This window comes from Dermacentor variabilis, unplaced genomic scaffold (genome assembly GCF_050947875.1).
Source record: "Dermacentor variabilis isolate Ectoservices unplaced genomic scaffold, ASM5094787v1 scaffold_15, whole genome shotgun sequence".
Taxonomy (NCBI): domain Eukaryota; kingdom Metazoa; phylum Arthropoda; class Arachnida; order Ixodida; family Ixodidae; genus Dermacentor; species Dermacentor variabilis.
This window is the reverse complement of record NW_027460313.1, coordinates 10,617,017-10,761,195: the sequence shown is the minus strand read 5'-3', so window position 1 is coordinate 10,761,195 and position 144,179 is coordinate 10,617,017. Positions and strand designations below refer to the sequence as shown.

The following is a 144,179-nucleotide window of genomic DNA, read 5'->3' as shown; positions in this document are numbered from 1 at the left end:
GAAAGGGTCCCCCCCGCCCTGTTCTTGTGTGGCGGATGGGGTGCTCTTCAGTTGCCGACGCGCCGGTTATTTCACGTAGGCCCCGGCACGTCGACGAATACGTGACCACCTTCCCACGGCTAGACCTGGTTCTTAGCGCTGCGGAAGCGAGGGTATCATATTGTTTGTGTCGGCATCGGCGGCGTTGTCCCTGAAACCAACTCCGCAGCTGGGGTTGACTCACTATCGGCGTCAGCGGCATCAGTCAGTCGCTGCTATCTCTTCCCTCCTCCCTTTATCGTGTTGTCCGCTTGCTGCGCGCGCTTCTGCCCCCATCGTTTGCCGCTGGGTGTACACGCCGCCCCCCTCCCCCCTCTTCCTGCGAGTCTCCGGTTGTCAAAGCGCCGGCTCGAACTTAATTCCTTTCTTCGCTCCTCCTCCAATGCAACCCCTGTGCGGTGGCAATCAGAGAGCCAGATCGGTGGCGGCGGATCTGTATATGTGCACCGCCCGAGCCGAAATTGCCGCTGCCGTTCGCCCTGTGCGGTGGCAATCAGAGAGCCAGATCGGTGGCGGCTTGACATAAAGACAAACAGCAATTTCCTAACACTTATGCGGGAGAACATCCCGTTCCTCTCGCTCGTAACGCGTCCCACGGCTGTGACAACCTCGCGAGGCACTTGTATATATCTCGTCTTTCAGAATCAAGCATTGGTGTACCAAGTCGAACATACATCAGTCTATTTCTCCGACCACAAAGCTTCCTTCATGACTGTCAAGAACTGTTAGTGGAGTCTTTGTTAAAGGAATACGTGTGAAAAATAAAAAAAAATTCTGTGATAGCGCATACATGTGTTGCTCGATTTCTTTGCCTCAATCTATCGAAAAGGTGAAACAGCTTATTTGCTGCGCTCAAATTTCGCATTAGGAAGTAACGTAATCGTCGGTAATTTTTTTTCTTTCAGCGCTCATTTGAAGTCAAAGGACTAGATTTAACAGTTCGGGCCCTTGTTTCGTTTTTCACCACAGTCAGGCACCAGTAGGTTTTATTTACGCACGTGTGCAGATATTTTTTCACCTCACGAATGCCGCGGCGCCGCAGTTTAGCGTGGGCGCCGTCTGCTACAGGAACTTCCTAGGTGGCGCGCGCGGCAGGGACCTTAGGTGGCAGTAGAGTTACTGTATGTGCTACCTGCGGTAGCACATACAGTAACTCTAGGTGGCAGAGGTAATTGACGCCATCTCTGTAATGGGCGAACGCAAAAATCCGTTTCCCTTGCATGGCCTCGTAGATCGTCGCGCACACGCGCGCCGATCCAGGTGGCCTAGCCCTTCCCCTCCCCAACTCCTCTGCAAACGCCCTCCCTCGTTACTTCCCTCGCAACTCCCTCACCTTCTTCTGTCTCCGCGCGCACGCCGAGCGGCCCCGCCGGCCCGGAGCCAGCTCAGCCCGCTGCATGACGTTTCATGTTTCGTTATCTGCTGTTATCGCGAAGCGTGCGCTGCTGTGTGTTGACCGGCGTGGCTAGTTTCGTCAGTTTCGTGGTCCTCGGTAGCTGTGTGCTTGTGCACCGCGATGTTTCACCCGTTTCACGACTGGTACCGCTCGTGGTGCCGCAGTGGTGCACGAATACCTCAAAAACAAGCCCTGCAAGGTTGTTCCGGGCGCCTAGAGACAACAGGTGAGCGCTCAGACCCAAGGTCATCAGAAGGCGCATGTACTATCGGCCAAAAAAGTAAACGGACCACGGCACAGGTGGCCGGAGCGGCTGCGGGGCCACACCGGGGCGCTGCTATCTCGCTCCGCGTAGAGTTACTGTATATGCTACCGTAGGTAGCAGAGTTGCGCGTAGGTGCGCCATCTTGCCTGAGAAGCAACCAAGTGTACGCGGCGAAGCCGCACTCTGTTTTTGCAGGCGACATGCCTAGCGTATCGTCGATCGACCGTGGGCGCTTTTGCATCGCTTGTGCACCGCTTTTCCGCCTAATCGCAAACAAAGCGCATCGAAACAGCTGACTGGATTAGATTGTGAAGAAAAAGGCGCTGCCCTTTATTAGCGCGCGGCGTAAGACGCAGCGCGTATATTAGTTGTTTTTTGGACTTTCATTCACCTGTGCACTTTCTCCGCCCTAATAACGTATGGGCGCTCGCGTATCTAGAATAGATTGTGTATTCTATATACGCCGATCAGATGCTGCATTAGTGAACCGCGACGGTAACGATTAGATCGCACCGAATAAACTTAGGGAATATGGTGATGTTATTTTATAAATTCCGGAAATCCTACAAAAAGTTTCGTGCGAAAAAGCTACTTCACAAGGTAGTATAAGGTGCGAAATAACATAGCGTATTAAAAACTGGACAAACGTTAGTAATTGAGGTAAACAATCAGATACTTTAATAACTTTCCTTCGCTTGAATAATGCTTGGCACTCAGGTTTTGTTTCAACGGAGATAAATACCTAAGAGCAGTGCAGTGCTCTTTTAGCATGTAGACAGTAACAAAAAGCACCGAGCCGCAACTAACTCTTTTTTTGGCAATAAAATCACAATGCGAATTTCAGAGAAAAAAAACAAAAACACTAGTGTATGTGCGTGCAAATATTTTGATATAGTGAGCTTTGTCAAGTGGTGCTCTTTTACAAAGGGAACTGTGCTAAATATAATGAGGCCCATACTTGCTTATGTGCCATATCTCTCAACATGTAGCCAGTCTAAAATATTACTGGTGAATCAATGACCAACCATTGATATTTCGACTCTGGTACCCCATTACATCTTTTGTAGTAACATATCCATCTACCAGCAAGCAATGGATATCAGCTGCACCTGCAAGTGTGATTTCATTATGTGCCTTTTCACTGCAGGGATTCCAAAAGTAGCATTCTGTGGGAGTGTAGCGAAAGTTTTTCTCACAGCTACATTATAGGGAATAATTCAAAACACAGTTAGGCCCTTACCGTATGTTAAATGACGACATTCATTCCTCTTGCATCCTGCTTCACATAAGCAGTAGTAGAATAAATATCTTTGTTTAGTAGTAACCTTTTTCATATTTAGAAACAACCCAAGCAGTGCATAATCATGAAAATGTGAGCTGGCTTTTTACGACACTTCTGTGAGAGCAATGTGGTGCATCACATGCAGAAAACTGGTAATTCCAGCTAATTCTTCTGTATAACTCTATGTGCTTCCATTATTTCCAGCATTATTTCCATTATTTTCCAGCAAATAGTGAATTTTAGCCGTTTAGAAAATCGGCACTAGAGGTGCAGTCTTGAGTACTAATGGAATGTTGTGTCCACAATTGAGAAATATGTACTTAAAGAGACTGACAACCAATTTTCATGCCACTGATTTTTTTTAATGCAATGGCAAGCTTACTGGTCAGTCTAAGTGTGAAGTGGTAACGCGGGAAACGCTGTGGAACATCTTTATCAGAGTTTTTCAATCTGCGGTGAGGATGTAGTCGTTCACTGGAAGCATGCTTAAGACCCTGAAAATGGTGATGCGGGAGCGCGATAGCGATTATACGCCGGCATTAGTGGGAGGGTGTGAGGCAGACGACACGTGCAGCCTTACTGTGAAAAAGTATTATTTTATTTATCAAACTGGTGTCCTGCGATTCATGTTTTCCGAAGTGTTAAAGTATTTCAGCAACAATAGCTACGTGTTTTCGTGGTTTCCTGTCCAACTGCTTTGGTATTTAGTAAGTGCAATTTTAAGAAATAATTATGTGGCACTTAATAACAGCCAACTTACGTACAGTAATCTCATTGACTACATCTGATTACGAAGATTTCATCGCCAGGCCTCACCACTTACAGGTTTTTGAGACTTTCTTTGCATATTTCAAATTATAATTCCTACTTACATCGCGAACACCATGCTGTATTCTATCACTATAAATCATGGTCATTTCGTTTCCATAAAGGGCTCACAACACATTCTGGCCATTTAAGTCAATGATTAAAGAAATATTCTAACAATAAATGTAGCCGCATGAGTGGAAGACGAAGAACTAAGTGTGAGTGAAGGGTACGAAGGAAGAGAAAAAGGACATTTTTGGTCTTATCTGAGGCTCGCCTTGAAGCCTAACTAAACCCTATTTCTTTCACATTGTAACAGTGTCCAACTTGCCTTGGGGATTTACTGAACAACTAATGCCTGCCCAGTAGAGTTATCCAACCTGGAAGAGTACAGTAGTGGTATCTGTAACGGAGCCATACTTAAAGAATTGCATAGATTTCCTAGAACCAGTAGCTTACATAGTCCAGCAAACTTGCACATATAAGTAGCAACTGACTGTTGAAAAGTACAAGTCATACACAAATGAAGACTAGCTCAATGACTAGGAGAAAAAAGGTAAGCAGTAGGGAACAAGCATGATAGTCATACATGAATTCAACATGATTAATCATGTCATCATTTTAAAGCATATACAAATCTGACAGACAAAAACAGTATACATAACAAAATATGAAAAGTGAGAATACAATATATATTTGTCATGCGAGTGCGAAATATTACAGTGACAGCAAAATTATCGAACATTAGTCAAATTAGGTGACTGAGACTCCAGCAACGTTTTTGTGTGCAGTAACATTGCACAGAACACTAATTTCGTGCAGTTGGGAGCAGAGCACCCGGTCATTGTATCACTCCGATGAAACTGCGATGACACTCCGACGGAACAAACATGAGATGTGCTGCGCATGTTGCGTTGTTGCTACGCAGCTACCACGCACGTGGACAGCGAACGGCAAGATCGGCAGGATTGGATTTGAATTTGAGTGGCGATAACTTGTGTCAATCCAGTTCGCGGCAGCGGCGGCGTCGGGTAATACAAAAATTCGCCCGAACATCTGCTTCTCCGCAATGCACGGTTGCTTGGCTACCACGTGATGACGTTCTGCCAATAGAGGCGCTAGCGGCGGGATAAAACAGAGGCCGGCGCTGGGTGCACGCACGTGGCAGCAGACGACCCCAAGTGGGGTTCGCTGCTGCCACGCATGATGACGTCACAAAAAAAAAGTTTAATATAAGAGACATGAAACGCTAATATTTTGGTTTTATTGTTAATTATACTGCGTTTAAATAGATAAGTCGTTTTACTTGACGCCGTGTTTTAAAATCGAAAATGACTGTCGGCGTTTACACGCGCGTGCACGCAGTGGGGAATCGCTGTGGTTCCTAGTGGCCGTGTTGTGCGTGCTTAGTACTGTGTAGGATCTGCTAGTACGAATAACGTTGCTGTTACGAAGATAGGCAAGCTTTCAAGGAACTACTGTATCCATGAAGTGGCACTACATATCGCCTGCTATCGATTGGGGGTTTCGAAGAGTCGTGGTGGCACTGCGCCGCCGACTGCATGGTGCCGGCACAGATAATTCGTGTATTGCGGCGTGTGTTGCTCGTTTTAGTTGTGAGTGCGTCTTCTGATAAAACTGGATGCCATTTTGCGCTTAAACACTACGTAGAGACATTGCTCACGATCCACTGCTCGAAAATGCATAAGTCGCACACCAGTATGCATTGACGGTCGATATAGCATGCATATATACGTTTCCTCGCATCTTTCTGTAACCAAGGGACCTTGCAAAATAGGAAAGCATTTTGTCGATGAACAAATTTCAATCATGCATTTCGTGCCTCTTTGGGCACGCAGAATCCTAGTAATTCGGCCAAGCCCACGGTCAGATACCGTGAGAATTGTGCACAAAATACAAGTACCATACGGGTAAGGAGTGGATGACACCACCATCATCCGTCTGTTTTCTGCGCAACTAATATGAATTGTGACCATTTGGCCCATATTTCAGTTCTGGTGTCAGCAAGTGTTCGTGACGAATTTTGAAGTGCGTGACATGTATACATCACAGTTGACTGCAGTGTAGGTTGCTATTAGGTTTTCGTGCACTGAGACAGAAAATTACTTGTAGAAGAGATACTGATGCGATGTCTTTTTCTTTTTTTTTTTTGAATAGTGATTGTCATTATATAACATGAATGAGAATGCAATACCACTTCACTCTCTGCGCGTGTAAACGTAGTTTTAATATTTTCCGAGCGTGATATATATATGTCATCGTACCTTCTGTCGTAAATTATTTTCTGTGAATGATACCCATTCATCAGCCATGTCTTCATTGAATTTGCAGTATTTGTGGTTAATAAACATTTAACCCTTGAAAACAAGTCTTATTTGTTGTCCTTTCAACTTTACAACGTCGAATATTAGAACACAAATGCAAGAAAAGAGATATACACTGAGGTAGTGTTTGTCATCTTTCTCGTTTTTTTTATTGTTCTGCACAATGTTTTCTTAATTATCACGCAAGACCAACTAGCCGGTTCTCATAGAGCATGCTTAGCTGCAACGAAATATTAAAAAGAAGTTATTGAGCCCTTTGATGAACAACTTCTGCTATAAGAAAAAGAAAGGGGAAAGAAAGAAGGAAAATTTCATCTATAAAGTGACCTCTCTCAATGTAATTAGAAAGTAGGATTCAGGTACTGAATTAATTGCATCAAAATCATATTTTTCTGGTACACAAGCAAGTGTTCATTGCCAGACCTGTCTGTAATTCACATATTTCCTGCATGACATATACCACAATGACGTGGTCACTCAGACAGTGTATGTGCATTAAATACAATGTTAAGGCTATTACACAGCAGTAAATATTAAGAATGACCTCTGTTATCATTATGTGGCACATTGTACTCATACTTCTAAAATGTGTAATCACTAATAAAGTTAAAAAATGGCCAGGCTTAGCTTGGTTAAGCCAAGAAAGCGTTGCATATTGTGTTGGGGCCCAGCTTTTCCTCCGGCTGTCGTGACGTCACGTCACGTGGTTGCGCTAAAGGTCAATGGTGGCTGCCCGGCCGCGCCCAAGGGCTGAACTGAGTGATTGCAATATGCAATGCATAAAACTCTAGTGTAGGGGTATGAGCCACCATAGTGGTTCATACCCCCAATGGTGGCTGCCCGGCCGCGCCCAAGGGCTCAACTGAGTGATTGCAACATGCAACGCATAAAAGAAAGAAAAGTATAATCCACATCTGGCAGTGCTCCTAGTGATCTTAAAGGGGCCCTCAAACCATTTTCCAACGAATCATAGGATGGCCTCATTATTAAAGGACATATCAGGAATCTCTTGCCACAAAATTTGTTCAAATCCTTCACATATTAGTGGAGTTAACGCATCGATACATGGCTTTCTCTCTCTTTTCATCTCGGCTAGCAAGCTGGAAGCTACACAGAGAAGAAGCCTAGAGGAAAAAGCCGTGCCCTAAAGTTGAGTGTCTCAGTAGTGAAAGGGCTTGCTGTGGCACCCCATAGCGGCTGCCCTAGTCTATGCCATGCAAAATGCCACTATCCTCTTGTACACCACATGTAGACCGGCAGTGCAAAGAATAAATTATTTTCCTCTGTTTTTGAGGTGTCATACATGTATAGGTTTTAACTAAAAATAATCAGTAATGTATTTCTGAGAATGCTCTCGCAATCCCAAAATCAGCCAATATGAAGTGCTGGTGGGATCAGCCGCTTGCACTGACGTTGCTTGATGACAGTGCAAATGCAAGAGCAACCTATTTTTTGCTGTCTTTGACATGAGATTTTAAATTTCCTGCTGTGTGCAATGTTATAATACTTGGCTCACATTTTAACAACAGCCTTTACAACAGATTGGCAATATTTTTTTGCTATTGATACGGAACAGTTGTGTGGTTGCACTGAACAAGATGAAGACGACATCTTCCCGATTGATAAAGGGTCACCATCATAGGCTTATGTGTAAATATATTGTAAATAGCCTAATGCATCAGCTACACATAACACTATGTTTAAAAAGTCTCAAGACCCCATTAGATGATCACTTCATCTGGAAGTTTAAAGTCATCAATTGGAATGCGGCCAGCCCTAACAATTTCAGGAGGATCCGATAAACATGAAAATTGTCTGCAAGATAATTAGATGCATTAATGTTAACAGAAAAAATAAAGAATTCGGGAAAAGCTGCAATGAGCAAGCCTGCTTGTTACTGGAAAGATCGCATATAAAAAAGACTGGGGAGCACTGTGCTAGTGGGCTTTCCATTTCTATGTATGAAAAAGAAATCGGAGTCCTCAAGGCATACATCAAGTAATCAAATCCTTTTTTTTCTCTTTCTAATAACGTGTCTGCCCATGTGCATATCATATACATATTTCATGACGACATTGTGGAATAAACAGCTTACATTGGTGCTTGTCCCATGTCTACCCTTTTATTTCATGCCATGCCTGCTTTTTGCATTCATAAATCACGTCATATATGCACAGATGTGTGCATACTTGGTCAGCATACAAGGCTTATATCACCTCGTTTTCTGTTTCTTTCATTCGGCACAGAGAGTGTTCGTGTATATATTGGCAAATATACCCGCTGAGATAGCGACTAATTCAACAGTAGCCTGCAATCAGCCACGTGAAACCCAGGAAAGCAGGCAAAGAAAGATTCTTTTTAAAAGTCCAAAAAAATAAAGTTCTAGCAGCATCAGTGCTTGAACTTAATAAAGCGGTCAAGCACATGCACTGTAGGAAGAGCAGATTATGAGTGAAAACATTTGCTTTATTTGATAAATCGAATGAACTAACATTTTTTTTTTGCATAGTTATTAGGTATACACTTTAATCTGTACAAAGCATCAAGCTTGAGATTGGTGAAAAATAAAAGTATTTTAAATGTAATCACTCTCTATTATGAATAGAACATTTAAGCAATAAATTTGTACACCATCACAAGGTATTGAAATAACATAACTAATTCACATACACCAATGCCTGTACTATAAAATTTTAATTGCTTGATGTTCGTAATTTGATTGTATTTAGAACCTTACAGTGGGCTTTTTATGTAGTAACCAGGCTCAACAGATCATTTTCATATTGATCATCAGCCTATTTTTATGTACACTGCACGACGAAGGCCTCTCGCACCAACCTCCAATTACCCCTATCTTGCGTTCGCTGATTCCAATTTGCGCTTGCCAATTTCCTTATTTCATCACCCCGCCTAGTTTTATGCTGTCCTCAACTGTGCTTCACTGCCCTTGGCATCCAATCAGTAACTCTAATGCTCCACTGGTTACCTACTCTATGTATTACATGGCCGGCCCAGCTCCATTGCTTTCTCTGAATGCGAACTAAAATATTGGCTATCCCCCTTTGCTGTCTGATCCCAACCTCTCTCTTCCAATCTCTTAACATTATGCCTAACATTTTTCATTCCGCCTCTCTTTTCATGGTGCGTAAGTTGTTCTAGAGCTTCTCTTTAACCTCAAAGTTTGTCCCATATGTTAGCACCAATACAATGCAATGATTGTACACTTTTCAATGGAAGTAGTACGCTCCCAGTCAGGGTTTGGTAATGCCTGCTGTATGCACTCCAACCCATTTTTATTCTGTAAATTTCCTTCTCATGATCAGGGTCGCCTGTGAGTAATTGACCTGGATAAACGTACTCCTGTACAAACTCCAGAGGCTTACTGGCGATCATGAATTCTTGTTCCCTTGCCAGGCTGTTGAACCCAACCTGTCTTCTACCGATTAATCTTCAACCCCACTCTTACACTTTCTTGGTTATGTCTTCAATCATTGGTTGTAATTCATCTGCGGTGTTGCTGAACAGGACAATGTCTTTGCAAGGGAAAGGTTGCCGAGATATTTGCTGTTGATCCTCACTCCTAAGCCTTCCTAGTCTAATAGCTTGAATACTTCTTCTAACCATGCAGTGAATAGCACTGGAGATATTGCATCTCCTTGCCTGACCCCTTTCTTGATAGGTAACTTTCTACTTTTCTTCTGGAGAACGAAGGTAGCTGTTGAATATTTGTAGATATTTCCCAAGATATTCACATATGCCTCCTGTACTTCTTGATTACATAATGTCTCTATGACTGCTGGTGTCTCTACCGAATCAAATGCCTTTTCATAATCTATGAAAGCCATCTACAGGGGTTGATTATACTCTGCAGATTTCTTGATTACCTGATGGATGGCATGGATGTGATCCATTGTAGAATATCCCTTCCTCAAGCCAGCCTGTTCTCTTGGATCTCCATCCTAAGGATCTCCACAAATGATCCTGAAAAGTGCTCCATGTGAAACACCAAAAGATGTTCTATGGATGCACCAACTAGGCCTTTCTTTAGATGTCATTGGGACATTAGTCAGATGTTGAATCCTGGCATAGTCTTGATGTTAATAATCACTTGTTTGTTGATGCTACAGTCCCTGTAGCTCTCCAGGCATGCAATGTGTCATAGAGTCACTGTGAAACTTTCAATGCTTTATTGCAACTGCTTATAATACAATGTGTCAATTAGTACCTCCAGCAAAAAATAATGAATCTATCCCTACTTTACAAACCCTAGACAATCTTCCAATAAAGATCTCTATTGGTCTCATATGAAATCCAATAGGAAAACCTACAAGTCCCATATGGCCAAGTGTACAGGTCCTATAAATATTCTTGCCGGTGCTGTGCCAGGGCAGTACAATGTTCTATAACACAAATAAAATGTGTGATAGTGATACAAGCAGTGATATGAACTTGTATTGGACAAATAAACTGCTTTATAGATCCCAATAGATGCAATAGAATTAGTGATCATAACATAAACTTGTATAGGTAGCACTGCTCGGCAAGAAGCAAACCAAGCGGACGCGCCCAACATAGAGAATGGAGGCACAGAAGGTGTCGCTTTAATAAAGCAATTATATGCATTCCAAGCTGCATATTCGTTGTACTGTAGATGTTGGTACAATTTGTTGTTTCACTGTGTAATTTCCTAGAGATCAGAGCTGGCTGCTAGCACATCTGTAAGAATGTACAGATGGGGCTATATATAGGCCAAGATTCGTTATGTAAGTGTGGTCCTATGTGTCAGCTGTTTGGCTAGGCAGCAGCAGCAACCACGATGAGCAGAGGCCAGGAGGGTTTGCCTAGAAAGCTTCGTAAAACAATTTGGTATACATCATTCCTGTCTACACCAATCTAGAAGTTGAGCTAATACACAAATACAGGCTATTAGTTTTATCAGTGTACTAAGTCTGTTTCATAAACCACTACAGGCTATCATTGTATCAGGTCTAGTTTATGCTCCAATAGATCAATACAGGTTATCAGCATCATTAGTGTATCAGACTTATCATTTCATTATCCAGTAATATGAAACCTATAGAAACCAACCAAATATTTCTATTCCAATTTTTCCTAAGGAAATATAACACAACACAAGCAGAATTTAGCATAAACACAGCTGTCCAATGTCTTTTGCGAGTGTTTACAGAAGACATTCGCAGTCCATGTGGTAGACACTGAACACTGTGCATTGCATCTATATCTTTTTATTTATATTGTTTATTTAGACATACATTAACACAGATGAAGGGACTAAAGGCAGATGCAGCTGCCTAAGCAAGGCCCTCCTACCTGTACATTGCACAGAGGTGGAAAGCAACAAGAACACAGCGAAACAATACAGAAACAGAGAAAAACCAAAATCTGTGCAAAAGGCAACTAAAAAAAATTACACAAGAAGCTACAAATTGTTGGAAATCTATACTTGCATCATTCTCAGTAAAGCCTAAACAATTAGGAATAATTCTGACAAACAACAATGCTGAGCAATTGTGCAAGAGTTTAAACAATAAATAAGGAATATAGAAAGGACTGACATGACCACAGCAGCACTACGTATCGCACGACAAGCATTATTCAACAGCTTAACAAAAGATAAACTTTTTTTTTGTTAAGGCTATAAACAAACCTGCATTGGCGAATCATATTAGCACTTTCACGATTTTTGATTGCTAGGTAATCAGGTATTAGGATGAGCAAGTGCCTGTGTCCCATATTTACTTCTGAACATTGGTGTCCTAAGTCAGCTATGCCTAAGATGGTACTGTGTATTATTGTCAGGCAGAGAAGATGAGGAGGGAGTAATATACTGGTCACATAGAATGTTCTTCTGTCTATGCATAGGAAGCATTATTTGGAACAGCTAGTTAACTTTGAGTATGTTAAGCTTAGGAAAGAATAGTGCTGTGTTGGCCTTTTGTTCTATATTTTTTATAATGCAGTGCAAATCTCTTTTTTGTAGAGCTGTGCACTGCACAGCTCTACAAACCTGTCTAAATTTGTCTCAGGAGCAATATCCCAGATAAGTAGCCAGTAGGAAACATGAAAATGAACAAGGACATAATATAACTGAAGTTTTAACCATTATGGCACCAAATTTCGAATATTGTTCATTATTGATATTGCTCTACAGATATTTGCATGGAGCTTGTTTATGTGAGGTGTCTAGCTCATGTTCTCTTCGAAAATAACACCTAACAATTTTTAGGTTTGTACTCATTCAATAGCACATTTAATAAATTTAGTAGAAGCATTGTAATTTGAAAATAATAAAAATAATTGTCCTAATATTCAATTGAAGTAATTTAAATATAACCAGTTTCACAATTCAATCAACAGTCTAGTAGCTACCTTTCCAAGATAGAATAAGTGCATGTTTATCTGCAAAAAAATGTACTAGTGTCTTTTGCATACAGTAGCATATATATAGCATATAGTAGTGTAGTTTGCATGTAGTAGTTTGCATATATATTGAGGAAGTTGCAGTATATTCACAATATCTTTTGTTTATTTATTTATCAAATACTTCAGGCCCTCACAGCAAGCCCTAGCAGGTGTGGCATAACTATACAACAATGCATAATATGAATTCAACGTAGTGACAGCACAAAACATAGGAGCTCATTTACAATGGGACAGGTTGTACAGTAACAGGAGAAAGTTTATACAGTGTGAAACATGACTATGAATAAAAAGCAATCAATTTGTCAATAGATTCAATGGTCATAATCACATCAGAAGGCAGCTTGCACCATTCCTCAATTGTACGGGGAAAAAAAGAATACTTAAAGGTGTTTATTTTGGCATGGTGTGGAGTTAGACACTGATCATGATGATGCCTTATACGACGAGTAGTAATGGGCATAAGATAAGGTTGAGGACTCATAGAAAGTTTATTGTTCTTAAGTAAAAATAGAAATTTTAGTCTTTGAATTTTCATTCGTGCTTGCAGCGATGAGATGGCATGCTCTTTCATTAAATCAGAGGGCGAGTCTGTACTGTGGTATTTTGAAAAAATGAAGTGTATGACTTTCCTCTGGGTCAACTCCAGTGCCTCAACATTCTGTTTAGTGTAGGGGTCCCAAACTGTACAAGCATACTCTAGTTTTGGTCTGATGAGACTATATATAGTATACTAAATGCTTTATCCTGGGAGGAACATTCTTTAGTTTGTGGTGAAGAAGACCAAGTTTTCAGTAGGAAGACAAGAAAACATTGGTAACATGATTGTTCCAGCTTAAACGGTTTGTTATGGTAACACCGAGGTATTTATATTCATTAACTCCTATATAGGGGATGCGATGGAAGGGTGTATGGAAAGGAATGCACAAGTTTTTTGTTGGTAATCTAAAGTCCTAAAATAACCTAAAGTCTTAGGTAAATTTAAAGAGAGCATCTATTTGAGAAGAGGACTTGCAGATATCTGACACGCCATCTCCTGATGCACATTCACCGAAAATATTTTGCATGCTGATTCCTTATCCAAATTATGCCCATGATGCTGCATTTTGAAGACCTCACCGAGTACAATGTCTCTTCAAAGTCCACCAGACGTCTTGATTTGGAGGTGGGACGTGTGAATCTTTTTGGGACGTCCATGGGGACTTTTTGTGTCATCTCGCTTGAATCAGTCAACCTTACAAACGAATTAAATGACAAGTCATATTTAGTACATCCATATTTGTACATGTCTGCACCACACAGAGTGTAATGCCAGTAGTGCAAATATTAATTTTCACTTGGAAAATTATTTCCACCGAAACACATGGTGCATTTATGCCAGCATTAACTCTCACACTTCTGCACTGAAAAAAAAATCTATACTGTTACTCACAACAAATGTTTACCTAGGTATGAACAACAGAACTTAACAAACAAACCTTTTCAATTTCTGAGCCTAAGCTACACTCACCCAACTTGTCCAAGCCATATATCTCCTTTCAATTTTGTTGCAGAATTAGCAAATGATGTTCATTCAACACTAAATTGTGGAGCTAAATTAAGGTGCTCAAGCAGTTTTGGGGCAGTTAATTGCTATATTCATGCTGAAAACTTGGTGGAGAAGCAATGAGTAAGAGAGAGACAATACAAATACTGACTTTTGATTGAAGGTCTGTTTTTGAAACATTGGTTAACATACCAGAAAAACTCGCACATGTTAAGAAAATCAAGACAAATTTGGGCCTCTGTTAATATATAGGTCTAAAGTACCTCAATGTCTTCCCACACCAAAATCATTAGAAGGATCGCTCGTCACCATAAAAAACACTAGAGGGCTGGCTGACATACTTTCCGCACATTTTCTTTATGTGGAATTGCTCACCGATTTCCTCATCAACATATGTCTCTATGTTGGAAATGCAACAATGTATGTGCAACATGAAACACTCTGCCTTAAGGGTGTGCACATTTTCTTTATGTGGAATTGCTCACTGATTCCCTCATCAACATATGTCTCTATGTTGGAAATGCAACAATGTATGTGCAACATGAAACATTCTGCCGTAAGAGTCTATGAGCCATTGCATCTTTGCTTGCTTACAGCACATGAGCCATTGCTGATGATAATATTTTTTTGTACCACTCGACTAGACGCCGCATTCTTTAGATGTGAGCCATTGCCCTGAGCCACGTAAGGCTTTGCATCATGGAATGTGCAAGTGTGACTGAACGAGGACATAGAAAGAAACAGATAGACAGAGACAGCACTACTTTCAACTATAGATTTTATTTTCACAAGCATCGATAAATATATACTGAACGAGCAGAAACAAATGAGACAGCAAAAAAGAACATTTAGTGGTGCATGTCGATGAACCATACACATGTCCAAGGTATGGTCAAAACATGAACTGCAATGGTTACTACGATAAACCGAGGAATCATATCTCTTTTTCAGATATCGACACTAATGGCTTGCTCATGCACCTTTCCTCTAGTTTTCCGATTTCATAGGCCTCCACAATCTCCCTTGTCATCCTACTATGAGCACTATACAAAATAGAAGTTCTCCCTAGGGAAAATTCTGACAGAAATATTTTATTGGTTTCTATATAGGTTTCATCTTACTGGATTATAAAACGACAGACCTGATACCCTAATAAAGCTGACAGCCTATATTGGTATATTGGACTACAAAATAGTATGCCTGAACACTGGCAACACTGATAGCCTGTATTGGTATAGATGTAGATATCGTATCAAGGTGGTTTGTTCTACAAAGATGCATTAATTGTTCATTCTAAAGCGAATCTTTCTACGTGAACAACGTGAACCCTCCCAGATTTTGCTGTTCTTGGTTGCTGCTGCTGCCTTGCCAAATAACTCACACACAGGACACAACTTATACAATGAATCGTGGGCTATATATATATATGTATATGTATGTTGAAACAGGCATGTTCGTCTTGTCAACATGGGCACAATGATTCCTTGGTTTATCATTGTAAGTATTGCATTGTATGTCTGGACCAAGCCTTGGACATGTGTACAGTTCATCGACATGCACCAGTGAATGGTCTTTTTTGCTCTCTTGTTTGTTTGCGCTTGTTTGGTATATACTTATTGATGCGTGTGAAAATAAAATCTATAGTTGAAAGTAGCACTGGTGCTGTGTATCTGCTTCTTTCTACGTCCTCATTCATTTGCACTTACACATTTCATCATGGAATCAAACCAACTAGCCCGCCAACATGTTTTAAGGCTTGGTAGGAACTGAGGACTATTCTGAATAAGTGTGCTGAAGGGAAGCTGTGGTTGCTATACATGAGCGCTAGTTCTTGAGCAAACACAGGGGTCAGAGGTGTTTGATTTTGGCAAAACAATTTATTATTTGGCCACTTGCATGATGTATCAATCATTTTAAAACAATGTGCAGTGCTTTAGTATTACACTTTTCTCCTTGAACAAACTCAACATTTTCCATGGCTCCAGATGTGCTATTCCAAATTTCTTTTTTTCATTACTGTCATTGCCATGGCATACCACGATAACTAAAAGTAGTTGTTTCTCATTTATGCGCTCCTCAGTTGACTGGACATCTATTTTGCAAACAGTATAATATGCATTTATATGTGCCTGTAAACAAGCCAAGTAAATAATGCCAACACACTTCATTTTTTACAACTAGCACTCTACACTTACTTTATATTTCAGCAACTTTAGAAATTCTAAATTTGATTCAGTATTTGGAGGTTGCTTTCCTCAAACATATGTAGATGCAGTAAGAAAATTTCATTATTTGAGCACCCCTACTTCTTTTCTGAAATGACACTATTAAATTATTTTAATCTCCATTGAGGGAGGGAGATAAAAAAAATAGGAGGGGCTGTTACATCACTTTTTGTGAAGTCAGACAATGCCATTTGGTCATGCAGCCCAAGCAACTTCTCCATCTTTGTAGGTGCTGTCAGAACACCCATGCATGTTTTCTGTTTCTATGCTACTGTGCACCAGCTTTGCGAGTCTGAGTGCATCACCTCTGTGGCCACAAAGCCCAGTATGAGCAACTGTGATGTATTTTAAGGTTACCTTATGAAGAAATGGAAACTACCCAGTTTTGCTGCACTTTGCATGCATAGTACTACGATACTGTGTAACTTGACAACAGATAGCTTCTTTTGTGTGCACAAAGAACTTGGAAGTGTGATAATTCCCACAATAATTTCATTATTTTTAGTATGCAATATTTTACCCAACTTTGTCATTGGCCATTGGTGTTTGCAGGTGTGCTACACATTTTAAATGTGGTACTATTAAAAAATAGGCTGAAACCTATTTATGGATGGTGCTGCATGTTAATTAAAAATTTTACCTGGTAAGAGGGAGTGCAGAACTTAAATCTGTTTATTGAAAAAATGTTTGAGTTCAACACAAGGTTTAGTAGATTTACATGGTAGCAACTTGTGAATGGGGTGGGGACGTGGCCATAGCAATTGTTCTGTCTCTAAAGTGCTACCTAGACAAGAATAGATACATGGTAATTGAACAAGGATTCTCGCTGAAGCCATCGTTTTGACAAAGGGACTTGTCTTCATAAGGCCAGCAACTGCTACAGATGAACAGGTCACTTTTGTGAGAATATATATAATGAAAGTTTACAAGAAGTTCCAGGCATGAAATAAGATGGAAATTATTTGCGTTATGTTGGCTTATTTTGAGGAGATAACCTTATTTGGTATTTACAAAATGTCATTGTTAACACAAACTTAGCATTTGTAGCCATTTTCATGGCTACTATACTGAACTGTACCCCCTTCAGTCACGAATGATGGTATTCTGCCAGGACATTTTTCGAGCTTGCAGGTATGAATGTTTCAGGTGTCCAGAGTTCGAAAAAAAAAATTCCCCTCTCTAGGAATATTATTTTGCAAAGTCAATCGCGTCCTCATATGGAGACATCGTGACTCAATACTTTCTATCGCAAGTTCACTATGCCACTTTAAAGGAAGAAGGGGCATTATCTATTCAGGGTTGTGCGAGTGGTGCATCGACTGGTTGACAGGTTGTGATATTTGAAGAAGTGATCCTGAGCTGCGATGCACAGAAAAACATCGCATTTCCGGCAGTGGCCCCGGTTTCTACCACACACTTCTCATACTTGCTTTGCTAAGGAAACGGCAACTGGACTTGCTGGGGCCAGTGGTCCTTTGCATCCTACCTCACACAATCGCATCATGTTTAGAGCAAGGATGGTGACTCAAAATGAGCTATTCAGGTTGGACATTAAAAGAAAATGCTAAATTGCAGCACAGACAAAATTCTCAAATACAAAAACAGAAAACAGTCTGTACTGCTTCTGCAGGTCAACTTCGCCCAAACAAAATTCTGTTGTTCTGGGACCAAACTAGGAATCTCTCGTATCTGGACAACCATTCGAGGAAGCGACATAATTGCCAGACTGACGTTGTTCGTTTCATGGTCCGGAAATGTGAGCATTTACCACCTTCATGACGAAACAGTGCGTACAACGATTTGTGCATTTAAAAAATGCCACCACTTAAAACTAAAAGGAACACTGAAAAACACAGTTTAATTCTTCGACGGTGAACTAGATTGCCCAAGAAGTCCAAAAAGTGTCGGTGGTTTTAAGTTTTCGCACAGTGGCTATGGTTCGCCGGCGTGGTAAAAAAGATTGAGTGAGTCACAGTGTCTCCGAATGGAGACTCGGATGAAAACAGGATCAAAACTATTCAGTAATAGAACTATGAGTATTGTGCAACTGTTTTTCTTTAAAAGTAGCTCTTTCTTCACATAAAACAGGGTTTTTAACCGTTCTGAATGTTTGAGGCTGCTGCAAAAGAGAAATTTGAGCAGCGACAAACCAGAGCTTCCGTAAAACATGGAGTCGTCCGTCTTCAAACATCTTTTTCTCTAGTAGTGTTTCGTCGCTTCATCAGATGGCGTTCATTGCATTTATGTATGCTTCCCATATTATCCCCACCAGTGTGCAGTGTCACTCCTTCGCTTTTTGATGAAAAACGCAACATAGAAAGTCGTATCTTCATATGGAGACACCGTGACTGAAAGGGGTACCGTACCCATAACAGCCATGTAACCATGATTGGATGTAGTAGCGAACAGGAAATGGACGTTCAATGTGTAACTATTGATCAGGTTTGAAGGGCTTCGCAAGATAAGTCCAAGGAAAATGTGGCAGGAGAAGATGAAATAACAGTTGATTTGATAAAACATGGAGGAGATATTGCACTGGAATCTTGCAGTCCTTTATTCACAATGCCTAACAACGCTAAGCATACCAGACTTTAAAGAATGCGAGCATAATTACAAGAATGGAGGTGTTTAAGAATTGGAAGAACTACAGACCCATTTCTTTAGTCTCAGTATTGTACAAGATATTCACTATCAAATAGAATAAGGGATACACTTGACCACAATATTCCATGATGGATCTCATCCAATAAGACATTTGAGACCGTAGCCAACCTCTCTGTATGACCTTTGAAAAGTAAATATTTGGTTCAAGAGACAATAGTGGTCATGGAGGCATTGCAAAGAAGTAGAAGCATACATGTATGCCTTATTGCAGTAGCGTAAAGTCACGCTTTCTCAGTGCATAGTTTTAGGCAGGCACCCTGAACAAAGCTTATGGAAAACTTTTGAAGACATTATTGCCATCCATAAATATTCTGAAAATTGTGTCGGCATGCCTCCACTATCGCTACACAGCTGTAAAATCATGCATCTATTCAGCCTGTGATTTCGTTCTCTTAACAATCATATTGTACGTCATCATCTGTTTTTTTCTGCACCCAATTGTACATCCAGTATATATTGATATCAACATGCAATAAATATTGGTTCTAGTCAGCACAGTGTTGGATCTCCTCTCATTGTCCTGTTTTTAGCACTGTTCCCTTCAAGAGCTTTATTAATATTTTACCTTCAGGTACCACATACAAATAATAGGAAACATGGAACAGCAATGCAAAACTTTTTACATCAGTGATTTCTTTGAGCAGTGTTAAGGTTGACAATTTTGCCTCCTTCAGGAACTCCGTTGAATAAACTTCCTCTAAGCATCTGCCATCCTGGTGTCCTTTCACTACAAGATTTCGAAGGTTATGGTCAGATACAGACAAAGGAAACTCTGTTTGGGTCTTGGGTGCAGTAGTAAATTTCTTAGCATGACTGTGAAAAATTTACGAGGTGCCCAGCATAACCAATATAATCCTGACAAAAGTGTATGGGAGGCTATGCTTGTAGTATATGATGTCTAACAATGCTGCAAGGCAGTGCAAATGCCATAGACATGCATGCATCTTTGTGACATGCACTGCTGTGTCTTAACACCTTCAAAACAGTTTCACAAACTTTTTTTTAGCAATACCCGACTCAACTTTGCTAAATTTTCTAAAAGCAATACTTCTACGTACATATACCACTGCTCACAATGCTTTTGTCACCAGTTGCAAAATGATGCATTCAGCTGCAAGTCGTCGTTGCATACCATAACGCCATATGAGACCTTTCATTTGCATTTAAAGCAGATGGTATAGAAATAAAAAACAAGTGCAGAGATCATGTATCTCTTTGCATAGTATGTAAATGTAATGATTCAGGAAAGCTTTGCTTATAGTGTATTGCAACAAAGGCAATGGATTTGCTGCAATTTAGCACCTAATAGACCAATCTCACCATGCCTAGCACGCAGATGCATGCTTTTTTCCTGCCATGTTACTTGTAGTTCTTAGGAGAATTTGGAACACGGTGGGAAGGCACTGCGTAATAGTTATATAGAGTTTGCATATTCACCAACATGAGTTTTGTGGAAGCAGTGGTGGTGGTCAGAGTGCATATTCAGCGACTACACTTCTGGCCAAGTTGAGGGGCTGGAGACGTGAAAGTTCATTATCTCAATGTGAATGGCATGTGTTTCAAAGCTTGCATCTGTTAACATGCACCAGCTATGTGAAGCAGATTCTTTTCTGTTTGCGGCAGAAAATACTCAAGGAAGTATATAAAGGAAGAAAAAAAAAGTTGCTCTCCAATGACGTTTTGCATTAATATCCAAGCTTGACAATCCCAAATTACGACACCTTGCATATAAATGGTGGTGGTCATGTGTTTACATTTCAGCAGTGACTCGACCAAGGATATAATCTGCATGCATGTTTAAATATAAGGACATGCATTGAAATTTACTTAATGATGTTTATTTGCTTGAAGAAAATGCTTTTGCAATGGTTAATATCACATACACTATGAGGAACTTGGAAGCAGTAAGCTTTGAATGGAATAAGGAAAGCAGAAACTTCAAACGAGATGGATAGAGAGACAGACACAGGACTCTCTTTCTGTCCCGTTTGAAGTTTGCACTTTCCGCTATTAGACTGATAATGAACCAACTAGCCCAGCAAAGGATTTTCTTAAATGGTAAGCTTTATGGCTTATTTGACTTGCTGTTTTCAAGCACTCTAATAGTTGTACGAAGCAACAAAGTTGGGTTGCACGATTTTTGTTACAAGGTGCTTGTTGGCACGTTTTCTTGATTCATTAAAGGACCTTAAAGATGAGCAATAATGCTTAAAAGTGACCAGTTGAATGCAAGGTTGTGAAGCGTTGGTTATGCTTTCTATTGCATTTTTCTTTTCCTGCAGAAAGTATAGAAATGCTTGGGTGAACTGTTTTTTTTCTTGAATATATGAGCGTGAGGTTAATTCTTTGTTGAGCCCGAGTGGTTACAATCTGCTTATGTCACAAGACGCATTCACTAATACGCAACTGTAGCCCTGCAGTTAAAGTGCTGTCTATCAACAATGCCAGGAGTTCAAGAAAGCAATGTTATCTAACCATCTAAATGAATGGGTAGATTTTTTATGGTCAGGGATGTGGCTAGGACTATTGTATAGCAGATGAGCGCAGGTATACAGACCGAGCAATGCATGTTTGTTCTTGTTTACAATGGCCAAGCCTGGCCGTGTGAGCAGCACTTCATACTGAATGCTCATTTGTCCGTTATATTTATCTGGTATTGCTGCATGTCTTCAAAGCCTCTCTTACTTCTAAGACTTCACTGCACATGACTGATCCTTTCATTTGTTCACATCTTTGTGCCTTTCACAGCATCGTCGTGTCCATTGTGGTGAAAATGCACGATTGCCACGTTCCATTTGCCTAAGTTTTACAAGCTGCACTAGCAGCCACAGCAGTTTTTCACGAAATCAAACCAACAAAAAAATTTTACTTGCTTTTCTGTCAGGCTAATTTGCTATAGTCCTTAAACATGTGTTCCTGTGGCAAGCTGTTGTCTTTTTGAAAGAAATAAAGACTTAGAGAATTTTGTTCCTTTGCATTTCATTGCAGCATACAGGGACGCAACAGTTTATTCCTTTACTATAATGTCACAATGCTTCAACGAAAAAAACTGTTGCCTATGATCAAAAAGACTCGGTGGATTACACATTTTATATGCTCTCTGTTCGCAACTCAGCTGTAGTGCAATTACCAGCATGCACCACAGCTGTGGTGGTGTAGAAAAAAATGAGACCAGTCTACTTTGCCTTTTATAATTTCAGGAAGGGCATTCCATCTGTCTCACCCCATTTCTTTTTATTAATAAATTATGTCGAGTAGGTTTTGCAAATGAACCATCTTTTTCCAGGGGTACATTATGTGACTGCTTGTATTATAGGATTATTTTTCTTCAAGCTTTAACAGGGACCAAGTTGCAAAGGTAGCATATATTATATATAATATTGCCAGCCCCAGTGATAGCAGTTCAGTAGCATCCGCACTTAGATGAAAGGTAAAACTAGTAAATTAAATAAGTGGTTGGAAAATACAGCACCTGATAAAATATCTGGCTAAATGCGAGGTGTGCACCTGTGCTTTTGTCCACACATCCAAATCACATAAGGTACACTATTGGACATGCTTCACTGTGGAGCTGCTAACCAACAAGACACGAGTGTGATTGACCATGTATGAACAAAGTAGGGTAATTCTGATCCAATTCTCATATGTAAAAGACAAATCAAGTAACAAGGAAGTTCCTTATATAGTTAAATATCGTGAACATGGTTCAGAACAGTATATGTGTGGTAGGACTAATGAGGGCTAACCAACAGCAAACCAAACAAAACATAAAGTACAAAACTGGAAAGTAGAGTGCAAGTTGCACAGACGTACACTATGAACTGCAACAACTGCTGCAAGGTATAGGTTGTGCAAAAGAAAAGGAGATACCTGAGGCTTGTGCTCAAGTTGAAGGGATCAGGAATGCCGATCCACCAGCTACACGATCATCCAGCTTGGCAACAACCAGCAGAGCCAGCAAGTGAAAGGGCAAAAGTATGCAGAAGCATGCTTTTCTCTAAATCAGATTACTGTTTAATTGATGTCAAAAGCATGACTTTAATTGTGCACAGCAGTAGTGATCAGGCTAGGCTAGCGTGCAGTTGGCACGCATGTTTCAAACATGCCAGAGTGCATCGCAAACCAAATTTCGCCATGCAGTCTGGCATGTTGCCATGCATGAGCAACACACCTGAGAACTTTCTTCGACATTTCACTTGTTTAGCTTCTTCCTCAATTTCTTAAAACATTGATGACTACTGTGGCACATATTTCAACACAGTGGCATAGCCAAAATTTTTTTTATAGGGAGAGCAGGTGGACGGGTTGCACCAACATGACTGCGGACGGAAAGGGGGCTGGGCAGATCCCATATAGATAGAAATTTTGTATGTGTGTGTGTGTGTGTGTGTGCACGGGGGGGGGGGGGGGGAGTGAGGGCTTGTGCCCAGTTTGTTACCCACTGGCTTCGCCACTGCTTCCAGATAGTCCATGAAGACTTTGTCCCAAAATGTGGACATATCAGATAAATTGCACAAACCTGGATTCTGTATTTCTTTAGCCGAGGGGAACAAATACCTTTTCTTATGGGATTGTACAAAAATACTGAAGCGGCCTGTATGAACTTGAGGCAGCCTTCTTTTTACTATATGAAAAAACAGACTACAAAGCCAGAGAAAGCACAGGGGAAATTGTGTTTCATTGAAATGTAGAAATAAAGGAAATGAAAGTGGATGAAAAGGTGGGAGCTGAACCACATTATACGTACTGTGCTATACCAGTTAAGCTGTCATGAGGGCCCTCCCTTGTTCACTTTCTTAGGTATTTGTGTACACATACAAAAAGAGCACTAGTAGTGCTAGCCAGGACCACTCGTAGCCAACAACAGCACATGTGGAACATCCCTTTTTAAGAACAGGAGTCACATAGTAAATCAGCTTTGCAGCAAGCAACTGGTCAAAGGTATTTTCTTTGGCTGCCTTGATGCCATGAGGGAGCATTTAAGGGCTTGTTGTTGTCCAGTTGCCTAATCCTGAAGTCATACAATTTGACATCATCAGTTAGAGATGTTCCACATCCCCTGACATGGCCGAGAGAAGCAGTGCTGGCCAACCCTCCCAGGACTACCCCTTACACATACACAGATAGCCAAGTAAATGGGAGGACGACCACATCAGTAGCTTAATTGGCAATGCACGGCATGCTTAATGCACAGTATGGGGGTTCGGCTCCCACCTTCAGCAAGTTGTCTTTCTATCAACTTTCACTTCCTCTTTACTTATTATTTCTACATTATGATTTCCCCTACATATTGTCCAGCTTCACTGTCTGCTTCCTTCACAACATAGTAAATAACAGAAAATTGGGTCCATCAATTTCCTTTATTCTTTGTGCCTCGTTCTCTACTGCTGCTGATAGTTTACAAAATCTCCTTCACAATCTGTCCTTGTGTGAAGAGAAATTCAATCACCGGACAACACCCTGTTTGAGAAAAGTCCAAAGTGATCGACAACTTCTTCGGTTTGGTGCTGAAAAAGATTTGAGAAAAAATACTCAGTAGTCATCCAAAACATATTTTTACACAATGCCTTAAAAAGTTTTTATTAGACAAGAGGATCATGCTAAGGGATAAAACTTATCAGAATTTCGTTATACAGATCAAGAGATTACTTTAACTGTGAGGTTTTGACATGTAACTTCACTGTGGTTTACATCGTAGGTTCTAGTTTATTTTGACCACTGGAGATTCCTTAAAGTGCGCCCAAAGCTCAAATGCAAGTGTTTTTACGTTTCACCCCCATCAAACTGTGGCTGTTAGAGCCGGGAATCAAACCACTGAGCTTGTGCTCAGCAGGGCACTATAGACACTGAGCTGCTGCAACGGATACCAAGGGATGACTGAAACAAGGCTTGCGAAATTCCACAAGGTGAAGAAAGACTCACGGGATGAAAAATTGGCATTTTCTTGATTGGCATGAGCCTAGAAACTTACACATTTGCGTACACCCACCTACCAGTATAGTGTCTTTACATTTCACATCTACGTAGTGCAGGTTCTACAATGACAAATTCCTGATTCGAGCTCAAGAATAGCGCGAAAATAAAATCCAAGAGAAGGACAGGACACAAAGCTTGATTCCTACAATGAATCTACGTCGTATTTCCATACAAGTTGCGAAGAATGTTCGTGCAAGCATGGTGCCTCAGATAACAGCGTAAGAAACAACAATGCTAGTATACATATCAGTTTAGGAAACAAGCTGCACCGCATTCTGGCTTCAAGACAAACTTAATTTGAGAGCAAGATCGAGCCTGAGTAGAACACGTTCCTATATACTGGTTTTCATAGTTTAGATTAGGGTTTCTCAACATGTGCATTTTGAAGTGTTGCGAGCAGGCGCAGAATGTAGATGCTGTAGCCTTCTTTGGGCTTTCTAGCAGGTTCTCAAGCAAGTCGTGATTCACAATCGAGCCGAGAAATCCGTGATTAGGGAAACCGTACAGTAGACGAAGAGTAGAGGTAAACGCTGCATTGAGTGCCATAAAAATTTGCGACAGCTCACTTACTCGCACATTATGCAAAGCCCCACGAAAGATGGAAAAAAAAAAGGAAAAGTCTTCACGATCAACGTACTCAAGTAAGCGACAGCAACAAACGTTTAGAAATATTTTAAACCTTTCTGTCATAACAGAAGAAAGTGCCGCCAAGCTGAAGACACTCACGAGCTCCATTTACAACAAATTCAGCAAACAAGAGCAACAGCACTGAAAAACTGAACAGTAAGCTGCACAAAACCACGTTATGAACCATAACAGGCACTGCAAGGTATAAGGAAATGAGTTGCTTTAGGCGTGGGCCCAAGTGTCGCTCATGATCGCAAGCTCAGGCACATTTCGGTTGTCCCAGCACAACTAACTAGCATATTTTGCTACACAATACAGTAAGGAACCATAAATTTATGTTTTAACTAAGATAAAAAGTGGAAGCAGCGCGCGCAAACTGTAGCAAAATTGTTAACTGGAACACGCCATACTTGTTTAAACGTCACAATCACGTGGTCAAAAATGTGACATCACTTCCGTGCATGGCAGTAGCGTTTTGGTATGGCATTTCGCCTCTACTACGCGTGTCACCAGTCACCGCCTTTTTTTAAAAACCCATATGGGTCTCAAGAATTTTCCTTTTCGTGTACCCTCCTTGATCTTGCGGGTTTCTACAGAACTGATTTGCCAATAATTGGGGTTAGGAGCAGGCAAATGGTCAACGACCCTGACTTTGACCGCCTCGATGCCTTGGGTTAGCAAACAAGAGTTTATTGGCTACTAGCCTGCTTCTAAGGTTACATGCAATTAAAATAATTTACATTTACTAACACATGCAGGATCGTCCTAACACCGTATGCTTCCATGAACTCATGCACTGCCCAAGATCATAACACACGAAAAGCACAGTTCACGTTAGCAGGCCTTGCAAAGCATGCCAAGATGCACACCTTGAAATTTATTTGAATTGTTTGAGTGCTCCCTAATATGGTCATTTCATGGGACATTAAAGGAAAATACAAAGCAGACTACTAAGCAGTAGTGGACTATAGTACTATTTGCAAGCGTGCTAAATTCTTACGCCTCAAGTTTCTGTTCCACCTCCTTAATGGGGGCTACAAATTACACAGTGGTGCATATGTATCTTTCTCTGAACAGCGAAACACTAGAACTAAACACCTTAAACATTTAATTGAATACAGGTTCCACACAGACACATTCAGGTATTTTTTCTTTCCTCAGACAATCAGTGATTAGAATTCATTGCCTAGTGATATAATTTGTTCACCTGACGATTTCCTTCCTATGCTGGAAAAATAGGTCTGAGTACGCATCTTAACTTATAAGTATCGCCTACAGACACTGCAATATGTTTGTAATTGGTTTGGTGTACTTTTTTTGTTGTTTGCCTTATGCTTCTGCATTTTTGTTCATTAACCTTTAAGGGCTGACTCAGGAAGGTCACACCCTCTTATTGTATTGCTCAACTACATCTTCTCGTAAACTACAATATTAACAAGTGTATAAGTTTGCCATTCATATTTTCCCATGTCCTGCAACAGCCTCGAAATGGAGGCTAGCAGTATGTATGAAATAAATAAATAGATGCGGCCTATTAAAGTAGCATTCCATAAACCTCACAGTGCTTGTTTCGTGCCAACAAGACTTAGTTTACGAGGAAATTGCGTCTGAAGGGTCCGCATACCTAGAGAGGAATTCAAATCACCTGCTCCTGAGCAGGGAGTGGCGACGTTGCATACGCCACGACTGCCCTTTGCTTTCATCGGTGAGTAAAACAGCGCCCTACAGATGGTGCTACAGTTTTCTACGAAAAATGCGTACGTGCGGCCATGGAGCAACCGACCCAAGACAGAACATTGGATTCACCACTGAAGCTGCTCTTGGTCAAGTGGCATGGACTGTCCAGACATACCACGACATCACATGAACATAAAATTCTCTGCGACTTGAAGTTTGTGCAAGTTTCGCGAGCCAGAAAAGCCAGCTCAGCACTACATAATAACTACTGAAACACAAAAGCGTGGGCGATGCTTTCAAGGGTAACCTCAATAGGTTCTTTTTTCTAAAAATCAAATAGAACTAGACAAGAAGCATTTTCTTTCATGTTATAATGCAATGCAGCGATATTTTTATTACTAGTAGATGAGTTCCAGTGACAGAATTTTAATGAGGAGTGCCTTCATCATCTGGCTAGTACTTGAATGTCTAAGGGAGTGTCTAATTGTGTCCTGCATTTACTTCAGTTTCTCAATTACAAAAGCTCTATTCGCAGTAATATTATTACAATATCATCGAGCAATGCTCAAAAGACGGGCCGCCACGAGAACGAAGATGACGTCGCAGCTCTTAGTGCGAGCGAGGGTCGGCCTGGCTGCCTGGCTCCAGTGTAAATAACCTGTAAATAGCCCCTTTCGTCTGTCTTTTCACACGTAACATTCTGGTGGAGGTGCGGGGTACTTCAGAAGCCGCCGCCTTCTCTCGTCTCGTCACTCTTCTAACCTCACCACCCATTCTCGCCCACTTCGACCCTGATGCCCCTACAGAATTGCGTACAGATGCCAGCGGTCATGGCGTAGGTACCGTCTTAGCCCAGCGTCAGCGTGGACAGGATCGCGTTATTACTTATGCGAGCCACCTCCTAGCACAATCGGAGCACAACTATTCCATTACGGAATGAGAATGCCTTGCTGTCGTCTGGGCAGTTGCGAATATCTGTCCTTACCTTTACAGTCGCCCTTTTTCCGTAGTCACTGACCATCATGCTCTCTGCTAGCTTTCATCACTAAAAGACCCTACAGGCCAGCTTGGTCGATGGGCTTTGAGGCTACAAGAATTTTCATATTCCATGGTGTACAAGTCTGGCCGCCTGCACCAAGACGCTGACTGCTTGTCGCGTTACCTGTTGACAACTTTGACTCCTCCAATATTGCCAGTGCTTCTTGTGTATTCTCTGTATCACAGCTGCTTCATTTCCCCGACGAGCAACATCATGACAGCTACATCAGAGCACTCATAGACCATTTTGAACATTCTCCAGCCGATGCTGCTCTACGCCTCTTCGTCCTCCGTAACCTTCATCTGGACGGCTCTGAGTTTCTACTTGTAATACCTAAACACCTCCGCTCCACTGTTCTAGAAGAGCTTCACGACGCACCAACGGCAGCACACCTTGCCGTATCTCGAACCTATGACCGTGTACATTGCCGTATTTTTTGGACGGGCCTTGCCCGTTCCGTACGATGTTGTGTCCCCACTTGTGAACTTTGCCAACGACGTAAGAAGCCTTCCCAGCTCCCCACCGGTTACCTGCAGCCGCTCGACATCCCTACCAAGACCTTCCATCGTGTCGGCTTAGACCTTCTCAGCCCATTTCCGGAATCCGGAATCTACATCAGGCAACAAGTGGGCTGCAGTCGCAGCGTACTGCAAAACAGTGCAGTTTGCGGCTTTGAAGCTGGTCGGGGCACAGCATGGCATTGGCGTGTTCAATAAGAGCATCAACCTTTTAAAAGGCGGGAGCTGACGCATACGCTTTCCATTCCGCGTTGTGGTACTTGTTAAGTCGTCAGTCCTCACATCACTGGCAACTGCGCTTTCCATGCTCATATGTTGACATTTCTCATGGAATTGTCATTCTTCTGCCTGTCCGTGTAGAGGTTAAGATGTCCTCTTTGCCACATTAGGGCGAGAAAATTGTTTAATAAATCAAGATTAACATAAAATACATGTTTTCTTTAGATTGTTGCACTGGGTGATCTAGTGCCTCACTTGAAACAATTTTTGTGTTTCCATCGCTATGAATGTTCGCACTCATGCAAAAAAAAAAGACCCATTCTGTCACGCCAAAAATGTGTGCAACAGTGTACAACATTTATCGACGTGAAAGCAAATAATTTTGCTAGTGGCTCTCATACCACGAGACAAGGGTGTATGAAAAATCATGCCAACCATTTTGCATTGTGCTGTGGGTTGGTCTATGAGATACCTCTCGGCTGTGGCAAGTTCTATGTAGACCAAACGGCCCAATGCCTAAATGACTATTTGAGGGAGCATTCAAACAATTTAAATAAACCGGATGGTGCAGCGCACATTGCAAGGCCTGCTCATGTGAGCCGTGCTTTCCAACATTGTGATCCTGGGCAGAAGTAGCAACAAAACAGCACATGAACTCGCGAAGGAATATTTTATCAGAGAGATGGTGCACATGTCAGTAGCACTTCAATTGCCTTAATTCCCCAGAAGTGCACTTGTTTAATGCCGATTTGTAGCATTACTAGACAAACTAGCACTGTCACAACATTCGCCTCTTGCATGTGCACAAAATTTGTACCCTATCTTCCATCCTTTGAATCATTAAGTCAGTTGGTAGTTCGCACTTTCATGCGTCCTTCTTCTATAAATATCTTTTTGCGCACAAAAAAAAAAAATGCGTCGCAGATTTCACCAACTTGCCCAAGACGAAGTCCTAGTCAGTTTCAAAAATTTCCTTCAGAGATTTTCTTGTTGTGATGAGAATTTCTGTCAATGCATGGCACTCTGTTCGAACAAAGGGACAGGTGGTTGACAACTTCACTGAAGATGGGAGAAAAGAAAGGTTATAGAGGCAAAGATTGTCACATTATCACCCAGATATGTTCCCTAACGCAATGCCTAAAGAGTTTTTTTTTTTTTTTTGTTGGACAAAAGGATCAGGGTAAAGCTCAAGACCTATGAGCATTCTATTGCACAGACAAAAGGATTAACCAAACAAGCCCTGTGAAGTGCAGCAAGGTCAAGGAAGATTCATACAATGGAAACGGCATTTGCTTGAGAGCGGCATGCATGGACCTGCAAGCCCACACTGGTCATATTAGCATGCATTTCACATGTATAACAAAATGCAGGTTCCTGCAATGAAGCTACGTCATGTCTACAAACAAGTTGCGAGGAACATTTGCGCAAACCTGGTACCTCGCACAGCGCCATCATAAGAAGCAATACTAAATAGCAGCTTAGCAAACTAGCTGGAAGAAATTTAAGAAAATTTCTCGGTCTTCAAGACAGCCAAACTTTACAACAAAATTGAACCAAAGTAGAGCTATGAGTGGCTGGGCCACCTTTTGCAATATTTGTCTTCATAGTTTACATTCAGGTTGCTCAACATGTGCCTTTTGAACTGTAACGAGCAGGTGCACAAGCAAGTCGCGATTCGCTAGCCACCAAAATCCGAGGTAAACAGGGAAACAGCATGAAGATGCAAGACAAGAAACAGTAGAGGTAAATGCGACATTGCCGTAAAAAAATTGCAACAGCACTTACTCGGGCAATATATGCAACAGCAATCCTACGAAGGATGAAGAAGAAACTTTAATAGAGAATGGTCCGGCAGTTTTTGTCAGGTGGCGGCTCGAAGTCCTTGAACTCGAGCGGCACCTTCGGCTTGCCGGATGGCCCAGAGCTGCGGTCTGCCAACTCTGAACTTTTGAGAGTCGTCTCCCAGCGGCGGCAACGCCGATGGAGAAGGTCCCCGGCGGCCCTCGAAGCCGGGGCGGCGCCGGGAAGAAGCGAGCTCGAGGCTTCCCGCACTCTGGCTGCAGCGACAAGAGTTTAGAACGCGTTTAAACGTTTTTACCATAAGAGAAAAAAGTTGTGCCATACTGAAAGCCAACATGTGCCCCATTCACAACAGCAAATTCAACAAACAAGACCACTGAAAAACGTAACAGGAGCTACATAAGACCACACTACCAACCATAAACGCGCTGCAAGGCATAAGCTCCAGCGTTGCGTCCAAGTGTCGCTCGTGAACGCAAGTTCGAACACCATCCGATTCTTCCAGCGCAACTAGAACAACATCCTAGCACACAATACAGTAAGAAACCGTAAAATTGTGTCTTAGCTAAGCTGAAAAGCTGAAGCAGCTCCAGCAGCGCGCGCAAAACTATAAACCGGAACACGTCATACTTGTTTAAACAACGTCATCATAACTCTGACGTCACTTCTGTGCGTGGCAGCAGCGTTTTAGTATGGCATTTCGCTACTACCACGTGCGTGTCAGCAGCTTACGCCTAAAACAGACGCGCAACTCTGCTACCTGCGGTAGCACATTCAGTAACTCTAGCTCCGCGCGCTGACGGCGAGAGTGCCCCGACTGACGCCAGACTTTGCCCTCACTCTCGCGCGGGGCGTTGTCACGCTTGATAAATTTCTAGTGCACCGTTCGGTTGCTCTGCTGCTGATGGTCGCGACGAAGGGGACTGTGCATCGCCGGTAGTTTAGCACATGGCGCTGTCGAACAGTAGCGGACGGTCGCGGGGCATAAAACCGCACTACTGAGAAGGAACGAAGACTCGTTCTTAACGTTGTTTTGCTTATATTCACCGTACTTCGCATATTAGTGCATTTCGCTGGCGTCCACCGCTGCTCGATTTTAGGCAACACAAAGCAAGGAGCCGCAACGGTGACTACGGTGAAGGCCGCTCCATGCGCGCTCTTTCACGCCGGCGCGATAACTTACAGGCGCCAAGCCTTGCTGCCGGTGCAGGTTTTCTGTCGATATTACTTTTCCAGCATTGTCTCCAGCAGTGGGTGTAATAACTATAGCAACGACGCCTCTCAAAACTGCTTTATTTCGATACTACATTACGCAGCCCGTTATGAAACTTTCTTTACAAGAATACCGTCAGAAAGAGACGATTGGAAAGGCGAATCGGAAAAAACTAGTCGCTCGTGAAAGCTTATTCACGGAAGCAGATAAAAGGAGATCAGCTTTGGCATGCCGTGAAGGAAGAGTGGGAAGCCCTACGCGGACGTCTGGAGCTAGTGGCCGCGCTTTATGACTCGATGCCAAGACGAGTAGGCCGAGTCATCGCAGTCGACGGCGAATTTTCATCCCATTGAGGACCTCTTCAACGCATGGAACCCCATTTTTTATCTTCTTCCGTGAATAAACTTTCATGAGCGACTTGTTTTTTCCGATTAGTCTTTCCAATCATCTCTTTCTGACGGTACTTTTGTAAAGAAAGTTTTATAACGGACTGTGTATTGTAGTAGCGAATTGAAGCAGTGTGGAGAGGTGCACTGCTATAGTTAATAAACCCACTGCTGGAGACAATGCCGGAAAAGTAATCTCGACAGAGAACCCGCGCCGGCAGTAAAGCTTGGCACCTGCAAGCGCGCGTCACCGTAGCCGACGTTGCGGCTCCTTGCGTTGTGTTGCCTAAAAGCGAGCAGCGGTGGACGCCAGCGAAATGCACTAATATGAGATGTATGGTGAATATAAGCAAAACAACGTTAAGAACAAGTCTTCGTTCCTTCTCAGTGGCGCGGTTTGATGCCCCGCGGCCGTCCATTACTGTTCGACAGCGCCATGTGCTAAACTAGCGGTATTGCAGTCCCCTTCGTCGCGACCGTCAGCAGCAGAGCAACCGAACGGTGCACTAGAAATTTATCAAGCGTGACAAGGCCCCTCGCGAGAGTGAGGGCGAAATCTGGCGTCACTCGGGGCACTCTCGCAGTCAGCGCGCGGAGCTAGGGTTACTGTATATGCTACCGCAGGTAGCAGAGTTGCGCGTAGGTCCGCCATCTTGCCTGGGAAGCAACCAAATCTATGCGGCGAAGCCGCACTCCGTTTTTGCTGACGGCATGCCTACCGTATCGTCGATCGACAGTTCGTGGTTTTGCATCGCTTTTGGACTGCTTGTCCGCCTAATCGTAAACAAAGCGCATCGAAACAGCTGACTGCATAAGATCGTCAAGAAAAAGGCGCCGAGATCGGTGCCCACCGAAGCTTAGGCCTAGCGTATCCGCCGAGTCCGTCTGCACGCTCTCGGTGCGCCTAGGCTCAGGAATCAAGAAGTCTAACACGGATAAATCACTCTATATTTCAGCTTTCGCATCGGTGTTCTTAAATAAACCATTTTTTCATGTGTACAGTGCGAGCACAAGTAGCGATGAGCGCCGATGTGACGCGTCATAAACACAGTTATGTATATATGTGCTGTCGCGGAAGGCTCCCGGCTCTAGCCTGCGCTTCTCTGACGAAGATATATGACTAGACAGACGTGTCTACTGAAAGGCATCACTGAACTAAGGAAACGTTGCATATCCTTCGCTTGAAGAACAAGAAACAGCTATCCAAATCAGTAATGAATTGAATTATGGGGTTTTACGTGCCAAAACCACTTTCTGATTATGAGGCACGCCGTAGTGGAGGACTCCGGAAATTTTGACCACCTGGGGTTCTTTAACGTGCACCTAAATCTAAGTACACGGGTGTTTTCGCATTTCGCCTCCATCGAAATGCGGCCGCCGTGGCCGGGATTCGATCCTGCGACCTCGTGCTCAGCAGCCTAACACCATAGCCACTGAGCAACCACGGCGGGTTATCCAAATCAGTAGTAACAGCCCATACAGCCTCCCAAGTCGGCGGTTCATTTAGGACTTTTTTCAAAGTTAAAATGCCAGTCGCAAGTGAAAATCGATGTTGCGGCACTTCCGAGCATGCTACTGAATACGGACAGCAAAATTTTCTTTGTTGTACAGGCGTGAGTTTTATATGCAGGGCGATAGCGCATCTACCATGACTGAGCGAAACATCTCTGTGAAACTAAAACTGCTTCTCGATCCTTGACATGGCATATTAACGCGATAGCGTTAAGGAGCTCGTGTCGCAGAAAAGCCGGTGTCGTCGGCGTCCGCGGCGTTAGCCGTGAGCGATAAATCACGCAGGCACTTCATAAATAGAAAGCAACTTCCAAGATGGGCTGGGTGGGAATCGAACCAGGGTCTCCGGAGTGTGAGACGGAGACGTTACCACTGAGCCACGAGTTCGATGCTTCAAAGCGGTACAAAAGCGCCTCTAGTGAACGCGGTGTTGCCTTAGAAACGAGCTGTTTCTAAGGCTCAGGCGTGCGTCGCTTGCTCAGGCGCACATTTCGTTGTCGCGCCGAACGCTGCGTTGCTCGACGCTCACCGCGTCCGATGCGGGGCGCGTAGTCGCTGCGCCGTAGCCCATTGTCTTACACCCCTTGGCGGGTCGACGGGAACGCTGTCGCGTTCCACTCTTGAAGGCGAAGCTTAAGCGTCCTCCAATTTTTTTTTATCCCCTCATCTTCCACTTCTGGCGTGGCGCAGATGAATGTCTGGAAATAAAGAAAAAAATTCTGGCGTGGCGCAGTGGTAAAGTACCGGGCTTGGGATCTGTAGGTCCGACGATCGAATCCTGGTCGGAGCTTTTCTCTTTTTCCTTTTTTTTATTGCACCAAATCGCTCTCTGTTGTTTTTTGTATTCCAACAAAATATATACGGTGTCCAGGCACCGCGTATTTAACGCGCTATAGTTATTTTTCGCACCAGTACCCAGTGCCTCCGAGTACGCCGCGCCTGCCCAGCCAGGCCCCGCACACTCTCAAGTTCAACAAATGGCCACAGAGGGCGAAAAATCAATCGAGGCGTGTTTAAGCGTAAGCGCGCAAGTGGAGCTACTGTAATTTGGTCGAATACTTTAATTTGTGCTTTTTCTGCTAGGGGCGCTAAACATACTGAATATTTTACTTTACACAAACCATTGACATAAACAATCGAGGTGTCTAAGGATGTTTTGTTACCTCAGGTAAATAGGCAGTTGATTTTTTTTAATTTGATTGTTGAAGCTGCTTTTTACTCATAGCGTCAAGGTTTTTGTACTTGATTAATCGCCGACAGCCTATTGGTATCGATGTGTTTCCTGCCCGTTGGCGTTCGAATACTACGGCGGTAAAACATTTTCGAAAGCATGCAAGTTTCATCTGCGAGTCATTACATAGACTTGCTGTAAAGAGGTCTACTCTTGGCAAAACATAGTGCCTCATTTTGTTTAGGCGTTGATTATCATAATGAATGCGGCGGAGGTTGAGGGAGTACGCTTGAAGGTACGTTTTTATGCCGTTGATCTCCATAACACCGTAAGTACGCAAACCGATGTCACAGAACACCCGATGCATCATTGTGTGTTCTCCGTCATCGCTTGTTTGCTGTACGCCTACTAATTCTTCATTTCTTCTTCAAGTGTTGTACCCTCCTTTTGTCCTTGTTCTCTTGTGCTTCACTTACAGTATGTCGTTCCGTCAGCTGTAATGCGCATTTGCAAAACCAATACGTTTGATAAGACGCAGTGGTTATCATAATTTTACTACACATGTATTAAGCTGGCACATGTGGTTCAGATACAGATGCCTGTTTGCGGACTTGCACGACGTTGATGCGGAGATTAGGATAATTATGACACCCGTAAGGAAGAGGCAGCTGACGGCCGTAAGCTGTTGCGTTCTTTCCGCCAAACTACCCGGCCTGGTAGTGCTGTAAAGATGCTGTACAAAAGTGACACGCAATGACAGGGAAATTATTATACTTAGCAGCCGACCGTACGTACGTTTTGTAGCTTAGGTCTTCTTTCTTGTGCGCTTGTGCTACCCTTATTAATGAGCCATTTCTTGACTATGTTCTTGACTATGTAACCGCGTTTGTGTGGATGCGTAGACGTGTGCTCTTTGTTGTACATGTAAAATGCAAATAAAATATTTTCAGGCTTACTCAATCTTTGGTGTCGTGTGCGTTTATTCCAGTCGAGGCCATCGTGCCACCTGGAAACCGCATTCTGTCAGTAGCCCTACACGAAATGCAACAGCTGTAGCGCGGCGGCACAACTCGGGGTAACGGCGGCGTAATAAACGAAAAACCGTTCGGGATGCCCTTAAAAGTCAGTTCAGAGTGTGCCTTAACTCGATATGACTCTGCGCTACATGTATTCTGCTGCGCCTCGATCGTGCTCCCGCCAGTTTGGTTGCTGTGGCAAACGTAGCGCCTACATATATATGTAGGCGCTACGTTTGCCACACAGCAACTAAACTGGCGGGAGCACGATCGAGGCGCAGCAGCCAGAAACCCAGTAAAGCCACAGAACACCTGGTAAAGCGTGTGCAAAACCCCGTTTCCGTTTCCTGTTGTACAGCGCCACCTGTGGTTCTATACTTTAGTTCACGACGCCACCGCTACGCTTATTTCCGTAGCACTGTGGAAGGTACAGTTTCCCTTCTGTAAGTTTGTATAGGTGTTCTGTGGCCCAGCATCCAGCGCGCGGCACTGGGCCCATAATCCGGCGCTGCACTGAACACTGGATAATGATGATGATGTATGGGGTTTCATGGCGCAAGGGCCAGGAATGGCCAAAGAGCGCCATGCCTGTGGTAGTGGGTGTGCGGTGTAACTATGATTACTATGAAATTGGTGTGTCGTGGCTGTAAAGGGGCCTTAAAATATACGCTCTAAAGCGCGTAAAATCTGTGTAATAAAATTATGGCGATGACGTGTGACTTGTACTATGAACATTTAGATGCATATAAAAAGAATGATACGATAGGTAAAATATATCAGATTATGAGAAATGCCAGAGCACTACTGCCTCCTTAGAGCCCTTGAAACACAAGGGCCTGGAGGCATGTGCTATTCAAAACAATTATCGCAGTGGCTTCCTCTCGAGAGAGGAGGCGCTACGAATTCATGGGACTAATGACATGTAAGACCACATCTCTGAGATAACGTAGCACTGTGTCTGTATTAAAAAGCGGTTCTGGACCAAGGAGCATTGCAGGATGAAGAGGAATGTGCTGTCGGTATGCTAATGAAAAATGTCTCTTTTTCTCAGATTCGGCTTCCCGACACTCCAGGAGGACGTGGAGTACGGTCAGCCTCTCCCCGCATCTACCACAGGTTGGAGGCTCACTTCCGGTGAGTAGAAAATTATGGGTGCCAAACGTGTGTCCTATTCTGAGACGACAGAATAGGACATCTGTTCGGCGTGATTTTGCAGTAGAGGGCCAGAATCCTAACTGTGGTTTTATCAGGTGGAGCTTATTATCCGTTTCCGCGTCCCACATGCGTTGCCAGTGGTCTCGCAATCTCCTTCGCAAGAAAGGTCTCAGATCTGTGACAGGCACCGCAGCGGTAGGGTTAACAGCTTGCGATGCGATTGACGTGGCCATCTCGTCCGCCAGAACGTTACCCTCGATGCTCCTATGGCCAGGCACCCAGCATATTATGATATGCTGGTTAGATCTGTACGCTTTACACAAGACGGAATATAGTTCATTAAGTACTGGATTTTTGTGTGTATAAAGTGACATCAGGCCCTTCACGACACTTAGGGAGTCTGTGTATATCGCTGACTTTTGGAGTTTTGATTTTCTTATATGCTTCACGGCAGACAGTAATGCGTAGGCCTCGGCCGTAAATATACTTGTTTCCGGGTGTAGTACATCGGATTCTGAGAAGGATGGGCCGACGGCAGCATACGACACCCCGGCATTAGACTTCGAAGCGTCTGTGTAGAACTCTGCGCAGGAGTGCTTGTGCTGGAGTTCTAGGAAATGAGTTCGTATTTCGATCTCTGGCGCGTGTTTTGTTATTTCTAAAAAGGATATGTCACATTCTATGACCTGCCACTCCCAAGGCGGTAACAACTTGGTTGGATGCATTAGGCGAACCTCGAGGAGTGGGACATGTATCTCATCACTAAGCTCCTTCACTCGAAGCGAGAAAGGCTTTCTTACAGAAGGACGATTATGGAATAGTGTAGAGCAGGTCATATCGTTAACAGGGTTAAAACATGGATGTTGATGGTTGGAGTGTATATTTAGGAAATATGTAAGGCTGATGTAACTTCTCTGTAGATGGAGCGACCATTCATTTGATTCCGCGTATAAGCTTTCAATCGGGCTTGTTCTGAAAGCACCAGTGGCTAAGCGGATACCTAGATGGTGGATAGGATCTAGGATCTTTAGTGCGCTCGGAGCGGCAGAGTTATATACGACGGCACCATAGTCCAATCGTGATCGGATTAGGCTCTTATAAACATTCATCAGACACTTCCTGTCGCTACCCCATGTTGAGTGGGATAGAATTTTAAGTAAGTTCATTGTCCTTAGACATTTTTCTTTAAGATATTTAATGTGCTGTATAAAAGTAAGCTTGGAGTCTAGTATAATACCTAAAAATTTGTGTTCTTTGTTTATGGGTATTTGATGTCCACACAGTTGAACACAAGGATCTGGAACCAGGCCTCTCTTTCTAGTAAAAAGAACACAAGAGCTTTTGTGGGCGTTGATCTTAAATCCGTTTTCGTCAGCCCACTTGGAAACCTTGTTCAGGCCCTGCTGTACCTGTCTCTCGCATACTGCGAGGTTGCAGGATTTAAAGCCTATTTGTATATCGTCGACGTATACGGAATAAAAAATGGCCGGTGGCAGTGAAGCACGTAGTGTATTCATCTTAACAATAAAAAGAGTGCAGCTGAGCACACCTCCCTGGGGTACACCAGTTTCCTGCGTAAAAGGACGTGACAGTGCATTACCGACTTTTACTCGGAAGGTACGGTTGGACAAATAACTTTCTATTAGGGCGAGCATATTGCCACGGATGCCCATTCCCGACAAGTCTCTCAAGATTCCGTAGCGCCACGTTGTGTCGTACGCCTTCTCCATATCGAGGAACACGGATAGGAAATATTGCTTATGTAGAAAGGCGTCGCGAATGTTTCCCTCAATGCGCACAAGGTGATCAATTGTGGACCGCCCTTCCCTGAAGCCACACTGAAAGGGATCAAGCATTTGGTTTAATTCCAGGAAATGTATGAGTCGCCGATTAATCATTTTCTCAAACAGCTTGAAAATGCAACTTGTGAGGGCTATCGGGCGGTAACTTGACGCCAACGAAGGATCTTTACCTTGCTTCAGAATGGGAATCACAATCGCTTCTCTCCATGCAAGTGGAAGATATCCAGCAGCCCAAATAGTGTTAAAAAGTGCAAGTAAAGTCAGTTGTGTATCAGTGTGTACGTTCTTAATTATGTCGTACATAATTCTGTCAGGTCCTGGTGCAGAGCTCTTGCATGTGATCAAGGCAGCTCTTAGCTCGGCAATGCTAAAGGGACGGTTGTAAGGCTCGTTCTCTCGAACTTTTCTTGTTAATGGCTTACGTTCTTCTGTTTCTTTGTATTTGAGGAAGGATTGTGTGTAATTTGTTGGACTTGACACGCTCTCAAAATATTCCCCAAGTGAGTCTGCCTGGTCTTCCAGTGTATCTCCCTGCGTGTTTACCAGGGGGAGTGAATGTGTTTGCCGCCCTCTAATCCTATTTACTCTGTTCCAGGCTTTGGCCTCATCCCTAAACGAGTTAATACTTGATAAAAACTTGTGCCAGCTTTCTCTTCTGGCCTGTCGGCGGGTTCGCCTGCCTTGGGACTTTATTTTTTTAAAGTTCATAAGATTCTCTGCAGTGGGAGAAGCGCGTAGCAACCCCCACGCCTTGTTCTGATTCTTACGGGCGATCCTACATTCGCTGTTCCACCACGGCACACGTCGTTTGCATGCCAGACCACTCACTTCGGATATGCATTTTGATGCGACATCTATTATGAATGATGTAAGATATTCCACAGCAGCATCAATTTCTAAAGAAGACATGTCGGCCCATGAGATGTTAGTGAGAGTTCGAAATTTCTCCCAGTCGGCTGTGTCCATCTTCCACCTAGGAGCTTGCGGAGGATATTCGTTTTCTTTAGATGTTCTTATCAGTATAGGGAAGTGGTCGCTCCCGTAAGGATTGTTCGTTACTTCCCATTCGAGTTCGGGCAGTATGGACGGGGAAACTATGCTAAGATCTATTGAAGAAAAGGTTGTGTTTGCTAGGGAGTAATACGTGGGTTCCTTCTTATTCAGTAAGCACGCACCTGAAGAAAAGAGGAACTGTTCAACGAGACGACCTCGCGCGTCTGTACGACAGTCGCCCCAGAGGGAGCTGTGCGCATTGAAATCGCCGAGAACAACATAAGGTTCTGGCAATTGATCTATATAGGATTGAAATTCTTGTTTCGTTAATTTGTAATGGGGGGGTATGTAAAGAGAGCTAATGGTGATGAGTTTGTTTAGGAGAACAGCTCGAACCGCCACTGCTTCGAGAGGCGTTTGTAGCTGTAAAAGTTGACACGCAATGCTCTTATGGATAACAATGGCGACACCGCCCGATGATGCAACAGCATCATCGCGATCTTTGCGAAATGTTATATACTGTCGGAGAAAGTTTGTGTGTTTGGATTTTAAGTGTGTTTCCTGTAAACACAGCACATTTGGATTGTGTTGGTGGATTAGTTCTTGTACATCATCAAGGTTTCTAAGGAGACCTCTGACGTTCTATTGTATGATTTGTGTATCCATATTTAATGTAAATTAGTGCTGTGTGTACGGAAAACGGAAAGATGCCTTAGGTTACAGAGCCCTTTCGAGGCCCTGTAATAGGTGTTTTGTTTTTTCTGAAGCGTTCGAGCGATTCTCGACGCTCCTTAGGCGCTTGGTGCGCCTTGGGGACAGGTGTAGTGTCCATTGCCTCTTGTGAGGCTCCGGACACGTGCTCTTGCGAGCGAGAGGTTTTCAGGGGGAGTCCCGCCTTGGAGGTCAAGACCCCTGCGCCCACCAGCCCGGAGGTCGATGGGGCTCCCTGAGGGATTTGGCTGTGCTGGCCGTTGCCAGCGCTGGAGGGGGCCTCGGAGGTTGGGGCAGCCTCGGCTGCACCCACCTTCGGGGTCGATGGCTCCGTCTGCTCGGTTGGCGGAGCAGCGCTAGCTGCAACCACCGTGGGGGCAGATGGCGTGACTGCCGACTCACTGACTGTGGGTCGGACAGCCGCCGGAGGCCGTTGTGACGCTTCCCCCTGACGCGCCACATCGGCAAAGGTTTTCTTTGGCAGGTATGCTACCCGCCTTCGTGCCTCTTTGAACGATATATTTTCTTTTACTTTTATAGTCACAATTTCTTTTTCCTTCTTCCAGGAGGGGCACGACCGCGAGTACGCGGCGTGGTCCCCGTCACAGTTTACACAGTGTAGAGAGTTCTTACATGCTTCAGTGGTGTGTTCAAGGGCACTGCATTTGGCGCATGTTTGGCGGCCTCGGCAGCTCTGCGAGCTGTGGCCAAAAAGTTGGCATTTGAAACATCTCAAGGGATTCGGCACATACGGTCTTATACGAAGCTTGATGTACCCGGCCTCGATTGACTCGGGCAGGACACTGGAGTTGAAGGTGAGTATTAGGTGTTTGGTCGCAATTTCTTTTCCGTCTCGCCTCATCTTGATTCTTCTGACATTTATGACATTCTGTTCGCTGAAGCCCTCCAAGAGCTCAGCCTCAGTCAGCTCCAATAAATCATCATCGGAGACTACGCCACGGGTGGTATTCATGGTACGATGAGGAGTTACTGTTACTTTGGCGTCACCAAATGAAACTAGATTGGGTAGATTTTCATATTGTTTCTGGTTGCGGAGCTCCAAGAGGAGATCGCCGCTTGCCATCCTGGATGCTTTATAACCTGTACCAAAAACTTGGGTAAGAGACTTGGACACGAGGAATGGAGAGATTGTTCGCACGGGTTTGCCTGGTGTTTCAGAGTGCACTACATGGAAACGAGGAAAAGTTTCTTTTTGGCGGGCAAAAAATTCAAAGACATCATCGGTGCGCCCCCTCTTGAGGGAGCGATCAGGTAATGGGGGGAAAGAAGAAGCCATAAGAGATTGTAATTTCGGCAGTAACGCCAGCCACCCACCGTGGAGTCCTACAAGGGGACGCTGCAGGATCCGTAAAACACGGCCTGTAAACGCCAGCAGTACGTTACCACTATAACCAAATACGATATAACCTAGGTTGGCTATTCACACAAGGTTAACCCTTGCTGCCTGGAAAAATTGGAAGTAAGTGGAAGCTAGGAGAAGACAGGAGAGATAAAAAGTGAGAGAAAGACGAAGATTAGAGGAAGAGAGAGACAGGAAAAGGCAACTACCGATTTCCCCCGGGTGGGTCAGTCCGGGGGTGCCGTCTACGTGAAGCCGAGGCCAAAGGGGTGTGTTGCCGCCGCCGAGGGGCCGAAAAGGTCCAAACACCCGGCATTGGCTCGACCCCCAGGATCCCCTTTTCCCCGGACACGGCTAAGCCGCGCACGGCTACACGCGGGAGGGTCCAACCCTCGTGTGCTCGGGTCCGTGGTGTCGCAACACACCAGACGCCTGCTGACGCAGACGCCCCTGCGGGGACACTGGATAATGGGTACTCGGTTTTGCATTAGGGATACCTGCTTATGTGCCAAAGCTCTCAACGTGTAGGCAGTCTAAAACATTACTGGTGAATCAATGACCAACCATTAGCGTTTCGACACTGGTACCACCTTAGACTTGCTGTAGAAGCGTACCCACCTACTAGCAGGCACTGGATATCAGCCACACTGGATATCAGCCACACCTGCAAGTACCACTTCATTATGTGCCTTTTCACTGCAGGGATTCCAAAAGTAACCTTCTGTGGGAGTGTAGTGAAAGTTTTTCTCTCACAGGATTGACATAGCTACACTGACATAACTACATAGCCAGCTCACCGCAGCTAGCCCGCACGCGAACAGCGAACGCCAAGGTCGGCCGGATTCGCTTTGAATTTGACTGGCGATAACTTGTGTCAATCCAGTTCGCTGCAGCGGCGGCGTCGGGAAATACAAAAATTGGCCCGAGCATCTGCTTCTCCGCAATGCAAGGTTGCTTGACTACCACGTGATGACGCTCTGCCAATAGAGGCGCTAGCGGCGTGATAAAACAGACGCGCAACTCTGCTACCTTTGGTAGCATATACAGTAACTCTACGCGGAGCGAGATATCAGCGCCCCGGTGTGGCCCCGCAGCCGCTCCGGCCACCTGTGCCGTGGTCCGTTTACTTTTTTTGGCCGATAGTACATACATGAACACAGCCCTGTCCATTTGTACGCTCCATGAGGCTCCGGACGTCGTTGCGCCTTGATTGTGCTACACTTGCCTCTTCCCGGTAGAGAAAGCTGACAAATAGATGTTCCTCCTCATTGTCACCTGGTCTGTGACTTGTGTTTTTCTGTTCCAAGTCTCATTCTGCAACTTCAGTAACTTGCCCAACTTTGCATACCGCCCTCAGTGCTTTTTTCTGTGTATCACGTTCTACAAACGTACTAACAGTTGAAAAATTACTGTTAGTGTTTGTGCACTATCTCAGTAACCCCCGATGAGAAAACCGCGCGAACAACCTTCATGTGTAGGCATGATACGCTTTTTTTTTTCTTCTGGAAAGCATTAGCATTGCAAGTGTCCTACACGCAGATTTTTGCAGTTCGTGTTTATTATACACAGGAGAGCCCAGTAGGTACGACTTAGTGCCTTAAGTGACGTAATTTTACTGCTAAGCATTGCATTCGGGTCGATAAAAAAGTCGTGTTGTTCGCTTATTTTACCTGGTCTTTGATTTAGGAATAAGCCTTTCTGCGAATGTTTTCTATGTGCTGCTGCAAAAGACTTCTGTTCCCCTTGCCACCGTTACTCAAGTTGTGGCCATGTGCAAAGTAATGAGATAATGTGTTTCAGCTTTTAGTACAATGTTATTTTTTTCTGTCATGTTTTTTTTCAATTTGTTCAGCAGTAATCAACATGTCACGCATTTCTTATACTTTCGTGCATATTTATAAGTAAGCTCTTTCCTTTGGTATGGCTCTCAATCAAACAATGTTAGCATTTTATTCTATTTTTTAGGTATTTTGAGTGTCATTGTTTTTGCCATTACCAGTGAGTTTTCCCTTTTTATAGTTGTCATGACTATGTCATACATGTCGTCCAGTTTTGTGCAATATCTTAGTGCATATATCAGAAGCTCGTCTACATTTCGGTCTTGAGGACGTTATATAAAACTTTTTTTTTATGGGTGTGTACATGCAACGGCCTTCGCGTTTTCTAACGCTTTCTTTTGTAATTTCACCGTCTGTGAACTTTTGTGTTTAGTACCCTTGTGTATGTCATGCACCTTTCACCTTTGCTCATTTTTTGAGCGTGAATCACCCACCACATTATAAGAAAAATCTGTTTTCGGAAACGAAGTCAATAAAGCGAGACCAAAAGATCTGTTGTGTTGGAAGTGGAATGTTTCTTATGTCCCTGCACATGCTGGTATAAGTATGGGCAAGACTGCGTGCCTGCCAACGCATAGCCCACGGTGCACCACGCGCCAGCTCGCAAGCAATGCCAATGCGCTGCATGGCGCGCGCATTGCTGGCGAGCTGGCGCGTGGCGCGCCGTTTTTTCGTAGGCGCCGCCATATTGTGAAAGCAGTGGCGCCGCCTATGAACAGCGCCATACTGGCTTGGGTGAAAGCGGTCTTTTGCATGGCAGGTATACGCTTGGCGGTAGGTTCTGGCGTTTGTTTTCGCGGTCGTGCGGTCTGTTTAGTGTGACGTGCGTCTTCTACGTGGTAAACGGTTCTGTGAGACGTGCTGAAGTGGTTTAAGGCGTCATGGCCGGAATTTCTGCTGGCGTTGAGGTGGACGGAACACGCAGCGCGATGTGCGCGCGGATGAATTGTGTATTTCTGAATGTGCCAATCACTAATGTGACCTTATTGCAGTATTATCCTCTATTTTGAAGCTGCGGTTTAGGAGCCATGAAAAATACGTGACGATCGTAACAGCGTGGGCACCGTTCTGCTAGAATAGGAGCTGTGCTGTTATACTTTGACAAGCGTTCAAACTGTTCGATGCAGGTTACATTGCGTGACTACTTGGTTGGATGGATGAGGTTTCCACCCATGAATAAAATAGTTTTGGCTAGTAATAGCAGCATACCTTAGAGTTTGAATTAAGCTTGTCCAGCAAAGCGACCGTTGACGAACTGCGCGAGCGTCCTAAGCAGTAGTAGGTGCTGGGTTACAGATATATTTGTTCTATACAGCGCATGGTCCAAGCATGCGGCATCAGCGGTTATATATTTATAAACGTTGTGCGGCGTTAGCCCGTTTAACTTGCTTTTTGGAGAAAGAAGATAACCGAATTTTTTTTTCGGTTGTGTTCGTTCAGTTCTCTACGACGTACTGACACGTATTACGGAAACTTTGTGCTCAAAAATAGCCATCGCATTCTTTTTATGCGAACCCTCTCATTTACTATGCCTGTATACAGGCCAAAATGGCAATGCCGAAGCACACAGATTATCTATGTATTGTGCTGGCTCACCAACCGCAGTGATCGCTGTGTTGAACAGCGCCATGGGCCTCATGCAGCAAGGCTAGCGTAGACATATGGTAATTTCGAGCACACTAGACTTGAAATGCGTGAGAACGATGCCAGTGTATCACATATATTTGATAGTGCCTGCCGCTCAGATGTTTCGTGGTTGCCTTAGGTTGGCCGTGCACGAGCATGCGCTCGTATGTTTTATGTTTTACTCCCTACGCTAATCGATCAGACAGTGAGCTGATTTACCATTTAATGCTCGTAATACAGAGACGCCGGTTTTCTTTGTTGAATTAAAATCAATATAAGCAAAATAGTAAACAACTCATACACGCACCGCGACTGATAATGCGCGTACACCGTGGCTGATTATGCGCGTCACATTTTTGCGCCCCCAAGACATATTTCCGCCTACAGTAGTTGCCGATGCAACGAAAGGCTTCCCTGACGACCTTATATGAACGAACATGGCGTAAATTTCCCAAAGTAAAATCTAAAACATCTCGAAATCGTTCCGCAGCACGCGACAGCAATACTTTCAAGCAGCGCCGCGCCGGATCGCCCAAGCCAGAGAGGAGGAAAGGCTCTCCGCGCGCCCTATCCTCCTCGCCCGATAAAAAAAAAACGCGCCGCTTACGGGTAGCGACAACACCCTCTAGAGATTAATAGAGACTTTTAGCGTGTCCGGTATTCGGGCAAGCGCGGGCGGTTTTCCGGTTTAGCGGGGGCGTCAACGTGAGCGGCCAGATTGGTGGCGCCAGCTGGTGGCGCAAAGTTCAACCACACAAACACAGAGCTAATTACTACATTCTGCTTAGCTGCTGGCGTAAATTTTCGACAGTGGCGTAATCGTGTTCACAATTACGGCGCTGCCAAAAATTTGCACGAGTGGCGAAGCAGGATATGGTGAGTTACTGCAGTTTTAGCTATGCGTTTCTCTGGTTGAGCTCTACAACACCAGGCGGCTTCACCGCTCCGGCCGCTCACGTTTACGCCCCGACCATCCGGTAATCCGCCCAAACCGCTCCCGTTTACCGGAATAGCGTACAAGCTAAAAGTCTCTATTTGGTAGTGAGCGGCGCGCGCGGCATGGGGGAAAGGGGGAGTGCAGCGGGTCGGCTGCTGTTGCCATGACAACGTAAACAGTCATGTGCGCCGCCATTTTGCTTCTGCGTCGCCCATTGGTTAGGGCCGTAACTGAAGGGGACCTTGGCGCTAGCGTCGAAAGAGCATCTGCTCGAAAACGGCCAATGGGAGCCATACGGAGTGTCCCTCCCCTGACTCTCCTATGAAGGGAAAGCTACGGGGGCAAAGCGCGCGCAAGTGAGAGCGCTTCTGAAAATAGTCCCACGTTAGGTTAGCCTTCCGCCTCTGGGCAAACGCGAAACCGTAGAAAGCGGAAGCTGCGTCGATTCAGCGTCGGTCCCGAAACAAAAGCACAGTCAAACACTGCCGGACTACTTGGTGTGGTAACACATGTGCAGCGGACTAGATGGTGTGCCGACTAGTAGTACAGAGAAATGGTACATGCAGTATGTCGGAGAGGGATAGCCCAGTCAATCCACTGCTTTCGCTTGGACAAAGAGAGTGGGAAAGGGCGGAGAAGAGGGTACCAAGTAGCACATCGGCAGGCCCCGATGGTATTCCAATTATGTTAATAAAGAAATTGGGCCCGAAATCTAAGAAAGCATTAAGGGAGGTGGTTAGCAAAATGCTAATGGATGGTAAAGTGCCTGACGAATGGAGGCTAAGTAGGATGTGAATGATCATTGGAATGGGAAAGGGGGACAAAGCTGACATAAATAACTACCGGCCTATAAGTGACGTCAGTGGTTTACAGGGTGATTATGCAGATTATAAAGGACAGAGTGCAGGCATGGGTAGAGAACGAGGGGGTGCTTGGAGAACTACAATATGGGTTCCGGAAGCATAAGAGGCTAGAAGACAATCTGTTCTAACACAGTGCATTGAAATAGCTGAAAAGGAACACAGACCCTTATGCCTGGCTTTTTTGGATTTCAAGGGAGCCTATAACAGCTAGTGTACTTCAGGAGGGCTTGTGGGGCATTCTGGAAACTTTGGGAGTGCAAGATGGAGTAACCGATTTTTTAAAAGATATCTATAAATGTAACCGAGTGATTATACAATGGGAAAAGCAGGTTTCGAACCCTATAATGATTCGGCGGGGGCTTAGGCAGGGGTTTTCATTGTCACCTCTGATGTTTATGCTGTAACTACAAGGATTAGAGGCCAAAATACAGCAAAGCGGACTCGGCTTCAACCAATCATTTTTCAAACAAGGAAAATTTATTGAACAGTCATTACCAGGACTCATGTATGGGGATGATATTGTATTAATGGCTGACAATACAGAACATCTGCAGGGATTGATGGACATAAGTGGTACAGAAACAGACAGATTAGGCGTGAAGTTTAGCAAAGAAAAATCAGCTGTCATTATTTTTAATGATAACATTTGCGGCGAGCATAAGATACAGGAGGCCACGCTGGAGATAGTCTATAAATCTAAGTACCTTGGGGTGTGGATAAATAATGGCATTGAGTATCTGACAGAGTACGAAAAATATGTAACGACTAAAGGTAACAGAAGTGCAGCGATTATGAAGAGTAGGGCACTGTGGAACTACAATGCTTGTAAACAACTTCACCCTGCAGTTGAAGGTAACGGGGAACTATTCAAAGCTTTGGGTTTTAAAGACAGTGAAAGTAAAATAAACTTTGAACAGGTAGAAATAACTAAACGGAGGCTATCTGATTGGTGGATAATATCAACGCAAAAGTAAAGGAGTAAATACACTCTAAGAACAGTTTACACCCTTAGAGTGCCCCTTCTGCCACACAACGATAATCTTTAACGCTGCGAGCCCGGTACTTTCTAGTAACGAACGGCATGCTGTTGCAGCTATTTCAGCCCGCTGCAGGTGCGTCGATCGATCCGGGGTGGTGGCGCCCTTAACCAGCGAGGACAGCGATAACCAACCATGAACTTCCTTTGGAGAACTGCGGACTACGTCCGCTCTGGAATTTAGAGGCGCCGACTGGGGTCGGGCGTGACCACCTGGCTAACAATGCGCGTTATCAGCATGATAGCATTTCATGTCGGCAATGCTATCATGTTGATAACGCGCGTGCCGTTCGTTACTGGAAAATACCGGGCTCACAGCGTTAAAGAAAGGAAATGCATCAAGGCAGATGACGATTATCGTTGTGTGGCAGAAGGGGCACTCCAAAGGGTGTAAACTGTTCTTGGAGTGTACACTCTAAAAACAGTTGCACCCTTTGGGGTGTATATTTGTCCCACAACAATAATCGTCATCTGTCTTGCCCGCGTTTCCTTTCTTTAACGCTGCGACCCGGTACTTCCCAGTCACGAACGGCATGCGCGTTATCAGTGTGACGCAGCGTTCTCGACAGGAAAGTAGCGAGCGCCGAGTTTTCAAGAAAGGAAACGCAAGCAAGGCAGATGACGATTATCGTTGTGGGACAAATATACACCCCAAAGGGTGCAAACTGTCTTTAGAGTGTATAGTAACATTCAAGGCTAGGTGGCGTTCAATTCAATTCAAAGGGTTGAGCCTCAATCATCCATCCATCCAGTATCTCGCTATGGTACAGTGCCGACCGGCGTAGTTGACTGCTTCTGCGCATCATAGCAGGAGTGGTGCTGCGGTCAGATGCCTGAAGCGAAGCGCGCGTCGTCTGCTACTGAGCGCGTTGTTATTGCGCGCATATTATATTATTTCGAAATAATTGGTCTTCACAGTCAAACTTGAAAGAGAATGTTACAATTACTTTTTACCTTCCTCCATTTTGCCGGACGAAATTGGTTGAACGATTGACGGACGACGTTGCCGAACCATTCGTGATTGTTCGGTACGTGGTAACGATTAGTGACGCCTCCCGTCAAAGGCATGGGGCACGTAGGAAGTATAACGCGTGGCTTTTCTGCTACCGCGGGCGTCGTTCTTTGCTTCAAATGTGTTGCCTTGAAACCTGCAGAAAGACTGGGGAGCCAGACCCATGACGACATAATTTTCAAAGCATCACTTGCGCTTACCACCGCAGTAAGCGCTCTCACCTCAAAACCGTACAGAGTATGCCAGAGCGTGGTCTAGTTTCGTCAAATCAGCTGTTGTGTTCCTTAAACTACAGTGCGTATTTTCTTGCTAATTCTTGTTCCGCTGCCTTGCATCTATATAGGATGAGACGCGATGTTTCGTGGGATAGTAATTTGTCGCGCGTTTGCTCAGTAAAAGGTTCTGCTGTGCGTCTTTCGCTGTGAAATAAATACACTCTAAGAACAGTTTACACCCTTTGGCGGGCCCCTTCTGCCACACAACGATAATCGTCATCTGCCTTGATGCGTTTTCTTTCTTGAAAACTACGCGCCCGCTACTTTCCTGTCGGGAATGCTATAATGCTGATAACGCGCATGCCGTTCGTTACTGGAAAGTACCGGGCTCGCAGCGTTAAAGAAAGGAAACGCATCAAGGCAGATGACGATTATCGTTGTGTGGAAGAAGGGGCACTCCAAAGTGTTAACTCTTCTTAGAGTGTAGTATCGGTCTGCATAAGTCGTCGCCTGTCCTTGAGATTTACACTCTAAGAACAGTTTACACCCTTTGGCTTGCCCCTTCTGCCACACAAAAATAATCGTCATCTGCCTTGATGCGTTTCCTTTCTTTATCGCTGCGAGCCCAGAACTTTCCAGTAACGAATGGCACGCGCGTTATCAGCATAGAACAGTTTACACCCTTTGGAGTGCCCCTTCTGATAACGCGCGTGCCGTTCGTCACTGGAAAGTTCCGGGCTTGCAGCGATAAAGAAAGGAAACGCATCAAGGCAGATGACGATTATTTTTGTGTGGCAGAAGGGGCAAGCCAAAGGGTGTAAACTGTTCTTAGGGTGTAGGTATGAACTATTTTTTTTAAGATTGTGGCACTGAGCAGAATGACAGCGTCGACTGGGACCGTCTGCCATAGCAATGGGCCATCACGGCCTTAAATATATGGTCGGGATCCCCGGCTCGCCAGTATGCCGTTGGGCCGTCGGGAAAGCAGTCGCTGTGGACCCTCGCTGGACGCTCGCTTGATCGCCTGCGCATGTTTGCATGGGCGAAAGACATCACTGTTTCCCAGAAGATGCCCCCAAACGCGACGAATAGGCGTCGGAAGGGCGGCTTGGTTGCCTTCACACGTTTGCAGGACGAAGGTTTCCTCGTTTCCCTGAAACCGTCCTTAAACGCGGGCGTCGCCCCTGAGGTGGCCCTCGCGGGTTGTTGGGCGCAATGCCGATATGAATCCGCCTCTTTCATGTTCCTGTGCTGCCCTCTGACGCACGCCGCTGGAAACGTTTTGGAAGGGCGTCGGGGATTTCGCCGGCACCCATGTTGAGTGTGCGTCGGTTGTGCGGTTCGTGGATCGCGATTAATTATTAATGGTTTCTCCGGGGTAGCATGTAATTCACCCATCGAGTATAGTGGGTGAACAGGCCCAAGTGCGCTGTTGTGGTAACAGCGCGGCCGATAAAGGCACGCCGAGTTCCGTCTGCCGACGCGGCTGCCTCGAGTTTGTTGTCGCTGATGTCTGCGATTGCACGTCGCTTTTTCTATTCCTTTTACACATTCCCAACACATTTCGCATATTCAAGAAGCCTTCGACCGCAGCCTTACACGTGGGATTTGCCAAAGCGGTGCATTTGTTTACCTCTACAGCTTCAGATCGCTGTAAGCTTCGGTTATTGTAGAAACGGCGCATCGCTGATGTGAAATGATCTCAAAATGTAGCAAAACATACAATCGAGTCTGTATGAGCGGCCGAGTCCCTTAAACAACTGTGATCCAGACACATATATATTACGGGTTGTTATTACTGATTCTCGCTTTTGTTTAACTTCATCATACTTACAGTTTGCGCATGCTATAAAGTATTATTAGAGACAACTATGCTCGGCATAAGTCCCCACTTATATGACGTGTAGTTATCTCGCAAAAAGGCGGATGCCATCGCTGACACCGTTGGCAACTGAGCGAGTTTATGCTGCTGTATCGAATTCACTGTCTCTCCTTTCCTGTTTGACGCAGAGGTAAAATGCTTCTTTGGAATTAAGAAATGCATAACAACACACAGACAGACCCACCATCTACGGGAATGCGAACGGCAGCGTTCAGGTACGGTGACAAGTACAAGATATTGGCACAGCGCTGTGTCGCCGCTTGCCGCTTATTGTAGACGTGCAGTGCGAAGTGAAGAGTAGTTATCAAATCGCTATAGGGCCGCAACCTAACTATAAATTCGTCCTGACTGCTTATTTTTTAAGTTCATCTCCATCGGTAGCGGGTGCAAGAACTCGACGAGGTCAGGCCTAACCCCCAAACTTCGCTATATCAGGGTGTCTACCAAGTTGGCATTTCCAAATACCCTGAGTTTTCCAGGTTTTCCCTGAGTGCCATTGCAAAATTCCCTGAGTGACGCAAGAACTACGTTTTATGTCAAGATGGGCTGAAACCACGTCGCCCAATGCTGTCATTCTCTAGTAAGCATATGAAACAAATAAAAAAACGACTTAATCCAGTTTGAATACTAAGTAGTAGTCTTTATGTTATTCAAAGAGAGAATAGAAAGGAGGAGTTAGTAATATGCACAGCAAATAAAATGTCTTCAAAAAAATTGCAAATTGAGTCGGACATTCTCAAATACGAATAAAAATGGGATGCATACAGAAGCAAATATTTTCTAATATGAGCTATTTCTATCAACTGATAGCAAGCTCAGTGGTATGAGGCCCGAACTTTGTCACAATTGAGATTCTCTCTCAAGAGCTCGTAGGTCAACCTCAGCTGCCCTGGCATACTCTTAGCCCGCGCACGACGCCTCAGTGTTGTGTTTCACTGCTTTAAAGAGTTTGTTTTGGTTTGGATAATGGACACCTGCATCCCGGCATCAGCCACTTTTTTTTGAGCTCAAGCGCCTTTAAAATGGCGGCAGCATGCTTGCTTTCCCGTTCATTCCTCAATGCGTAGGTTCTTTCTGTTCTTGTCCTCCTTCCGCCTCTCGTTCGCCCCATGAACCATTTGAAGAACCTTCTTGGTCAGTTGCACAGTCTACGTCCGATTTTTCGTACTCCCTAGGGGCCGCGAAAACGTCAGAAAAATCGGCCAGTTTGAAAAAATAAATGCATGTCATTTACTGCCCTTAAGGGCTGAAACCGCCACAGGCACATTCGAAAACGCTCTGAAGGCCTGTCAGTACACATATTAGGCATATCGATGCTCGTACTGTAACAGGAGATCCCGGATGCACGCGTGTATAATTAAGAAATAGATATTGTGACCCACGACAATACCCCTTCCGACGCTTGTAATGCTTCGCCGCAATACTTTTGCGTATGCTTCACCACGTAACATTCCTGTACTGAGGTGAAGCTGACTATCAGAAACCGGCGTTATCTAACGCATCGTGCTTTCCGAGCTTCGAAGCCGATTGCGAGGACCACAAAGGCGCAGTTTGTGCCATTGCTGACAGTAGCGAATTCTTTCAATGAAAAACACGGCACCCAATGGCAAGAAGCTTAATAGCTAACGTCGAAGCAGCTAGGCCTAGCTTTGCCGCAGTGCTGGCTACGGCTGTTAGCGGAACTGCGTGCGAGAGCGCCGGTTAGAGGCGGCGAGGTAATCAGTACGGCAGCGGTGTTGGCTTTGATTAATGCTGTTTCGGACATGCGGTCACGGCAAAAATTCCGGAAAATCGGACGGCGAAAGGTTCTTGCGTCCGAAATTTCAGACGTTCCGATACATTGACTATTGACTATATGGGGTACGTGGTGGTGCCGCGAAGCCGTCCAAATTATCGGGCATCCGGAAAGTCGGTCGTTAACTGTACACTGGCAACTCCTCCAGCGACAGGGAGTCAAAGATGATTTATTACGATTCCTATCTATTACTCGAAGTGCCAGCATTACCGCGACTTTCGACCCTTTCAACAAAATTACCGCTAATTTTCCCTGATAGAGGCACAAATTTCCTGAGTTTTTCCAGACTACTCAAAATCCCTGAGAATTCCCGGTTTTCCCGGTTGGTAGACACCCTGCTATATATATATATATATATATATATATATATATATATATATATATATATATATATATATATATATATAAAAACAGGATCAACATTGACTTAAACTTCATTTTCACGGCTTGAGAGGACTGAAGCTCGTGCATTTCTACTTCGAAGGCATGTCGACGCATATTGAGCGCGAATAATTTATAAGTGAATGAGCTGCAGCTATCGCGTTGTGGGTTCGACGGCTGATCACGTAGAATTCGGTAAAGCTATCAAGGTCGTCACGCTGATTTTGTCGGTGCTGTCGACACGAAAGCCCGTCGCGCTATATGACAACTCGCACCCGTCGGTTGCGTCGTTGTCGGCCTGTTACGATCAAATGGCCTCAATGACACAGTGCTGAATAGTCGGCCAATTGTCGGCGTCAGCGTCTTGTCGGTCTCGTATAGACCAATTCTTACCACGCCTGAAAATAGTACATGAAGTCAGGCACGCGCTGCCACCACCAGCAACAGTGGGCCGATGCTGCAAGTAGACTGCGTCAGCAACGTGTTTTTTAAAGTGTCGCCCAAGTGTAACGCAGGGGTTTATCGATAAATTTGACAGCCGTCAATGCAAGGCGGCAACTACGTGGTTCACGGTGCAGTACGGATGAAGCCCTGGCACTTTTGTTTCAAAGTGGAGTTGCAGTCTTACGCACGTTTTCGGCACCGCACCGACGTCGAGCTACCAGTAGGGTTTCAACGCGGTACATGGCACGAGCGTTTGCAACAGCGCGCGTCCTAGAGCTTTTTTTTTTTTTCGGGGTACTTTCCCCCGATATCTGGCCGCGCGTCCCTTCCAAAACGTTTCGTACGCTAGGGCAAGGGCGCATGCGCCGTCACGCCGTCAATTAAAGAGGCGGAACACCTTCATTCGCTAGAGCTGGCGCCCGTCTGCTGCTTGCTTGTGGTGGTTCGGTGCGTTACCCGACTCACATAACACAGACGTACTCGACTGCCTCACAGATTACTTCACTCAATCTCGGCGTACGTTTGCCACGCCTGCTATGTGCGCATATTCCAAAGTGAGCCTAACGATTGCCCATCACGCAAGGGCCTATTTCCCACCATTCCACTCCTCTAAATTTTTTTTATGACTGGACTTCAAGATTGCCACGTGATGCTCCCTCCTAATTCTTTCCTTCTTCCATGGAGGCAGAGATGCAGCACGCGCCCGTAGCCAAAATAAGCATAAACATACGCACACAAAATATAATATCCCACGCACTGCGGCAATCTGTGTACGCGAAGCTTTCATGAGCCTACAATTCCGACAATTAAGACACGCGGAGGAGATTGAGCAGAGGAGAACAGAGACTACTGCTCGATTATTTCGACAGAGATGCGAGCACGAGTAGTCAATTGGGGTTATAAATTATTTGTAACCCCCCCCCCCCCTGCTGATAGCGACTGTGCCTGCCTTCACCTGCCCCATAATTTATATACCTTAAAGGGACACTAAAGGTTACTATTAAGTCAACGTGGACTGTTGAAATGCCATCACAGAAACCTCGAAACGCTTGTTTCGTGCCAAGGAGAGACTTATTTTAAGAGAAAATGCGTTCTGAAGTGTCCGCGTACCTCTAGCGCAGTTCAAATCGCCCGCCCTCCGATCGAGGAGTACCGACATCATGGTCTCATAGTGACGTTGCGCCATCGGTGAGTAGAACGGCGTCAGCAGACGGCGCTACGGCTTTTCTGCGCAAAACGCAAACGCGCGGCCAGAAACAGAGCCAAGACAGAGCCGACAGCAGAGCGAAAGCGGGAGTATGGTGGCTAGCGGAAGGAGAAACGAATTACGTCCCACATTACGTCCCACGGCACACGGAGAGTCCGTTTTCGTTAAACTATAGGCTGCGGCGAGCTCGCAGCGTGGTCGGCGTGGTCTGCGAGAAGTGACGAGCCTTTTCGCACTCGCAACAGGGCATAAAAAAGTGCGAATCGACGCAAAACTCGGCCTAGAAACGTGCTTCGCCACAGCCAGGGCTCAATACGACCCAAGCTGGCACGACCCAGATGTCGTTTCCCGCACCGCCACCAGGCGCCGCTACTATACCTCAAACTCCAGCGCAAGACGCCCATAAGCTGGTACTTCATTCTATGACGCTAACTTCGACGCACGTCGCAATGGACCCTGACACCGACAGATTGGCTCGCGATGGTGGGCTCAACTTCAGCGATTTCAGCACCGGTGAGCGCGACCTGCTGCTGAGGGCTCGCACTGCCGGCGTCGTTGCGTACTACGACGGCGGCCTCGACACCGGCTCTCCGGAGCGGTAAAGCAACGAGGGCTTCCCACGACATCACATGCACGTGGCATTCTCGCCGCTTGTTACAAAAGAAAGTTTCGCGAGCCAGCAGAACCCGCGCAGCACGACGCGATCACGAAACTACTGAAACTCTAAAGCGTGCGCGGCGCAGAGTCGAGCGCGCAGAGTCGAGCGAAAACGAAACCGTTCGATCACCCATACTACTCAAGGGTAACGTCAAAATGTTATTTTTTTCTTTGAATCGAATAGACGTAGACAAGTAGCATTTTTTTTCCGTCTTATAATCGAATGAAATTATATTTTTAATACGAGTAGTTGAGTATTAATAACACAAATTATGAGGAGTGCTTTCGTCATCGGGCTAGTACCGGAATGTCGCTGGGGGGTCTCAAATCGTGTCATGCATTTACCTCAATTTCTCGGTTACTAAAGCTCTGTTCGCGATTATATTGACGCCTTAGACGTTCTAGAACATCACTCTACCACTTTAACATGAGTTTCTGGTAGCCTTTAGTGTCCCTTTAAGGGCTATTAGTACCCTTCACACATATTAGTCTCAGTGAAACGCATCCCTCAGTCACCATGGTGAGAGCAAGTGGAAGTTCGCAAATGGGTACTCAAGAAACCACTTTTGTCTGTGGGATGTCCGCCACAAGTACGTATGTATATCCACCAAGATATCCCTCACGAACGTCTATGGGGCGTACAAGAAATACCTTTATCCCGTTCGGATCCCCTTTGCCCCCTTCTCAGCAAGCACGGAAGCAGCAGCGGACAGCCCGGTTGATGTAAGACGGCGCTGACAAAGCGCAATGTTGTGTATATCACTTGAGACGAAGCTGTAAATTTTGCAAGGCTCAAAGAAATACGAGCTCACGCAAGAGTGCTGCGATCATGACGGCTGCAACAAGGGGCCATTGCCGTTCAACGGAAAAGGTGGGCTTTGTGCACCTGAACGAAATTAACCTCCCGATGAAGTGAAACGGAAGAAAGTCGCCGACATTATACCGAGCTCTGGGAGCACGTCGCTACTGACGATGAAACAGGCGGTGCTTCGATGGAGGAGTTTCTGAGTGCAGATAGTGCTGCCTCGTTATGCGAAGAGATCGATGTCCTTATCCCGTTCGGATGTCCGCCCAGTAGAAAAAAAACAACCATTGGGTCCTTTGGATGTTTCAGTGGGACCCAACTGGTTCCAATGGGACACCATCGGAGGCTTACATGTTCAGAAGTCCAGTTGGACATCACTGGTACAGTGCCTAGAATACTTATCACTGGCGCTTGGTATGACAATTGGTCCCAAATGGACCCAACTGGAAGTCGATGAATATAGAAAAGAACAGAATAGTTGATAATAATAATAGCACAATTATAATGTTAGTTCTAAAGTAAAAAAAAAATCTTTGTATTTTGGGGTGATCAATGGAAAGAAGCATTAAAGGGACCCTGAGACGATTTTGACGATTTTCTGCAAACGTACTGAGTCGTTAGAGTAGGTCCTTCTGATCATTAATTGACACATCGAAGTGCTCCGCGTAAAACGTGCAATTTATTATAAGGTTTTGAAAATGCACATCGCTGCCGATCGCAGCACACTGCTCGGTGGAATTTTAAGCCGCCCCTACCCATATGACCGAAACCACCCATATGACGTCAGTGGGGCGAGCTATCCGACTGGCTGACCAGGGCGCGTGATCGATAATTTTTCCAACTATATGGTAAAGAAATGATGTTCGTAATAGTTACAGTATTAGTTAATTTGTTTTTATAAAGAAAGTAACATAAACAGAATGCACAAAAGCAATTTTTCAGTACACTTAAGTACTTCCGGCACACAGCAAGTGTCGTCTGCTTGTGTTACAACGTGCTCCGTCTTTTGACGAGAGCTCCGCCTTTTGACGAGAGCTCCGCCGTCAGTGTCGGTTTGTCTTTTCGCGAGCGCTAGGATTCGACTTCGTTGCGTTGTGGACTGCAAACGCAGCGACTGGCAATATGTCAAGCTGCGACATCTTGTCCCTCTGCAAGCCAGTAGACGAGCGGACTGGCTGCAGCGCATCGGGCTGCCGCTATCCGGTCGGCGCCACGATTTGTGCGATTGCGGCCGTCACTTTACACCGGAAGATTACTAACGCAACAGCGTTTCGCGAGTCCGGTATTAGGGTAAACGCAAGCGCAAGGCGACAGGGCCTGGCCGTGTCCCTTGCTTGTCGTTTCAGAACAGAAGCGCAAATGTGAATGGTCTGCACGGTGCGGCCACCTGGTGGCATAGAGCTCAACCACACACAGTAGCAGTAACAAAATGTATTCTTCTTTGCTGCTGGTGTAAATTTTTCGCAGGAGTGTAATCGTTAACACGTTTTTTGAAAATGTTTAAAATGTTTTACACTTGTTTAGAGCAATATTAGCTCTTTCTTTGGCTGGTTAAAGGGACACTAAAGGTTACCAGAAAGTCAAGTTAAAGTGATAAAGCAATGCTCTAGAACGTCTAAGGCGTCAATATAATCGCGAACAGAGCTTTAGTTACCGAGAAATTGAGGCAAATGCATGACACGATTTGAGACCCCCCAGCGACATTCCGGTACTAGCCCGATGACGAAAGCACTCCTCGTAATTTGTGTTACTAATACTCAACTACTTGTATTAAAAATATCATTTCATTCGATTATAAGACGGAAGAAAATGCTACTTGTCTACTTCTATTCCATTCTAAGAAAAAATAACATTTTGACGTTACCCTTGAGTAGTATGGGTGATCGAAAGGTTTCGTTTTCTCTCGACTTTGCGCCACGCGCGCTTTGGAGTTTAAGTTGTACGTAACGCTTCACTTCAGTTGTGGTGCGAATGTTCTACTTAGGCTGTACCCTACCCGTCTACAAAATTTGACCGAACCGTTTCAGGGGCCCTTTAATTTTAGCTTTCTGTCAAGTTAAATATTTATCTTGAAATTTTACCAATTTCACATGAACAACTGGCACCACTTGGTCAACCAAATTTTGCTCAACACAATATATAGCACCTGACATGCATCTTTCATAGCGAAGTGGCGAGTGTTGGATATTTCAATGAATTGCCGTAGCGGCATGTACGAGTGTGCTTCTCGAAAGGAATTTCAAGCAGATCTGTGTCACATCAAGGTTGGGGCCCATCTCTATAGGCTTTTTTTTTTCCTTTCCTTCGGTTTACATGTTGGCCCCAAGTCTAATTTTGAGACCAGTTGGGTCCAATTGTGTTCACAAATACCAATTGGACCTGTTGGATTCCAATGGGTGCCCCAAAACACAATTGGAAATATCCGATTGGTTTCAATAGGAAATTTCCAACTGGTTTAAGCACTTTTTTTTTTACTTGGCATGGTCATGCTCTTTTGGCTTTACATAAATGAGCATGCCTACATAATCATGTCTTGCTTGCGTTTCCTTTCTTGAAAACGCCGCGCACGCTAATTTCCTGTCGGGAATGCTGTCATGCTTAGAACGCGCATGCCATTAGTTAGTGGCATAGAGTTTCTCACTATAGGGGAACTCTGTGGTTAGGGGCGTTACTGGGAAGTACCGGGCTCGCCCAGTTAAAGAAAGGAAATGCGCACAAGACAGATGACGATTATCGTTGCGTGGCAAAAGGATTTTGCTTAAGAGTGTAATGTGAAAAATGTAGTTGGAAATTCTAAGGAGTCGTAATTCATTTTAAATTTGCATGTTTCTGCACTCTGTTGAACACATAATCTGAATTATTTTGCACGGCAAAACAGCATGCTGTTGAACGACAGTGTCATACCGTGTCCTGCAGCGATCCGACCCAATCTCAAGTTAACGCCAACGTTCCATCATTTTAATGGCGGCGAAGCACCGGTGCAGCGTCTATTCGTTTGCCATCTTCACAGCCTGCCCGAATTGGCCTGCTCAGCTATTGAGGTATGACAGCTACATCTATCTCTGTTTGAGCCATTAGGGTATAGGAACGTGTTTTATTCGCAGAAGCCAAGCCCTAATGTGAGGCGAAAGCCGTATACACGCGAACGAAATCGTGCTCGCGCCGGCAGCCAGAACTCAACGGCCCGAGGAATCGAGTCCAGAACGGTGTATGTGCGCTGCACACATGCGTTCACATGTATCCGCACGAACGTTTGTGCCTTGCGACGTTTGGATCTGTACAGAGGCAAGAATGCCGATGATTTTAACACGACGCGATGCCCGAACTTGGGCTCAACGGCAAAATCGCGACTTTCGCGTACGGTGGACAATCGAAAGAATATACTCGCCGCTGGCTGCCGCCAGTTCGCGTAGCGTATTGGTGTTGTGTACGCTTTTCCTTCACTTTTGGTTCATGTTTTAATGCGTTCAAAGCTCCTGTGTGATCCTGAAGGACACTTAACATGTTCAGAATGAGCAAACAGAAGTAAACGTATTTGCTGCTTGCCGCAATGGGTGCCGAGCAGTAGTTATGCGGTAGGTGATGTGAGCCTTCACTCAGTCCCACCGGCTGCGTCCATGATGAAGAAATTGATTATTAATTAAGCTGCGGATCCGCAAAGCTGTCACAGAAACGATGGAGGTTTGCAGTGCGCACTTCATGCCGGAGGACTTTTTTTGGAATACGACAGATGAGTGACGATTCCGAGCACTTGAAATCGCGAATAGACGCACCTCCATAAAGACGCAGGCCTATATTACATGCAGGGAAATAAATAATGCACAATCTGAACTCAAATGTGTTGTGGGATGATTAATTCATGCTTGCGTTCTTGCCACTCATGCCTTTGCGGCTACGTTGGAGCGCAAACATTCTCCGTGAAGCCTTGTACCTGCTTCAAAATTTCTTGTTCTCGTTAATGCATTCGTGCTCTGCAACGCCGGCTTAACATTCCAGCATTTTCGAACAGAGACCCAAGCAACCCTAGCCGACTGCCAATGATTGGCCGATTGTTGGGAAATCGTCGGCAGCCGGCTTCACTGGCCACCCGACTTCCGAAAACAGTCGGCCCGACGTCTCCTTCCAGCTACATCGGCACGCGGCCGGCCGCGCGGGCTGGGCCTCCGTCAGAGCACGACTGGACGGCGAGCGCGCCAAACGCTCGTCGGTGCGACAAGCCGGCAATGCATCGGGCCGGCTTTAGTTGCCGACTGAACTTTGGCTCCACGTTTTTTTTTTTTTTTTGTTATACAGCATAAAATGTATTGCAACTACAATAATAAGCATTTTGCATGCTGCCACAACTGATGCACACTGCCGAAGCACCAGACTGCAACTCTGGACCTTTTCTTTAAATTATTTTTTATGAGTTTGCTCGTGTTGCTGCTTGGTTTCGACTCATGTTTCGCTAAAAAGCGGCTTTTTTTTTTCTCCGCATTGGTGAAACGCTTTGCATTGCTTTTAAACTGGTTCGTTCGCAGTTGGTTCGGTTCGATTGGGTAGGAGGTGTCTTTTTCGCATGAACCGCGGCAAGCAGAGATACTAATTAAACACTCTGTGAAAAATGCAAGAAGAAAGAATGCGATCTCATTGCGAAATTTGAGCGCGAACGAACAAGCAATGTAAACGCGCATGCCTGCTTCCAACGACAAGCAGATGTAGGCTCTGGCGACTCGGACTAAGGGAAAAAAAAATTAAAGGAAAATAGACCAGAGGCGGGGATGAATGCGGCCAAGAAGGGAGGACCGAGCCCAAGGCCTAGTAGCGTGGCCGGGTAACCGCAGTATGGAGCTAGGAGGGGAAAGAAGAAAGAAAAATACAAAAGGTCCGCAACCAGGGAAGGCAGGCGGAGAAGCGCGGGTTCTTTTCGGTCGCTCTAGGCTGCGCTTGCGGCCGAGAAGCCAGCGGTGTCTGTTGTCAATAAATTTTGAATAAACGGTGCGATCTATCTGAGCCCAAGATGAGAAATTCAGAAACGCACCCAAGGCAGCACCACAAAAGCACTTGCATGCGGAAGAATTAACATGGATGCATACGGTATAGTGCGTCGCAACAAATGCACAGTTTAGTTGTAATATTTTTTTAATCAGTATAGCTTTACCTATACAGCTTTGCCTAATATAGTTATAAGCTTCTGGCTGAAAATATGTAACGGCTTACATTAGGCAATATTATGTAGGTTTCTTGTCCATCAACTGCTGCTGTCAACTTTATACGTTTTCACGTATAGCGCTTTCATATATCGCTCTTGCGCAAGAGGAAGGGCCTTCTCGACAATGGCACCACTTCCCAAATGGCAGACTGCGCGCTGCATGCAGGCAGCCACGTAACCTATAGCTCTCATCTAAAATAAAGCTTCGTCATTACAATGTATGAGTCACGCATGTACTGCCTCAGTATACGAAATCGCATCTGTCGGAAGTCTCATTGTGGATATTTTACATATGAACGTCCGGTAGATATCCCGCACTTCTTCTAGCTGGCGCATATATGAAAAAAAAAACAGTCGTTTGACGTGATCGAACTTTCGGTTTCCGCGTTCGAATATACATGTTTTCTGGTTTTTATATGGGGCTATGATGCACTTACGTGGCAAATCGAGACCACCGAACGTCCGAAGTGGCGTCTAATTGATAAAAACATATACCATAATGCATAAACGAGGTTTGCGCCTAAATGAGTATTTGTAATTAATGACATAATGCAGCGAATGGGTAGAACACACACAGAGACACACGTAGCTGGAGTGCCTGAATGCTGGTGAGTTGACCATTGAAATAATGAAATAACATTACTATAAAAGGAGGTGTTCTTTACTTGCTGCTACCAGTGTGAGCCAGAGAAGAGGCGACACACGAGAGATACGCACTTAATATTTGCATGAATATAGCGCGAGTTTTTCCCCCGAAATTTCGAGCCTTGGAACGCGCCTCGCATTATATTCGGTTTCCTGACATGAACATAACGTGTGCTATTTTTCTTTTACCTTATCTAACGCTGACATTTCACCGTGCGCAAGAGCGCACGAGCTGGGAGTTCTCACTGTTCGTTTCGCGCCGCCTTTATCCTCCCGGTTTAAAACGCTCTTAGTGCCGCATCAATATGGTTACGGCGTATTAATCGAAACATTGCGGAAGACGATCGGCGGTGATGTGCAGGCGCGCCAAGCGAGCGGCCTTCGAAGTCGCCCGGTGAATCGTCCCACAGTGCCTTCGCCGTATTCGATTCTATTAGGGGTATTTCTGAAGTGCTGCCTGCCGAATAACTTTGGTCGCATGGAGTGCAGAAACGGTCATCACCGACGGTGACAAAGAAGTCGGCAGCAACAACGAGTAATTGTGCAGGCACTCGTCCTTTCACGGCATTTTGCGACGACAGTTCGCAGTAACGAGGAATAAATTGCGCCTTGCGAGCACCCGCTTTTATACGTCGTTTCCTGTTTCCTTGCGGCATCACTTCGTGTAGTATATATAGTTTTTTTGTGAGACTGAAAGTCCCCTCTCACGTTATATTAGTGGAGGCGTCATTTTGTGCGTATACGCTAAGTGTTTAATTGGTTTTTTAGTGACGTGCCACAAGGGACCATGCACACTGTCCGACAGCCGCTGAGCCAATTCGTATATTTAAGAGGCTGTGTTGATGCAGCTTAGTCTTTCAGAGGCCGCTAAATTTTAATGTCTTGTCATCGGTCACAAGAAAAGCGAGCATAATGGAGTAATGTGGCACGAAGGTCTTCACGAGTGGTTCAGGCAGCAATTGCACAACACTTTCAAATTGAGCCTTCAGGCCATGCGTCCACACGCGCCAGTGCGTTCCGACAGGCTGCGCAGTGCTTTGAAGAAGTGAGAGGCAGCAATTTTTTGTTGTTGTTGCTTTTGCGTAACAAATGTTGACGAACGAATATAGACCTTTTCATCGGGCGAGGAGGATAGGGCGCGCGGAGAGCCTTTCCTCCTCTCTGGCTTGGGCCATCCGGCGCGGCGCTGCTTGAAAGTATTGCTGTCGCGCAGTGGCGTAGCAACAGGGGGGGGCCGGGGGGCCGTGGGCCCCGGGTGCAAGGGGCCAGAGGGGGGGGGGGTGTCATATGCGCCTGAAAACACCCCTCTTTCCGCTGGCTTGACTGGGCGCAAATGGCAAAGAATGCTCCGGTATCCAGTAGCCCGAGCTCATGTACCCGATGCGCTGCGTCGCAGAATTGTCGGCTGCAGCTCTGTCAACACCCCACGAAATAATTGCACGAGTGTGCGGACTAAAAAATTTAATTCGGAAAATGGTCGCTAATCTACTCGCCTTAGCGGAACGTTTCATGTGGGGTGCGCTCGTGCGGTGCGTTCAAACTGGGAGCAGGAGTCACAGGAGTCAGAACGCCCAGCGAAGACGAACAAAGACATCAATCAGCAAGAGGGCGTTCAACCAGCGCGCCCGGCGCTTGCGTTTACGGCGAAGCGTTCGTTGAAAGCGACGTTGCATAAGTCTTCATAAGTCTTCATTCACAAGTCTTCTGGATCGTCTTCAGACTTGGTGCGGCCGAAGAGTTTGGCGGCGTATGACTCGACATGCTGTAATCACGGGCCCGCCGCGATGTTCGGCTCGCTTTTACTTCCCCTCTCCCGGTCGCTCCGGGAAGTCGCTGCGAAACCTGCCGTTATGTTTCATGCTTTCCTTCTTACCCTCGAAAGTTTAAGAAAACTGTTGTTGTGTGACTTCATGTCACAAGTACAATGTCTGTGTCATCTGCACAGAATTTTATCTAAGAAAGGTGAATTTTGTAATGATATTTCCCGATATTCTACGAAGTTATGTGTCTTTGTGATTACTAGGAACTCGGTAGCGTGACAAATATGGCAGATAAGCAATAACGATATCCTTAATAATCCCTTAATTAGTACTTATAAAGAAAGCACTTCAATTCGAGAATTGACTCAAAGTCGTAATATTAACTCAACAAAAACTTCTTAAACAAAATCGTTTTGGGTGCTACAACCTACAGTACTTTGGCATTGCGGGCGGCGCCCAGTATGGCAGCAGGGAAAGAAATATGAAATAGTGGACCAGTGATGTTGATCCCTCAACCCTCTCTATTGCGAGTGCAGACCGAAAGTAGTGCGAGCTTTCGCTGGCATGGGCTTCATCGCGGCCTTTTTTTTTTATGGGGACGCCAAGAATCGACGCGAAGCGTGCTCTGTTCTGTTCCCAATCTTTTGGTGGTACCTCAGCTCGGATAATCACGTTTGTCCGTATAGCAGCAAATAAAAACAAGGCTTAATTGATCAGAATGAAGAGAACTCGTAATTGTCATAGCATTGGCGCCCGCGCAGCAAGGAAGCAGATGGCGTTTTCCGTTTCTCTAATATGGTGGGAGATCACCGTCGCTGGCAAACAATTTAATTTTCGTTTTTGTTCAGGGCTGCCCACAGCCAAAATACTGCGCACCATAGTACCTACGACGATTTTTGTGAAGTTGTTGAGCAAGATATGAATGTCGGCCTTCAATTTTTCAAATGCAATGTTGCCGCTAAAATTGGTAATTAAAACTTTAGAAATATATTTTTTGTTACTTGTGACGTGGGCCGTATTTGCCACCATGCCGCATTTGTATTGGCTGCCAAGCCTTACAGTCTGACAAAAGATGTGCACATACGCTTATCACACGTTATCAGTGCAGCACCCTGTGTTATTTGGCGCAGAAAAAACAGCGTGTATACCAGCTGCATTCGCCCTCTCTGGGAAAGAAAGCGAAGGAGAGGGGGACACCGGGGACGTGCGCGGTATCCAAGGCGGCTGTACTGGTGCTGAAACCCGGAAATCGTCGATATCCTCGCCTTCCTCGACAACACCCGGATGGGGGGGGGGGGGGGGGGTGACAGAAGACCTAGCTACGCCACTGCTGTCGCGTGCTGCGGCACGATTTCGAGATGCTTTAGATGGTACTTTGTGAAATTTACGCCATGTCCGTTCATATAAGGTCGTCAGGGAAGCTTTTCGGTGCATCGGTAACTACAGTAGGCTGTAGTAGGTAACTGCAGCAGAAATATCTCTTGGGGGCGCAAAAATGCGACGCGCTTTATCAGCCGCAGTGTATGTATGTGTTGTGAACTATTTTGCTTATATCGGTTTTAATTCAATACAGAAAACCAGTGTCTCTGTATTAACAACATGAAATGGTAAATCTGCTCATATCTGATCGCTTGGCGTAGGGAGTAACACATAAAGCATAAGAGCGCATGCTCGTGCACGGCCAACCTAAGACAACCACGAAACATCTAACCGGCAGGCGCTATCAAATATTTGTGATGCACCGACATCGTTCTCGCGCACTTCAAGTCTAGTAGGCTTCAAATTACCATATGTCTACGCTAGCCTTCCTGCATGAGGCCGATGGCGCTGCTCAGCACAGAGATCACTGTCGCGCAGTGGATCACTGTCGCGCATTACCATATGTCTACGCTAGCCTTCCTGCATGAGGCCGATGGCGCTGCTCAGCACAGAGATCACTGCGGTTGGTGAACCAGCACGATACATATGTAAGCTGTGCGCTTCGGCATTGCCTTTTTGACCTGTATACAGCTATACTATATGAGAGGGATCGCGTAAAAAGAATGCGATGCCTATTTTTGAGGACAAAATTTTCGTAATACGTGTGAGTGCGTCGCAGAGAACGGAACGAACACAACTGAAAAAAAAATTTCGGTTATCATCCTCTTCCTCGAAAAAGCAAGAGAAAATGGGCTAACGCCGCGCAATACGACCTCGCATAGTCACGCCGCACAACGTTTATAAATATATAACCGCTGATGCCGTATGCTTGGACCATGCGATATATAGAACAAAGATATCTGTAATCCAGCACCTAACACTGCTTAGGACGCTCGCGCAGTTCGTAAAGAGTCGTCCTTTGCTGGACAATCTTAATTCAGACTGTAAGATATGCTATTATTGCTTGGCAAAACTGTTTTATTCAGGGGCGGAAACCTCATCCATCGAACCAAGTAGTCACGCGATGTAACCTGCAGCGAACAGTTTGAACGCTTGTCAAAGTATAACATCACAGCTCCTATCGTAGCAGAACGGTACCCACTCTGTTACGATCGTCGCGTATGTTTCATGGCTCCTAAACCGCAGCTTAGAAATAGAGGATAATACTAAAATAAGGTCACATTAGTGATTGGAACATTCAGAAATACACAATTGATCTCCGAGGCTGATTGTACGCTCAAATATGCGCGCACACATCGCGCTGTGTTCCGTCCACCTCAATGCCAGCAGAAATTCCGGCCATGACGCCTTAAACCACTCCAGCACGTCTCACAGAGCCGTTTACCACGTAGAAGACGCACGTCATACTAAACTGACCGCACGACCGCGAGAACAAACGCCAGAACCTACCGCCGAGCACATACCTTCCATGCAAAAGACCGCTTTCACCGAAGCCAGTATGGCGCTGCTCATAGGCGGCGCCACTGCGTTCACAATATGGCGGCGCCTACGAAAAAACGGTCTATATATAATGACGGAATATATACCAGCTATACAAAAGCGATGACGGCGGTTCATCACACAGGGAAAAACAGCAACCATCACATAAAGACGTTAGTGACAGTTCATCTGGCAGTTAGATCACTTTCCGGCTACAGGATGGTTCTGTTTTATTCTGGACTGATCGAACTCTAGTAATTAGAGTGAATAATGAAATCAGAATCAAATTTATTTTCGCCATATATGCGGGTGCTCATGCAACGACCACTATTGTGAGAGCAAGAGTACGTGGAGACCAGCGTGCAAGTCGCAAGAAGACATATCACGTAAGTATTACATTTGCTTTACCAAAAAGAACAAGATTTCAATACTTCAAAAACGGATATGTTTGCAACACTATTGTGTCGTTCATTATTGCTTTCTTCTTCTGCAGTTAAACTATCGAGAAAATAACTATTTAACGGGGAACAAAATTTAATCAAGTGGATATTGCATTAGACAGTTCTCGTAATAGTCATCTGAACTGCGGAAAGAGTCAAGCAAAATTGTTCGCGAACGGCGTGTTAATTGTAAACGGCCCTGTCGCAGCACAGCAAAAATCGTCAAAGGATCTAAGCGCAGTGTTGTAATCGCACCGCTGGCACGAGTTGTTGGGAACTCGGCGCTGACGCCCGTTGTTGCACCTGGGTCGCAAGCCCCAAGGGTAGCGTTGGCCTGGCGGCCTGGGGTACAACTGGAAGCATCCGAAGGTCCCGGCAAAGCATGAGTCGACTGGTAACAACAAAACAACTTGTTTATTCTAACATCGCAAAGAGTTAGCGGTCAGGTCGACCGAAGTAGAGAGACCGGAGAGCACGTTACTCAACAGAAGAAATCGGAGCCCCCCTTGGCGTCCGGGGGCAGCTGCTTTTATACTCTCGCAGTTGAGGGCAAGAAGGAACCCCTCTATAGACGAGCACGTGACTGCGCCGCTCGGGCACAATGGGATGAGAAGGTGGAGCAGCCGTCGTGCCGGCGCCGTTCGGGCACAATGGGAAGAGAAGGTGGCGCATACGTCGTGTCGGCGCCGGTCAGACCCCCTTGCTTCACAGTTGGGGGAGCTCCTCTCCCCGGCTGCCGCGCTTCGACAAGCGTGGGCACCAACATGCACATACACACACACACGCACATGAAGACACGTGGCATTGGAACATGCCTGGACGCGCTTGGCGGGGAGGCGTAGCGGCGGCGCCGAACGGGCCAAAATGTCTGCCGCTTTGAACGAAGCCCCGGCGTCCGTTGCATCCGCGCCGGCTTTACCGCGCGTCGTAGGCGAAACGTAACAGACCGCCCCGCCGGGGGAAGGAGATCCCGATGGTCAGGGGACTGCATCCGCTGTCCGGAGGGATGTCGCTCGATGATGCTCATAACCGAAGTCGGGCGTCCCTCGACGTTTCTTGAGCGCAGCGCACAGAGAAGGCCTCGTTCTCTCGTTCAGGTTCGCACTGGACACTGCAAAGTGACTTCGGGAGAGTTCACATTTTTGTTCTCGTTCCCGGCAAGCGTTAGAACTACGCTGAAACTCAACCGCTCAGTCAGCAAGCACGGCAAAACCCTCACTAAGCCCTGCCAGGCTCTTTCCCCTTTTATACCACTGCCTAGTTCCTTACAGTAGTCTAGCAGCACTCAGAACGCGTCCACAAATTGGAAAATTGCACTAGAAAGCATGTCATCACTTTGAAACACTAAACAAAAGCAATATGTTAAAAATCCTGCCTCAGGAAGAAAAACATCAGTAACAAACAATTTTGAGGCTGATTCCTACGTTAGGGCTTCGACTTAAGCCATCGGCGTTACCGTTGAGACTCCCCTTTTTGTAACGCACCTCAAAGGAATATTGTTGCAAAGCGAGGCTCCAGCGCAGGAGGCGGCCATTTTTGGGAGAGATGGTCTGCAGCCATTGGAGAGGGCAGTGATCCGTCTCAATGATAAACCTCGAGCCGGCTAGATAGCATGACAATTTCTGAACGGCCCACACGAGAGACGCACACTCTTTCTCGGTGGCGCTGTACGCCTGCTCACGACTGGTCAGCTTACGACTAGCATACAGGACGGGGTGTTCTACTTCTCCATTTTCCCGTTGGCACAGTACAACGCCCATGCCTCGCTCACTAGCATCGCACTGAACTACGAACCCTTTTGTGTAGTCTGGCGATCGTAGCACAGGCTGGCTTGTTAGGGCGCTCTTTAGGGCGCTAAAAGCTCTTTCCTTTGTCTCGTCCCAGACGACTGTTTGCGGCTCTGTCTTTCTTAGAGCATCCGTCAGGGGAGCCGCGATATCAGAGTACCTGGGGATGTACCTCTGATAGTAGCCGGCGACACCTAAGAACGACCGAATATCGGTCTTCGTGCGCGGTTGCGGGAAGTCTCGCACAGCGGCCACCTTTATTTCAGAGGGGCGGCGACAACCCTGACCAATCACGTGACCGAGGTAGACAACCTCGGCCTGTGCTAACTGGCACTTGGGAGCCTTGACTGTCAAGCCCGCTTCGCGCAGGCGGGTTAATACTGCCCGCAAGTGTGCCATATGCTCAGACCAGGATGCGGAGAATATCGCTACGTCGTCTAGATACGGTAAAGCGAATTCTTGCTGTCCCCGCAACACTTTATCCATGAGGCTTGAAAAGCAGTATGGCGCGTTCTTCAAACCAAAACTCAACACTTTAGGACGGAATGTTCCCATTGGTGAAATGAACGCCGCATACCTACTAGCCTCTTCTGTAAGTGGAACCTGCCAATAACCCCTGACAAGATCTAGGGTGGAAATAAACTGAGCGCTACTAACTTTCTCAAGGCGCTCCTCGATGTTAGGGATCGGATAAATTTGATCCTTAGTGATGGAATTAAGCCTGCAGTAGTCGACGCAAGGACGAGGTTCCTTGCCCGGTACCTCAACTAAAATCAAAGGGGAGGTATAATCACTCTCACCTGCCTCAATAACACCGAGCTGTAGCATTTTCTTTACCTCAGCCTCCATAATATCGCTCTGGCGGGGTGACACCCGATACGCCTTGGATCGTACTGGCTCTGGGGAGGTAAGTTTTATATCATGAGTAAGGACAGAAGTCCTACCAGGCATCTCAGAGAACAGACCTTGAAACTCTTGTAAGAGCTGGTGTAGTTCGGTTTTCTGCTCAGGCGACAGCGGTGCTTTACTGATAAGGTCACTAATGACTTGACCGGTGTCTTCCCTGTTCGTCACTGAGCCTAGTCCCGGAAGCTCGACCGGAAGCTCTTCAGGAACGTTTACCATCATGCACACTACTGCTTCCCTTTGTCTATAAGGTTTGAGCAGATTACAGTGGTAAACTTGCTGTGCTTTCCGCTTTCCTGGCAGACTCACCACGTAGTTAACGTCCGACAGTTTCTGAATAATTCGTGCTGGGCCCTCCCACTGCACGTCTAGTTTGTTGTTTAGCGATGTGCGCAATATCATGACCTCATCGCCCACCTCAAAACGACGGGCCCTGGCTGTCCGATCATAATAAACCTTGGCCCTCTGCTGGGCCTTTGCCATTGCTTCACCTGACAACTCCTGTGCCCTTCTTAAGCGTTCGAGGAGCTTAAGCACGTACTCCACCACGACTGGGTCGTCGCCCCTGCCTTCCCACGATTCTCGAAGCATGCGAAGCGGAGATCGAAGCGAGCGACCGTACACCAGCTCAGCTGGCGAAAACCCCGTAGCCGCATGCGGCGCGGTCCGTAATGCAAACATCACCCCAGGCAGACACAGCTCCCAGTCAGTTTGATGTTCAAAACACAATGCTCTCAACACGCGCTTCATGACGGAGTGGAGCTTCTCAACGGAATTCGACTGTGGGTGGTACACTGAGCTGTGTAACAGCTTTACCCCACACCTTTCGAGAAAAGTTGTCGTCAAAGCGCTAGTAAACACTGTGCCCTGATCTGATTGGATTTCCGCAGGAAAACCAACTCGCGCAAATATGGACAGTAGTGCATTGACTATCTCAACTGAGCTGAGTTCTTTAAGCGGCACTGCTTCAGGGAACTTTGTCGCTGGGCAGATCACAGTCAAAATGTGTCTGTACCCCGTGGCTGTTACCGGCAGAGGTCCCACTGTATCAATAACGAGCCGTCTAAAAGGCTCCGTAATGATAGGTACCAATCTCAACGGCGCCCTCGATTTGTCCCCTGGTTTGCCCACCCGCTGACAGGTGTCACATGTCCTCACGAAATGGTCTGCGTCCCGAAAACACCCTGGCCAATAGTACTCTTGCAAGAGACGGTCCTTAGTTTTCTTAACTCCTAGGTGTCCGGACCACGAACCCCCGTGCGACAAGCGCAACAGATCCTGACGATAGCATTGAGGCACGATCAGCTGATCGAACTCCACTCCTCTGCGGTCTAGATACTTCCGGTACAGGACCCCACCTCTTTCCACAAAGCGAGCATTTTTCTTGGCAATGCCTTCCTTGACAATGCAGCGTATGTTTTCTAGGCTGCCATCCTTCTTTTGCTCGGCTATCAAAGCCGACCGGCTGACTTTTAGCAACCTATTAAGTCCGTCTGACGTAGGCGCGATGAGCAAATCTGCAGATAGCTCTTCTAACTTTCCCGCATCGGGAATTTCCTCTCCAGTATCTGGTGCCTTTAACGTTACAGACTCAATTTTATTCAGTTCAGGCGTGCTCTGAATATCAGCTTGCTGCGCCTCTGACCCTTTTTCATTGTTGGACAACGTCGGCCCCGCAACTACCGCCTTTGCAGCGAGCTCCCGAACCTTCGATCTGGTTAAGGCCTGAACGCTAGCCTCACCAAACAAAAGCCCCTTCTCGCGCAGGAGGTGATCGGACCTGTTCGAAAATAGGTACGGGTACTGGGGGGGGGGCAGCATAGATGACACTGCCGCTTCCGCCTCAAGCGCTCCGAAAGGTCCTTCAATAAGCACTTTTGCTACCGGCAGACACACGCTATGAGCTTCCACGGCTTGCTTGATCCATGCGCACTCGCCCGTGAACATATGGGGCTCTACGTAAGAGGGGTGAACTACATCCATTGTAGCTGCGGAATCGCGAAGCACTCGGCACTCTTTCCCGTTCACGAGGAGGTCTCGCATGTAAGGCTCGAGAAGCTTCATGTTCTCGTCAGTGCTGCATAATGACAAAAACACAACTTTTGGTGTTGTTTCCGGACACTGCGCCGAAAAGTGACCCGGCTTCTGGCACGTATAACAAACGCGCGCTTGCCTCGTCTCGAACCGCTTTCTGCGTTCGGCTTCGGCTGCCGCCGTCTCCTTAGGTTCGGTCGCACTGCTTTCACTCGCATCCGCACTACGTGTGTTCCCCTTTGCTCTCATGGGTGTGAACTTTGGCCTCTCAAACTTCGAGCCAAATTCACCCTTTTGACCGTCCTTAGCTCCGCGAGCCCGACGCGTCACAAACTCCTCGGCTAGCTCAGCGGCTTTAGCCACCGTACAAACGTCTGGCCTATCCAAGACCCAGTACCGCACGTTCTCAGGTAACCGACTATAAAACTGTTCCAGCCCGAAGCACTGCAGAACTTTATCGTGGTCACCAAACGCTTTCTCTTCTTTGAGCCACTCCTGCATGTTTGACATAAGCCTGTAGGCAAACTCTGTATATGACTCACTTTTGCCTTTCTCATTTTCCCGAAACTTCCGACGGAACGCCTCCGCTGACAGCCTGTACTTTTTTAGCAGACTCGATTTCACTTTGTCGAAATCCTCTGCCTCTTCTCTATCCAAGCGAGCGACTACGTCGGCCGCCTCGCCGGGTAACAAAGTGAGCAAGCGCTGTGGCCACGTTTCCCGAGAGAACCCCTGCTTCTCGCACGTTCGCTCAAAGTTAACCAGGAACAAACCAATGTCCTCTCCAAGCTTAAACGGCCGCATCAGGTCAGTCATTTTGAACAATACGCGTTCTCCTGCACCGTGTGCCTGACTTCCATTACGAGCGCGTTCCATCTCTATCTCGAGACGCTTCATTTCCAAAGCGTGTTGACGCTCTTCTTTTTCTTTCTCTTCTTTACGTTCACGCTCTTCTTTCTCTTTTTGCTCTTTAAGTTCGCGCTCATGTCTTTTTGACCTCTCCTCAATAGTCTCAAGGCATTCCGACAGCTCGTCATCCTCAGCCTCTAACTCAAGAATAGCCTTTAGCAGTTCTGGTTTTCTGAGTTTGTCCGAGACATCCAGACCCAACTCTCTTGCAAGCTCCAACAATTTCGGTTTGCGCAACGACTTCAAATCCATGGCTGCTCTGAATGCTGCTTTCTCTACTGCCTACTATTGTCTTGCCGCAAACTAACCCGGCAGCAACGACAACCACAATTACCAGCTCTGTTTCTGACACTAACAAAAGCCTGGCAAAGCTCAGGAGAAGAAAGTCCCGCACTCACCAAACCTCGCAGCCAAGAATTCAGCGCAGTCGTTCCGCTGCAGGCAACCAGTCATCACACAGGGCTCGTTGCACTGCTCCCAGATGGTCGTTGAGCTGCTCAGCATACAGTCAACTGCATATCTTCGCTGCTGGCCTCCGTTGTCGCGATCTCACCGCTGGCAGCAGTTGTTGTAATCGCACCGCTGGCACGAGTTGTTGGGAACTCGGCGCTGACGCCCGTTGTTGCACGTGGGTCGCAAGCCCCAAGGGTAGCGTTGGCCTGGCGGCCTGGGGTACAACTGGAAGCATCCGAAGGTCCCGGCAAAGCATGAGTCGACTGGTAACAACAAAACAACTTGTTTATTCTAACATCGCAAAGAGTTGGCGGTCAGGTCGACCGAAGTAGAGAGACGGGAGAGCACGTTACTCAACAGAAGAAATCGGAGCCCCCCTTGGCGTCCGGGGGCAGCTGCTTTTATACTCTCGCAGTTGAGGGCAAGAAGGAACCCCTCTATAGACGAGCACGTGACTGTGCCGCTCGGGCACAATGGAATGAGAAGGTGGAGCAGCCGTCGTGCCGGCGCCGTTCGGGCACAATGGAAAGAAAAGGTGGCGCATACGTCGTGTCGGCGCCGGTCAGACCCCCTTGCTTCACAGTTGGGGGAGCTCCTCTCCCCGGCTGCCGCGCTTCGACAAGCGTGGGCACCAACATGCACATACACACACACACGCACATGAAGACACGTGGCATTGGAACATGCCTGGACGCGCTTGGCGGGGAGGCGTAGCGGCGGCGCCGAACGGGCCAAAATGTCTGCCGCTTTGAACGAAGCCCCGGCGTCCGTTGCATCCGCGCCGGCTTTACCGCGCGTCGTAGGCGAAACGTAACAGCAGGAGACTCGTGGACTGTACAGTTCTAGGAAACATTTCAGTTAGATGTTTTCACTGGGGAGGGTGAAAGAAGCGATTATACGAAGCCGAATTGTGAAGAGATGCCAAAATCTGCCATTTTTGTAGCTATTGTCGATCCGTCTAAGAATAATTAAGGCTGCATGCCAATCAAGTTAAATCATAAAATGGAGCATTTCTGCTGTCGACGTGGATTTGGTTGGGAAGAACTAGAGTTAGATCAAGTTCTTCCAATTTTTGCTCAATTAACTAATGACGTTCAACAATCAAGCAGTTAAGAATTAATAAATTCATGGTATATCATGAGTGTTTTTTCAAGCGCCGTCTCCTGTGAAGCATATCTACCATTTTCGTGTAAAGGTCCCTGGAAAGCGTATTGACTGTGTATGCATGCATGCACCTATCGAACTTCGTGCACATATAGACGTGATGCTTTGACGATAAATATTTATTAAAATTCATATTATTTATTTCTGCCTTGTAAAGGTACAGACAGCGGAGGTGCAGAAAAAGCTGCCAGATAGCTGCCAGATACAGATTGACAAAGCCACAGCCCCCTTTCGCTTGGCAGAGCCTTTACAGCGAGACTTTTAAAACAAGACAATTGCACACGATAATAACAGGTATACAATAATGAGCAAGTACAAAAGGAAACAAAACAAGATTATACAATATTTATACAATACTCCCCAAAAAGAAAGCAGAACCTACATGCTAACGTACATAGCACCCAAATTACTGTTCGACGCATTGAAGAGGTCAAAGTTACTGTTTACATAAGCTATATACATATTCGTATAGAGCTACTAATCCCTGCAAAATATAGAACGCAGATTTTCATTACACACACGGACGCACGCACGCACACCAAAAGGAAACGGCGATGAGCTCACAGGAAGCGCCTGAAAAAAAGGAAAAAAAAGGAAAAGTGTGGGGAACCGAAGTCGTCTTGCGCTGTCGCATCTCCCTCTCCCAGAAGGAATGACGAGACGGTCATTGTAGGAATCGCCAGTCCACGGGATTGGCCAGTCGTTTCAGCGGGTGCGAGAGAGTAAAATCTGGGGGCGTTTGCGCCTGAAATTTCTCCCTTTGCCTAGGTACCACGGAGGAGGGAAGTTTCTTGCATGCGTTTGTCCCTAGGCGTGCCGGCATTTTGTCGTGTGTCGGCTGGCGATCCTTGTCATCAATGTCTCCTTTCTTGGCGAAGCCGTGCGGGCCGTGCGTCGTATACAAATTTTCCTCCTGCGTCTCCTTGGGTGTTGCTGGCGCAGTGCACTGGCACGAACGATTGTTGCCGTTTGGTCAGTGGTCTCCCGTGAAGGCGAGTATGATATGGCGTTGCCCTGTCACTACCAGTGTCGTACGTATACATGTGATCGCGATCGGCACCGATCCGGATCGAAATTCTGGACTGCGATTGGGTCTGTCGCTCATTTTGTCCAAAGGAGGCAATCACGTCCGCGAAATTCGATCAGGATCGGGCGTGATCGCGATCAGCAGTGCGCCGGAACACAAGGTACACACACAGCGCACACTGTCAACAATTTCATTGCGAAAGCATTGCGGCCTTTGAAGATTAGTGCACGGCAAAAGTCACTTGATAGATATAGCATATATTACATATATAGCAAAATATATAGCATCTTCACAGTTTGTCCTGTGTGTGCGTTTTCGTTCCTTGCTTCTGCCCCTGTCACACTGGTATATCCTACCGTCCTCGCGAATTTTTCCATGCGTCGAACGCTTCGAGAGGGCTCAGTTGTGCATTATTCAATTGCCATAATTTAATCTTTAAGATGCCACTAACTAGTAGCGTGGGGTCTGTTTTTCACGTTTCTGTGTCTCGTCCGCTTCCGCTGCTGCCTTAGTATGTCAAACGCCACACTTCTGACTGCTGTTACAGAAGTCTTAGCGTCACAAGCTGGCGACTGGACGTAATATTTATTTTAAGTCCAGCACGCTTAGGCCTCCGCCGCTCCAATCTACGGGTCACCCTGTTTCCAGCTTTGATCTGCCCACTACCCCTTGGGTGCCCTGGCGATCCTGCGCCGCCTGCTTTAGTATAACCTCATGTCCTCTCCTGAGGCCTCCATTTGCCGGTTGCACGTGCCCTCCTGGAGCAGTGCTTCTATAGAAGCATTGGATAGATTGGATTTCTTATAAGAAATCCAATCTATCGTCGCGACTTAAAAAGCGACCCGCTACTTATACAACACCAGTCAGAACCTTGCCTGTCGAACCAAGTCATGCTCAGCTAATTATTTAAACGATTAAGGGACTTCTGTAGGTGTCAATCAACGTCATATTAAGCTACTGGCGAATTTGTTCCCTTTACTGGACGGATTCTGCATCTGGGCATGCATTTTGTAGCTGTGTATTCGTATAGATGTAGGAGCTCGGTGGGAGATCTATTAGTGCAGGCAGCATGTGCTAACACCATGTGGCAGAAACTGCTTGATGATTTCTAGTATATCATACCCGCGCACAGCTATCGTGTGCGCCACAGCCCTTATAAGTTAGTTGGCTCAGCCATAAGTTCGAGCTTTGCTCCGACACCACTTAAGTGCTGGTTTCCCATGCCTGTCTGTCCACCCAGTTCTTTAAGCTGACAACGACCGCTGTCATCATTGATTTTCATTTTTCGTTGCCAGGATCGTGATCCCCATCTTCACATTGCATTAGTACAAATAATAAGAAAGCTTTGACCACTATGGTCACCACTTTGATTAAAGTTCAGGTCCCTGCAATAATGTACATTTCACTGTTCAGCTACCCACAGCACTAGCTATTAAGCAGTTTTGTTCCATTGTATATCTATCATGAAAAACTAGCATCAACATACATAATTACGGACACTATGATTCAATTATGCACTCAGCATCTCTGTAAACTTGCAACATTCACTCTCTCAGGCATAAAGCGCACTCTCAAGGGCCATCATAAAACAATATGTATACATTTCTTGGTAGTTCTTCGAAAGTATATTTTTTTCATTAGAAGTTTGGCAAACAATGAGCACCTCACCGTCATGGGCTACCAGTTTGGTGCAACATCCCACTCATGATAAAAATCTTATATATGGATCGTCATTTGAAGAAAACCAGTTCTTTAACAAATGGTCCGTTCTGCGTTATGGTTCTACCTACCTGTTTTCTACAAGCTGTACATTCACATAAGAAAGAAATGTATATAATGATAGTGATGAAGCGGTGCATTCGAAATAACCTTTGACATCATCACAGGAACTTGGAAACAGGTACCACATAGTGATAACTTTGATAATCATTAATCATGCCTTATACATGGCTGGACATGTTTTCGTTTGCTTCTGGCCTTCCTTGGGTACATTCTGTACCTCACAATGGGACCATGAAGCATAGGCATCTAAGGCTCTCGCCATAAAAAGGAAGGACACAAAATTGATTGCTTCAGTGTTGCTTCCCATGAAAATGAACTACTTGTACTTTGTTTAATTTATTCACTTGAGAAATGCACATACAATACCATCCATTTTAACATAGTAGCATAGGGGGCGACTATGGGGGGGGGTCCTGGGGCCCGAGCCCCCTCCGGAGATTTTCAGGGGGGGGGCTGAGCCCCCCACCCCAGGCAATGCCGAAGCCTCCTTCCCCCACACACACACCTAAAGTGACAATACCAGTGCTTTGTCACCCACATCATTTGAGGTTTCTTTTTTCACTTTCCTCGACCTTTTCTTTTGAAATTTTACTGAGGGTAATAGCTTACTGCATCCTTGTTGGCACAGACTTGAGCGGCTTTTAATTCATATTTTTGATTATTTATGTGCCGAAACCACGATCTCATTGTGAGGCACCCTGAAGTGGGGGACTACGGAAACTTGCACCACAGGGGGCTCTTTAACGTGTACCTAAATCTAAGTACGTTGGTGTTTTCACATTTCGCCCCCATCGAAATGCGGCTGCTGTGGCCAGGATTAGATGTGGCGATCTCGAGCTGAGCAGCCCAACACCATAGCCACAAAGCAACCCCGGCGGGTCACTTTATTTCTGCAAATCCTGACAATAGAGGGACACGCCCATTAGAAGCACTCGCGGTGACTGCCTCATCCGTACTTTCTCACTTCAACATTGTTTTAAATTTCCACTGTAAACACCACGCACATATACAATGTATTTAAATATACACACAGGACAAAGTTTATCATATTTTTGAAAGAGATGGAGGTAGCCAATTATAAATTATTTCTAACGGTATGGATAGCCTATGCCTAGAGAATGAATATGTTGCTGTATGCTCACGACGCTTCAAATTGCTTTGCATGCTTTTTTGATCATGAATAAAACCTACACACTTCAGTGGCCCCTTCAGCACACTCTTTTATCAATGCCGTATGAAATGCATGTGAATGTTGTGTGTCTTGGTATTGCTTCTCTTTACAGTAAGCAATGTCAATGACTCATGAAAAAAAGAAAATTTCTAATAATTTACAACATTTATTACAGATGGGAACATCGTCACTTACATGCAAACGCAAATATATACAGTGTCCCAATTAATTATAATGCACCAAGATTTAAAGAGAGAGCAATGCGTTACTCCATGAAAACCTAGTGCATATAGTTTACAGTACATTGCAGTAGCTGCCAGTAATTTTTTCGTTACTGAGATTTAATTAGATCATTGTAATGAATGTACTATCCTAATTATCAAATTATCAATGAGGCATCTGAAGGCACAGCCAAGGGACATCTAACTGCAATATTTTCAGCGACATGTTAATTGCGTACAATTTTTTTATGATAGATAAATAAACCCTGCGAAATATGGAGAATACCACGTGACTGTGCTCCCTCCCGCATCATAAAGCAGCACCCTCGAACATGCTCCCTCTGAGTTATCCAGGACAAAATAAAGGAAATGAAGAAAAACATTGTGGTCGACCTGATGCCTTATCTGCCGCACCCCTGCCGAAGTAACACGTCTCGTTTGGTGTTTCCTGGAAAAAAGTTGTGATAGCTGTTGTCTTAGCGTAGATAAAGTGCACAGATGTTTTTTTTTTCTTTTGCTACAGAACCTGTCACCACAAAAGTGAATTGACGTCAAACATTTAAAGGTGCGTTTTGTTCCATCCCATTTGCCACCCGTTTCTCTAATGAGCACTCGCTATACATAATCCTTGCCTTGGCATCTGCAAATGGCAACAAGCGGAAGACCGCTAATATGTATATGACTCATGGAAGTGTGGCGGTAGACCAAGTGCATTGACTATCATGAGAAATTATGAAAACCTGAGACAAACTGGCAGCTTCAACAAACCGGCGGAGGACTCCCTCTTTGAGTCCTAGCCTATGCAGGGATGTTCTAGCATTTATGGCCTCAAACCCTCATGCTAGCGTGTGGGACGTGGCTGCCCAGGTACCGATTTCCAAGTCGTCAGTTTGGAGAATTCTAAATGACAGCCTTTCACCCGTCCCACCTTAACCACCAACGATGCTTGGAAGATAGGGACCCGTAGAATCGTTTAGACTTCTCACAAAAGCCCATGAGTCACCATACCTTTTGAGCAACATCATGTGCACAGATGAAGCCCATTTTTATCGAAATGCCTAGGTAAATTTGCATAATGCACATTAGTGGAGGTACTCCAATCCACGCTGTGTGAAGTGCAATAGGCACCAGTGCCAGTAGTTGCCCAGATTGTGGTTCAGAATTTATGCCGGTGCTATAATCGGTCCCATCTTCGATCACGAACCCACTGGACTGTGTTACATCAACAAAATCCTTGAAGTAGTGGCGGATGAGTTCTCGGCAAAGTTCCTCACATTTTCTGCTTCTGTGGTATCAGCAAGATGGGGCACCCGCACACAGCAGCAGCCAAGCATGAAACTGGCTCGATGCGACTTTCAATGCACAATAGATTGGAAGGCACGGGCCTGTGAATTGGCCCGCTAGGTCATCTGACCACTCTCCACTTGATTCCTTTCTTTGGGGTTATGTGAATGATCGTGCTTACGTAATTGAGATAGACGTCAGATTAGTTCAATGCAAGGAGAACGGATGTCTGCCGTAGAATTCCGGCGTTGGTCATCAAGAAAGCCACTGAAGATGCTTCATATTTAAAACAGCGCCAAAAAACACGGACATGGAAGGACACAGAACGAGCGCTGACTGCCGACAACACCTGTATTGAAGCCTGCGCAAATATATACAATTTGCAAGGGGCATAAAGAGAGTAAAAGAAGAAAGGGAAGGCTAGTCATCGTCGTTCAACTCCTGCTGCGCATGCGTCACTATGCTCAAGTTTAATGTTATTGACGCATGCGTAGCAGGAGTTGAACGACAATGACTCGCTTTCCCTTTCTTCTTTTGACTCTCTTTATGCCCACTGCGAATTGTATATATTTGTGCACGCATGAATAAAGGTGTCGGCAGTCAGGGCTCATTCTGTGTTCTTCCTTGTCCGTGTTTTTTGGCACTGCTTTAAATATGAATGATCCATACCAACTAGCTCGCACTCAAACCCTTCTGACTGAAGATGTCATAAAACGGAAACAGTATTATTGCACAGCTGCAAAAGGACACCTATTCGAACACGTCCTCTTGGCAGCGGCTGGTGTTGAACGGCGCTTACGAATTCATAGATAATAAGGACATACTGAAATCTGTTTTTCTTCTTTCTTCTTTTTGCAGACATTCTGATTGCTAATTCAGCTCGTTTAGAAGTGGTATATTTACTTTCTTGAACGCATCGGTTTTGTCTTTTCTCTACACGTTGGTCGCTTCTTGGTCTGTTTATTTCGCTTTGGTTTTTTGACACGAAACTGTTGTTATAGCACATATACACTTTCATGAAAAATAAAACGATAACTTTAATTCAGCTTTGATCCAAAGGAAGTTTCTGGTGCAAAATATAGCTTCGCGCACACTCTTTTCATGCGGTGCGAGCAAAGCCGGGATTTTGAAACATTCTATGGGTATTACATTGCTTTCCTCATTTCGTATGTGGTCAAAGCGGCGCTTTTGTCACGTTATCATGGGGCTTTTGTTACCAATGTGATCAATAGACCTTGTGAGACGGATAATAAGTGTGACGTAGAAATGATAGGAAGGAATAGCTGCGAAGCCGCGAAACCTGCTGATGGTGCTCCTTCCGTACCATTATCAAGGTGATGCGCTGTCTTTACGAGTTTGCGACAGGCAACGCGTTTGCTTCAATCAGCTTATTTAAGGGCTCTGCTTTATGATGCGGGTGGGAGTGCAGTCACGTGGTATTTTTCATACTTCGTCAGGTTTCTTTTCCAGTCGGAAAAAATTGTACGCAATTAGTACGTCGCTGAAAACACCACAGTTAGATGCCATTTCGGTGTCCACAATTGCTTCATTGACACTTTGAAAATTAGAACAGTACTTCTCCAGTTAGATGATTAATTGCAATTACCGAATTAAGTCTCAGTAATGAAAAAATTACTGGCAACTACTCCACTGTACTGGAAACAATATACACTAGTTTTCTTCCACTAGCGCAAGTGCTCTTTCTTTAAGTCTTGGTGCATGATAGTTGGGGAAGACTGTATAATTCACTCAGTAACCAAAATGAGGCCAAGCTGGATTCACTCGAAATAAGAATCAGCTGGAGTCATGCGCAGCAGCTCGTATACTGGACCCACAGAAAAAGAAAAACAGAGACGGAAAGGCTGCAGTTTCGCTGGAAGGGTGGAGCAGTATTAGTGATAGCCAAGTATGCGGCAGAAGGAAGACTACACCGCTGAGAGGACTCAGACTGTGAAATTGAGCTGCCTCCTACTGAGGTCTTGTATACATAACGCCTTACTTCAGCGCTCAATTCTTCAAGGTCGCAAGAAGTTTGTTCAAATGCCATATATATATATATATATATATATATATATATATATATATATATATACACACACACGGGGTTCGGAGAGCTGGTCGCCCCCCCCTCCGGTAAAAATTAAAACTCTCTACCTATGCATAGGAGTATTCACAAACACTGGCCTGGGTTTAATATCATTGTTGGCATTATTAGTGCATTTGCTAATGTTTTCTTATTAACCAAAATTATCATTCATGAACTGACTAAACAGTATCTGCAATCTGGCCACCATGAAGATACCTTTACACTTAATGATAAAGCAGGTGGTGGCATACCTGTGTTCGCAAAGAATAAATCATTATCTTTGCATCTTAACATTGCTTTAACATCCGCTTCATATCTGCACTGTAACTTTTGTGCTTTCATTTATTGGCACCCGCCGTGGTTTTTCAGTGCCTGTGGTGTTGGGCTGCTGAGCACTAGGCCGCAGGATCGAATCCCTGCCACGGCGGCGGCATTTCGATGGGGGCGAAATGCGAAAATGCCCGTGTACTTAGATTTAGGTGCAAGTTAAAGAACGCCACGTGCTCGAAATTTCCGTAGTCCTCCACTACGGCGTGCCTCATAATCAGAAAGTGGTTTTGGCACGTAAAACCCCATGATTTAATTTTTTTCATTTATTGTAATCTATAAACCTCCAAATTTGACATTTGGCAGGGTTACAAAACAGTTACGTCTTGCTTGTTTTCCAATGGTTGCATTTGCATAATCAATGATGTAAACATTGACTTCATCGTCACCATCATCAGCTTAGTTTATGTCCATTGTAGGACGAAGGCCTCGCCCTGCGTTCTGCAATTACCGCTGTCTTGCGCCAACTGATTCGAACTAACGTCTGCAAATTTCCTAATTTAATCGCCTCACCTAGTCTCCTGCTGTCCTCGACTGCACTTCCCTTTTCTTGGCACCCATTCTGTAACCCTAATGGTCCACTGGTTGTCTAATCTATGCATTACATGACCTGCCCAGCTCCATTTCTTTCTCCTAATGGGAATTATAATATCGGGTATCCCCGTTTGCTCTTTGATCAATACCACTCTCTCTCTGTCTCTTAGCCTTACGCCTAACATTCTTTGTTCCATCGCTCTTTGCACAGGCCTTTAACTTGCTCCCAAGCTTCTTGGTCAGGCTTTAAGCTTCTGCCCCATATGTCAGCACCAGTAAAATACACTGATTGTACACCTTTCTGTTCAATAATAATCGTAAGCTTCCAGTCAGGAGCTGACACTGCTGTATGCACTCCAACCCATTTGCATTGTCTAAATTTCCTTCTCATGATCAGAGTTCCCTGTGAGTAATTGACCTAGGTAAACATACTCCTGCGCAACTTCTAGAGGCTGACTGGCGATCGTGAGCTCTTGTTCACTTGCCCAGTTATTGATAATTATCTTTGTCTTCTGCATATTAATCTTCCACCTCACTCTTACACTCTCTCTGTTAAGGTCCTCAATCATTTGTTGTAACTCGTGCCTAGTGTTGCTAAACAGGACAATGACGCCTGAAAACCGAAGGTTGCTGACATATTCGCCGTTGATCCTCAGTCCTAAGCCTTCCCAGTTTAATAGCTTGAATACTTCGTCCAAGCACCTAGTGAATAAGATTGGAAAGATTGTCTCTCCCTGTCTGATCCCTTCGTTTATAGGTATGTCTATGCTTTTCTTGGGGAAAATTAAGGTAGCTGCGGAATCAGTGTAGATATTAAGATATTTACGTAAGCGTCCTTGCTTACATAATGCCTCTATGACTGCTAATATCTCTACTGAATCAAACCACATATATCACTTCACTTTATACCAGTTTAATCAGTTAATCAGACCAGTTTAATCAGTTCTTCACAACATACGGTCAGAACAGTGCGCAACCTACTCCCTTAGCTTCAGTGACATCCGACATACCTCGATGTATTAATAATGAATTCAGTTTCTCGAACATTACTAGCGATGAAGTTGCAAGTGTTGTGGCGAACATGCCCACGAATAAAGCGGCCGGGCCAGACGGCATAATGGCTAAGGTAATCAAGGACAACATTGATTTGTTTTGTGTTCCTTTGTGCAGAATATTCAATCATGCGATACACTCTAGCTTATACCCCGATACTTTAAAAGTTGCAAAAGTTGTTCCGATATTTAAAACTGGTGACCCTAACAACCCGTCTAGTTACAGGCCAATATCTGTACTGAGTGTCGTCAATACCATTTTTGAAAAATTAATTGCTTTCCAACTGAAAACCTTTCTTGATGTTAATCATATTATTTGTCCTCAGCAACACGGATTTGTTTCTAGCAGGTCCACGTCCACGGCTGTAGTTACTCTATCACAGCTTATCCTATCTGCTCTTCATAACCATAATGTTGCTGTAAGCGTATTTATAGACATCAAAAAAGCTTTCGACACAGTTTCACACTCCATTCTTTTAATGAAACTGGAAGCATATGGTGTGCGTAGCGGGGCCCTTGAATTCTTTAAAAGTCATCTTTCTTCACGACAGCAGCAAGTTGTCCTCAAACAGTTCAAGTCTGCATACCAAACTGTTACGTGTGGTGTACCCCAGGGGTCAGTTCTGGGACCGCTTTTATTTTCGCTCTTTATTAATGACCTCCCCAATGCAATACAGTGTTCTCAAATTTTGATGTATGCGGATGACACTGCACTTATCTTTACTGGCAACTCACTTGAATCAATAGAAAATCCTATTAACAATGAACTCCAACGTATCTCGACCTGGTTTCGTAATAATCATCTAACTTTAAACACTGAAAAAACTAAATATGTTATTTTTCGTTCAAAACAAAAGTGTATTGAATTAAGTGATTTTTCTATATATGTTGACAACAATGTTATTGATAGTGTGTCTTCTTTTAAATATTTAGGGGTCATGTTCGACTGCCACTTGTCTTGGAAGGAACAGGTGCACAGTGTGTGTAAAAAGGTTGCGTACGGTTGTTTTACCTTGTCTAAGGCACGGCGGCACTTTCCACCTGCTATTCTTAGATCACTGTATTTTTCATTATGTCACAGTCATCTCAGTTATTGCAGTGAATCATGGGGAATCACATACAAAACGTATTTAACACCATTGCTAAGACTACAAAAACGTGCCTTGAAAACCATGGGATTACCTTCTTCGAATAGTTCTAACAATAACATTTTTGACGCAATGCAAATCATGTCATTCACAACCTTACGCGATTACAAAATAGCTCTTATGGTTAATAATATTATAAATACCAACTACCCCTTACCTCTTGGTGCATTCAGTATTCCCGTCCGCAACACTAGACAAGCCAGCAATGGCAATTTTAACCTTCCTATTTGCCATAATGCGTACGGAGAAAGACGAATAGAATTTACAGGAGCGAAAATTTGGAACTCGTTGCCAATTGAAGTAAAGCAAGCTAGGAATTTCAAACTGACATGCAAGAAACATTTTTTGGGAATGGAAGCAAGGCTACAAAGTTAGTTTTTCTTCAATGTGTTTGTGATTGCTGTCCTATATGTTATTTTGTATTGGACCGCTTACTAGCCTCATTGGCTATCGGTCCAAATATCTGTGTATACATTTTGTTTGTGTTACTCAATAAAGACTTCTTGATTCTTGAAAAGTTTCTTTTCTCTCTCTCACTCTACTGAATCAAATGCCTTTTCGTAATCTATGAAAGCCATATAGAGAGCCTGATTGCACTCTGTGGATTAAGTAAGTAAATATATGAACATTGACTTACTAAGTTACAGTCAAATACTTGTGTATTGTAGCCAGTGGTGAGATTGACCCCACAAAATTAACTGACATTCACAAGTAAAATTTCTCCCTCATAACTGACATTCATAAGTAAAGTTTCTACCTGATACTTTTGCCTCCTCCTGTGTAGACCATATAAATCTGATATGGGCCGCTATCTTGTACACATTTGAAAAGCCGATGTTCGATTTCGCCTCACGCGATTGGACTAGATTGGCCTAGGCCGTGATATCAGCGCAGCCTGGGCAATCGCGCGAGGCAAAATCGAACGTCGGCTTTTCGAACGTGTACGAGACAGCGGCCATGGTCTAGGTATGGTGATAAACATCATACGGTTTCATTTATTCTTGAACAAAAAAAGTGACATTTTTTTGTCAGTTGTCGCTTCTTGCAGCGTCATTATGCATCAAGTGCAAGTGCCCTTGGTATGTTTTAGATTACTGATAGACATCAGCTTTATTTATCTCAAAGAAACTGCAGTTCGAACACATTTCTAGGAAAAATCCCTTAATATTGCACCTATGATTCATTTCTTCAAGTTTACCCTGTACTAGTAGATTCTTGAAAAATTTTAGGCAACAAAAAGAACAGTGCCTTTGCACCAGCTTGCACATTTTATTAGTCATAGTCGAAAGCAAATTTGCGAAGGCACGTTGCTGGTGTTCTCCTAAAAGTTATAATTTGCGTCTCAACAACGCTCTCAACAAAGCAGCTGCTTTTTGTTCATGCCCAAAAAAAAAACATTGCGATCAATTTCACAATTTTAGGGAATAACATTCTAATCCGTGTAGCATTGTCTTTGCTTATTGAACTCATAGGTTGTAAGTGTAGTACTGTGGCTGATGTAATAATTAATAACTTTTCATTAAGTTTGATAACATTAAAAGAATAATTTAGCACATTTTTCTATTGTGTTTCAGCAGCATGCACGCTACTAACTAAACTATTGTTTCACGGCAGACAAACCTGATTCAACTTTTCTACCACAGTGTTCTGACGATCATCCTCCCATTGTTTTGTTGCCATAAAACCCTCGTTATCATCATTGTTTAGTATTCTGCTCAGATTTAATAGCCGGAACTCGCCACGTTTAGACGTTATCTCTGTTGATGCATTGTCTGTGAACTTGAGTATCAGAAGACAGTACAGCTGACAATTGTTAATACTATTAAAATACACAACTTGTATGAGGAGGCTTGAAACTGACTTTGGTGCTTCTTGTCTATAAACAGGGAGGCAGAAACATTGTCTTTAACTATTCCATGATTTCTCTACGTTCAAGCAATTGCAATAATACTTAAAAGGCACCTTTCATTGGTCAATATTGCATTCTTGAGCAGTCAGCCTGATCTCTATAAATCAATACAGTTTTGTCAGAAGTCAAGGCACCCAGCTTCTTTTGCCATTGACAATAATGAAGTTGTTTTTCTCTTTTTTTAGATGCTTCACTGGCATTGGATTCACTTGACGAACTTGTATTATCTTAGAACCTATATGATTCTGCATTTAGAGGACAGTTTCAGTGTCTATTAACATGTTACTTAACTAACCACAGATGGGTAGTTTCCCTTTCTTTAATAAGCAGCAAAACAATTTGCTTCCAATGTGGAGTTCCACCAAGGATCAATTTGGTATTGCACGTTTTTAACCTATATGTAAGTCACCTTAGTTAGCCTTTGAACTTTGCTCCACATGCCAATATACAGATGACACACTGTTAGTATAATGCTACACTGCATATGAGTTGGCCATTAACCATATGAAACATGACCGTCATCAAAGAATGTTGTGGTACCACAACAATTTAATGTTGTTTATGAAAAACAAGACTTGTTTATTTTCACAATGCTGACAAACTGTATACATTCAACACAACTCACATGTCATAAAATGGTCATCTATCACATCTGTGTGCACAACTTTCTAAAAACGCATGCTGAAAACATTCTGCTCTGTCCGAGTTGCTAAGAAGATCTTTTTTTTTTTGCTCAAGCTTAAAATCTCTTAAAATATTGCATTTGCTGCTGTTATTTTTCTCCTGCTGGAGACATAATGTTAACTCTCCATTAAAATGTATTCCAAGCTATAAATGTTATGCTACGGCTGATAAGGAAAGTGCTAGTGTATTTGCTATTTTGCATATGCCACATTTATCTGCTCTCTTTAGACAAACGATTGTATTAAGCATTTTTCGTCTAAACAATTCTGTAATGTTTAAGAGCCTGCTCGTCAGCTTCATTCAAAAAGTTGTTTGTTCTATCCCATGTAAGACAACATTTGGGCAATGTCTGAGTACTTTTTATGTACTGCTGTCTTTAATGGTTTGCCTGACATCATCTACCGATTTGAGATTAAGTAAAAAAAAATGAGACAGCCATTTTAGGAAAATATGTCACCTGAGTAATTATTGTATTAAAATAGTGGCTCTTGACCAACTGGGCATATGAATTGTCTGCTTATCTCAACTGCCGGGCACTTTCATTCAAGACAAACCCATCTCTTTGGCAGGCCCACATTTGTGCATGATTAAAAAAGAATGACTGGCATTTGGCGGAAAACGTTGAACACATCAACGGTGTCAATTCCAACAACAATATTGCAATGATAACGCTACATAGTCTTTTATGTAGTAGCTTACAAGGTTCACATCTGCCAACTGCCAAATATAGTTGCAGCGAGTTACAACTTTGGAGTTGATTCATACCTAAAGGAATCTTCAAAATGACTCATGTAGTTTAGAAACCAAGAAGCCTTTAACGCAGCAAATACTTCATGAACAGTGGCTTATGAATATTTACACAAGCACTGAATTTTAAGCTTGTGTAAGAAAACTTTCTTTTAAAAGTAATCTGACCTGCCTTGCTGCTGCACGTTAGAGGGCTAGGTGTGCTTGGACATTGTCCTATTGAATGATGGAAATTAAAACTATTATTTGTATGCAATTTTCAAAACTTCTTACACTGAGCACAGGACAACCTCAAATTTATAGCATGACAGGACCAAAAATAAACATATTACATCAACTTTGTTGTATTAATATATATTCAAATTTTGTGCTCGCTTGAAAAAAAAGAATTTTGCATAAGCCTTTGGCCAAACAGCTGGAAACAGGAGCTTCCGTAAAGCTATAAATTTCAACTAAGTAAACGTGGCCTACTTATACCAAGGGAATCTGAGATTCCTAAAGCATAACCACATACAGTGTGGTCTGCTGTTAAAATGAACACACAAGTGTAGACCCCAGGGGAATTTTTCCCTCTGGCAAGTCTTTAATTCCCTGTCTTTCAAGTAGACAACTTGTGACTGGCACCACACGTGTGCGATGCATCAGTGTAGCTTGAGCGGTCATTTGTAGCCACAACCAGTGGCGTATCAATGAGGGCGGTGTCGTATATGTCTGAAGACACCTGGAAATTGTCGATATCCTCGCCTTCCTCGACTACACCCTGGGGGGGTGGATGACAGAAGGCCTATGGGCCCCGGGTGCCAGACGACCTAGCTACGCCACTGGCCACAGCAAACCCGGAGTGATAGCTGCATATTCCCTAAAGTGTTCTCTTTAACAGTCGATGGCAGATGTTTCCGATTCCATAAATTATAATAATATGGCATACAGAAATAGAGCTTCGTACATCACAAAGAAGATAGGCAGACTTCTTATATCATCATCAGCCTGATTACACCCACTGCAGGGCGAAGGCCTCTCCCATACTTCTCCAACCACCCCGGTCATGTACTAGTTGTGGCCATGTCGTCCCTGCAAACTTCTTAATCTCATACGCCCACCTAACTTTCTGCCGCCCCCTGCTACGCTTCCCTTCCTTTGGAATGCAGTCCGTAACCCTTAATGACCATCGGTTATCTTCTCTCCTCATTACATGTCCTGCCCATGCCCATTTCTTTTTCTTGATTTCAACTAAAATGTCAACTTGCATTTGTTCCCTCACCCAATCTGCTCTTATCCCTTAACGTTACACCCATCATTCTTCTTTCCATAGCTCGTTGCGTCGTCCTCAATCTAAGTAGAACCCTTTTCGTAAGCCTCCAGGTTTCTGCCCCGTAGGTGAGTACTGGTAAGACACAGCTATTATACACTTTTCTCTTGAGGGATAATGGCAGCCTGCGGTTTGTCATGTGAGAATGCCTGCCAAACGCATGCCAGCCCATTCTTATTCTTCTGATTATTTCCGTCTCATGTTCTGGATCCGCCGTCACTACCTGCCCTAAGTAGATGTATTCCCTTACCACTTCCAGTGCCTCGCTACCTATTGTAAATTGCTGTTCTCTTCCGAGACTGTTAAACATTACTTTAGTTTTCTGTAGATTAATTTTTAAACCCAATCTTCTGCTTTGCCTCTCCAGGTCAGTGAGCATGCATTACAATTGGTCTCCTGAGTTACTAAGCAAGGCAATATCATCAGCGAATCACAAGTTACTAAGGTATTCTCCATTAACTCCTATCCCCAATTCTTCCCAATCCAGGTCTCTGAATGCCTCCTGTAAACATGCTGTGAATAGCATTGGAGAGATCGTATCTCCCTGCCTGACGCTTTCTTTATTGGGATTTTGTTGCTTTCTTTATGGAGGACTACGGTGGCTGTGAAGCTGTTATAGATATCTTTCAGTATTTTTACATACGGCTCGTCTACACCCTGATTTCATGATGCCTCCATGACTGCTGAGGTTTCGACAGAATCAAACGCTTTCTCGTAATCAATGAAAGCTATATATAAGGCTTGGTTATATTCAGCACATTTCTCTATCACCTGATTGATAGTGTGAATATGGTCTATTGTTGAGTAGCCTTTCCGGAATCCTGCCTCGTCCTTTGCTTGACAGAAGTGTAAGGTGTTCCTGATTCTATTTGCGATTACCTTAGTAAATAGTTTGTAGGCAACTGACAGTAAGCTGATCGGTCTATAATTTTTCAAGTCTTTGGCGTCCCCTTTCTTATGGATTAGGATTATGTTAGCGTTCTTTCAAGATACCGGTACGCTCGAGGCCATGAGGCATTGCGTATACAGGGTGGCCAGTTTTTCTACAACAATGTGCCCACCATCCTTCAACAAATCTGCTGTTACCTGATCCTCCCCAGCAGCGTTCCCCCTTTGCATAGCTCCCAAGGCATTCTTTACGTCTTCTGGCATTACTTGTGGGATTTCAAATTCCTCTAGATAATCTTTCTTCCATTATCGTCGTGGGTGCCACTGTTACTGTACAAATCTCTATAGAACTCCTCAGCCACTTGAACTATCTCAACCATATTAGTAATGATATTGCCGGCTTTGTCTCTTAACGCATACATCTGATTCTTGCCAATTCCTAGTTTCTTCTTCACTGCTTTTAGGTTTCCTCTGTTCCTGAGAGCATGTTCAATTCTATCCATATTATACTTCCTTATGTCAGCTCTCTTACGCTTGTTGATTTACTTGGAAAGTTCTGCCAGTTCTATTCTAGCTGTAGCGTTAGAGGCTTTCATACACTGGCATTTCTTGATCAGATCTTTTGTCTCCTGCGATAGCTTACTGGTATCCTGTCTAATGGAGTTACCACCGACTTCTATTGCACACTCCTTAATGATGCCCCCAAGATTGTCGTTCATTGCTTCAACACTAAGGTCCTCTTCCTGAGTTAAAGCCGAATACTTGTTCTCTAGCTTGATCTGGAATTCCTCTATTTTCCCTCTTACCGCTAACTCATTGATTGGCTTCTTATGTACCAGTTTCTTCCGTTCCCTCTTCAGGTCTAGGCTAATTCGAGTTCTTACCATCATATGGTCACTGCAGCGCACCTTGCTGAGCACGTCCACATCTTGTATGTATGAAGTCTATTTCATTTCTAGTCTCGCCGTTTGGGCTCCTCCACGTCCACTTTCGGCTATCCCGCTTGCGGAAGAAGGTATTCATTATCCGCATGTTATTCTGTTCAACAAACTCTACTAATAACTCTCCCCTGTTATTCCTAGGGCCTACACCATATTCCTCCACTGCCTTGTCTCCAGCCTGCTTCTTGCCTACCTTGGCATTGAAGTCGCCCATCAGTATAGTGTATTTTGTTTTCACTCTACCTATCGCCGACTCCACGTCTTCATAAAAGCTTTCGACTTCCTGGTCATCATGACTGGATGTAGGGGCGTAGACCTGTACAACCTTCATTTTGTACCTCTTATTAAGTTTCACTACAAGACCTGCCACCCTCTCGTTAATGCTATAGAATTCCCGTATGTTACCAGCTATATTCTTATTAATCAGGAATCCGACTCCTAGTTCTCGTCTCTCCACTAAGCCCCGGTAGCACAAAACGTGCCCGCCTTTTAGCACTGTATATGCTTCTTTTGGCCTCCTAACTTCACTCAGCCCTATTATATCCCATTTACTGCCCTCTAATTCCTCCAATAGCACTGCTAGACTCGCCTCACTAAATAACGTTCTAGCGTTAAAGGGACACTAAAGGTTACCAGAAACTCAAGTTAAAGTGGTAGAGCAATGTTCTAGAACGTCGAAGGCGTCAATGTAATCGCGAACAGAGCTTTAGTAACCGAGAAATTGAGGTAAATGCATGACACGATTTGAGACCCCCCAGCGACATTCCGGTACTAGCCCGATGACGAAAGGACTCCTCATAATTTGTGTTACTAATACTCAACTACTCGTATTAAAAATATCATTTCATTCGATTATAAGACGGAAAAAAAAGCTACTTGTCTACGTCTATTCGATTCTAAGAAAAAATAACATTTTGACGTTGCCCTTCAGTAATATGGGTGTTCGAAAGGTTTCGTTTTCGCTCGACCCTGCGCGCTCAACTCTGCGCCGCGCACGCTTTGGAGTTTCAGTAGTTTCATTATCGCGTCGTGCTGTGAGGGTTCTGCTGGCTCGCGAAACTTTCATTTGGAACAAGCAGCGAGAATGCCACGTCCATGTGATGTCGTGGGAAGCCCTCGTTGCTTTCCCGCTCCGGAGAGCCGGTGTCGAGGCCGCCGTCGTAGTACGCAACGACGCCGGCAGTGCGAGCCCTCAGCAGCAGGTCGCGCTCGTCGGTGCTCAAATCGCTGAAGTTGAGCCCACCATCGCGAGCCAATCTGTCGGTGTCAGGGTTCATTGCGACGAGCGTCGAAGTTAGCGTCATAGAATGAAGTACCAGCTTATGGGCGTCTTGCGCTGGAGTTTGAGGTATAGTAGCGGCGCCTGGTGGCGGTGCGGGAAACGACATCTGGGTCGTGCCAGCTTGGGTCGTATTGAGCCCTGGCTGTGGCGAAGCACGTTTCTAGGCCGAGTTTTGCGTCGATTCGCACATTTTTATGCCCTGTTGCGAATGCGAAAAGGCTCGTCGCTTCTCATAGACCACGCCGACCACGCTGCGAGCTCGCCGCAGCCTATAGTTTAACGAAAACGGACTCTCCGTGTGCCGTGGGACGTAATGTGGGACGTAATTCGTTTCTCCTTCCGCTAGCCACCATACTCCCGCTTTCGCTCTGCTGTCGGCTCTGTCTTGGCTCTGTTTCTGGCCGCGCGTTCGCGTTTTGCGCAGAAAAGCCGTAGCGCCGTCTGCGGAGGCCGTTCTACTCACCGATGGCGCAACGTCACTATGAGACCATGATGTCAGTACTCCTCGATCGGAGGGCGGGCGATCTGAACTGCGCTAGAGGTACGCGGACGCTTCAGAACGCATTTTCTCTTAAAATAAGTCTCTCCTTGGCCCGAAACAAGCGTTTCGAGGTTTCTGTGATGGTATTTCAACAGTCCACGTTGACTTAATAGTAACCTTTAGTGTCCCTTTAAACGTTGCCAGGTTCATATTCCAATGGTGGCCTGTCCGCTATTGGAATATGAACAGTTTTCTTATATAGCGCAACAAAATTTGTGGTTATCATTCTTCAATAACTGTAATGTTTTGAAATTATTTAATACAATATTTTTTGGCCTCTCCCACTCCAAGCAACAGCTAGCTTCTTCTCCATTCTTTCCTGCTTGCTGAGCACCTATATCTGAAAAAAAAACATCTAAGTGAAAATAAGCTGCTGGTTTCCATTGTGCAAGAATGCTGCTTTTGCAGTAAATGATGTGCACAATAATTCACAGGTGTGGAATGCAAAAATGTTTGTTTACTGTGCTTGGGTCCCCACTAATTCCAAATCACCCATTTTGATATGCATCCTAATCATATAATGGTTTTGGCACGTAAAACACCAGAATTTAAACAAGGTGTAAACCTAAGGAATTGCTGAAGTCTGCTGTTTTTTTTGTTGCATTTCCTACCACACTGTAGGAATGACTGTTAGAATAAATAATCTATTTTCCACATAATAATTACTGCTAGCATGTCTTGTGTCCTGCACTGCACAAGTAGCAATAGGTTTTTGGTCAATTAATCAATGTAAACCATGTGAAACATCATCTGACCTGTCTAGTTGGCTTCTTATGATCTGTATCGTCAAAGTAACTTACGCAGTGAGGGCTATTTTAGACATTTATAGTAATAAGTTGTGCACCTATTACTCCTTCGTTAGCAGCATATTTCACAGAAAACAGAATTGTGTCGCCTCTAACTTGCTGAATAATGCAATTGGCAGCTGCACCTACCTTGCTTGCCCCTACCAATTAATAAAAACTGCCACTATCTCCGTACCTAGTCATCAGCAAGGTAAGTTTCAGGCAACATGTGTGCAACCGGCACTATAGGCTGGCAGAGCAAGTGACCTTGTTTTGTTTGCAAATTGCTATAATACGCTAGCTGGTTTACAAGTAAAACATGGGCTGCCACTTTTCTAGTACAACCAAATGCTTTTACAACAAATTCCTGGACGAAATCACCTGTGTCACGAAGAATTGACTATGCCCTGGGCAAATTTCTACCTTTCATGTATACTGTGAATGCCTCTCAACGAAAAGCACTACAACTAATTTGCTTACACAATGCAAGAGACTTCGCCTCCCTGATGACGAATTTGTTGCTTTACAACGGATGCCACATTCTCGGCCCTTCACTGACGCCACTAAGCTGTGCTAGCGCTATCAGTAGCACCAGTGACGGACTCCATGAGCGTGCTGATGTCAGTAGTCTTACAGTTCTCATTTACTGCTGCAGGAATCGCTCCAATTCATATGCTGCTTGTTATAACGCACCAGTGGGTTCACGGCTAACGAAAATGCCGCAATTGATGGCGATGTTATGATGTTATTGTAACCGACAACTGAAGACACCTTGAAAGCCTTCTAGGGTGAAACAAAACATCAATGTTCACCAAGGCAACACTTATGGAGAGCCTGTAAATAGACAAGAAATTTTGACGGCAAAAGAGACATAGATTCAGCACTCTGTAACTTTACCTGGTATGTATTGCTCCTGAGTGCTGTGGCGGAGTGTGCTATGAACTTCCATTTGATGAAAACTGCTGCAGTCGCACATTCAGCCACACAAACTATAAACAAAAATAGTGACCTATTTCACTAAGTGTCCCTTAATTCATAGAATAAGGGTTCTCTCTTCTTTAACATGTCCAGCCTGCTCAATTGTTAGCGGCGGTATGGTGACAATGTTTACAATGAAGTGACCGGTATTACGAACGATCTTGGAGGTCCCAGGCACTTTCTTATGTCTTTGACTGTACATGTCAATGCCCATCTATCTGTCACCCTGAAAGTCCAAGCCAAGTAGTTCCAGTTGCTAAGTTTCTGTTACTGAGTAAGATGCATGCCAATCCCATTTTTTTCTAAGACTTGCATGCCAATGAACCAGCAATAAGTGCAACATTTTTTTTTCTCAAAGTATAGATCAGAAGACACTTCTTGAAGCAAACCAGCTTGGTGCCTTTATACAAATGCTACTTAGTCACTAAAAGTCGTACCATAACATGTTTTAGGAAAATGGATTAGAACATTGATGCTTTAATGCAGTGCTGCTGTCGTGCTTAACACTGCTCTGCAAGTCAATTAGAATGCAGTATTTTCTCATTCCAGTTACAGTGGAATCTAGTTAATCCCAGTGGCTCTGAGGCACCGCAATGCATTATTGCTATAAAAATTTTGCAAAGCCTTTGCCAGGAGGCAGTGAGCTGTCGTGCTCATTTCAAAATGCCTTTATCTTCTTCACAACCTTGTGTTATACTGTGAGATGTGGATCCTTCAAATATTACAAGAACTTGCATGGCTTGTGTACAGGATACATTTCCTATGAGTGTTCTCAGCGTAGGTTGTGAAAGACTGCTTTAAACTCATGGGGACAACTGAGAGTCACAAGAGGCATTATTTTGTTGAGGTAAGCAATCCTTAAGCTAAAACAAGAGGCAGTATGCAGATTGGTAACTGAACTTTCATATTGAGTAGGCAATCCTCTAGCAGCACTGGCACGATGCTTAGATCTCTGTGCTTCGTGCAGTTCTTTTTCTTTGCCTTGTTGTTGCCACAGTCTTTCACTTCCCTGCATTCGTGCATTCATGTCGTTGACTCCTGCTAAGCTTGTGCAATTTTTCCTCCATGCAAGCGTGGACTGATTTATCTTCTGTTTGAGAGACAGTCATAGTTTCTCCAGTGACCCACTGGGCTATGTGAATAATGTACACAGTGATGCCGTTTCAGACTTTTCAATCATCATGATGTCGATGGCACTGTCTACAAAACTATCACCACTGGATTGCCCCTCTTCAGCGGCAAGGCAGCAGCAGCACTAATAGGTGTGGTACCATGACAATGCTTACTGCATATGTTCTGACCATCCCTTCATTACTTCCTAGCTTCATTGCCCACAGAGTCGGTGCCTTAATTTTATTCCTACATATGCCCAGGTGGTGTCCCAATCCTGTAGCCCTCTGGTGAGTTGGGATATTGAGATGAACCGTCGCCCTATTAGACCAACTAAAAGTCTACAGGATAAAAATTGTAATCTTGGTCCCCCACTTGATTAATGGCTAACGTCATGAACTATTGTTGTGTTGATAGCTCGGATATGTTGAGATAATTTTTGCTCTTCAAAATGAGAAAACACATGATATTGCTGAACTGTGGCTATTCGTCAGCTCTTGATATTAAACAATAGAAAATCTTCTTACCACCCTCAAATAGTTTGTGCATGGTTTACAAGCTGGAACATACATTCAACAAACTTTCTCCTCAAAACTTAATAACCGCTTCTCAGAATTACAATATTGAAAATTGTTCATGGCAAAACAGCTCTTTTTGCATCATTTTGTGGAGTCTCGATAATAGCAATCCCTTGCTATTCAAAGTTGTAACATTCTTTTCATTAACATTGAAGTTCGAATGCTTTCAAGTCCTCTTAAGTAAAAAAAAAATAGGAGGCTTGGGACGTATTGTGTATAGGGCCTATCCAGACATTTTTAAACTGCTGGAATAAGAAGTGAACATTCATGAATGTTTGTACTGAGAAAAAGGTACCAAGTTCCATTTATCTAAGTAGTGGTTCATACACACCTCTAGCACGACACCAGGAGGAGCCAGACACTGCCAAATATTTTCCAATATACCCCCCCCCCCTCCTTACGTTCTCCCGCACGCAGGAGGTATTGCCAAATGCCAGTTACGTTGGAAGAGACAAAAAAGAAAGGCATGTATTTGCGCCTCTTCTTCATCGAGCAATGTTTCAGAAAAAATGAGGACATACAAGGCACTGCCTCCAACTAAATTTTTTATCCAAGGAAACCAATATACAGTAAACTACCACTTAAACGTCACTTAAACAAATTATTCAGCTGTACAAACTTTTTTATATAGCCCATGGAAACGCCATTCAACCCAATGGAAATGCCTTTCAGTTTAACGAAATTTAGTACAGTGGCATTTCAGTTCTGTGACCATATTCTGCTACATCATGCGATGTTTGCCAGTCATATTGATCACTAGAGGCACAACCCACACTTTTGTAGCATATTTTTACATTGAGAACTGCAATTCATAATCACGCCACGAATAATGGACCCTGTTTTAGCTTTAAGCTGGATCGGCCAATGTTACTTTGATTGGCTGCCTAGATAAACGTGTAGCCAGCCGAAGCCATAGCCACAGCTACAGCTCTAACCCTACAACCACAAAGAAAAGGCATTCACATGCTAGTTAATCATGAACATTCAAGAGGCAGCTGAAATGCTCACACGAGCTTGCTGTACTGTGAGGCCGACAACGATAGTGAACTGCTGGGAGAAAGCTGGTCTAAACACTGCTAACTGGACTGCTATGAACACCAAGCTCAAAAAGAGAAACATGACACTGATGAGAGCATTTAACGCATTGACTGGAAGCAATTGTCAGAAAGACTGGGTACAAACAGCCTTTTGAGGAATATGCCACCAGTGACCCTCAAGTTGAGACATGCACCACGCTGACTACAGAAGAGATTTTAGCAAGTGTACTACTTCATTCAGGTAGAAGACAACAAAGGAGAATCATCCCTTGAAGAGGAAGCACCAAATGTTTCAGCTAAGTAAGCATTGATGTGGTTGTAAAAACTGAAGTATTTTGCTGTCCAACAAACTGTTGTGCCAGAGAAGGTTCATGAGAGTTCGGACATAGTGACTTAATTCATGACCACTGCATTCCTGAGTTCCATATCAGAATTATTGACCTCGGCCTTACACCATTGCTCATTCAGGTGATGCCTGACCCAAATACTCAAGAATAACCACTCTGGTGCCATGTCTATTGATACATTAGACAAATCTTTCAATACATTGAGCAAATTAGCCTGCCTGGGGATATAAATATTTTAGTCATATAGAATGATTCTAGCAGCAATCTGGATATCAACAAGCTAGAACAAATTTGTCTCTTTCAATTGGTAATAATCATTCTCTTCATTCAAGCAATAAATAATACACTAGACTTCCGTTAATTTGCCTACAGTAATTAAATTTTTGCTTAATTCGACCCCGACTGAAGTTCCGATTGGCGTCCATGCATTTCTATGAGCCCAAACTTTTGTTTTTTCAATCCTAAATTTGTCCTTTATGGATAATTTGAACTTGGACAGTCAGCATGGTGACTCACTGTCCGACTCCTATGGTTCCCGAATGGCAGGGGCGTATCCAGGTGTGGGAGGTTTTATGGGCCTTCAGCCCCCCCTTCCCCCTCTAAAATTTTTTCGTGCTGTCATGCACCGCCGACCAAAACCCTGGCACCAGAAATCAATCTGGATTTTCTCTAGAATGTCTTTTTCATGCTCGAAGAGACATTTGGTGCGAACGTTGCAAACTCGGGCTGGATTTCGTGGCAATTCCCATGCGCCTGGAGTCGCATAATGCCCAAGGAGCCCCACCCCAGCACAATGTTTCATGGGTGTTTTGACGGCGAGTGGGCTCCTCACGGCATCTTGTGGAGGCCACGGAATCTACAGAGCACATGGATTTCAATTCCGAATCCTTGTGGGTATAAAGTTCTCATAAACTTTTGATGCGAAAGGTGTATTGACATTTCCAAAGTCGTGCTTCAGATTTTCAATTCCAGAACATTGTGGGTTTAATGTTCTTATAAACATTCGATGCCAAAGGTGCATTGACTTTTCTTAAGTCGTACATCAGACCATACAAGGAGACAAGCCATATCAGCACACTATCAGACAATTTGGCAAAGCATGCAGCGAGGTCCGATGAGACAAAGTGTTCTGGTAGTTCATTTGTGCTGTCATGTCACAGAAAAGAATATCAACATTTTTTTACCTGTGTCAAAGCATCCATGACAAGTCACTAAGCCTGGCAAAGGTAACTACATTCTTATTTATTGTTTCTACTTTGGCTTTTATTCATGAGGACACATTCAGCCTCTTCAATTTTCTTGTTGTCACTACCTGCGGGCTGCCAAAGCCAGCCAGAGTGCATGCGTTTTTCTCGTGTTGTCCTGACAACCGCAAGGCGCACTTTGGTGCGCGATAGTCTTTCTCTTGCCAAGTAGATTTTGGCCTGATAGAGTTTTGGACTCTTTCTGACTAGCAGATAAGAAAAAGAAACAATGGTCCCTCGCTGCCATCACTGTGGGGACTCAACCTATTGCAATGCGTTTGCTTGAGGGCATCACCTGCATGTTGATGTTATTGCAACCTTTCTGGAAAGTCTTTTGTCTCGCCGGTGTAGGATACTAAGCAGTATGCGTATGGTTCTCTGTGGATCAAGTGTCTCACATTTTCTTCAATATTCCTTTGGTAGCCACATTAGCTGCCCAAAGTAGGCGTTTGATTGTGGCCAACATGCTTTTCTTCGTGTTTCGTTTTTTTTTTCATTTCGGTGCCCCCGCCCCCACTATACAAAAAAAAGACATTGTTGCATGGTGAAAGTTCAGTTTTGTTACTTCTTTTGCGGAAGGTAACGGGCCACAGGACTCTTCATTTGCTGGATACTCTTATAAGTTATTGCGATAGCAATTATATGGACACTGCAGGCGCATTCCTGCTGTCGCCGTCACCCTTATGTTCTGTATAAAGTCCAAGGGCCCTAACCTTCTGACCACACACCACATGCTGTATGTGCAAATGAAAGCAGAGGGGGGGGGGAGGCACGGGTGAGTCGCCAATGGTGGTTCAGTCTTGTGTGCGCAAGGGAGAAAAGCAGAGAGGAAGCATGCCGCCTTCCATCGTGCACGGTACATTGGGGGGAATGGAGGGAGGGGTCGCGGGCCTTAGGATTCGGTGGTCTCCGAATGTGTAATTGCGCAACATGTTTATTTGTCTTGTTTAACGCATTATATACAGTGACTTTTTCTTAGATATGCAGATTTATTTGACACTTATACTCATATTTAAATATCTTATTGTGAGGTTTTGTGTATACATGCAGTGAACTTTGTTTCCAGTGGCACTTTTTTGCCCTTTATCAACCTGTATCTTCGCATTTGTATATTCCATTGTATCTTCACATTTTTAATGTATATTTTGCAGAACTCTTGATTTTTATATGTGCTCTCTGTTGCTACTATAATTTTGGTGCAATTACTCACATTACATGACCGGTGACAGCTGCTCCTGCACACTATAGTAGAACGAAGGACAGCGTCATTAAGATTCTTCCCTGGCTGTTGCATATGCATCAAAATGTAAACAGAGCTCTTGAATTGCAAAGTTTCAATAAAATATTTGTTCATTTTACTGAACTTGTTCATTTCACGGCCTTCACATTTTTCATATCACCTTGATGCACTGGTTCGCTGGTTTCGAAGTGATATAGTTCCAAAGTTTGTGTCATATTTTCTTAAGTTATTAATTAAACAAAAAAACATGCAAGCATTGATATCAGTTATTTCTGGCACAATTTTTGGGACATACGAACATATTCTTTTATGAGAAGTACATATTTACTAAGCTTGACAGTGCATAGTGTTCAAGAATTCATTTGCAGCATCTTGGGCAATGGCAATGCAGTTGTTATTCATGTACTTGATCCCTTGACAAGTTCCATACGGAGGAGGCTGAGCTGCAGCGTGAGCCCCCCCCCCCTACCCGAACGAAATTTCTGCCTACACCACTGCCCAATGGCAATCCCTTACTGGCAGCGTCTGTCTTGGCAGAGCTTAAAAGACACTAAGTGCATTGAACAAATGTAATCCTTCATTGAAAACGCCTGTTTCCTCCCTGTCATAGGAAGATTTTCATACAATATCGGTAACTCGTGATGTCCGATTGTGGTGTTTATTCAATTCTAATCCATGCCATTTCTTTGTTCTTGTAAAAAAGTTAGCCGTACATTGTTTTTGTATCCTTTGACACATAACACAGCTGTATTGCGACAAAGCCTACTTTATGTAACTGGTTGCCACTGTGCAACACACTAGAGTTACTGTATAAGCTCCCTTTAGGAGCCACAGTTGCGCCACTGTTTTCTGCGTGCCCCTTTCCAGTGAGTCTAGTGCCGCTGTTAACTGAGCGTCATCACATAGTCAAAATGGACTCAAATTTGTGAAGAAGCCAACACTTCGTAGGTGACGCCATCATTCCGCAGGAACCAGCTAACCAAGCGCATTTGACAGCAAAATGTTATTATTCTTGTTGCTTGGTCCTTGCTGCTGCTGGCTGAAAGGCACATCAGCGTAAAATCCAGGCTCGTAATTTATTGAAGAATGAAAAGAAAATGAAAGAAGGCTCTCCTGGCATTGCGGTCTGAAAAGGGCTCTTACATGTTGCCACGATCAGCCAGGAAGGGAAGTGATTTTCGAACCTCTCCTGCTTTCCTAAGACAAATCAGCTCTGTGAAGCTCAAAATACATCGCCTCGGACAGACCAGCAGCAACACCAAGGCCGGACACATTTGAAGGCTACGGGGTTGATGGATGGCACTTGATTGCTGACCATGACATGACCATGACACTGAGACCACGGAACTACTGGGAAAGTACATTTCTAAGCCATTTCGTACTGGCTCCTGCTAGCCACCTAAGCTGATCGAAAGGTGAACCAGCTAATTGCTGGACCATCACAGGAGCCAAGGCATGCTAATGGAGTCAAGCGTGACAGCTTCTGTCTATGAGTGTCCCTTGGTTTATCTGAGGCAGTGAGCTGTGTGCACCCTGGGGTGTTCCTCTCATGGAGTTCAGTGAACAAAGGTGCCAAAGTGATTGTACGTACCCTCTCTCTCAAGGCGGATCATTCAGTCACTATAAATGCTCCGACTGGAGGATGTTGTGACTGCGCGTTTCCCTGGCCTTGGCCTTGGTTAGCATCTAGGGAGACCAGAGGGATTTGGGCAGACTTTTTCATGTGTGCTCTGATGTATGCTGTGTCCTGGTGTGCTCTCTCAGAAAGATGTAGTATGATCAGACACGTAGTTCTTGCTACGATAACCATGTACTGTGCTCCATGCTCCGGCCAGTATGACTATCCCTTGTTTTGAAAATAAGTTTGCCTCTCCTATGTAAATAAACCCTCTGTTCCATTCCTCAATCCTCTAGACTTTGTACTCTTCATGAAAGACGTAGCCCTTGTCAAAAAAAAAAGCTAGGACGACGGGGTGGGCCCACTTAAGCTTTGTGTGACGCCCTGGTAGCATAGGCCAGCTACCCATTACGAGATGTACCGGGGACGTAGGCTAGAGCGTGACCCTCTCTGTGACTCTGAGGCTGCAACTCCTGAATCCTACAGCATATGGGGAGTGACTTTCTCACATAACTTTGGAGCCCAAGATGACTTGCCTTGGCGCAACTCTGGCTACCTAAAGGGAGCCTGTACAGTAACTTTACAATGCACACTATACCCTTGCCTGTATTTCTTGTTAAAAAATTGGGTCAATGAGCAAAACGAGAACAAAGTAAAAGCAGGAGACAATGTTTTGACAACTGGACTTGTCTTGTTCAAGGCGACATATGCTTTCCTCGCCACAGTATATATAGGTGGGGTTCTTCTAAAGGGGAGAGAGTGTAAGGTGGGTGGGTGCGGCAATGAGCAAAGGTGTGTTAGCGTGTTGAATTGAGAATAAAGGAGCGCCAGTGACCCGGCCAACTGTCAATCACGTGTCAATGCCCGCATGTTAGCCGGCATGTCAACGGCGTCTGACGCGCCAGCTGGAAGAACGAAAAAAAGGAAGGAAAAAAAAACTAGGAAACCAAACTAAGTGTTCTTGTCTATAGCGTCAAATTTAGCACAGCGAATAGATTCTAAAGCTCCCTTTGAAACATTTATCCCTATTGGTTGCAATGTCTTGAATTTATGGATAAGGTATGATTCTCTGTATTTTCTTTCTCATTCAGAAAGGAAATGCGACTAAGATGTAGAGTTGTAGACACCACCTGAAGATTTTTTGCCCTGGAGGTCTGCCTGAACCAAACATAAATGACTACCACGCACTAGGGATAGCACATGCAACAACAAATCTCCCCCTTTCCTGCAATCCCACAATCTCCCCACCAAACAAACAAAAAACAGATTTCACCTAAAAACTTGCACTAGCTACATTAAACAGAGGAAAATCCCAAAAGGTCTCAGAATTAAGGTTAGATGCGCCCTCGGTTCTTTACCCTCCCGGCTATTATTGAAGTGGAATGCTGTCCTAGAAAGTGCATCACTCTCTCTTATAAATATTCTCGAAGAACACTGCAAGGAATAACTTACGATAATTGCTGATCAACTCGACAGCAGAAATTTATCTGAACCGAAAAGAAAAGAACTTGGACAATTCGTCCAAACTAGGAAGGAAAAATTACTAGATAAATACCAGCACAAAGATATTAGAGCTGCAGATCCACCTAAAGAAACTAATGTAACCCCTGCAGCATGTAGCTCCACCGATAGTCCTACAGGCGAGCAACACTGCAGCAATGTAGTAGACATATCCCAGAGTCTAAGCCCCGAAGAAGTTGATCTCCTGAAACGTGGTCTAACGTTCTGCCCGACAAACAACACAGTAAATGAATACGAACTCCTCAAAGCTATAACAGTTTTCAAAACGCATGCGCATCAAGGAGTTCTTTTTCGATAGACCAGATGTAGGAAAACAAGATAGAGACTCTCTTAGACCACCTAGCACGTAGACACTGGAAACCGAACAGTGCCCAGACCTGGATTTATATATAAAGCTGATATCAAAGGAAATTCTAGAGTCAATGCGGCATTGCCGGAAACTCAAAAATTTGTCCCCCGCTCAACACCAAATCCTTAAAGAGCTCGTGGAAAGGAATGATATTGTAATAAAACCAGCAGACAAAGGCGGCAGTATTGTAATCTGACTTACAGAAAAGTACAAGAATGAGGTCTCTAAACAACTGAGCAACCACACCCATTACAGAAAACTCAACTCTAACCCAACTTTAGATTACAGCAATACTGTGAAAAACACAATAGTGGAGCTCCTGTCCAGGGAACTAATCACACAATCTGAATATCGCTTCATGATGCCCAAGAACAAAAAAGCAGGCCGCTTTTATGTTCTTCCTAAAATACATAAAGTTCCGGTCGAAGGAATATTTACAGCAGAAATTCCAGGTCGGCCTATTGTGTCTAATAACAACACACCTACTGAGTCACTATCTAAATTCTTAAATCACCACCTGTCAAACATCCCCACCACCCTCCCATCTTTTGTTCAAAACACCGCACTTCCTTCGAATTATCAACGGCACCAACGCCAACAAAATCCCTTCCGACTGCGCTATTCTAGTCACTGGATGTTTCTGCCCTTTGCACCAACATACCCATGAGTGAAGGAATTGAAGCTGTTTCTAAATCCCTCGAATCAATCCCCAAGCGCACGCTCTTGAAGTTTGCCTGTCGCTCCTTGGGTTAGTTCTCATGCTCAACTATTTCGAATTCAATTCTATTCACTACCTGCAAACTTTCGGCACTAGCATGGGTACACCATTCGCTCCCACGTATGCGAACATTTTCATGGTACAGCTTGAAGCAGACCTGTTGAAATCCTACCCTTTAAAACCCCACACATATCTTCGTTACATTGACAACATATTTATAATATGGGAACATGGCACAAGCACGTTAACAGACTTAATTGGCCATTTCAATCGCTTTCACCCCAGTATTAAATTTACTGCTCACCACTCTCCTAGTCACATCAACTTCCTGGACATGGCGGTCTACACAGAAAACAGAAAACTGAGAATGACACATTACCGGAAGCCTACGGATAGGCAGCAATATTTAGACTACAACAGTCATCACCCGCGACACTGCAAGCAAGGCATTTTTGTCGGACAAGCGAAACGAATAAGAAGAATCTGCAGCAAAGACCACAATTATATCCACCACCTAAATGACCTTAAAACAATGCTAGCAGAAACGAACTATCCCCAAGTTGCTCTCGATAGAGCTTTTGATGCCACGTCAAGATTGAACAGTCGGAATTGGTGAAGAAACAGTCCACACCAGAATCCGACAGACCGCCGGCCTTTATAACAAAATTCTAACGCACTCCTAAACATAAACAACATCCTACGAAAATACCACCCAATATTATCAAGTAACGAGCGTCTGAGAAAAGCGTTCCCAAGTGTACGTAGGGTTACCTATCGCCGCAACAGGAACCTTAAAGACATGTTAGTTCACGCAAAAGTCAGCCAACAGCATTCCCCCGTAATAAAAGCATGTTGTTGCCCCAGGTGAAAAACCTGCAGGCACCTTCAAAGTGACATTAAAATTAAAAGCACCACAAATAATTATACAGTCGAAGTCAAATCTAGCTTTCCTTGTACAAGTTCGGATGTGACTTATATGCTTGAATGTTCCTTCTGTAAGAAACAATATATCGGTGAAACAGGACAATCAATGAACGTCAGATTAAATGGACATCGCGTGGACACACCTAAAAAGCTTCCCAAAGGCGTCGCCGAGCAGTTCAACCAATCAGGTCATAAGTTTGAGGAACGTAAACTCTGCATGTTACAGTCAAATTTCCTTTCTGAATGAGAAAGAAAATACAGAGAATCATACCTTATCCATAAGTTCAAGACATCGCAACCAATAGGAATAAATGTTTCAAAGGGAGCTTTAGAATCTATTCGCTATGCTAAATTTCACGCTATAGACACCAACACTTAGTTTGGTTTCTTAGTTTTTGTTTTTTTTTCCTTCCTTTTTTTCTTCCAGCCGGCGCGTCAGACGCCGTTGAAACGCCGGCTAACACGTGGGCATTGACACGTGATTGACAGATGACCGGGTCACCGGCCTTGTACACAGCGCTCCTTTATTCTCAATCCGACATGCTAACACACCTTCGCTCATTGCCGCACCCACCCGCCTAACACCTTCTCCCCTTTAGAAGAACCGCACCTATATATACTGTGGCGAGGAAAGCATATGTTGCCTTGAGGAAGACAAGTACACTTGTCGAAACATTGACTCCTGCTTTCACCTTGTTTTTGCTTTGCTCATCGTCTTGAATTTCCATCTCCTGTCTTCCCCATGTTCTCCCTAAAAAATTGGGTGCGCTTTATATTTCTACTTTGTTTAAGTAGCTTTAATGTTATCCCTACCCTAGTTTTATGCTTTGGAAAGAGAAAGTGGGTGCACTTCTGATTCAGGGCTGGTTAGAATTGAGAAAATGCTGCCAGATGAATGAATGTTCTGTTTTGACATTTTTTCTGCATATTGTTCCACCTGCCGATCAAGTGGAACCATTTCATTGGTCCTGTCAGGGTCCAATTGACGAACGTCGATTGTATCTTGTGCATAATAATGGCAGAAGATTGTTTTCTGTAGCGCCCAACTTATACAACTCATGTGTACTTACTTCGTTATAAGAGAAAGCTTAGTATGAGTTAATGAATGTCGCCCAAGGCACTCGGCTACTTCCTCTTTATTCAACTCACAGGAGAGATCTAGTATAGCTCCTTAACCCGACAGATACTCAGCTCTCCAACTTCTGATAATGTAGCCCTAACAGTGAGCTGGAACAACTGTTTACCTTATTCCTACTCCACCATAGGTAATCCAGATTGTGCTACATAATGTGAAATGCAAACAAAGTACAATGTAGTGAATACCAATCATGTGACCATTCATATAACGATAGTGTTTTGTCAATTAACTAGTCCCATCACGTGTGATAGAGCATATGGCTTTACAGAACGTGACATTCTGTTGTTACCACACTGTCATTGGGCCATCAAGACAGACCCGACTAGTTTACCATGGTGGCTCATTAAAAAGGCTTGGGATGATGTTACATCTTTTGAAGCTGTTCAGTGGGCTACGAGGAACACAATACCACAGTGCTCTAAACTATTTTGGCTACTTGATGTTCTGTAGTGTGCACATTCTAGTGCACATAATTGTTCCTAAATTTAGCTTCCAACGATATGCAGCCCGTTATGATTGATGTTTAAGCACCATACTAAATCGGCGTAACATCACCAGAGCTGATGAGCGAGACCAGTGCCTGCCTGCACGAGAGTGGACCCAACATAGACGGTGACACACCCACAAAGGCACTCTCATCGAGGCAACACAACGGCCGACCTTTGAGGAAGAATCGCTGCCACATTACGGGAGCCTGACTCTGACAAACGATCTGTCACAAATGGACCACTAATTGATTAAAGGGGCCAACCTCAGGGACTTCCATGGAAACAACTTCGCCATCGTGTTCTCAGCTTGCCATGTCGTTGCCTGGTATGCGAGGGTGTACATACATGAATTGGAGGCAGAGCCCGGCGGGATGATGCGATGTCATGGGAAGGATTTTTTGAACGGTTCAGTGATTGTGTTTCACCGAGAAGAACAGTGAATTTCCCCGACGAGAGAAAGGGGAAAAACAAGTGCATAAAAAGTGGATCTCGAGTGCTGTGGGGGTGTGCTCCAACTCATACGTGTGCTCCAACTCGTATGCGTGCTCAGACTCTTGCTCGTAATAGTACTCGAACTCGTCATAGTACATGTAAACTCTCACCATGTAATTGTGTAAACAAACCCTTTTCTCATATCTTGGACGTCGCCCTAGACCTCTCGATCGCCCGGCACTTGGGACATCACCAGCCACGGAACCATATTGACCACTCGGACACCCAAATCACAACAAGCCACTACAGCTGGCATTGAACTGACAACCTTATGCTCAGCGTCACACCATACCACTTAACCACCATGGCCACTGTAAGGAAAATTGTCAGTGCTAAGCACTGGAGGAACCAAGGAGCCTTAAATAGTGAAATGCATTTTCCACTTTGTCATAATTGCCTTGTGCCTTTGTGAATGTCCTTGCAACATATACCCAGCATTGGCAGCTTTCTTCATTTCTTTAATGCAATTAGCATTCATATCCTACTTCAGTAAAAGAAATATTGCACAGGAATATTTTTTCAAATATGTCCACTTGCACTAAAGAACAGACTTGTGGACAGAATAAAGTTTCCATTAGATAATTTATTCATATATACGGCGAAGTCAAACGCGCAATTCAAAAACACTTTGTAGGGCAGATTAAAATGGGAAAAGCAAATGAAAAGCAAGAAAGGTGAGCTCTGTGTCATTATTAGTTTTAGTGGATCACATCCAGGTATTAATTCAAGCCATGTGATAGATTCAGCAGCCGAGCCTTCTCTGCATGGTGTCGTTCACTTCCACTACGAAATAATAGATTTGCTTGCTCTCACAAAGTCTGTGCAACCCAAGAGTGGCTCTCTGTGAACCTCTCTAGCCATGTTGCTTTTAATATGGCATCCCTAGTACCCTGGATATACCCGATATGCTGCTAGTTTGCATCGCTGAGAAGGAAACTGACAAACAGCCACGTCATGCTAAAGACTGCGCTTGTGGAACCTGTCCAACATTAACATGCACCATCTCATCTAAGTATGCAGCTGTTATTCATTCAATAGCTGAACATGGTTTAACTTAACAGTCCTAGAAAACAGCTCTAAAAGAAACAATGCTAAAGCTTCTGAAGAAGTACTTCACTTCTTGTCTTTCAGGGCACCTGTTAATAATATCCTGCATTATGCATCATACACAGCATGGTTTCACTAGTTGATGCAGTACCATCTAACACAATTATTTCATAATATTACCCATGTCCTTAACATAGGTAATCAAAGTAATGCAACACTTTGAAATGTTTATGAAGCATTCAACATTTGCACACTCAAAACTTATGCATAAGCTCCGCATTATGCTAAACAGCCATTACTTTCTTAACTGTATATCTAGCATTCTGAACTGCATTCAACGTTTGTTTCAAACAGTCTAATTTAACATTAGCACATGCTTCATCTTTTGTACTTCTACGTTTGCTTTTTCAGCCTCTTTCTGCCGCAAGTGACCTGCCTCTGAAAGAATATCTGTCTGTGGCCTGTTAACTCCACTTTATAGAACTAATTACATCACCTAAGGACCATCTGCCATATGGAGTCTATGCACAAATTCCAACTAACAATATAGAATCAGTTCACAAGAAAGCTCTGTTTTATTTGCCACTGCTATGCCTGCCACTTCTAGCCTTCTTCCCACCTAGCATTTACTTTGGTTTACGAGTAGTGCCATGCTTTAGAAGGCTTAAAACTGCTCCACACCCTTGTCACCTCAGATTATTCTTCTACAAATGACTGTATCCCTTGCAACAATGTTAACAAGAGGCAGCGACAAACTTGATACAATATTCGCATGAATATAACAAGTTTTTTTTTTACATTTCTAGCATCTGAATGCACTTCGCATTATATTCAAGTTTGCAACATGTATAATATTCGTAAATTGTATTTTTGGGGGCAACTAAAAGTCCCCTCTCGTGTTTTATTTGTGGTCACATTATTTACGTTCAAATACAGCATTTCATTCTTTCACCCTCACATCAATGTATTCAAATTTTGTCTATAGTTCCTCAAAACATTGAACGCTATCACTGTTTGCTTGGTGAAACGCAATCGCTCCCCTTACAGGATTTTCTTAAGTGCATTCACTAGTGATCAATTTCTGTACAGTGCTTTTGCAAGTTGTTAATGGCTTCTATGCTTGTTAGCACTTTCTTTTTTTTCAACTTGTACATTGTATACAAGGTGCCTTTAACCTCTCATTGTGTATATAGTATGCTCTGAAGAACCTGAAGGACTATAAAAATAACTTCATCTTAAACACAAGTGATCTGCAAAACTTTAAGCTTTTTTTCAGCTGCATGAAATACGTCCGACAGAGACCAATACATGAAACTGCATTAATGCTGTAAGGAATATGTGAACAGATACTTTTTTTTGTTTGCATGCTAGAAAGCATTCCTTTATGCACTCTTGGTTCAGTCATTGAGGCATATGCACATGTGTGCCCTGCTGCATATGGAATCAGTTTGCATACCTTGCTTGAACATTCTTCATTAAAAGTTAAAACAGTGCTCTAATTTGAAAAAGATGCGCCAAAGCATTCAAGACATTATCTGCCTAAACAGCACTTTTTCTGCTTCCTGGGCATTCTTCCAAGGCAACTCCTCAGTGGCAACTGTCTCAATGGTGTTTATATGGAGTCCAGCCTGTAGATTTATACATTGTTGTCAACACTGGCCTAGTTATTTATGCCAGCAGAAACGCCACTTTCCCATAGTTTAGCTGACGGGCTTGGCTCATGCTAGTTCTACACCGAGGAATTGGCCACCAAAAGGCTCGCATGGCAGAACCTGTTCACACTCCTAGGTGCCCTTGCCGGATTCCAGAAACTGGACATCAGGTGCATAGGTCATTAAAGGTGCACATTGTACTCCTCCCTTTCCATACAGAGGAGCATCCTATGCAGCAGAGATTGTCACTAGTGCCTTTCCAGGCTGCTGACGATACTTTGGCTGCTCACTGGAATTTAGCCATGTTTGCAACAAACATGCAAGAATACCTGTGGCCACGCAGTGGTAATCATACAAATGCATTCCCACTACACTAACTTGCAAACTTTCACGTGACTGCACTCATCCAGACTGTGCGACTGCTTTTGTCCACAATGGTGTAGACAAGACCTTTCTTGCTATCCTCAAGATCGGCATCCCCACACAATGCCACTCTCGGAAACATTGATAGTTTGAAGTCTCGCTGAACTGAGTAGCAGGCCTCAGTGGCGGCAGCAGAAGTCAGACTTCTGCTTATTCATTCACGTTAAGCTGATATTTTTACATTGTTTCTATGGGAAACCAATCAAATGTTCACGCATCATTTTCCATATCCGAGAATTCAGCTTAACTATGTCCGTCTTACCAGGAGTCCGCTGTGTTTCATTTTGTACCATCACACTCAAGTATAGCACCCTCAGGTTACAGTAATTATGAATAAACAAAAACTATTTCCTTGTTGCCCTCTTTATTTATTCAATGAGAAAATTACAAAACTTTCATCACCTATGGAACTTTATTATGTCTACAAATGCATCACAAATACAAGTATAAATACAAATACAACCTACAAATAACTTTGGGCCTTCCTCAGTTATCGAGTGGCTGAAATTAGGATTGGCACCCTATAGACAATATTGATACAAGTGCCAGGTTGTAGTATGCCACAAGGAGCAGTAATCTCTCAAACCTTCTTCAACGTAGCCATGCTAGGCACTCCAGAAGCAGCTGCATATACGGTCCGCCATATATGCGGACATCACAGTCTGGATGACCACAGGCTCACTGGGGCAAAGTGAAGAGAGGCTGCAGGAAGCCGTGAGCCTCATTGAGACAACATACATAACTGGGTGCTGCACGCTATTTGCCCCACGAAAATCAGTCACCCAGAGGGAAAAAATTGCCATTGCTCCATTCCCGAAATGGATGGACCCCACACCAAGTCTGGGATGCAGAGAAGCTAGGGCCAAGTACTAGAAGAAATTGTACGATGGCAGGAGTAACACATACTACACTGATGCCACAGTACACAGGACACGTATAACGTATACCATGGTTTACAACCACAGTGATAACAGTTACAGAGAAGTCATGAGCACCACAGTGCAGGCCTAAACATCTGCGAGGTCCAGGAGATAGCCATCACTATGGCTATTGCAGTGCACACAAACAGGAGTGCGGAAGCCCACATCCAGATGGACTCCATGCAGGCGTTTGAAACTACAAAAATAGGATATGCCTGTGGCGAGCTAAAGAATCTCGGAGACAATGCACGGGGCCTCGTGTTGTGGCTGCCAACCACCTGGTGCACAATCGATTTGCTTAGGTGCTAAAGAGGAAAGTTGGACAATTGAAGAATGTACTATGCCTTGGCTCAGGTTGGCACTTACAAAATTCCTTGAAAGCCCTCTAGCTTTGCCAAAATTGCTTCAGTAGCACATGCTACTCATTTGTAGCCAATTTAACCAAAGTAAATTTTCGTTGCTGTGGGCCTTTAAAGGGACACGAAAGAAAATGATTGCTTTATACATGATGTATCCTATTCAAACTTTATTTTAACTACAGTTGTATTTAATATCTAATCAAATATTTGATAGTCAATTGCAGATGCGTATACTTATAACAGGGATATTCATTTCAGTATAATTGGATGTGCCTGTACTGACTAGTACAAAAAATATGGCAATAAATGACAAAGTATCAGTTTTAAACAACGCTAATTTTCATTTAATAAACTCCAAGAATAGCTTCTCAAGACGTTTAGAACCTAGTCACAAATAGGCTTTTATGCTTGCTGAAAAAAAATGAGAAGTTGCTCTAAAGGAAACAAAAGGAAAACTTTAAGAACTTGTATGCTGTGATGCATGTAAGAAGGCCTGTTGCAAGTAGAACATCTAACACTGTAGCCCATAACAAAACAGGTACATAAATACACTGCAAAAAGCACTAACTAGCAGACCACGTGTCTATGCTTTCGCCACATAACTGAAAACAAAGCTTCCATACCCATTTTGTTTTGGCACTGCTTCTTAAATTTTTGTCATTGTTCTACCTCTGATAATTTGAGACTTTTTTTTAGCAGACAGGGAAAGATAAGTAAATTTCTTTTTTTTTCTTACTTGAGTCACCTTGGCTCAGAAAAGTTCCCGAATTTCCCATGTCCAATCTTTGGCTCTTTTTGAACAAAGTGTGGCCCATTTTACAAACCAACGGTAAACTAAGCCCTAGCAGATGCTATCAAAAACTGAAAAAAATGCCGACCTGGTCCGAGAATTTCTAGGTGCCACCCATCTCTGCCTATTGCGCCTTTTCTGGCTTACCAATCCTCTTGTCATGCTACATGGCATTTTTGGTCATGGAGAAGGGCGATTTACTAAAACAGTTTAATTCATTTTCTCTTAAATGTCCCTTGAAAGTTACGCAGAACGAAAGAATGGCCAAGAATTTACTTGCTATATGTATGGTCAAAACCAGTATGCTGACCTGAATTGCCAGCGGCTGCTAGCACATCTGATATGGCCCTCTGTTCCCGTAAAGTTGGCTTAGCCATGCGCTCTGTGGTATGAGTGGGCTTTCGTTTTGTAGAAACAAAGCGCAGTTGTTTTTCAATTTTTTTCGTTGCCGATACTGCTGGCAGCAACTCTTTTTCTGGTGCTGACATGACACTCAGGTTTTCAAGAATTTTCTCGAGTGCTGGCTTGAGCCACGACGCAGCACGTTCATTAACTGTTGGTTTTTTCAGCTCTTCTGAAATTGCGTGTAATAGATTGGTGCAGTCCCCAGGTTTCATTTCCTTGCCTACTTTTCTTTCATCTATTGCGTCGAGGGCAGTGATGTAATCTCTTATTTCTTTCTCCATTTCGTCTTGGCTCCTGTCGCAGTCCTGCAACAATACAACAATGAAAAACATATTACCTTGCTGTCTTATAACTATAACCTCAGTGGCACTGCTGCCATGCGGTTAATGTGTGTAAATGCTGTGGGCTGGAACTTTTGCTACTCAGCTTATCACCAGATGCTTCAGATCCCTTCAAATTGTCTTAAAGGGATGTAAAAATGTTGCAAATGAGCAAATGAAGATCTGCTTCACTGAAATCGAGACATCAAATTCGCACATAGGGTACTTAACGTGGCATTCACGATTGACAGACATCTGCCCCATGTGTTCGCTCAGGAACTGGTTCCCTCCCTTGTAGCAGAGACCTTGAGAAAATCCTCCAATAAGTGTTGCTATCCCTTACATATTTGGAACAAAAAAATCAATATTCTACAATTTTAAATGGCATTTCTTGAATCGAATAGCAAAGACTATTCAATTTGTACTCAAAATTTTGAATTTTTGTTTGCTCAACCTAATGAACAACGAGCAGATGGAGAAGCCAGAATGCAACCCAATGAATGCCGACTGCTTGCCGTTATTACCTCCGCGAAGTTCTTAGTCGAGTTTTCTTCTCTATTAGTTGCAGGTGTGCCTAATACAGTGTTTTCACTTTAACGTCCTTATTTGCCTTTCTTCACTCTCATTTCCACTTCAGAATTTTGAACTTTGAGTGCCTACAACCTATATTAAGAAGTAGCCGCTAGTAGCACGTGGGAAGCAGTGTTCTTTATTTTAAGCATGAATGACATTCACTGAATTTTGTGTGTAGTGCACAAAGCATCACATGGCAATAATTCCTTTGTTAAAAGAACTATAAAATACAGACTGGCAAAAATTACTGCATACTTCATTTGGAATAAGTAAGTTGAAAACCCTGTATTTTTTTTACAATGCTTTTTTTCCCCAATCAGACGTTTTACTGGAAAACATTTTGCAGTAGAAATTATGTTCCTGTGTCGTTCTTCCAAAACACATAGTGAAACTTGTGAGCCCGCTTAGTGTCTGCAAAACTGAATGAATTGGTTTTATGTGTAAGATTAGATTGCCCAAATTATATAGAATTTTTTACGTTAATTATTAAGCTCAATGATGTAATTAATGTTTTGAAACATTCATTCTATGCTTCCATATATGTAAATGTAAGCTTTCACACAGTGAACACACTAAATTAGAAATATGCCTGGTATCCATGCTTTTTGCGCGTGAAAGGAACTTGCATGCTTTTGTACGTTTAGGAAATTGCCTTTCATTCTGTTTATATGGCATAATTTTCTCATCCATACTAGTAGCTACAGTGTACTGAGGTTGAGTGCCAAGGCAAGGGACCCGGAAGTTTTACGGGAATAACTACCCAAAATTACTGTGGATGGATCTGGCTGTGGGAGTGGTTCAGGAAGTGCACTGAAACTTGGAAATTAATGTTCAGTGTGACCACAGCATTCTGGAGCGAGGGTCTGCGCTGGAAGAAAACTATGAAATATGTTAGCAACTTGTCAAACATTGTTTTAACCCCAATGTATGCTTGTAATGGTGCATAATGGGAAAGGACAACCAGTGACATCGATGCGAGCCTTCCGACTCTAAAGTTTGCTCTATGCATTCCTCTGCGTCATTTCATCAATGGCAACAGAGCAGGCACGTACCCAGGAATTTTTTTTTGGGGGGGCAACCATAGGTCTCTTTCTTATGCAAATTAGGGGGGGTACCTTTATTATACAAATACGAATAATGCCCACCATTCGCCATAAAGACACATAAACCCGAAAAGAGAACTGAAATAAGGTGCATCTCACAGGCCTACCTGTGAGATGCACCTCTCCTTTACATGGCAAACAAGGAACCACATCAAATTTACTCGCGCTGCTAAGAACCGCAGGAAGAACACTGCCAAGAACAAGTAAACAAGTCAAAATGTAAATTAAAGATTTCTATAGCAGAATACACAGCAACCTTGGCACATGAACCGCGCGGAGTTGTGTTACTCGGCCAGCCAATCGCAACAGCAAACAAAATCATCGTCATGTGGCCTTTTCAAAATGGCGTCTACTTGATAGATCCGGAGAATCTGCTGTTCCTGAACAGCCTTTTCATCGGCGGAAGCAATGAGGTGTGCAACAGACATGGACAAAGTGTATAGAGTCCGAGCATATCACTCTTCAAAAGTCTGCGGTACAGTTCATTTCACTGCTGAACCAGTTTTACTCATGAAGCTTCACTGCCAACTCCACTGAAACTTGAAAACATAGTTGCAGCCAAGCAAGCATTTTATAATTTTCAGTTCAATAAAGAATTTGACTTTTGCCATTACACTATAATAGGCGAGGGAAAATGTATAAAATTACGTGCTAATGATTTTATTTTTGTGGTTACCGCCTTATTTGCCTAACAGGAAAAATTTGAAGTATTAATTATTTGCAGCCTCGCAGAGGAAAAGTGGCTGGCGGTTATGAGGCCGTGGGAGGGGCTTCGCTGCATACTTAAGTTGCATCAGACTATAGTTGCATTTTTTGAATTAGCTCTAGAAGAAATAGAGAAATATATATTTGCGGAACAATCACATTTCTTTTGGATCCCTCGTTTACTGCTCTACCAAGTGACGAAACTGACTCTTATTGTTATTTGGGAAGCTGTGTAACGATGCGTGGTCGCCAGTCCGGCGCAACCACATAGAGTGCAGGATGCTGCGGTTATAGACATGCTGCGCCCACCGTGAAAGGCTAGAAAAACGCCCACATAAGCACAGCAGAGAAGTGGCAACATCAGGGAGTTGACTGATAACTGTAGAAGCGTCATTCAAGACACACGGAATTGTTCCCCAGTTCTGGCGGCATTTACTCTACTTTCTTTTTAAATAAAGAGATGTTTATCCACAATTATTTTCATAAACAATGGTTAAATTTGTTAATTTTCGCTTTATTTCCCTGTTTGGCTGTTGCCTTGGCTCTCTCCCTTAGTTGATTGTTTACATATCGTGGGTATATCGTTCCGGCTCGCCAGCGTCGCGGCAAGCCGCCACTCGAGGAAATCATGAAGCAAAGGGAAAAGTTAAATGCAATTGGTGCTTTCTCTGACTGCAACTCATTCCACGAGCATACAGACCAGCTGACTAAGAAACGAATCCCTCTCCTGGTCCATGTATCAGTCTAAGCAAAGAAGTTTGAACTAACGAACCAACAGCGATGCGCGTGACTGTTGAATAGATGGTGAAAACTAAAGGCATCTTGAATTCATCGCGCATGTACCGAATCTATGAGAAAATGCCTTCACACCCCAAGAGATGCCGATAACTACCATAACCCAAAAGGAGTGAAAAAGGCAGCAAAATGACAGCTCAATAGCTGTCAAATCTCAAAATTGATTTGGCGGTGCTTTAGAAATGTGTGAGAGTGGTGGCGGGGAGGGGGCGGGCAGGGCCCCCACCACCTGGGTTTGTGCCTGCAAGAGAGGAGTACTTAATGTGCTGGAACCAGCTTAAATGGAACCTGGCCTTTACACAAGCAAAATAGTCTTGCAAATCACCAGACGCTAACTGCGAAGGCCTACAGTTGGCATGCTGATGGCGCAAAACAAGCTGACTTAAAATCAGAAGGAGACAAGGCAGCTATGAATCTTGAGAATTTTTAGCTCTGCTCATGCTTTTTGCGAGCACTGCAGGCATTTCAATTTTTTTGTCTGGACCCGTGTTATTGCATTTCCTCTATATACCAACAAGCATATGAGCAAATCTTTTTTGCAATATTTTCACTTAAATTTTCTACAGTACTGTAGATAATTTAGGAATAACGTTATTCTTAACATAGTTGTAGTTGGTTATTCAATGAACTGCCAAGATTGTATGACTTTTTATAAGACTCCATTTTATAGCAAGGCATACCTATCGGAAGACCACATCTTTATGATGGTGGATGGTGACATGCTTAACGGATGCAGGAGAACAGTTCATTACAAATGCGGTGGAGTATGAAATAGTTTTGACAGTCAAGCACTGTTTCTATGCCGTTTCTATGTCAGAGTACATGGAACTGCTACACTCTTAGATAAGTTTACACCCTTTGGGTTGTATTTTGACCCCAAACAATAATCATCTGTCTTGCCCATATTTCCTTTCTTTAACACTGCAGGCCTGGTACTTCATAGTCACGCACGACTTGCGCTTTATCAGCTTGACAAAGCATTCTCGACAGGAAACCGCAGAGTTTTGAAGGGAGGAAACGCAAGCAAGGCATACGACGATTATCGTTGTGGGACAAGATAAGCCCCCAAAGGGTGTAAACTTTTTTAGGAGAATAGACCTGTGTCACACGGCCACTTTCGATCTCGATCAAGTCCCATCCGCATCGAAATTCACTACCCGATGGCTTCCCTCCCGCAGATGCCGCAAAGGAGCCATTCACGACCGGTAAATACTATCCCGATCGAAAGTGTGTCGTACACTCCTAAGGGTGTACGACACACTTTCGGTGTAACTTTGTCTGAGAGTGTACACTGCAAGAAAAGTTCACACCTTTTGGAGTGTATATTTGTTACACAACAATAATCGTCATCTGTCTTGCCCGCATTTCCTTGAAAACGCTGCGCTCGTTACTTTCCTGTCGGAAAGCTGTCTTGCTGATAACGTGCATGGAGTTCGTTACTGGAAAGTAGCGGGCTCGCCGCGTTAAAGAAAGGAAATGTGGACAAGACAGATGACGATTATTGTGTGGGTGTGGCAAATATACACGCCAAAGGGTGCAACTGTTTTTAGAGTGCACTCTTAGAAAACATTTACACCCTTTGGGGCGTATCTTGTCCCACAACCATAATCGTCATCTGTCTTGCCCGCGTTTTCTTTAACGCTGCGAGCCCGGTACTTCCCAGTCACGAACGGCATGCGCGTTATCAGTGTGACGCAGCATTCTCGACAGGAAAGTAGCGAGCGCCGAGTTTCAAGAAAGGAAACGCCAGCAAGGCAGATGACGATTATTGTTGTGGGACAAATATACACCCCAAAGGGTGCAACCGTTTTAAGAGTGTGTAGGAGTGACGATTGTTGTTGTGTGGCAGAGATACACCTTTTGGAGTGTACCTCTGCCTTGCTTGCATTTCCTTTCTTCAAAGCGCCGCGCCCGCTACTTCCCTGTCGGGAATGCTGTCATTCTGATAACGCGCATGCCGTTCGTTACTGGAAAGTACCGGGCTCGCCGCGTTAAAGAAAGGAAATGCGGACAAGACAGATTATTGTTCACTCTAAGAACAGTTTACACCCTTTGGCTTGCCGCTTCTGCCACACAAAAATAATCGCCATCTGCCTTGATGCGTTTCCTTTCTTTATCGCTGGAAGCCCGGAACTTTCCAGTGACGAACGGCACGCGCGTTATCAGAAGGGGCGCTCCAAAGGGTGTAAACTGTTCTATGCTGATAACGCGCGTGCCATTCGTTACTGGAAAGTTCTGGGCTCGCAGCGATAAAGAAAGGAAACGCATCAAGGCAGATGACGATTATCTTTGTGTGGCAGAAGGGGCAAACCAAAGGGTGTAAACTGTTCTTAGAGTGTTGTGTGGCAAAAGGGTGTAATTATGCTTAAGAGTGTGTGCTAGCCACCATACCCTTACTATAAATGTGTCTTATCTGTAAAAAAAAAAGTTTAACACAGCGATTTTTAGAAAAAAAAAGTCGCTTCCAAAGATTGTGCGCATCATAGCCAAGCCGATCCATGCCTAAAGCTTCCCAAAATGGCCGACTGCATCGTCGACATCGTTAATACTCTCTAATCGTTCACTGGATATTTCGCTGCATTGGAAATGCAAGCGGTTAATTTCGCCGAGTGAAATGTCTCGACGCTTTTCAGCGCCCGTCTCGTGCTTCTGAAAAGAGCTTGCGGTACTGGCGTGAACAGACAGGCAAGTGGACGTCTTTATTCTGCAGTTATTGAACCGTTACTTATCGATACATCTTGAAGTTAGCCTACAAGCTGTCGTTAAAAAGTTTTGTCTTTCAATGGACCTTGTGCAGCGTACTCTCAGCTCAATGCGAAATCCTTGAATGCGTTCTCGAGTTTTGATTAACGGTAATGAGCAGGAGTTAGATAATGCACAGAGGCAAGATTTTGTCTGGTCTTGCAGGAGTCCCAGGTGCTTTTTCCGCCGCGTACACTGTCGCAATCGTTACACATCTGAGGAACCAGACTGGCGGCGCATAGGTAAAACCGGCTGCCACTGCAAGCCACAGTCCCCTACCTTGTCGCTATGAAGTGGAAACTTGTGCGTGTACTAAGTGTATGCAACGTGTCTGTTTAGTATAATTTGGCGGTGCCTCCAGGAGACAAAATGTGGAGCCCGTACTGCTCCGTCGGTTTGGGCTCGGCAATGCCTCCGCGTGGCGGGCGCGTTTAAGAGGAAGCTTTAGCTCGGGTGTTCCAATCTAAATACATGTAAACGGAGTATTTTCTCGGCAACCACTGCACCAAATTTGACGAGGTTCGTTACATTTAAAACAAAAGCTTAGAATCTAGAATTTCTGCTGGGTACACAGAAGATTTAACCGAAACAATTCAAGCAAAGCGGGGCATGGTGCTTTCAGTGCCCAATTTTTTAAGGAACACGTAGTTTTCCATTATAAAGGGGACTGTAATGCGATGTCTTTAAGTAGGGGGTCCCCCTACTTCCTTTAAGTAGGAAGTAGGGGGAATGAAGTGTTACGCAATTCTTTTAACGAAATTTACCTCTGCTGTTTTCGTTATTGTGCATAGAAGCAACAGTGCGTGCACTTTCAGCTGCTCAGTTTCTCTTCAGTGCTGCTCTCATTTTGTAGAGTTCATTACATGTGCATTTGCAACACATTGGCGGAGGCAATACGAACTGCATTTCTCGCAAGCTGGACAAGTCGGAATGGCAATGCATCATGGAGAACAAGGCTCGAATTATGAAAGTCTGAAGTAATATATTTTCATTTATATTTGGTGTTAACTTTCCAGCGCGAACTTTCTATCCTATTGAAGCAACATTTAGCCCCCTGTTTGGCCTGTTTTTTGAGGGCCTTGAATCAGGCCCCCTAGCAAGTTTTAGTTTACACTGCAATTTAAAGCTTCTCGAGACCTGAATACAGCCATGGGACATAATTGCTTTTCAAGCTGGTTTTTATTGCCTCCTGGCATGTTACGAACATGAAAGATGTTATTTTTTTAATAATAACAATTTTAAATAACTGGCATCTTTTTTAAATATCACAGTCATATGTAGACGGGCTAAGAGCTGCATTTCCAACAAGTAAACATCTCATGTTTGCTATGGTAAAAACTGCATTTCATTGCCTGAACGCAGAGGTGAAGATGGAGTTGTGTAGTAGACTTACTTTGCTGCTGTATCCTGGATTTTCATGCATTAATGAGGAATTCAAAACAGACTTCAAGGTTGTTTCCTGCTGTCTGTGACAATGTAGAGGTCTAGATCAATTTAGTGTGAAATTCAAGTTCTTGAAAGTAGATGAGAAGAATATGAGTGAACCACTTTCGACAGTTCCACATGCATTGGACTTCATATCCACAATGAATATTTCGAGTAATGACTTCAGACTTCTGGCATTGTTTTACCGAAATAATCTTTTAAACTGGTCTATTATTAGAGGAGACAGAAGAAATTTAATGCCCTCTTACCACACCACCATGAGGTGAGCGTGACTGCCATCAGAGACACTCTGCCTCGAGTAGCATCCGCAAGCGACGTTCCTTCCTCGCCTTGTCACATACTTGAGCCGAAAAACCACATCGGGTTCACGCGACTAGCACCACCCCCCTTTTTTTTCTTATCCAGTTTTGTTGCGTGGCACATTTTCGACCGTGGCATTGTGCATTCTGAATTGGGCGATTTAGCGAAGTGATGCGTCATGGCGAGCGACACTTTTAAGACGTGTGTTTTGCGTCGCGCTGTTTGTGTTGCCTCGACTCTGGCTGGGTGTGACACTTTCTCGAGAGGGAATAAAGTGGTGTTTCATTTGAAATTTCAGCTGTCTGTATCACATGCACAGATTTGTCATGAATACCCATGTCATGTGCTGTAAGGCTGTAAACTTAAGAACAGCATTAAATATGTTCTCTTAGTGGTGAATACAATGCATACTTATCTTTTGCGCACAAAGAAAATGTGAACAGTGTATAGTGATCCCACTTCTGCATCAGTCTGACAAAAAGGCCAACAAAGAGTGATACTGCACTAAATCAAGTATCTTGAAATTTGGAGACATCCTAGGTCTGCTCCTGCAGCAGACATGATTGACCAAAGAGGTTAACAATGTACAGCTGCTTGCAGTGACCAAATACACAGCACCATCAGCTTTGTGCCATGCTATAATTCTATCAAAACCGCCTAAAATTCTTGCAGCTTTTTAGAAAAGGACTAGTGGCACATAACAGTGTGCCTTCTTTTCCTGTTTTTTTAATGTATATTTCGCTCCCACGTAGCTGATGTGACTCAATGATTTATAGTCCTGAAAGCTTGTTTGCTTTCTTATGAATGTTACCAAAAGCTTGCGTGTGCAAGCTTACCCCTGCCCACACCGAACGAAGATCCAGTGAGTTTATTTAGTATAAAAAGCTAAAGCAATGTAGTGGCTGCACTATTGTAATGAATCTGTCGTAATGATAGATGTTGCCGATTTTATGTATTGCTTGTTTTCATCACTCGGGATATCGCCCAAAATGCAAGGGGGAAAAATAAAGGATGTATAATAATGTTCACAGGATACAGTTATGTGATGAGTAGGGACTGGTGGTGGCAGCCGATTGAGGGAACGAGCTCGCCTGCGTATCTTGCAACCACAAGAGGTTCAAGTAGATTTTATCACATTAAAGTGCAACAAGTGACTAGAAAAAAAAAGCCTGGGCATGTCATCAAAACATGCCGTTGGGAACAAATGTCTATGGATCTACACGCACCATGAAATACCCAATTTTTTTTCTCACTTGCCATGTTGGCAACTTTCCACAGTAAAGTTGCAGAACGGGGTGGGGCCCTCCACTTCATTCCTACTTGACAGAGTTGAGATCTCTTAATTCCACTCTTTTTAACTCCCCAGAATTCCAAGAATTGCACCATTCCTACAACTTTAAATGAAATTGTTACTACAGTTGTTTACTAGTTGTGCCTTTCAGCAAAAAACTTATTTTTGAAGTTGTAACAACATTGCAAATAATGTTACACTTTTTTCATAAGAACAAATTAGCTTTGTGACCTTTTATTTTTGCAGTACATTGTTAGCTGTATAACCTCTCAAATCTACCCTTTTTGACAGTACATACATGTTACCTAAGGTGCGCAAGTTTAATTCATGAATAAATAATGTGATTGCAGAATATATTCAGTGATGTTAATCTATAATGCAATCTGTTGGGCAGATGTAGTTGGAATGGAACGGGCACAGAGTTCTGTAGCACTAAACCATCACGTTGAATAAGACTGCAAAAACGCAACTTTGCTAATTACTCTAAACTAGACTAGGCCAAATTTTTTTACATTTTATAAGTTTTTACTGAATACTGGCTCTTTCAGTATCTACCTATAGGTCACTATCTCTGTCGTGGTACTTGCCAACAAAATGGTATTCGACATATTGTGAAATTCTGAAGGCCTGGAGACTGTTCCATGGACGAGCTTTAATTTCACTTAAACACCGACTTTTAGTTGCCAAGAATGATTCTATTTAGCAAGAGCATGCTTGGACTATGACACAAGGATGGAGGCCCAGAAAGTTACTGCCCTTCCAGTGCTGTGAAGCGGGGTGCAAGCGAAGCTTGGGATCTGTGGCTCTTTGTAACACCTCACGGCGAGGTCAGCACGTCAACATCGACCCCTTTCTCGAGTGAGTTCCCGGTGGCATCAATCAAACACTTGCCTGTTCTTTGGCCAAACGCACAGTGCATGGCCTGCTCCCACTGCCATTCCTTCAACACAGCCTGCTCTTCGGCAGAACAGACCAAACGCGGCCTCCCCATCTGAGCGAACACGCGAACACACCCTTCCCCTCCTCTGGAGGAAGGGGACGCCCGTGATTGGCTCGTGCCTTGTGCTGAGTGTACTTACCCACCTTAAAGGCAACGTTTGATGAACTAACAGTGGCTGAATTGGTTACCGTGGTGGTCTCGCAACCCGGAGGCCGGTGGTTCGAATCCGCAGCCTGATGAGCAATTTCTACTTTTGCGCAGCTTGGGTTTTTTCGCGTGGTAACATCGACACTAGTGAGGCAATACAAGCTTCTGTTAAAAAGGTCGCAAATGGTTGCATATTATGCCAGTTCCTGTTGATGTGGACATTCACAATGTTATTTTTCACTGTCAGAGGTATCCTTGGAAAAAAAGGGGGGGGGGTCAACAAAGTATCAACACAAAAGAAGCAATGTTGACGTACATGGTAGTTGAAATAAATCGATGATTAAATGCTGATCATGCCGTCATGTACGACGCAAAAATTAAGGCGAGGTGGATCTGGCGAGCTTCAAGCTCACGTGTTGGCTCACTCAAGCACACTCTCATTCGGCTTACTCTGTTCAAGCTCACTCTCATTGGCCTGTTGAGCGTGTGCAGCGTCGGTAAGATTAGCATTTCCTCTATTCAGCGTTTATTGCTGCATTGTGATGTAGTGGAGCATTGCCATTACGAATTCCCTCACAAACTATGAGCAACCAAGCTGCACTAAGACCAGTGCACAAGTTTCACGTCTGTGCGCACTAAAGGATGACAGTGCGCATGCATGTGCACTCAGATGTGCATACATGACCAGTGCTTAAGTGATTACAGATTCCCAACTCTGGCACTTTGCACTACCTGGCAGAGGGAGTGGCAGTTAAGTTACATGGCACTTGGTAGGGACAAAAGGCACTCGCATCTCAGCCTATTTCTGGCTATTTCTTCTCATTTTTTAAATTGAACCTTTCATTGCATCCTTATTTACACATTATTTATATGCGTTGTGGGCATGGAGAGGCATCATTTCATTCCATTTTGATGTTCAAACAACATCTGCAAGTTGCATAACACTTTAAAAATTTTTGTTTTAGAATGATTACAAGATAGCATGCCACATAAAGTTGCCTATGACCTTGTCTTCAAAATTATGCTGTCTACAATGTGCCTATAAATATAAAACATAAAAGACAGTCCTGCAGAACATAAGCATGCATTCCGCTTTTTCACAGTCACTGAATAATACTATGTAACACAATTTCTAACTTTAGATTAACATTATTATCTTTGATACAAGGTGCGCCAGTAGTAAACATTTATAGAGCATTTGTTTCATTTACTCGAATTGTAGGAGTGGAATGCATCAGCTCAGTCACTCTAGGAGTGGAAATGGTCCAACTATCACCATTCTGAGCTAAAAGGAGTTGATTTAACAGGGGCTTCCCACTTTCCAGAATGGAGTGGGAATATATAGGAGGGCTCCGCAACTCTGGTGGGAGCATCCAAGCAGCACCATAGTCCAGCACTAGAAGTTAACTGCTCTTTTCTCAATATAGCATTTCTTTTTTCTGGCATTTTGGCATCGCGCTCACTGGCAACATAGCAGTGACGGGGCAATCCGAAAGCTTTGGATTGGACAAGAAAAAGTATTATATATAGAAAGTATGGAAGCTGTTACAAGTTTCAAAGTACCTGTTTGCACAAAGAATATACACCTTTGCAACAAAAGGTGCCTGGACTTAAACCTTGAAAGAACCAAAAGGCAGAACCGTTTTTTTTCTGGAACTATTTGCAGAATTTATGAAAGGATGTTTTCTGCACCAAATAGAAATGTTTATTCCTCTGAAGGAGCCTAAGATGTCTTCTATGGCAACTCTAAAGGTAAATCGTATTCTGAAATTTTTATAAATATTCTGCAAACTTACCTGTGGTATGTCCACATCGCCCGTGATGATCTCTGGATCGCCTGTTGCGAAGACAGCATGGATGTGCTTGCAGAGGTTTCTTTTCAGCTCATTGTCCGCACAAGAACATGTCACCTTGTGCACACAGATTTTGCATTCAGTGCATGCAAATCTGCATGCATTGCTGCATGTGCCTTCCTGTACCACAGCATAGTTTGTTTCAGGATATGTCTGTGAGCGGACAAACCACTCGTGGGGAGCTACACTGATCACTTGATCACGTTTGATTGCTAAGCCTTCTGTATGCCGGATTCTGGTGCAACGCTCAAATTCGCTTTCTGCATTCTTTACAAATTTTGTGAGGCGGTCAAATATTTTATCTCGGGTTAGCTTGAGAAGGACCGATATTAATTTGTCCACTCTTTTGTTTGTTTTGCCGTGTAGGTAACAGTACTTAAGTACCTTGTGCAGTGCCTCAAGACGCATGTTTGTATTTATCCCGGCAGTCTTTCTTAAACACATTGCCCAGCTTTCAGCCCGTTGTGCGTAATGGTTGGCAAAGTATTTTTTTAAATTGAGCAGACCCGGCTCTTCTTTTGCTTCTTGATTGCACCATTTATAAAACAGCTCAATGTTCTTTTTAAGGGTTCCTTCATCTGTAGAAACCAAGATTGTCCTAAGTGCCTGCAAAAAAAGATAGCAGTGAAAATCTGTGAGCAGCGTGTGTCACCTTGGTGTGCGCAATACCCCAATTTCATCATTGTACCAAATATTCTGCTATAATAACCCATAAGATCTTATTCGCCCCTTAAGCATCAAAGTTGATTGCAATGACTTCATTGGCATGGTTACTTCATCAACTAAATAATTGCACAGAACCAAATTTGCCCGTCTAACTAGCGTTCTGTTATGCTAGCAGCCCCGACAGTTAGCAAAAAGGAACATAGGATGCAATCTGCTAATGTGTAGATTTAGGGAAGAATGGAGGTGCCAGTACGGGATCAAAACTGGCTGTGCCAGTGGAAACCAGGCCAGGTGGCAGCCCTAGGGATTCACGCAAGATGTATGTGCTGCAATGTACGATGCTTGATAAGGAAATCATGATGGCAGGTGTATTTTTGACCTGTACAACACATAGTCACATTTAAAAATTGTCTCTCTCGTGTCATTGTGGCACGTACGTATTCTGCATAATTGGCAATGATTTAGCACACACACCAAATGGCACATACCCATTGGCTCAATCAAAGAATGCATTCAATAGATTGCGCTATTCCATCCACGGGTCGGTGTGTATTACATATAACCAGAGTCGTTTAATACTTTTCTGGTCATGAAACTCCGCCCGCAGTTTTATACAGGGACAGAAGCTGCCACTGCGGTTGCTGCTGTTAGCGTGGGGGTATTCCATGTCCGCTCGCCGCAGTCAGCTGAAACTGCTGTACCGGTTCGAGGCAGTTGCTTATCTTTCATCTAACAGCTAACATTTAACTATCACTCGTATTTCGCCTTGCACACAATGCGGTTATTGCACCTGCGTGTCACTAAGTTCCTTTCGCTTACCTTTGCAAGATAACGAGGCTATGATAGAGGTAGTCGTGCCGACGCAGCGATATTTTTATGCGCAGTTCCTTACCTCAGGCAGGGGAGCATGAGATTATTTATTTACGAATAGGTTGTTTGCTTGGGCTTGTGACACCGTGCAAGCCTAAGAAACTTGCCAACTTACAAATTTAAGCCTCGCAGCGAGACCTGAGGCAGCGCCAGTTGCACTAGCTATTTGCAATTAGACCATCTATGCCGCAGGAGTTTGCCGCTGCTGCATTACAAAACTGCTACGTGGGATTAAAATCCTTAGGGACTTGCTTTGAAAAAAAATGTACCGTAAAGTGAGAAAAAAATATTTTGCGTCGGTATATATGTACTCTTCATTCATGAATAACAACAATAAGAAAGGAAATAAACTTGTAATTGAAAATTTTATGCATTGTTATAGTTCAAGGCTTTGGAAATGTACACACGAGAATATTTCGCAAGACTCAAACATTCCTGCCCTTATACTAATATGTACATCCATAGCGTAATCGAACAGCGTAGGTGCGCGCACTCCAGAAAACAGTGTGATCAAAAGTAACGTACAGCGCAAAAGACAAGGACTGCCAAGACGACATACACAGCGCCGTTTCCAACAACAGTTAATTGCGTTGCCACATCGTGTGTTTATATACAATAAAGGGCACACGCAGAAAATGAAAGGCAGTCACATGGGGTGTTTTAACAGCAAGTCGCTGAACTAAGAGCATGGTCACCAGAAAAATAAAAAAATTAAAAAACGTTACTTTAGATACGCGACTTCACCAGGAGTCAGCGCGATAGAGGAGGCACTAACACAAATACTACCAAGTTTTCTGATGAAATCAGCTTCCACAATACACAACAGTGCTGTGTATGTCGTCTTCGCAGTCCTTGTCTTTCGCGCTGTACGTTATTTTTGATCATGAATTACCAACTAGCTCAAGCAACCAACCTAGGTAAAAACTGTGTGGTTGTGTGCCCATCAAAAAAGCAAAACGTATGATAAACTTCTGCTAATCTTCATCTTATGGCGCGCCAAACAGAGGCAATTAATTTTCGAGAGTCTAAAAAAAAAAAGCAACGAAAACGCATGCACGACGGCATCCTTCCTTTGCGCGCCCGTGTGAGCACTAAACGAGCGAGAAACAAGAGGTTGCCCTTTGAGCGATTAGTAACTAGATAGCTATCAGTCTTGCAAGCGAAAGAAGGCGAAACCACCCACGGAACAAAACCCAAGCCGCCGCCGCCCGCCCGGGCGCGCGCCAATGCGCGATCAGTAGTATATAGACACGCGGGAGCGAACTAGCGCTAAAACAAACCACACAACGAAAACCAAGTGAGGGAGGCGCGCGAAAAAAATTCCCTGTATTCAGACATAGTGGCAGCACATGACGGAAAACAAAAAGTTAGGAAGTTCGCGTGCCTTTTCAATATACAGACGGCGTTGTAAATATACGGCATTGACCATCTTGGAGTTCGTTTGCGGTGCCGTATATTTACGTCATTGACCCTCAAAGGGTTAAAATACCTTTAGGGCCCGTGGTGCATTACAGAATTGAGTGTGGACATAAAATACTACAAATGCAGATATTCTATGCTCTTGATCAAATGAAATTTTAATGTCCCTAGGAAGACCAGAGTAGTTAGGGAAAATGAAATGTACGCTACAATTTTGTACAGCTTCACTGTCACGAGTGACACTTTGAATTAATAGATCCCATACAGTTGACACTTGCTCCACTTTATAACAAGCAAAAACTTGATCTGAGGGCAGTTTAGTTCAATATTAGCATTGTAACCAAGAGAGGTTAGCGTTAATGTGGCCAAGCTATTCCTAAGCAGCCACTCCCTTGAAAACGGGATTGTCAGTTTTATACTTGCAATAGCTTCTAGAAGGTTTATGAGAAATTCTCATTAATTTGCACTTTGTGGCATTTAGTTCAATTTTACATGTGTTACACGAAGGAGTAATATTGTTAAAGGGCTCTTCTCCAGGCCACACAGCAAATTTTGCTTATATGCTGGAAACAAGAATTGAAATTTCGATTTGGTTTATTAATAGCAGAGATACAAATATGAAGTGCCGCGAACTCATGATTTCAGGAGGCGAGTGCCACTGCCAACATAGGCACTCCTTCCACTTGCCCTGTCTAGCCTCCGCAAGCGAAATTCCTTCCCTGCGTTCTCCTATGGCACATATGTCACGGGCCCTGCCTCCGCTTTTTTCTCTCACATTTTTGCTCAGTGGTGCACTTCCGGTTTTCTCACTTTATGCGCTGTGCACGAGAACACCTGACTAGCGGTACAAGCCATTCCTCATCGGACACTGAGGTAGATGCAGGTGGATCACAGAGCATGATCGCACACAGGAACACATTAAAAAATTATATAGTTCCGTTCTCTGCGTGCACAACTGCACGACATGTGAACAAGCAAATGAAATAAAACAAAAAAACACGCAGACATTCGGTTAGTATATTTTATTATTTCTTAAAACTTTAGTTCGCCTATTGAGATAACTGAGGTTGCTTTAGTAATTCTCGAAGCCGCGTGTCACCACGAGTGATGTCACAGCACGACAATGAACGTAAGTGCACTTGCGCAGTGTACGTAGACTCTCCGGCTGGGAGCGTGTGGCACCCACAAGGAGCACAGCTGACGGCCGTTGGCTTGCAATTTAAGCTCTTTCCGTAGCACGTAGGGATGCAATACTTAGCAGACACAATTGTTGGCGTGCATTCTATTCACTGCGCTTGTCAGCTTAAAATGCCCAGACCTAGCGACAGACATTTTAAAGTTATACTGTAGTAGTGATGTTTCATTACTAGGAAAAATGACTCCGTGCTACACTGCCTTTTACAGAGTTGAATTGAAGAGTTAATACAATCGGGTAAATTATTTGTACTCTGGGACAACATACCTTGTATGTGAAAGCTCTCAGGTTCTTATCTCGTACGTGCTTGTTAATGGCTTCCCGCCAGTTCTTGTCCACATGCCAAGCACACAACAGGCGGTGCTGAGGCTGCCCCATGACTTCCTGCCAAGCATTGTAGAAAGCAGGGGCATCGTCAGTCATGAAGGATTGAGCTGCTATTTCGCCTGTCTTGGACCTGATTGCCATGAAAAATGTGAGCATGGCTTTTCGGTCTGTGCGGTTGGTGACACACTATGCCACAGGAAATCCAGCACCAAATTCATCCACACAGAGCACAGTTACAAGTTGAAAGTCAAACCCTGAAAGGTAAAGAAAAAAAACGTAAGGTTTTGGTGGAGGTGTGTAAGGTAAAAATGCTTTAAATTTTCATATTATTTTACAGGTAATTCATACGCAATTTTACAGGCACTGTTAGACCCAGTGAAATGAGACCGAGGGAGCTGGACTTGCTGTTCATGCAAGCAGCTACAGATGTAATGGAGACTGCACATAGCAAAGTGTTCTTTGCACATTCAGATAAGGTGGAGGCTTATGCATACTTAAATAGGTAAACATATCGTCGTACATGTGCCTCTTCCTTGGCGCAGCTGATAGCAAACTTCTTTGTTCCAGTCCCCAATATTAAGACCCATTAATGTTTAAGTAGTTATGCTTTTCACCTATTAAATTTGTATAGGCAATTCCAGAATAAATGGAAACTTACATTTCACATGTTTAATCTTCTTGCTTTCATACAGAATATACACACAGTGGTGCCACTGGCACGGTTTTGGGGCAATATTTGGAGCAGTTTGGAGCTCTTTGTAGCAAATAAACGCAAACTGCTGGACATCTCCTGGGCTATTTCGAAAACATGTAAAATTGACTAGCATTATTCCAGAAAGTATTTTATTGCAGTAAAAGAATGTTGCTATGCCTCAAAATACAAAAAAAGAGAAACCTAAATCTGAGTATCCCTTTAATTTAAATGAATGCAACAAACCTGCTCACACGGCGCGCTGTAGTTAGTTTATTACTGAGCAAAGCTGCTCAGACACTGCCTTTTACATCTTATGAATCTATTGACAGCTGCCAGTAAGCCATGTTTTCAGCAAGGCTAGATCTATCACCAGTCAGGAACACCTGCCTAGACTCAGTGTCATCAATGCTTTTCTAAGCCAGGCTAACCTTCAGCCCTGGGTAACGCTTGAGCATTGCTTTAGACATCAGGCGTTTTAGAGCGCAGCTCTTTGGCGTCCGTTCCTGGGTTTCGCGTCGTTGTCGGCGTTGTCGTCGGCCTCGTAACCAGCTCCGCCCCCCTTTCATCCCCCCAGCGCTAGCAGCGACCGACTGATACCGCTGGATGCCGCTGACGCCGCTAGAGAGTCAAGATAACGTGACTGCATAGAACACCGTCGCCGCCATGCAGAAAGAGGAGGAAAGGGTCCCCCCCCCCCCTGTTCTTGTGTGGCGGATAGGGTGCTCTTCAGTTGCCGACGCGACGGTTATTTCACGTAGGCCCCGGCACGTCGACGAATACGTGACCACCTTCCCACGGCTAGACCTGGTTCTTAGCGCTGCGGAAGCGAGGGTATCATATTGTTTGTATCGGCATCGGCGGCGTTGTCCCTGAAACCAACTCCGCAGGTGGGGTTGACTCACTATCGGCGTCAGCGGCATCAGTCAGTCGCTGCTATCTCTTCCCTCCTCCCTTTATCGTGTTGTCCGCTTGCTGCGTGCGCTTCTGCCCCATCGTTTGCCGCTGGGTGTACACGCCGCCCCCCTCCCCCCTCTTCCTGCGAGTCTCCGGTTGTCAAAGCGCCGGCTCGAACTTAATTCCTTTCTTCGCTCCTCCTCCAATGCAACCCCTGTGCGGTGGCAATCAGAGAGCCAGATCGGTGGCGGCGGATCTGTATATGTGCACCGCCCGAGCCGAAATTGCCGCTGCCGTTCGCCCTGTGCGGTGGCAATCAGAGAGCCAGATCGGTGGCGGCTTGACATAAAGACAAACAGCAATTTCCTAACACTTATGCGGGAGAACATCCCGTTCCTCTCGCTCGTAACGCGTCCCACGGCTGTGACAACCTCGCGAGGCACTTGTATAGATCTCGTCTTTGAGAATCAAGCATTGGTGTACCAAGTCGAACATATATCAGTCTATTTCTCCGACCACAAAGCTTCCTTCATGACTGTCAAGAACTGTTAGTGGAGTCTTTGTTAAAGGAATACGTGTGAAAAAGAAAAAAAAAATTATGTGATAGCGCATACATGTGTTGCTCGATTTCTTTGCCTCAATCTATCGAAAAGGTGAAACAGCTTATTTGCTGCGCTCAAATTTCGCATTAGGAAGTAACGTAATCGTCGGTAATTTTTTTATTTTTTACTTAGACGAAGATGACGTAACTCGTCTGCCAAATTCTGCCACAGCTTTCTGATGACGGCGGGGTCATACAATGAGCTAAGTAGTCACTTCACATTAAAAAAAAGAAAAACGTGTTTTACATGTAAAAACCACCTTACATGGTGATTGTTTTTTCAATGGTCTTTTTCACTGTAAAGCTGAAGCCTCTGGTGAGCAACTAGCTCTGACCGATTTGGACTACTTCAAAGCCCCTGCACTGGCCCATAAATTTAGGTATGACTGAAATTTTGGACACCTCAAAGCACGCTGTTCAGTAATTTGTATTCCACCTGCATGACTGCGTGCTCATTTGGCCACAGAGTTAAGCAGAAATATAGATATTTCAGGTTTAATACATTGCTGGCATCGCCGCAGCATGCTCATCGGCCATGTTGCCAGCACCTCCTTGGACAGAAACTAGCAAAACCAAGTTTGGCCCAAACAACAGGATAAGTGAACCCCGACAAGGCATTCGAAAGTCCAGTGATGTTGGTTCCACACATCTAGTGCTTGTTCATTCACGTGTTAGATAGTGACATGCAGACTGTCCTCGTTTGCGCAGACATCGAGGGTGCAATGACTGTCGCTTAAGAAAAAAAAAAGAGCTGTTGTTCGGCAGTGATAGTGCAATAGACTTCTAGGCTGCATTTTGTAGCTAAGCATTCTGCTCAATTCTATGCGCTGGCTTATACCATTGATAACACGGGCAGTGCGCTGCTCTTGCCACTGACGAAATGCAAAAAGGAGCAATATGTTCAATGGGTCTGGTTGGTTCATCTTAGGATAAAAACAAAAACAGCGCAACACAGGACGAGCGAGTACTCTGTGCTCTTTACACGCTCGTCTTGTGTTGCACTGTTCCCGTTTTTATTCTAATGCAAAACGGAGTGGCACTGGAAAAGACATTACAAATTGTGGTCCTGTTATTTTGTCAGGGGTTGAAGATTCGGTGAACACATTTATGGTACTTTCAAATTTCTATGGCACCACCATGACAGGCTGACCAGATCATAGGCAAGCATACACGCCCGCAGCAACATGTTGACCAACTTTGGCTTTGGAACCGCCACCAAGGTTTGTGAGTGGTGGCACTGGCTAACACTCCCAAGATTCTACTAGGAAACGTAAATACCCAAGAATGTAGATGGAGAAACTGAGCCGCGGTAGCTCAATTGGCAGAGCATCGCACGCGTAATGCAAATGTTGTGGGATCGTTCCCCACCTGCGGCAAGTTGTCAGTTTCTGGCTAGATTGGCACACTAGTTGTTTGTAACTATAAATAAATTAATACAAGTTTTATGTTCAGTTATAAATCGTGGTCTCCCATCGCAGACTCTGAATGCTCTAACACCTACACCATTGATGCAATCTTGATAAGGTGGATTGAACTCGTGCAAGTGAGCACTTGAGATGCTTGGCACTGCAGGTGTGTTGCATAGCACAACAGTTCACTTCTAACAAGCGAGTGCATGCGTCTTATAGCTTACAATGAAACAAGTTACCGAGGTGCTATTGTCTCCAAAATTCACTGCACATCTCATCGTGATGAAGTTGCAGTCACTGAACGAGTTTGAAAATAGATGTTTTGGGACCCATATGGATTCCTTCATCACACTAAAGAAAGGAAATTTTTTTTATAATTAAAGAACCCGCACGGGTCCTGAAATGTCAAATTTCCGTAATTTCATGTTACCTGACCAGACAAACTTTTGTCGAATTCTAGATTACATCTCTCATTGTACTGTTACACTAAGGTACATTTTAATACTGCATAAAATGACTGCATAATTTGCACATCACATATCAATGGTTATAAAAAATTCAGCATGTGCATCTTATAGCCGGCTATAAAGGAAAAAAAAAGTTACACGGCTTCTATAACACATCATGCCATGTTTCACAAGCTGGTCCAACAATGAAATGGATTATTGCACAATGGTGGCTGCTTTTTTTTAATTTACCTCCGCTGGAATACATCCGTTTTATGTGGCAAAGTATACGAATTTGGTTTCGTGTCTTGGTGAACTGTGCAAGCTATTTCCGGCCCAAATTTCTTTTTAAAGAGTTACACCCATTCATCATCATCCTATTTTAAAGTTCAATGCAGGACGAAGGCACCTCCCTGCAATCTCCAATTATCATTGTCTTCCACTAGCTGATGCGAACTTGTGCTTTCAAATTTCATCACCCCACCTAGTTTTGTCTTCCTTGACGGATTCCCTTGGCGCCCATTCTACAAATCTAATGGTCCACTGGTTATCTACCCTATGCATTACATGGCCTGCCCAGCTTCATTTTTTACTCTTAATGTCTACTACAATATCGACCGTCCCCGTTTGCTCTCTGATCCAGACCGCTGTCTTCCTGTCTCTTAACATTACCTCTAACATCTGTTATCGCGTTGCTGTTTGTGCGGTCCTTAACGCAATTCTCGAGATTCTTCGTTAACCTCCAAGCTTATGTGCCATACTGCATGCTTAGAAGAACGTGTCTACCAAGTTGACATTTTCAAATTCCCCGATTTTTCCAGGTTTTCGCCAAGTTTCACAGAACTTTGTTTTATGTCGAGATGGGCTGACACCCGATGCTGTCACTTTCTGGTAAGCATGTTAAAAAAATAAAACAATCCAGTTTGAACAGTAAGGAGTAGTGTTTATTTTATTCAAAATAGAAAACTGAAAAGAGGTGTTTATAAAATGCACAGATACTAAAATATTTCGAAAAAAAAAACTCTGTGCCCTTTTACTCTGTGAAGGATGACCAGCGAAGCTGTGTATGTGGGCCCCTTAATGGTGAACTGCAGCTCCGTCACGGATCGGCCTGGTATTGCACTACATATGGGATTGGCCTATGTGTGGGGAGTGCTTAAAGTTTGCTTCATCTCCGCTGCAGGTTGGACTGGCATTTCAGAACCTTTGGGATCAGCCTACATATGGGGAGTGCTTAATACCTGCTTCACTTCTGCCTCGGGTTGGCCCGGTATTGCACTATCTTCGGGATCGGCCCACCGTATGAAAAATTGTTGGTCTATGCGCGGATGCGATCCGCCAGATCCTAGCCATAGACAGCTTCGCTGTAAAAAAAGTGGTCTAGCTCACGGCAAATAGAGTCGAACATTTTAAAATACGAATAAAAAGAGATGCATACAAAAGCAAATAGAGCTATTTGTATCAACTGATAGCAAGCTCATTGGTATTATGCCCAAACTTTGTCACAAGCGAGATTTTTTAAGCAGCTGGAAAGTCCTCAGCTGTCCTGACATACTCTCAGCCTGCGCATCATGCCTTAGTGTTGCGTTTCACTGCTTTAAGGTGTTTATTTTGGTTTGGATGTGGGTAACCTGCATCTCAGCGTCAGCCAACACTTTGCTTTTTGAGCTCAAGCTCCTTCAAAGATGTGTCGGCGCAGTTACCTTCCTGATCATTCCTCAATGCAATGGTCCTTTCTATTCTTGTCCGTGTTCGCCCCATGGACAATTTGAAGCATCCTTTTGGTCAGTTGTACAGTCCGATTTTTCAGACTCCCTAGAGGTCGCTACAACGTCCGAAAAAAAAATGAATGCACCTCAGAATAATATGCGGATAATGAACACCTTTTTCCGCAAGCGGGTTAGTCGAAAGTGGACGTGGAGGAGCCCGAATGGTGAGACTAGAAATGAAATCGACTTCATACTCTGCGCGAACCCTGGCATCATACAAGATGTAGACGTACTCGGCAAGGTACGCTGCAGTGACCATAGGATGGTAAGAACTCGAATTAGCCTAGACTTGAGGAGGGAACGGAAGAAACTGGTACACAAGAAGCAAATCAATGAATTAGCGGTAAGAGGGAAACTAGAGGAATTCCGGATCAAGCTACAGAACAGGTATTCGGCTTTAACTCAGGAAGAGGACCTTAGTGTTGAAGCAATGAACGACTATCTCATGGGAACCATTAAGGAGTGCGCAATAGAAGTCGGTGATAACTCCGTTAGACAGGAAACCAGTAAGCTATCGCAGGAGACGAAAGATCTGATCAAGAAACGCCAATGTATGAAAGCCTCTAACCCTACAGCTAGAATAGAACTGGCAGAACTTTCTAAGTTAATCAACAAGCGTAAGACAGCGGACATCAGGAACTATAATATGGATAGAATTGAACAGGCTCTCAGGAACGGAGGAAGCCTAAAAGCAGTGAAGAAGAAACTAGGAATAGGCAAGAATCAGATGTGTGCGTTAAGAGACAAAGCCGGCAATATCGTTACTAATATGGATGAGATAGTTCAAGTGGCTGAGGAGTTCTATAGAGATTTATACAGTACCAGTAGCACCCACGACGATAGTGGAAGAGAGAATAGCCTAGAGGAATTCGAAATCCCACAGGTAACGCCAGAAGAGGTAAAGAAAGCCTTAGGAGCTATGCAAAGGGGGAAGGCAGCTGGGGAGGATCAGGTAACAGCAGATTTGTTGAAAGATGGTGGTCAGATTGTTCTAGAGAAACTGGCCACCCTGTATACGCAATGCCTCATAACCTCGAGCGTACCGGAATCTTGGAAGAACGCTAACATAATCCTAATCCATAAGAAAGGGGACGCCAAAGACTTGAAAAATTATAGACCGATCAGCTTACTGTCCGTTGCCTACAAAGTATTTACTAAGGTAATCGCAAATAGAATCAGGAACACCTTAGACTTCTGTCAACCAAAGGACCAGGCAGGATTCCGTAAAGGCTACTCAACAATAGACCATATTCACACTATCAATCAAGTGATAGAGAAATGTGCAGAATATAACCAACCGTTATATATAGCTTTCATTGATTACGAGAAAGCGTTTGATTCAGTCGAAACCTCAGCAGTCATGGAGGCATTACGGAATCAGGGTGTAGATGAGCCATATGTAAAGATACTGGAAGATATCTATAGCGGCTCCACAGCCACCGTAGTCCTCCACAAAGAAAGCAACAAAATCCCTATAAAGAAAGGCGTCAGACAGGGAGATACGATATCTCCAATGCTATTCACAGCATGTTTACAGGAGGTATTCAGAGGCCTGGAGTGGGAAGAATTGGGGATAAAAGTTGATGGAGAATACCTTAGCAACTTGCGATTCGCTGATGATATTGCCTTGCTTAGTAACTCAGGAGACCAATTGCAATGCATGCTCACTGACCTGGAGAGGCAAAGCAGAAGGGTGGGTCTGAAAATTAATCTGCAGAAAACTAAAGTAATGTTTAACAGGCTCGGAAGAGAACAGCAGTTTACGATAGGTAGCGAAGCACTGGAAGGGGTAAGGGAATACATCTACTTAGGGCAGGTAGTGACCACGGATCTGGATCATGAGACTGAAATAACCAGAAGAATAAGAATGGGCTGGGGTGCATTTGGCAGGCATTCTCAAATCATGAACAGCAGGATGCCACTATCCCTCAAAAGGAAAGTGTATAACAGCTGTGTGTTACCAGTACTCACATATGGGGCAGAAACCTGGAGACTTACGAAAAGGGTTCTGCTGAAATTGAGGACGACGCAACGAGCTATGGAAAGAAGAATGATGGGTGTGACATTAAGGGATAAGAAAAGAGCAGATTGGGTGAGGCAACAAACGCGGGTAAACGACATCTTAGTTGAAATCAAGAAAAAGAAATGGGCATGGGCCGGACATGTAATGAGGAGGGAAGATAACCGATGGTCACTAAGGGTTACGGACTGGATTCCAAGGGAAGGGATGCGTAGCAGGGGGCGGCAGAAAGTTAGGTGGGCGGATGACATTAAGACGTTTGCAGGGACAACATGGCCACAATTAGTACATGACCGGGGTAGTTGGAGAAGTATGGGAGAGGCCTTTGCCCTGCAGTGGGCGTAACTAGGCTGATGATGATGATGATGACTGTGTCCCATACACTTCACCGCGTAGCATCACTGTGCTGAGGCAAAGCTGCCTTTCGCGGACCAGCAATATGCAACGCACCGTGCTTTACGAGGATTGCAGAGGCAGAGTGGGTACCATTGCTGACTGCGGTGAATTCTTTCAATGAAAAAGACGGCCCCGAATGGAAAGAACCGTAATAGCGTACCTAGGCCTAGCGTTCCCACCGTGGTGATTACAGAGGCCAGTGGGTCTGCGTGTGAGAGTGCCAGTTTGAGGTGGTGAGACAACATGGTGGTGTTGGCTTTGATTAATGCCATTTCAAATATGCAGTTGCAGCACATTCAGAGTGCGGATCAATGGTGAATATCTCTGCAACAGTGGGGACAAATTACTAGCGATTGAGGACCTTAACCAAAGAAGTGTTAGAGTGGGCTTGAAGATTAATATGCAGAAGACAATGTTCCAAGAATCCACGATCGCCAGTCAGCCTCTAAAGTCTGTACAGGAGTAATTTTACCTAGGTCAGTTGCTCGCAAGGGACCCTGATCATGAAAAACAAATTAACTTAATAAAAATGGGTTGGAATGCATATGGCAGGCATTACCAAATCATGACTGGGAGCTAACCACTGTCATTGAAAAGTGTACAACTATTGCATTCTACTAGTGCTAACATACGAGGCACACATCAGAATCGGGTAAATACTGTAATTAAACATTGTGATATATGGTTTTTGCTTGAGAAGCAAAAACCACGTATATATATATATATATATATATATATATATATATATATATATATATATATATATATATATATATATATATAATATCCTCGCAATGTGTGTCGCTACTGTAAGGATATAGCTAGCCTTGATCACATGCTCTGGGCTTGCCCCCTGGCGCCGCGACCACCAAGGGAAAGTGGGACCGAGCTCTACACAGCTCGGACCTTGAAGCACAGCTCTGGGCTGTCCATCTGGCCTGGGACGCCAGGCGGAGGGGCATGGCCTCTCTGTCCCGATGTGGGAGCGGCCCGCTGCGCACTAATTGCGCGTACCGACGGACCTCAAGAAAGTTATTCATCCACCCATCTATTATCACAGCAGTTGAAAACATGCTGCAGGGAACAGCTAAAACACTATGCATTTCTCATTATAGTGCTATTATGTGTGCGTGAGTTTAATAAATAGATAATGTGCAGGTGCGTGTATGGCAAATTCAGATGCTAACTTCACCAAAATCTTAAAAGCACACAGCACTCTACTTAAAAGGAATCTGAGCATTTGGCCACTGTTGTGTCACTAATGTGCACTGTCCTAGCCGTATTCATTACCAAGCAGAAATACACTTAATTTTTTGGACATGCATGAGAATTCGGGTATCTTTGAAACACCGCCACGTACACCATAGAGGCAATTAATTATAAGGACAGCTGAAATTTCGGATGCTGAAATGCTTTGCCTTCAAAGTGCGGAAGGCACGACCATTGTCGGAAGTGTTGCATAATGCCGGTTTTCAAACATCAACTTTGCCGCAAATAGCTTGCTACGGGAAGTGTATGGAATGTATCGTGGTGAAGCATACCAGCAGTGGAAAGGGCCACTGTAACATGGCATGATATACATTTCTTTATTTACACACATACATACTCTCTCCTGTTACAGCACAAGCACCAAGAAGCCTAATAACTGTTGTGGTTGGTTCACAAAATTAAGAAAAATTAAATTACGGGGTTTTACGTGCCAAAACCACTTTCTGATTATGAGGCATGCCGTAGTGTGGGACTCCGGAAATTTCGACCAACTGGGGTTCTTTAACGTGCACCTAAATCTAAGTACATGGGTGCTTTCGCCTTTTGCCCCCATCGAAATGCAGTGGCCATGGCCAAGATCTGACCCTGCGACCTCATGCTCAGCAGCCGAACACCACAGCCACTAAGCAACTAGGACAGGTACAAAAGTAAGTTCCTTGCCTACCCAAATAAAAATGTTTGCAACATGACAGGCATGGTATACCGTCCTTCGGAATACAAGCTTAATTGGTTGCTGTTGGCTTTGTGTCTTGCTTGACTCTTGAGCAGCACTTACTGACTGCACAGTCATAACAAGCTCTACCAAATGGCTACAGATTACTTCTGTAGTACTCCAAGTGTCCCAGAAATACTTTTGGAACACGGAGTAGAAAAAAGATTTTCTGCTCCTAAACTGCTCCACAATGACAACTTTCTGCTTGAAATCCTAAGCTGTCTTGACCACCACTGAGGGGTTGATCTTCAACATCACTTATATACTTAAGATAAAATCTCGAGTAACACTGGTTGTCTAAACATATTGAAATGGTTTCACCGGTTCTAATTTAACACTTCTTATATTATGCACTTCTGAAAACATAACAGTGCATAATGATTTCGGTATCAATTTCAGTAACATATTTTGGTATTCTACAGTTGATTTGGAGGATTATGTGACATCACTGGTCTGCAATCATAGAAGTTTAGAGATAAAAAAATTGGGGGCAAGAATGCCTACGTTTTACACATTGTCGTTGCACAGAACGAAACCTGTGCAACTTGCTATAAAACTGATTTATATAGTATTTGAAATTACCATAAAAAGTATGTAAACAGCTGGGGTTTCATAGTTCTAGGTTCTTGTTATGTTTTAGACTAGCACCTCCCTTTAAATGGCAGTAAAAGGCATGCATAAATTTTTTTTTGGACTGCCCGATTTTTTAAATGTTTTGTTTTCGCAGTTCTCAGGGAACCACCCCCCGCCCCCAAGAAGAAGCACCTTTGACTAGCAGTAATCAGTGGTTCGCCTAATTGCCAAACAGCCTTGACAGCTGTACCTCTGATAGAAGGCACTAATACACAGTGCAATGCACTGTTTCTGCACTCTAGACAAATGTGATAAGAGATGTATTATGTGACCTATTATAACTGCGTGGTGACAATACAGACAGGATATGCAGGGCATGCAGCGATGAGGACAGTAGCAATGGAATGATATCACCAGTGTACAGAGCACTGAATTCATTCTTGCTCTGTTTACTGATAACTGAGTGCATGAAATAAAAAAATGCGAGAAAAATTAAGAGAAAAATCATAAGTGTGAAGGAATACTACTCATCATATCTATTGCAATTATTCTCAAACAGCATTCCCTCTTTTTTGCTTTTATTATTAATGCATTTATATAGTACTGCTCACCTGCTGTTCCATGTGTTCCATCGACACATACACGATCAGTTCCAAGCCTCTTGCAAAGCTCCTGTTGTGGTGTGGTCATGATGACTAGCATGAAATCTCTGTCATCCAAAAGGTCCTCATTTTTTCTCTCAAAAATGTCACTCTTGTGAGGTTGTCCTTGGTGCTTAAAGAAGAGCACTGGGTTCTCCTTTTCACCATGCATCCTCTCAACCCAGAGTTGCACGCTGACATAGTCATCATCATGCAGCCGCTCGGTCTTCGAAACTCTGGCATCCCTCATTATATTGCGGAGATCCTGCTTGCTCAGCAGGTTAATGCGGTGGAACGTCTCATCCACGTTGGACCGCACATTATCCAACACTGCGTCCATGGACACGCCTTCTCGCAGCTTGTCTTGAGAGAGTAAAGAGAAAGTGTATATTAGTTCAAGCATAAGTAATATTACCGAGCACACAAGGAAGTGAAATGGGCACTGATGAACATTTTTTAATATCATTATTTAAAATTCCTTTAATTGAATAACGAGGTACACCGACTTTGAAAAACCTTTTGCAATGGTGTGTGTTAAAGGGACCCTGAAACGCTTTTGACGATTTTCTACAAACGTACTGAGTCGTTAGAGTAGGTCCTCCTGATCATTAATTGACACATCTAAGTGCTCTGCGTAAAGCGTGTAATTTATTATAAGGTTTTGAAAATGCACATCGCTGCCGATCGCAGTGCAGTGCTCGGCGGAATTTTAAGCCGCCCCTACCCATATGACCGAAATCACCCATATGACGTCAGTGGGGCGACCTATCCGATTGGCTGACCAGGGCGCGTGATCGATAATTTTTCCAACTTTATGGTAAACAAATGATGTTCGTAATAGTTGCAATATTAGTTAATTTGTTTTTATAAAAAGAAAGTAGCATAAAGAGAACGCACAAGAACAATTTTTCAGTACACTTAAGGCCGCCCCACATTCAGCGTTTCTACCGGCGTTTTTTGGCGTTGCGTCTCCCGGCGTGGTCGCATGAACGGCGCCAGAGAGGGCGTCCAGCCACACGAGCGGCACGCGGACCAGCGCCAGCGCAGCGTCGCACAATGTGACCAGATTTATTTTACCAGATACCTCCTAAGCTAATTGTGTCATATCAATGAGAAGAGCTGTCATAAGTATTCTTCAATGCAATACCTATGCCTTTTGCATAGTTTTACGCTAAATAAAATATTCAGGGCTCTGTAGAAAAATTACACAAGGCTAAGCTTCAGAAAACTGGCAGCAATATCGGCGTGAACATCACGAGCGGTCGTCGCGTCGGCGTGCGAAGCTGAGCATCGAGGGTTCTTTATTCTATGATAGAGGGGGAAGTAGGTGCTTTTTATTGCTAGACGCCATACGCCACATCATGCAAAGAAGGCAGCAGCTTTTGCTGCTAAAAAAGAAGCTCCTGCTTCTCATTTGGTACACCCGGCAGGACGATGGCGGCGACTTCAATCCACAAAACGTTTTTTTAACACGATTCTTGTGTTCCTTGTGTTTGGTCTGCCACAATATCGACCTTGCTTCTACAATGGCTATAAGAAGCTCGTTATCGATGTTCGCCGGTAGCATGATTGAAGCAACCAAACAAACAGCAATGGCGGCGCGAACTGCGAATCTGCGGAAGTTTCTTGCAAGAGTTGCCAGCAGCGCGGCCACGCCCTGCCACGCGCTGATTGGTCGGCGCTGTCGAGCCGCTTCCGACGGCGGCGGCGAGATCTGGTGTCCTTTGAGCCCGACGTTTTGGCTTGGCGCCAGCCTCAGCGTCGACGCCGAGCGACGCCGGGTGACGAAACGCCAGAAAACGCCGGGAAAACGCTGAATGTGGGGCGGCCTTTAACATTAAGGCCGCCCCACATTCAGCGTTTTCCCGGCGTTTTCTGGCGTTTCGTCACCCGGCGTCGCTCGGCGTCGACGCTGAGGCTGGCGCCAAGCCAAAAC

At 44.3% G+C, this 144,179-nt stretch overlaps 1 long non-coding RNA gene across 4 annotated transcripts; it reads right to left on the bottom strand.

The window, feature by feature from the left end:
* Nucleotides 1-24,356: 24,356 nt before the first annotated feature.
* LOC142567949 (uncharacterized) lies at nucleotides 24,357-138,348 on the bottom strand. Of its 4 annotated transcripts, none has more exons than XR_012825322.1 (3): nucleotides 138,305-138,348; nucleotides 30,002-31,123; nucleotides 24,357-24,517 (listed from the first exon to the last, which is right to left on the bottom strand). It is a non-coding gene; the product is annotated as an uncharacterized LOC142567949 (long non-coding RNA). The 4 variants fall into 4 exon arrangements; XR_012825323.1 differs by lacking the exon at nucleotides 138,305-138,348 and adding an exon at nucleotides 138,227-138,249; XR_012825320.1 differs by lacking the exon at nucleotides 138,305-138,348 and adding an exon at nucleotides 31,285-31,506.
* Between the last annotated feature and the right edge of the window lie 5,831 nt (nucleotides 138,349-144,179).